This window comes from Grampus griseus, assembly GCF_964374135.1.
Source record: "Grampus griseus genome assembly, chromosome: 3".
Classification (NCBI taxonomy): Eukaryota; Metazoa; Chordata; class Mammalia; order Artiodactyla; family Delphinidae; genus Grampus; species Grampus griseus.
This window is the reverse complement of record NC_139019.1, coordinates 62,086,096-62,230,274: the sequence shown is the minus strand read 5'-3', so window position 1 is coordinate 62,230,274 and position 144,179 is coordinate 62,086,096. Positions and strand designations below refer to the sequence as shown.

Sequence of the window (144,179 nt, the reverse complement as noted above, 5' to 3'; positions counted from 1 at the left end):
TCCAGCCCCTGCGAGTACAGTTGTACCAGGAATACAACTGGTCCCTCTTTATTTCAGCTCCAAGCATTTCATGATTTTTCTTAATACAGCACTGACTCTGCTGTGCTCCCCAAATTATTCTGCTAACATGAGTGCCAGGACGATCTCTCCATCTGAAACTCACACCCTCCTGCTACTATAACTCAAGGAGGTTTCCGTTACCCGCAAGCAGAGTCTTATTCATATATTTGTAACTTTTCCCAACGACATACATTTGGTAAGGTTATTGGCTAAAGAAGTCAATGTGGGTCCCAAAGGAATGACTTTTCCTGGGATGCTTCAAATCCCACCAGGTTAGCGCCTTATGTGAGACTTGTCCTCCAGAGAAAGTGGATAGTTTCGTGATTTTCCTCCAGCAGAGCTTAGCAGCTTGCATGTAAGAATAGGCAAAGTGTGCAGTGGGGCTGCTCCCAGGCTGAGCTTTTTAGGGAGCACATGGCAAAGAAGAAGTGAATGAGGAAAGGAAAGTGCTGGTGGGAAAGTGGTTAAAACAATGAGCCATGAGGCCCAGGCTGTGGAGCACGGAGCGGTCCTACACCTTGGCTGCTCATTGGAATCCGTTGGGGAGACTTTCACACTAATAATGGTTGAGTCCCTCCCCCAGAGCATCTGACGTCATTGATTAAGGCAGACTAGTCATCCTGAGCCGCACAAACTGCCCAGCTGATTCTAATATTTAGCCGAGATTGCAAAACACAGCTGTATGTAAGGAAAAGAAGTGAAGTTAGATGGACGCTGATAGAACGTTCAAGATATTGGAGATCCTGGATGTAGTCGGCTCGACTGAGACCTGGATTCAAGAGGGAGGCTGCTCAGAGATCGGGAAGTCAGGATGGAAGGTAACGCCGAGTGCCAGGCGTGGCCGAGAGTGGTTCTGCTGAAGGGACCTGTGAGGGTGGCGAAGTGTCTGGTCAGATGGGGCTGCTGGCAGGGTCACCTTCGTGCATGGCTGTCATTTCCTGGGAGACTGATTGGAGGCTGAGGTTGCAGAGAAAGAGCCCATGAGGAGGTGCTGAAGCCCTTGCTGACTATGGCGGAGGGACCTGGGGTCGGAGATTGAAGGAACAAGGATGGGAAGAGGGTGGGGGGTTGGAGGACATGAACCTCAGAAGAGAAGAGAGTTTTCCGGGGGTGGGGGAGTGACACTTGGAAGTTGCAGTGGATCATTTAGAGGAGCTGTAAGTACCCCCTTCCCCTGCAGGGAGTCTGGGAGAAGGTAGGTGTATAGGAAAACTCAGTTTCGCACATGTGAGTCTGTCTTTCCTCCGTGTCTCCTTTACTCCTCACACAAAACCCTTCACTTCTGGTCGCCCAATGTGTGGAGGCTTTTCTCCACACCATCCAATTCTCTGGGCACCGGGTGGGGATGGGGTGAGTCCTACGATTTAACTCAGTCCTGACACTGCCTACCTAGAGAGAGTGTCAGATCCCACAGGGTATGGGTTCTGTCCTACAAGACTGTCCCCATCCCCGCCTTCAGACGCCAATCGCAAGTCCAGGTTGTCACCTGTGCTTTTGATGGCTCAGCTGTAAATCAGAGGTTGACCCCTCCTTGGGTTTGATTAATTTGCAAGTATGGCTCACAAAACTCAGGGAAACATGTTTACCGGCATATTAAAGGATATGATAAAGGATACAGATGAACAGCCAGATGAAGAGATACATAGGGTGAGGTCTGGGGGGGTCCTGAGTGCAGGAGCTTCTGTCCCTGAGGAGTTGGGACACGTCACCCTCAAACACAGCTTGGATGTGTTTACCAAGCTCTCCGAGCCCCCTTCTATTGGGATTTTATGGAGGCTTCCTCATGTAGGCATGGTTAGTTATTATTTTTCTTTAATAAATGTATTTATTTATTTTTGGCTGCGTTGGGTCTTCGTTGCTGTGCGCGGGCTTTCTCTAGTTGCGGCGAGCGGGGGCTACTCTTCGTTGCGGTGCCGCGGGCTTCTCACTTGGTGGCTTCTCTTGTTGCGGAGCACGGGCTCCAGGCGCGCGGACTTCAGTAGTTGTGGCACGTGGGCTCAGTAGTTGTGCTCGCAGGCTCTAGAGCGCAGGCTCAGTAGTTGTGGAGCACAGGCTTTGTTGCTCCGCGGCATGTGGGATCTTCCCGGACCAGGGCTTGAACCCGTGTCCCCTGAATTGGCAGGCAGATTCTTAACCACTGTGCCACCAGGGAAGCCCGGCATGGTTAGTTATTAACTCCATTTCTAGCCCCTCCCCCGTCCCTGGAGAATGGAGAATGGGGCTGAAAATTCCAAGCTTCTAATCATGGCTTGGTCTTTCTGGTGACCATCCCCCATCCAGAGTTGTCTCAATAGAATAAAAGATGCTCTCAGTACTCTTTTCACTTAGAAAATGACAGGGTTTCAGGAGCTCTGTTCCAGGAACCGGGGCCAGAGACCAATACATATTTTCTATTATCTCCCCATAGGGAAATGAGCAGTGTGCCCTAGACAGAGCCGTAGCACAAGCGAGGTCTTGGAAAAGAGCCTGATTCTTCAATATTACTGAGGTTTGGTCTCCAGATGGTTGGGCATTTCTTGTAAAATTTTTCAGTATTGAATGAATAGATTGTTTAGGATCCATGACTTAGCTTGTGCTGTTCAGGGGTCACAAATTGGTGAATTCCAGCTCATTTAGTTCAGACCACACCAGAGTTTGGGGGAAAAATGGAACCTGAATGTCTTTGTGTGGAGCCTGCTGTCTTCAGTTTACCCCAGGTCCCACCTTTGGCCCCCAGACGGAGCTGCTTCCTACATTTACACTACCTACTCGGCCCCAAGACTTTTGTTTCCTTAACTTCTTTTATTATGAAAAATTCCAGAATATAAAAGTAAAGAGAATGGTATAATGAATCCCCATATACTGTCACCCAGACTTGAAGATTTTTGATGTTGGGACCCCTGGGGAGATAAGAAGAGCAGGACAGTCCACTTCTTTGCAAAAGCTTTCCCTCTGGTGCTGCGTCACTTTCACCCCATCCTGACTTACTAGTTGTTATTTGTATTTCTACTGAAGCCTTTCCACATAATTATTCATACGTACTTGTTGAGCCACTTGTGTGTGCCAGGCCCCTTTGTAGGCACTGGAGCTAGAGCAGAGAGCAAAACAAACAAGGTCCCTGTCCTCAGAGGACTTACAGCACAGGGTGGAGGAGAAAGACAGTACAGTCAGTCAATCAATCAACGGGTCATGTGAAGTGCTATGAAGGACAAAAGCAAGGCCATTTGACAGAGCATCTAGTCAAGGTGTAGGGGATGGCAGGACTGGGGTGGGTGGAACACTTAAGGTATTCAGGAGGGCATCCCTGAAAGGGTGGCATTTGATCCAAGACATGAATGACAAGAAGGTACCGACATGTGAGAATCTGAAAGGTACCACACTCCAGGCAAAGGGGATAGCCAGTGCAAAGGTCCTGAGGTAGGAACGAGCTTAAGGGCTGTTCAAAGGACAGAAAGAGGTGAGCAGGATGCAAATGTTTCTCAGGGCTTCCTTGGGGTAACTTAGCCCTCCCTAATGCTGGGTTAAGTGGCTTTTCTCTGTGCCTCTACAGTGCCCTCTGTGACATCTATTATAGCACTTAATTCCTTTAGTGAGGATTTGTCTGTCTCCCTCACTGGTCCAGGGGCTGACCGAAGGCAGGATGGTATCATTTTCATCTTCATATTTCCCAGAGCTTAGCTGTGTCTGGCTCACAGACGGTGCTCAATAAATATTTGAAGCAGCATAGATGTGTACTTTTTGGAGGAAAGAAGAAGATGGGAATCTGGGCCCCTGAGTTCAAGACTCAAATTTGGAAGTAACAAGCAAATCACGAAAATTTTCAGCTCCTAAAATTTTCCCTGCATGTCCGAAAGAGTACAATGAAGTAGTTTTGCAACTATTCAAGTTTCCTTCTTTCTATCAGGTGTCTCCCAAATGTGTATTTGTTTTCTCATTCATCAGATATTTATTGAGCTCTTACTACATCCAAGGCATTATTCTAGGCACGTGGGTATGAAAGCGAATAAAGCCAAGTCTCTGCCCTTGTGGAGCTTGTATTCTAGTTTGTGGGGAGGAAGTGAAAAACAAATATTTTTTGACCAAAAAATGTATGGCAAGTGGTGACAATTGCTATCGAGAAAAATAAACAGAGTAAGGGGGATAGAGAGTGTAGAGGAGGGTGCACTGATACACGGGGTGGTGAGGGAAAATGAGGCCGTTTTGGGTCCTCTGGGAATCAGATGCCAATAAGGACATAGAATTGCAAGACTGGAGGGTGGGATGGGGTGGAAATGCTCATGAAAGTTAAAGGGGAGAGGGACCAGGAATGACAGGTAGAGCCTTCAGGCTGCAATGCAGATCTGGCACCTGTGAAAGGGGAGGAGGAGATAGGACTGGGTAGGAGTTGAAACTGAGTTGTGATGAAGATCCAGAAATGGCTTGGTCCACCCGGTGGTGAGTTCTGGAGAGAATTTTGTCCTCTGTGGCCCTTCATGCACAGTTGTCCTTTGTCAGGTCAACATGTCAGGCTTGTATACCCTTGCATTGCTCGGGCACCAGGTACAGGCTGGCCTAGGGAAGGTGTGACCTTGAACAAAGAGGTCCTCTGCAGCTTTGACCTTGAAGGAGCTGGGCGCTGGGGTCATATAACCCACAGCTGGGCAGCCTGTCCTTCCAAGAAAGGGCATCTGAGAGGCGAAACTCAGTGTCTGTGACAGGAAGCAATTGGAAGTGATGAGGAGTGACATGATCTACTTAGTTTTTCAAAGAGTCATTCTTGATAGTCTGTGGAGATTAGATGGCAGGGAGCCTAAGGAGGAAGCAGGAGACTGCTTAAGAAACTTATTGTGTGATAATCTAGGTGAGAGATGATGGTGGCTTGGTCCAGGGAGGTGATGGTAGGAAGGTTGTGAAAAGCCGATATATTTTGAAGGTAGGTCTGACAGGCTTTGTTGATGGACTGAAAGTGGGCGTGAGAGGAAGAGAGGAGTCAAGGATTTGGGCTTGAGCAAAATCTTAGAAGCTGGAGCCGCCATGTTCTAAGATGGAAAATGCTGTGGGAGGAGCATGTTTAGGGGGACAAGAGAAGCTCAGGACCTTGTCTTCAGACAATGGCTGCTCCTAGGACATGGAGGGCTCTGGGGAATGTTTTTATGGGATATCTGTCTATATAAGCAATTTTATTTTAAAAAGGTATCCAATCTAAAATGTATTTAAAAATTCATGGGCTCACGTGAGGTGTGGTGATCTGCCATGTGGTTTAGAAGAGTGCGTTGGAAAGTGGTACTTCTGTGAAGATGCTCATCTCTCCCGACTGAGGAATAGGAAGCATCTCTTCTTATTCTTTCTTGGCAAATGAACTACTTTCATATCTTCCACTGGGAGAAAAAGATAGCGATGCTGTCTATTCTTACTCTCAATGCCATGGTTTTTTGGAAACTGTTCGTATTGAAACGATAAGATCTTGTTTCTGTAGCTCCCTCGTCCCACTGATTTAGTGCTGGTTACATCAGGACTCCCGGTACCACATCACCCACAGTGTGGCCTGTGAACACTGGCTTCTGCGACTCTCAGAGGTGACTGCTGTGCTTCGTGGACGGTGACCACAGTGCCCGTCTTATGTGGGAACCTTGAATGACTGTTCCTTTTGTGGCAAATTTACTGTTGGGAATCTTACAGTGTGCATGTAGAGGAGTGCATCTGCCAACACAGTGCCTTCCTAGGACATGACGTCTCCGTGTTGACTCTGCAGCCACTTTCCACACAACTCCACAGGAGGCAGTGCTGGAAGAGAGGGGTCATTCACTCAGGGATGTCCATCCCTCGTCTTGCACTACTTCATACCAACCCGGGAGGCCAGGATGGGGCCATATCCATCAGAGGCCAGGGGCCATGGACAGGCATAGCCTGCTGGCCTTGTGGAGCAGTGTCTGGAAGTTCCTCAGGGTCTGAGGCATGGCTACCCCTGGAGGAGCCTGTGGAGGGGTGGGGTGACCACTGGGTGGCAGTGGTGGGGGGGGAGGGAGTAGCCATGTTTGAGGAAGGATGCTCAGGGTAAAGAGCACCTGTCGCTACCCCTGCTGTCCCCCTGGGCTGTGTCCCCTCACCACCACCACCACTACCACCCCCCACCCTGTGCTGAGGCTGGAACCCGCATAGGTGAGGACTAACATGGGCCTCCATAGGCTGCTCAAAGCAAGGGCCGACGGTGGACCTTTGGCGGCCCAGAGCCCGGAACTTGTCCTGTGTCTGAGAAGAGTCACACACAGTCTGCACTGTACTGGGCAGCCCAATCTCACCGGATTCCGGGACAGAGATACTGTACCCAGCAGCAGGAGCTCTCCTGTCACCATTTGCCCCTCCTGGAACCGGGGCCAACAAGAGGCCCAGGGCTCCTTGGGGCCCTTGGTCAATGCCAGACTGGGGTGGAAGTGGGAGACATGGGAAAGAGGTGTACATTGTCACTGAGCACCTAGAAGGGAAGAAACCGGGCCTGGGTCCCATGCTGACCTGTCCAGGCTGGGGGCACCCCTCCCGGATGGCATAGCTGGCCCTGAGCAGTCCTAGCCACTACAGAGGGACTTAGACAATTTTGAGGAAGGCGTCTCTGGTGACCAGAACCCACACAGACCGGGTCCCAATTTGGGGAACCCTGCCTGGACAACCATGGGAAGGCACACAGGGCCTGAACCCCAGGGTCCAGGGCAGCGACTGGCTTGGGTCTAAAGGTCAGGCTGATGTCAAGTGCATGTTCCTGGGGGTGGTCCATGCTGGAGATACAAATCTGGGGATCATTAAGCTTCTGGGAATGGCCTTATGGAAGGAAAAAGTTCTGAGGCCTCTATCCCAAACTCCATCATCTTACCATAAAATGTAAGAAGACAGTCCTCTCCTTCCTAGGGAGATGAAGACCTCTAAACAAGAATTACCCACATGGTGGTTTCTAGAACTTCCATAGCTTACGCTTATGCAAACCTACAAAGACCTCTGAGTCCTGAAAACAGAAACAGTTCATAATATGAAAAACCACAGGCCTGAACCTCCCTAGGAAGCAGTACCTGTGGGGAAGAATGACATTTTCATTCCCAGTGCCAGGCTGAGTGCAGGCTAATAAAACTTTCCCTGCTCTCTGAACGGTGTTATTTGTTTTAGTCTGCCGTCTGTTTAGTCAGGGGAATAATTAATTAACAACGAAGCCTGCTGTAAACACACCACAAGTGGCACTCAGTAAATATTTGTTGACAGTGATGAGGCTGTTGCTTACGTATACCATCAAATTAGAAACATAAAATTGTGGAGCTCTTTAAGCACGGTATTAGAGATGTGTCACCTTACAGATGAGAAAATTGAAGCTCAGAGAAGCAGAGTAATATATCCAATGTTGCATAGTGAGGTAGAGGCAAAGCTAGGACTTGCACCCCAAATACCTGATTCTAAATTTATTCATTGCTTTTTCTACTACATCACATGAGTGTTTTGCAATGTAGTGTTCTGCACAATTCATGCGTTGAGACATTAACCTTTCCAGAGAACAGTAAAATCTCGTTAAGTCAAAATAATTGGAAGGATGGCCAGGCTGAATTGGGGGAAAAGTTTGAACTATTTTCAAAGATATTCAGCCTTTTCCTTTCAAGGCCATGTAGTAAACTAGAACAAATAACCACAAAATGGGGCCAAATAGAGGTCTCACTGAACCTGCTTGAAGGAACAAACAGGAATCATTTTCAAATGGTACATGAGCAGCTTGCAAATAAGTGATGACTGCTAAAAATATGTTAGGCATTTGGGGAAATAATTTTTTGTTAAAAGTACTCTAAATATTTCCCTTGAAAATGTACGTCATGTAAAAATTTACATAGGGAATGTTCACAAATCTGTTGCTCAAACCATGTGATAAAATGATTGTGCGTTTGGGCTTCCCTGGTGGCGCAGTGGTTGAGAGTCCGCCTGCCGATACAGGGGATACGGGTTCGTGCCCCGGTCCGGGAGGATCCCACATGCCGCGGAGCGGCTGGGCCTGTGAGCCATGGCCGCTGAGCCTGTGCGTCTGGAGGCTGTGCTCCGCAATGGGAGAGGCCACAACAGTGAGAGGCCCGCATACCACAAAAAAAACCCAAACAAAAACAAAAAACAAACAAAATAAATGATTGTGTGTTTGATATAGTGGCATATAAATTAACCTCTTCTGTTTGGCTGTACTGGAATGGCTTGGCATTATTTCTGTAGCTCACAGCAGCACAAATTATGGCATCTGTCCCTCTCACTTTCCATCTCCTTAATTTTTCATCTATCCAAGGCCAACAGAGCCTCCAGCTGCTTGAAAACTGGAAGCATTTTCTGGCTCTTCCTTTCTGTCACCACACTCCCACCAATTTTGGCCGAATGACCCTGCCCTTTCTGTCACCATCTGTGAGAAGTCTTTGTATTTGGCTGCCTTTCTGTCGTTTTCTGTTCAAACACTAAATATTCATTTGTTCCTGAAGATGTTTAGAAACACTGGGCCTGGTTATCCCAAACTCTGTGGTTTAACACACTCTCAGACTATTCCTGAAGCACTTCCCAGGGCTCTTCTATTTTTCTCTCTTCAAATTGACTCCTTCCTCCTCGACTGTGTAAGAATCAGAATTGTCTACCTGGCACGTAACACACGGAAGTTTCCAGACTGGCTGAGTGGATGTTACTGACTAACAGGGAGGCTGTTTGGGAAAACAGTCTGTATAATGTTCTCAGCCAGCCATTGTGCTCAAAACTGGGGAAAATGATCTCTGGAGGAAGAAAAAAAGAGGATCCGGTTGGAGAGAGATAAGGCTTTCCTTGCTGGGTGGGTTGTCCAGGATGTGATTCAAAGATCCATGTATCTTAGGGAAAAACTGATCAAAACAAATAAAGAGAGCTACAGCTGTTTCTGCCGTTTAATGTTACAGTTTGTTCTGATGAAATAGCTTGAGTTCAAAGAAAAATAGAACTCCTCCTGCATTCCCAGCTGGTGCTTTGCTGCCCCCCTCTGGAGAAATTGGGAACTGAAGTTTTTGATCCCTTCCTGTCCGGTTCTGTCTCCGTTATAGGTCTGCATCGGCTTGGCTCCCTTACTCAAAGGCGCTTTGCTACAGTGTAAATAAGTATCAGGTCACAAACTGCAAGCAGTTTACTCAGTGAGTTTACATCGACTCTGAGGAATGCAGGGATCTCTATTTCCTGGCAGGAGAATGAACTCCATAGTTTTGTGAACAATCTGTCCTGGTTCCATTCTCCTTCTACCAAGAATCCAAGCTAAAGCCACCTTTCCTGGTAGCCTTGGACTAATAAGAAATTCTTCCTGACTTGACATCCTGCCTTTGGAATCTTACCCTTAAAAGAGAGAGTTTAGACTCTGGATCTCTAAGGTCTCTCTGGCTCTGATTCCACAAAAATATCTTTACCAGTGAGAAATGTCTGTTTAACACAAGGAAGCTTATAGGTATTGAATGAAATTTCCCTTTTAATGAACAAGATTTCTGGAAATAAAATGAATGCACTTGGTGGAGGGATGAATTCCAAAAAAAAAATTTTCAAAATATGAAATATGCCACTAGGAGTCACTGTTGACATACAGTTTCATTCCAGTGTACCTTCAGTATGTATATTTCCTCTTGAGGGAAACATTTTTAAAATCAAAAGATATAAGAAAAATTAGGGGTTACAGTGCTTTGTATGGCAATACAAGTTCTGAAAAGAATATTAAAGGGGCATCCATCTTACACAGTAGTAGGTTGAATAAAGGTATCTATTACCTATGAATGAAAGTATTAAATGTTGAACCTGATTTGAGAATGAAAAATGGTAGATAGCAATTGGTAAAAAAAAAAAGTGACTTTCACTCTTTTCTTATTTCACCTCAGCCATATGCAACCTCTGAGAGTCGTGCTGCTTTGAAAAGAAGTTCTGGAAATTTCTTTTCCCTTTAAATACTGCTGCCTTGTCCTTTAAAACTCTAGCATGCTTGTGTCTTTTTAAATAGAAACTGAGGTTATACAAGACTTAGCAAATTATAGAACAGAAATAAGATTCAAATACATCCAAGATAAGTCTCATTGCTCCTTTTATTTTAATAGCTGAAGAGATTAGAATTTCCAAACAGCTATACCAATCCATGAATGTTTAGAAAGAAACATGAACTCTTTCCTAATACATTGAGTAGCCGTTTATTCTAAGGCTCTTACATCTTCAGGCTTGAGCTTTCAGAGTAGATACTACCAGGTAAAAATATAGTTCTCAATCTAGGAACCCCAGATAGAGTTTGGAGAATCTCTTTTTCTTTATTATATATTTTTTAAAGCTACCAAAGTAACACAGGACCATTGCTCCCCAGCCTTACTGAAGGGAGGTGGATCCAGCCTAGAAAAAGATGTAGAGAGCCTGGGTACCCATCCCTTCTCAGCCTCCCCATTGGTCTGAATGCTTCTTAGTGGTAGAAATGGGTCAGAAAAGTGAGGGAACAACTCTGGAACTCTGAGCTTTGAATATTTACTGATCAGGTCCCATAGGACTGATTTTCTAAGAAAAAACTTAAAGGAATAGCAAAGTCCCCGTAGCTGGTGTCCCATAGCAGTGTTTTTCAATCTGTGGGTCAAAACTCATTAATGGGTCATAAAATCAATTTGAGGGGTCTTAACCAGCATAGTATTTTATTAATGAAATAGGACAGAAAGGACTGGAATAAAAAATACCAGAATGGATCACATTTTATTTCAATGGTTGTACATGTACTTTACTGGGTCATTATATCAATATAAATTGTGTTTCTTATGAAGGGTCATATTCAGAAGAGCTTGGAAGTCACTTTCCTATACCACTTTGTCTGTCCCTGTCTGGTTGCTGAGCCATTTATGACAGCTCACATCTCCTCCTCCTTACTAGCCTGCAAACTTCTTGAAGTGGGACTAATGTCCAAATTACTTTTCCTTGGCCACAGTGATTTCCTTAATACCGTGTACATGGTGGGTGCTTAGTAAACCTGTTTAATATTTGCTTCTTATTTATTTTGCTTTCAAGTTATAAATATATACTTTTCAAAATTGTCAAGTACTATTTGTAATTGTTTTGTTACATGTAGGCTGGGGTTCATATAAGCATTGCCTTTTAACCATCTTTTCCTTATTTTTGGAACTGAGGCCCAAACATAGACTTCCAAGCATAGAGGAGGTCACTGAAAATGGGTTCCGCGGAGGCTATTATGCAGATCTGAACTTCTGTTTTTCAAAGAGCTCTCTCAGCTGCTGCTCGGTCGTGGCTTCTTTCTGCTGCATAAGCTCGGCTGTTCCTTTGGTCACTCCCCAGGCATCCGGCTTTGACATAGAAGGGTTGTACGGCCTGCCTGAGGCTATCCGAAGATTCTCCCAGTATTCCTTCCTGGCCCTGGGGGAACAAAACACACAGCAGGAGACTTCTCCCTGAGCTTCCCTCTCTAGGTCGCAGAGCTAAGACACCCCTGTAGAGCTGTCTTTGGGCTCTTGAGAGTGTGTCCATTGAAACACATTTATCTTTTTCTTTCAGAATCTGTAGGTCTAAAGTTACTTTGAATTTCTTCTTTTTACATACACATAGGTTCAAAAGCTAAGAGTTTAGAATAGGGACATTTTCTATCCAAATTACCCTACCTCTCCATCCTCACTTTCTGGCACTCTACTTCCTGAGCCAGCTGAGCCCACATTTGCTGCTCTCCCCAAAGCCAGTGTTGCTTCTGCACCTCTCACCCTGAGGATCCCGCCCCAGCCTCCTTTCTATTTCCCTTGTCTCCTAGTTCAGGCCTCGCCATGTTTGGTATCTTCCAGCAGAGATTTCCTCACAGGTTTCCCTGTCTCGAGGCTACTGAAACTTGCAAATCTAACTTTGTCTCGGACCCCTTGAGACCCTCCAGGCTCCTCACTGCCTTGGGATGAGATCATCTCAACCTCGTGAGCATGAACAAAGGCCACCTCCTGTTCCTGACCTGTGTCTTTACCAAATTCTGAATCCAATATTCTCAAACTTCTAGTGTCTCAGCACCTTGTCCTCTTGCCACATCTCAGTGCTTCCCTCTAGGCTGTTCTCCTGTCTGGCCATCTAATTCGTCCTTCAGAATTCAGCTCTGGTGTTAGCTCTGTAAGAACTTCTTCACCAACCTTCCCACCTTTCCCCCTGTGGGCCATTAGTACAGACTCCACAGCACCTGTGCACATCTTCATCCTTAACTTACCATACCAGTTTGAACTTAGCTGTTTATTTCTCTGCCTACTAGACTGTTACCTCCTTGGGGACAGGCCTGTGCCTTGTCCAACGTGCTCCCTCAGCAACCACAACGGTGCCTGACATAGTTGTGCTCAACTAATGTTCACTGAACAGAGGGAAACTGCTCCCTCTGCTTGGGGTGCATCCTCCACCCTCTTCTTTATCCCGTGGAAGCCTACTCAGCTCTTCAAAATCCAGCCCCAACGTCCCTTCTTCTAAAGTATCTATTAGGTAGCGATAGTTATTCTCTTCTCTTCATTGTTACTTTTTTATCCATGCCTCTACTCAAGCAGTTAACTACCTCACCTTTCTTCTCCATTTTCCCCAGTAGACCGCGAGATTCTCTTAGCCAGGGACCACAGCCTTTCATTTCTATATTCCTAGTGCCCTGCACATAGCCTGGTGTGAAACTCTGTTTGTTTATTGTTCCTGTTCCCCACTGGAATGTAAACTCTGTGGGTAAAGACATGTTTTATCTCATTCACCACTGTCTTCCCAGCTCTAAGGTTCGTGCTTGGCACAGAACGGGCAATTAATACTTGCTGTACTTAAATCCTAACAACTGATTCACTGTTAGTGTCCACCACATGGATGGTGCTTTCCTAGAGTGTGAAATCACATTTTGTTGCAACTTACATGATTTATATTCTATATTCTTAAAGTTTTCCCCAAAAATCACTCCATAAAGCTACGTTATAAACACCTCTATGAGAGAATTTAAAGAGGATAACTGATTCTTTACCATTACACAGCAAATAGGCTGCAGTTTGGGTAATGACCTCATTTGGACATCTTCATAATCTAAATGAGTTTGGTTTGGCAAATACAGTTTAAGGTTCTTACCTTGCTCTGATCCAGGGTTTGGTGTGCATGTCCAAACCACTTCCCCAGCTGCCATGTTTTTCTGAGGCTGGTGGCAAAAATCCCCTTTCCGGGGCCAGCTCCTCTGCAATCGCCCTGATGTGGTAGGGCTCAAATCCACAGCACCCACCTATGTACCTGACCCCCAGGTTGTAGGCCTCTCTGGCGTATTTTTGAATATCCCATCTGGTTGCCACTCTGGGCTCCAGTCCTGTAATAAATGACACTCTGCTTAAATTAAAAATAGATATTCAAAACAAACAGCTATAATAAATGCGTAATTTTCAATAAATGAGTTAGATAAGTTGTCAATATTTAGTTCCTAACTCTTAAAAACTATTAGCTATTTTGCATTGACATATCCAATTGTAAATACTGTGACAGCCGGACTTCAAGATGATTCCCAATGATCTCTGCCCTCTGACGTTCTCACCCTTGTGTGGACCCTCCTGTATTGTGTCAGGTTGGTCTGTGAGACCAATAGAATATGGCAGAAGGGATGGTTTGTGACTTCTGAGGCTAGGTCATAAGAGACATTATGTTTTCTGCCTTGTTCTCTCCTGGAACGTTCAGCCCAGTTGCCGTGTTGTGAGAACACTCAGATACCACAGTGGAAAGCCCATGAGCTAAGGAGCTGAGGCCTCCAGTCCACAGACAGAAAAAAACTGACCCTGACTCCCAACAGCCAACTGAGAGAGCCTGCAAGTAGATCCCCCAGCCCCCATCAGGCCTTCAGATGACTATAACCCTTGCTAGAGTCTGGACTGCAACGTATTAAGAGACTCTGAGCTAAGCTGCTCCCAAATTCATGACCCACAGCAACTTGAGATATAATAAATATTTGTTGTTTAAAGCCACTAAATTTTGCAATAATTTGTTCTACAGCAATAAATACCACAAATGCCTTGCCGTTCTTCTTCTATGGTTCTTCTAGACGGATTATTTTCCAGGGTCCCTCTAGAATATGGGGTAAGGACCTTAGAATGAAATAGGAGGCTGGCCAGGGTCTGGCCCCGCTCACCCGTGGCTTGATTCTCCAGGTAGACTCACCCCTACTTCCCACACAAGCTTTATCCCTCTTCCCAGACTGCAAGTATTACCCCCTTCATCTGCTTGGTCTCTTCATTCAAATCTGTTACACAGTAACCCAATGATGGTAACTTCCCTTTGCCCCACAAACTCAGATATTGCTAGAATATCTAAGCAACATTCAGAATAGGAGAAAAGTATCTGGGTGATAACCTGGTCTAAACGACTTATTTTTTCTGATGAGAAAATTAAGATCTGGGAGAACTAAGAAATTTTGCTAAGGTTCTGCAACTTAGCAACAGAGCTGGAACCAGAAACAGAATCTTTGCTGATCCTACCCAGGAAGGCGTCCTTTCTGCCAACTTCAGGTATGACGAATTGGTTGTCTACCTAGGTGTTGACTCATCTTTGATTTTACATTTAAGTTCAGAGGTCTTTTTTGCTTGCCGGTCCTGTCTTTTCCTAATGTCTAATTTAAAAGTTTTGGGTTGCAAGGAGAGAAGCTGGGGGCAAGATATGAGGGGATTTGCAGCCATTACTTTACATGATAAAGCTCTATGGCTAGAGATTTCTTTGGAATTTGTCAAACATAAAGACCCTGAGATGATTTATAAAATGTCTGTCTTACCGAAGGGGAATTCTGGCAGGTCGATAAATCCCTGTTTGCCACAGTCGGGAGTGTGGTAGGCCAAGGGCTGACTCATCAGGTGGGCTTTCAGTCCCGCGGCCTCCAGGCCTTCTTTCATGAGCTTCACTGTTTGTAAGCTAGTTGTGAGGTCAAAATGGCAGTTCACGCCAACGATGGAAGCTCCTGCAAGTGGGAAGAACATTTGAGCTTTAGGGATTCACCAGGTACCAATGGGCCCGACTCTCTTCTCACTCAGGGAGCTTTTATTTGGAATGGTGAATTGGAAGTATGGCACTGGGTCCCTGCAAACTTATCTCACCCTTGGGCAAGAATGATTAGTAACAGGCAGCAAGCCCTTTCTGCGAACAGTGCTTTGAAGAGTCAGCTATATTTGAAGTGTCGTTTATGCATACTTGGCTGTCCATCATTTTTTGAAAAATATAATCATTATTAGAGGTTTTTTTAACTTCAAATTTTAGTAGTCATTTTAAAAAAATCATCATTGGACTGTTCTTTAACTTCAAATTTTAGTAGCCATTTTTTCAATCTTTGACATTATATTTGCAAAGCATGATAATTTTTCACGACTCCCAGCTGCCCCATGGCACCTGTGGTTACGACTCATCTGAGGAATAAATCAATGTTTCCTTTTATCAGGCCAATTTAACAATATTATTAAGTTTCTTGGGCATAACAGCAGAGTGTAATTTAGGAAACGGTTTTTCCGAAACTTTCGTACAAGTGAAATCATATAATATGTGTCCTTTCCTGAATGGCTTATTTCACTTAGTACAATGTTTTCAAGGCTCATCCCTGTTGAAGCATGTGTCAGAATTTCATTCCTTTTTATGGCTGAATGATATTCCATTGCATGTACATACCACATTTTGCTTATCCATTCATTAGTTGGACACTTGGGTTGTCCAACAAAAAGGACTTTTTTGATGAACTCATGGCCTAGGATTTTGTAGCTGGGATATAGAGATGCCAAGAACAAGGAAAGGAAAGATTCATTCTGGCCACAATGAGAGCGGCACCAACATCCAGATTCCAGGAGCAGCAGAGCTGATGCTACACGCTGTGACCTCCAGTGTTCAGTGGCAGGCGTCTTAGCGGTCCTCACTGGCCTGGGCCTGCAGTTCGCTCTTCATTTTTGTTCCAATCTGGCCTCACTTCCCGTCATTCCTCTGAATCAGTTTTTGTTAAGGACACCGATGACCTCAATCTTGCCAAGTCTGGTAGTCACTTCTCTCTTCTCATCTTACTCAACGTCTCGGCAGCATTCAACCTCGTGGCACTCTCTCCTTCATCGATACTCCCCTTCTCTTGGCTTCTGAGAACTTCCCCCACTCTCTGAGTGTTGCCCCTACCTCCCTGGCTGCTTTTTTTTGAGTGTTATGTGCTGACCCCTCCTCAAGGCTAAACCTTTCAGTCCTGTGGTGTCCCAGGATCCCACTGAGCCATCTTCTCTTCTGCATCTACACTTCCTTTTCAGCCCCAGGCTCTCAATACCATCTATATCCAGACCTCTCCCAAGCTTCTCTCTCTAACCCTGCCCTTTCTACTGGGTTCCAGACTGGTATATTCAACAGCTTACTGAACAGGGTCACTTGGGTCTCGACTACCTTTTTCTTCTTTTCTCTTTCTTTCTTTCTTTCCCTTTCTTTTCCTCCCTTCCTCCCTCTCTCCCTCCCTCCCTCCCTTCCTCCCTCCCTTCCTTCCTTCCTTCCTTCCTTCCTTCCTTCCTTCCTTCCTTCCGTCCATCCATCCATCCTTCCTGGTGTCCTGGAGCCACAGTTTCTCTTTCCTTGCTAGATGTCATTACATTAATGAAGTCATCACATCTTGGCTATTTATTGATGTCTATTAGGTATAAAGGTCCTTGTAAGGGGTTTTAGAGAAATATAAATAAAGGACACCAAAGATTTTATAATTTAGCACAGGGCTTCCCAAGGTTTGCTCTATGAAAACAAGGTTCTATGATCAATTAAATTGGGCAGTAGTTATTTACTGTAGTCCCTTCTTGGAGACTGCCAGTACACACGAACACGTCAAAGCCTCTGAGAAGTTCTGCCGCCAAGAGGCTGCTTAACGTGGCTTAACACAGCATTTTCTATCTGTGTGTAACTGCAGAACCCTATTAACAGTCTCACAGATTAGAAAATGTCATCTGAGGACACGTTAAATGTGCGACGCAGCTGCTGAGAGGAGGAAGTGATTATTTGGGGTAGGGATGACTATGTCAGGGCACATGGAAGTTGAACTAACATTGGAAGATGGACTAGATTTGTGAGACGGATATTGACTAAGGACCTGTCATGTGCTGGGTGCTGTGCTGGGCACACGGTACTCCGTGCTGAGCCAAGCAGACATAGTCTCTGCCCTCTGGGATTTTACAATCAAGTGAGAGAGCCAGACATTCAAGACATAAACAAATGAGATAACTGGGGAGTTCTGTGAAGGATAGAAACAGGGTACAGTGAGGTCAAGCACTGTGGCCACTCACTCTGAACAGACCGGCAGGGGAAGGAGTAGATGCAGGCCAAGAATCCCTGCCAATTAACAGTTGGGATGATGAGGGCCTCCTCTCATCTTTTTGAAACATATTAATTTGGTTTCTCCCCCCATTTCTAATATGTAGAATAAAAAATTAGGATTCTACAATGTCATTCCTAAACCTAAATAATTATTATTAGTGACAAGTATGAAGTGACTTTCATGAACTATTAAGAGTTGGATAAAGATGAGAAATTAAACAATTAGCCAGTCAAAATCTCTATTCCACAGAGTGAGTCAGACTCTTCCACGGACACTGTGTTATTCCTCAGGTTGAAAATGAGGCAGCTTTGAAAAAAGTCTGTGAATTTTCCCTAATTGAAATGAGACCCAATATTAGGAATGGAAATTATATGAAAAGGTAAATTAGGTGCTCCATGTCTCACATCAAAGGATATGAAAATTTATTATAGCAATTACAAAAAGTAAAACTTACCGGTCATTTATGAGAATGGAAAAACTTTGGCAAAGAGGGCAACTGACTTAAAAGTTATTAATGTCTAAAGCCCTCAACTTTAGATAGTTTAAAATAAAACATAATTTTTCCTAATGTTCCTTTTGATTTACTAAAATTCTTCTCATTTCCAGGTGTTAAACCTTCAGTGTAGGTCTAATTGCCCATTTCAAAAGGCTGGTATGTCTGTGTATGTATTTTTTTTTAACATTTTTTTCTCTTTGGGACTCAATAATGATATTATAGATATTCCTAAGAAAGTAAATTAATGGCTTTCCTGTAACAAAAGTAGTATATAGTGATTCATAGATGGACCTGCATTTGTATGTCATTTAAAAGACACACTAGGGGCTTCCCTGGTGGCGCAGTGGTTGAGGATCTGCCTGCCAATGCAGGGGACACGGGTTCGAGCCCTGGCCCGGGAAGATCCCACATGCCGCGGAGCAACTACTGAGCCTGTGTGTCTGGAGCCTGCGCTCCGTAACAAGATAGGCCGCGATAGTGAGAGGCCCGCGCACCGTGATGAAGAGTGGCCCCCGCTCGCCACAACTAGAGAAAGCCCTCGCACAGAAATGAAGATCCAACACAGACAAAAATAAATAAATAAATTTTAAAGATAGACACACTAATTGCAAACTGGCCAGAACGCATCATCACCTGCTTTCACCAGGCGCACTGCACATTCGCCAGGGGCCACACCGTGTAAATCTCCCTCTGGGCCGATGCACATGGTCGCTGCCACTGGTTTTCCAGATGCTTTCAAGGCTTCAACTGCCCATACAGCCTCTTCAACGTGTTCAAAATACTGAAATAAGTTAAAGTCAAGATACTTTTAATCTTGTTTCTTCCCAAATAATTTGAAAACTTATCCTACTGTGTATTAACTTAATTATCCTCAGATGGGTGTTTTTCAAACTCTGAGTTGTGACCCATTAACATTTTTAAAACAGAATAGAAAGGTGATTTCAGCGACTTACAGCCCACAGGTTTGAAGAACACTATGTCACGTTAACTGAATCACATTTAGTTGAAGCCCTAAATTGGAAAAACATTTCAAAACTAAATATTACAGCTACTAGTCATGACTGGTGCCTAACCCCACATGGTCCTCATGAGAGTAAAAGGCAGAGAAAATGTCCTAAGTGTACTCGTCTCATCTTAGATCGTATATGTTTACCTCTGCGATCAAAAAGTCCACGTTCTTCTTCATGAAGACCTCTAACTGTTGCTGGAAGACTTTTTTGACTTCAGTTTCCCTCTTGCAGCTAAGGTACGAAGGTGTCTGGCTTACGCCTCCTGCCACCAAGGCGTCTCCCTCATCAGCTACTTGCCGGGCAATATCACAAGCAGCTTCATTGACTTTCTGCCCCTAAAATGGATGAATTTATGATACGTCTACATTTTCATGTGAAATTGAAGCAAAACTGTTATTCAACGTCCAAATCTCAGTTGTATGTTATAACAGTGATTTTATTCCAGAAAACGACAGTGATGGAATAGTTCAATGCTTTATGGAGTTGAGCAATTTGCAGTAACAACATTGCCAATAACAGTGATTAAAAAAAAAAAATCTAATGATGGTATTTAGGATATTATATTATACCAAAGGTCTGTGAGAGGGTAAAAGTCCTTACATAAAAGGATCTGGTATCTTCCAATGCCTAAGCTGCTCTTAGAAGAATACCTAGCAAATAGTGGTGATGATGATGATGATTTGCTTTTATGATTAATAAGAATAAAATTCAATTTAAATTACTACAGAATTCATGACTTTTTGTCATTATATATTTTTTCAACAGATACATGTATCACAAGTCAGGTCTTTTCTGATTTTTTAGACAATATAAATTGATGTTTGTCCTCAAAAAACCCCAGTACTAGAGATCACACAGACTCATGTAATTTTAGAATTCCTTTTTCATTTTAGAGATGAAGAAATTGCTGATTTGATGGGATAAGTAAATGGTTTGCCCAACATCACGCAGTTGATTGTAGCTGAGCCTGGAAGATTCTAGGTTCACTGACTCCTGGCACATATGACCTTTCTCCTATACTGTGTCACATTAACAAATCGTAAAGATGTAAGAGTTTCGGACTTCCCTGGTGGCTCAATGGTTAAGAATCCGCTTGCCAATGCAGGGGACACGGGTCCGAGCCCTGATCCGGGAAGATCCCACATGCCGCGGAGCAACTAAGCCCACGACCCACAACTACTGAGCTTGCGTGTCACAACTACTGAAGTCCGCGCGCCTAGAGCCCGTGCTCCTCAACAAAGAGAAGCCACCGCAATGAGAAGCCCGCGCACTGCAACAAAGAGTAGCCCATGCTCGCCGCCACTAGAGAAAGCCCGTGGGCAGCAACGAAGACCCAATGCAGCCAAAAATAAAATCAATCAATCAATAAATAAAATTAATTTTTAAAGAAGATGTAAGAGTTTGTAAGGATACTCCTTCAGCAACTTAGTCAAGAGACTGAATCATTAATAGTTAAATACTTCTTTGATCTGCTTCATTAAATGCCTTTCTGTTAATTTGAGGGACGCTAGCTAAAACCTAAGAATATTATTTACACATATCTCGTTTCTGTATTGTTTAAAACAAAACAGAACTCTAAAGAGGCTCAACACTTTTCTCTATGAGAGCTTTGGTAATGACACGCGTGTCTACTGTGTCCTTCTAAGAGCGCCATGTGTGGTGTTACTCACGGATATTTTCTCTGCAACATAGTTTCCCCTGTTCTCCAGCTTGTCTTCACTGGCGTAGAAGGTGAAGGTCTGCATGACATTCGATCCAGCTCTGAGGAATTCTCGATGAAGCTGGCGAACTGGGAGATTGAATGAGGGAAAGTTATTCATTGTTAACAGTTTATTAGTCTGTGATGCTTTCAAAAGGCTCTCAGATAAACAACTATGAAAACAGCTGCTTAAATTCCTGGTTGCCTGGCATTTGCTCATCCTGGGGGCAAATGAGGGGTGGATCTGGAGTCTCTTGCCAGGAGAAAGAGATTATCTCTGCCATGGATGTGGGGTGAAGGGAAGAGGGAGGTCCCACAGAGGAAGAATCATCTCAGTGCTTTTGCCAGGCAGAGAAGATGGGGAAGGACATTCCCTAGAGAGGGAACAGCCCGAGCAAAGACAAGGAGGCAAGAAAAGTCTTGGCATTTGGGGGAGTGACAAGCAGTCTGAGTGGCCGGAGTTGAGGATATGCTGGAGAAGTGGTGGGAGATGCACTTGGAAAGGCGGGCTGTCAGAGTGTAAAACAGCCTAGCACATCATCCCAAGGAGTCTAGGTGCCAGACCACAGGTATCAGTGTTTTTGTTTTGTTTTTTTAATTTATTTTATTTATGTATTTTTGGCTGCACTGGGTCTTTGTTGCTGCGCGCGGGCTTTCTCTACTTGCGGCGAACAGGGGCTACTCTTGGCTGTGGTGCACGGGCTTCTCACTGCAGTGGCTTCTCTTGTTGCAGAGCATGGGCTCTAGGCACGCAGGCTTCAGTAGTTGTGGCATGTGGGCTCAGTAGTTATGGCTCACAGGCTCTAGAGCACAGGCTCAGTAGTTGTGGTGCACGGGCTTAGTTGCTCCACGGCATGTGGGATCCTCCCGGATCGGGGATCAAACCCGTGTCCCCTGCATTGGCAGGTGGATTCTCAACCACTGCACCACCAGGGAAGCCCAACTCAGTGTTTCTGAAAGATAATTCTGGTAGTAGAGTGGAATAAGTGTTGGAGAAATGTTCGCAATCTAGGTTCATGGGTGAATACCACGTGGCGAAGCTTTCATTGGCTGGAGGAAATATGGTGGGAGGTTTCTTTTTTTTTTTCCCCCATATAATCAAATGTATGCAATTTAAAGAGTTATCCTTTGCTCTAAAATAGTGGTCCTAAACCTTGGTTGCCCATTAGATATCCTGCAAGCTTTTCAAAACTTATGAAGGTTAGTGTCAAATCCACATATATTCTAATTTAATTGGTTTGGGGTAAGGCACAAGCAATTTTTTTTAAAGTTTTCCCAGCTGATTCTTATTTTCAGTTTTGTTGAGAATCACCATTCTAAGAGAGCAGGAGGATGTTTCTTCTATAAAATGATATTGAGACTTAGATGGTGTTTTGTTTTTGTCAGGAGAAATGACTGGACAGAGTAAGAAACCAACAGTCGTATATTGAACCCTAAAATTTATTTTGAAATTTCAGACTTATAAAGTCTGCCGGTCTGGGAACAACTACGTTAGACACTAGGAAATTATTAGGACACTGGTGTTCTTAGCCCTTCAGAGGCTAAGACTGGAGATTAGTTTGGCATCTTTGCAACCCAGATGCCTAGTAGAGTGCCAAGAACATAGGAAGCTCAGTTTTTGTTTATAAATGGACAAAAAGGTGGGCCAAAAACGCTTTTGAATTTCAGAGAATGGATTTCTAAGCTTGAAGCCAAATCTCTGCTTTTAAAATCATGGAACCTTTCGTTCTCAGTGGGAACTTAAAAGCATGCCTAAATTAGGGGGTTTCAAAGTTGTTTTAATTAGCAGCAGAATCAACTGAAAAACCTTACATACAGTCAATCAGATAAACACAGAGTGCTGAGGTTGGAGCAAGGGAGAAGGGACTACAGACTTGGTATCTGGGACAGAATGGTTTATGAATAAGAAGTCCACCCAGCTGGCCCTTTGATGGATTTCCAGAGGCTGTAAAAAAAAAAAAAAAAAAACAAGCAAAAACTCTGGAATGGTGTGCAAATTGTTTACCTGTATGTACATTGTATATTGCTCATAGGGTCTATAGTCTTTTATCAGGTTTTTTCAGAGGGCAGTGAGTCAGAAAGGTGAAGACAACCTTTTCACTCTTAATAGATTTGATATGATTTGATTATTCCATCATGCTTCTTAAAAATGCCATGCTTTTCAAAGTGTGACCCTACTAGACTCACTTGGGGACAATTAAAAATTCAGATTCCTCAAACCCCTCCAGACCCAGGGAAACTGATTCAAAGCTGATTCCACTGAGTGCAAGAACCACAACTTTTGGCATAAATTTTAGTAGGAGAGTTAGTCTGGTAATTTCTGAATATCCTTTCAATTTCTATTTTCTGTTTCCTCTCATCATAAAACGATGAGTTTTCATCCTCTAACCGACAATAGGGTATGACCAGTTCACATGACAATGATACAACTTATGCTAATTGATTATATTCATTTTATGGCTTTACACTCTTCATATACTAGTTTTATTTTAGCATCACAGAAGCTAAATATTACCAACTTATGTGTGTGTGTATATGTATAAAACATATGACCCAGACATATATGTACAGAATATAGATATTACCTTGTACACTTACTTGAGAAATGCAAGTCTTTGAAATTCCACAACAAACTCTAAAAGGTCAAATAAAAATTTGCAGTATTTCTTCAGTGGGACAATAAATTTGCAGTAAAATCATTTGGCAGCAAAATGTCACCTGAACTAATGTGAGGATATTTATAATTGTATCCTATTTAGTGTGGGTAGCCATATATTTTGATGCAAAAAGAGTATTCATGTGTTTGACGGGGCGTAGGGGAGCACTTCAGACCCTAATAAGAGCGTTATGCAATATGTAGCATATGTAATGTATTAACTTTCTAAAATTCCCACAAATTCTGGATTCTAAGACGCATTTGGCCCCAAAAGGGCTTGGATAAGGAATTGCAGACTTGTAGCATAACCTTCCCTTTCTCACTGCTTCCAGCACTAAAAAGTCAAGTCCAGGCACCACTCCTACAAAAGTGTTTTGGGTGCCGTCCAGTCTACAGGGAAACTTTTCAGGGTCTATATGAATTCTAGTTATTACCCAGTCAAAATTAGAAAAGTACCTGCAAAAACAAATTCATTTGCATAAAGTAGCATGACAATGACCACCGCTCTCATTTAGAGCATGAATGTTTTAAACACATTTCACCACCCCCCACCCCAGAAAAGGTTAAATACATCCAAGGTCGTATGAAATGGTTCTTTGAAGATAAGTTACAAGCAGATTTGTCTTTTCTGATGCGTCCTGTAGTCCACTGTGTTTGACAGAGTTTGAACTAGGCACTGGCAGAGTTGAATATAGGGGATTTCAGTCTGTAGCAGAAAGGATTAAATCTGATGACTCAGTATCATGGAGTTTTCATTAATTCTTGGAAAGCAAGGAGCTCGCAGAAGAAAAAGTAGAGCAAATGCTCAATACATGTAAATAAGCTCAAAATATTCAAGACACAAATGGCCAAGAGATCAAATGTGCTGTTTCTGCATTAATAAAATCAAAGAAAATCGGTATCAGAGCAGTTTCTCTTGAGCTCCTCTAATGTGTGACTTTAAAAAAGTAAACGTGACTAACAAAATTGAAACTTGCAGTTTAAACAACAGTCTTATTTTGTTTCCATGGCAAAGTTTGGGCAAAGGTAGTTTATCGTTAATGTCAGTTTGGCCAAAGAAATATTTCATTCTGAGTTTAACCCAGCAAGCAGACCTTAAGAAACAAACCATAGATATATTAGAAATTCTCACTCTCAGGTCTTAATTATGCCATTGTGTTCCTTACATCCCTTCGACACAATGCTTCTGAAAGTGGGGTTTACCTTGCCATCGTTTGGAGACAAGTATTATAAATATGCAGGTTCCTGGACCCGTCACAAACCTAATGAAACCAAATCTATAAGTGGGGTCTGGGAATTTATTATTTTTAACAAACTCCGCTGGTGAAACTAAAATTCGAGAACTCTTATTGGCTTAGCTTCCAAAGCTTACTAATTGCATTTTTTTTTAAGGGTAGAACACAGTATTATTTCTACGTTTATTTGGGAATATAAAAGTTGCGTGCATTTGCTGGGTTTCATAGTGTGACTGTGGCTCTTCTATTTTGGATATTTTTTTGGGACAGTGTGATTTGAACACACTTCTGTACTTCTCTAGCAGTAATAGGTTAATACAACCAAGAATATTACCAAGAGGGGAAGCAACTCACTCAAGTTAATAACAAGAGCGAATAGTTGTAGTGTTTAACATGAGCCAGGCACTCTTTTGAACACTGCACATATCATTTATTTAATCCTCATAACAACTTTATGAGGTAGATGTCAATATTATCTCGGTTTTCTTAGCTAAGTAATTTCCCCAAGGCCGCACAGCCTAGCGGCTGTGTCAGGATCTGATCCAGTTTGTCTGGATCCAGAGTCTGTACTGATTCTCAAAACTGTACTGTCTCTCAGTTTATGTTCTTGGTTAATTTCCATCCTTCGTCACTGAGTTTATTGGAATACGCTCTTCTTTAACGTAAAAAACATCTGTTTATTATTTTATACAATATTCACAAGAACGCTGGTTTCCTCTGAAAGATTTAAATTCTTTCAGAGTGTTGGTTGCTGACGGCTCCTGGCTGAGACCCTTCCTAGGAAGTGCCCTAGGCCAAAGGGCACTCCTTTGCCCAGGATTCAGCCCTCTCCTGGAGGAGGGGAGCGCTGACAGCTTGTGTGCAGGGCTTGGTCTGTTAGTAGGGGGAAAACACAAAGACTTAGCCGCCTTGCCTCAATCTGGGACAACTCTGAGGGGCCTGTGCAATTCCAGAGCTCCCTGAGAGATTGGCTGGGGTCTCTGTTACAACTCTTCGCAGCTTAGTTCCACGTCTTCCCTTTGCCCAGTCCTGCTTCCCTCACTCCCTTAGTTCACTCCCAAGAGTAGAACCCCTGAGCACAACTCTCTACTTCATAATGTGTTTTCTGAGTGGTCTGACCTGCAAGAGTTGAAGCCAGAACTAGTCATGGGAAATAACTCTGAAGGCATCATTTTAGAGTCAGATCTCCTTCTGACTAGCTAGTAATGAGCACCCACACATCACAGGTGATGGAGCTCCCAGCATGCTCTAGGGGTACAACTATTAAAACCTCAACCTGTAGTGAATTAGGATGAGATATCCTTGGAAGGGAATGCACTAGCCGGTGCACTATGTCAGATGTTTGAGAGGTCCAGGGGAAGTAGGAACTATATGGACTCCAGAGCTAGATGGCTATTGTTGGGTACCACCAAATACTGGACAAAGACAATGAAAGGCTACAGGTGAGTCATCTCCGATTTCAGGCAATGTGTGAGAGTCTGAGGATCTTCTGGGTGGTATGTAAAGAGACTCAGTTCCTGTTGCTAGAGAACAGAAAAACTGAGGCTCTGGCCCGGGACTAAATTACATAGGCAGCAGAGTTCTCAACTGGGAAAGCATTTTATTGCCAAAAGTTAGGGTCTGATTAGGAAGAAATGGGACCCTCAGATCTGGAATAAAGACATATGGGTGGATTAACCCATTAGCCTTGAAAACCTACATCCCTCAGAAGTCCATGGACCTGCAAAAGTGACCCATTCCTCCCTTTTAAAGATTAAATCTTCGCTATTCCTTAAGGCTGATACGGAGGCCCTAAGAGACAGCATTTATCCCCTTCAGATTGCATCCTACCTCCCCTCCTGTCCATAAAAGATTTGTGGTCAAAAAAGTAAAGTGAGAATAAGGTGTGTGGGTGCAGGTGCAGGTTAGGTAGGTAGTTGAACAGAGTGGCGCTAGTATACAATGAATTTGACTAGTTGGCAGATACATAATGGAAGAGGGCTTATCTGCAAGATGATGATTGATGCTGTATCATGCAACTTACAGTGGGTTAAGGAGGGAAGGTGGACTTGTGGGGGAGAATGGCTAAAACACACTAAAATGGTAGAGCCAGAGTCGTGATGAGATTGAAGAATAGGAGCACTAGAGAAAGTGAGCAGAAAAGATAGGAGGGGGTAGTCAGAGAATGTGGTATTTGTCCTTGAGATTTCAGAGGTGGACAGCTATTGGCGATGGTGAGGTCTAGGAGAGGGTTGCTAAGGTGGGAATGGAGGGAAAGTTTGCTGGAGATGAGGAGGAGATCAAGGCACTAACAGGAAGAGTGCTGGATGGATCACATGTATGGATGTTGAAGTCAACTAGAGTGTTGAAGAAGGGAGGGGCAGAGAAAGGCAGTGAGCCAGGTTCTAGACTCATCTAGAGTGAGGATCAGTGAACAAGAGGTAGATATAGGGCTTCCCTGGTGGCGCAGTGGTTGAGAGTCCGCCTGCTGATGCAGGGGACACGGGTTCGTGCCCCGGTCTGGGAAGATCCCGCATGCCGCGGAGCGGCTGGGCCCGTGAGCCATGGCCGCTGAGCCTGCGCGTCCGGAGCCTGTGCTCCGCAACGGGAGAGGCCACAGCAGTGAGAGGCCCGTGTACCGCAAAAAAAAAAAAAGGTAGATATAGATGACAGCAACGGGCCATTGATACTTACGCAACAGGCAAACCTGTACTTATGTACCTAGCACAGTGCCCAGCAGGCAATAATAAATATTTGGATACCACGGCATGAATGTATCTGTTTGATGGCATGCTTCTAGACTTGGGTCAACATAGTGGTCTTTTATGAGAGCTTAGAATATAGCTGTGCACCAACCTGCTTCTGGGTGTTCCACAGCAGCTTCTGGGGTCCAAGGTCCTGCCTTCACATAGCCCCTCTTCTCCAGTGCAAAGACAAAACCTCCATCTCCAATCATGACCTCTCCAGAGTTTAACCGTTCTAGGATGCCCTAAAATTACAGAAGAGGAGGAAGAAAAGGTGTTACTTGAATTTTTAAGACAATTTTCTACCTTTAGAACTTTTGCTATCGTATTCTTGAGAAGTATGATTTCTTTAGAATTCTCAGAAAATATCTATTTTATACAGAAATTTGTGACTATATTGAGAATCACCAGAATGCTAATATATTGAAAGTTTGTGTATCCATGTGTATGTGACAGGGATGGGGTCTTTCCGAACACATTAAAGAGTATTTGAAGAATATTGTGGGAGGATGTTATGTTTGAATAAACATCTTCAGAGGGATTAGATGAAAAGGTTTTGTTGTAAAGCCTCATTAGATGAAAAGGTTTTGTTGTAAATAAATACTTAAGCACACCTTCTTAAAATGGTGATTGTTAGTCTTTCTTCTTATTCTATCAATAAACTAAAGAGAGGATTGTATTTTATAAAGTTGAAGTGGCATACAATGCTATTAAGGCATTTTGAGACTGAAAAGTCAAAAGATATTTGGTGAAGACAGAAGGAAGGAGATACTACCACAAAGAGGGCCAAATCAATTAAAGACTTCTGTCTCTGGTGTTAAAATTCAGTTTCCATAATAGCAGCTGCATTATGCTGTCCAGGAAGTTATGAGTATGCACAGCCTGCTCTCTACAAGTGAGGGAACAGGAAAGAGACAGGTAAATAAAATATTTGTAAACTAATTTCTAATCCAACCTCCATACCTATTCCATGTACAGTACTATGCAATAATTACCCTGGTGTTAATAGAGAAATTTTGAACTTAATATTTTTAAAGGGCTTTGTGACTTAGAAAGTAATTTTCTAGGTAACCATTTTTTTTTTTAATTTCAAAAACTCATAGCCTTTAAAAATAAAAGGTACCCTAATTCAATTTAGGTCACTCTGATTTTACAAATGAAGAATTAAGGTCCAGAGTCTCTGAGTAATTTATACACGGTCTTCCAGGTGCAGTGTATATGGCCTCCTGATTCTTTTATCCTTAAATGGTATCTAGATTTGATTTTAAATGGGGGTGGGGAGGGTGGGATAGCCCTGAAAAGGCTGTGTAAAGTAATAACTTGGTATGTACTTACCTGTTGTGTTCCATTTATTACTAATAATGGTTGACAAAACAAATGCTGATATAACAAGGGTTACAAATTCTGTGAAAGACATTTGTAGGCTTTTCTGTCTTAGGTCCTCACCAACTTCTGCCTCTCTTCCACACCATTTTGAAACTGGTGCTCAGAGAAAAGAAACATCTGACATTTCTACCTTAAAGCAGTGAAATAAGACTATGCTATATATTCTTGAATAGCCCTTCCACATAGAAAAAATGTCAAGTGTACAAGTCCATGAGATAACAGATACAAAAATATAGAATTGATCACATGTAATTTTGAAATCCAAATACCTGTCATGATTACAATGTGTCTAAATGTCACATTTTAGATTGACACATATACACTAATATGTATAAAACAGATAACTAATAAGAACCTGCTGTATAAAAAAATAAAATAAAATTCCAAAAAAAGTCACATTTTAAAACTACAACTTTGATCGTTATGACCCAATTAACAAGAAAAATAGATATATTGCTAGTCGGTGCAGTTGTATAAAAACATGAACAACAGTCAAATAAATGAGATATGACTGGCTACTAATTTTCATTTGGGTGATGTAATTCATGATATTTTATTCGATCACCTAGCAACTCTCATTGGACTCTTGTGTGTGTTTTCAAACTTTAGTAGCACAACACTTAAATGCACAGCATAGCTAAGAATCTGATACTTGGTGGCAGAGTGGCTAGCGGTGATTCAATTACCATGCTGTACCTTAGTTTATTGAACAATTACATCAGGAAGAACACTCTCTTAGATTCTACTGCATTTTTAAATTACCTGAACTTCAGACTTTCTTGTTCCTAAGCTAAGTGGCTTTTTTTTTAAATGGAATGTGCTCTGAGAAAATGCTCAAGATATTGTTTGTGAAAAAGTGTTGCAAAGCAATATGTGTAATATCAGAATTTTTGTTTAAAAAGTACATATTTGCCTAGACAATAAACTAGCAGAATATACATCAAAATGTAGTAGACACTGTTCTTAGTGGTTTTCCTAGTTGTTTACAATGAACTTGTGTTAGTTTTGTAACGTACGTTTTAATTTTAATCAGAAGTATAGAAGTATTATCGTCCATATTTTAACAGTGACATAGGCATGGAAACAAGGTTACCAAAGAAACTTTTTTTTTCTTCCCATCTTATGTCCATCTGTTGCTAAAATAATCCTTTAAAATGTTTCATTTTGTGAGTTTGAGTCTGGGGTAGTGGATTAGGATTTATGGCAACGTAAATCGAGCCAAACCAAGAAAAAATTTAAATCTCTATGGGAATCGTCCTTTCCAGCCTACATCAGCTATTCCTTTAGTAGATATATGGATTGGCAAAATTCTCCACCTAACTGAACAGGTGACAGCCTATAATCGATTGTCATCTCAGCATCTTAAATCCTGGGACTGCATGGCATTTAAAAAAATTAATTGAATTAATGTTTTTCCTTGTGTGGAGGTCTTTTTAATTTGAGGCGGGGTCAGCCTTTTAGAAACTAGGTACAGCCCATTTCTAAAGGGATGGCTGGCAATGAATTTGGGAGGTGGACCTGCCCCCACAGTCCTTAGAGCTGCAGGAGTACAGTTGGCCTGGCCCTGTCTCCTTCGCTGCCATTCCCTGGGCCTCTGTCTGCCAGGCATGGAGTTGGGTGCTTTGACACCCAAGGCGCAAGCATATTCCCTACTCCCTCCGTCCTTCTCTTCCCACTCCTAACCATAGTCCTACTCTCAGTGTATCCATCCATCCATCCATCCATCCATCTCCGGCCCCCGCACCGTCCCCCCCCCCCACCCAGTAACTAGACGAAGGCCCACAATCTGGACTGAAACACTCGTCCCCAGGGAAGGGCGGGCTTGTTACTGGGTTTTTATTTTTAAAACTTATTAACAGTCCTTCCTCAATATCTTACGGCCATTGTGCTTAATTTTTCTGAAACTGTCTTTTCGAGGCCCGCACGGTGCCCTGTTCTGTGATCGCTGAAACCAAACTGCGGGATGAAAACTTACATCATCCAAACAACGCCAGAGCCCTAGGGCTGCGGCGGGGCGGGCTGGTGGGTGCAGCGAGAACCCTGCAAGGTAGGGGCCCTGAGACCCTAGGCGCCTGTGAGTGCGCGGGCGGGAAACGGTGGGAGACCGGGCGCGCGCCTCCCTGCCCTGCAAGCGCTGGGCGTCAAGGGGCGAGCGCGGTGGCACGGGCACAGACCCCAGAGGAGCCCGGGGCACGCAGCAGGGCGACCCCGAGTCCCACCGCCGTGGGGAAGGGAAGTCGCACCTGTGGGTCTAGGAGCCGCATCACGGGAGAGTGCTCAAGACGTTGGGAGTCTCAGCTCTTTGGGGGCGCTCTGGAGTTGGGGGGTCACATAGTTCTAGAGGGCGCTCTGGTCAGGGGGGCAGGAGTGCGGACTCAGAGGCCCCTTGGGGTTCTGCAGCAGAAGTCCTGGGGGGCCTTCTGGTCACAGTCAGGCTCTAAGGGCTCCTCTGCGCTCCCCGCGGCTGAGATGCAATGCGGGGCTGGTTTGTGGATCGAAACTCAGAGCTTTGGCCGGGATGGACAGCGCCCTTGGGTCCCCTGCAGACTCACCTTTTTGGCCTTTTTGCCCCCGACTGGTGCCATCTTCGTGGTGTCCCGGACGGACGGTACTTAACACGGATGAGGACCGGCGAGGCGAGCGTTTCCCCCTGAGAAGCCCGGAGCTGCACGGCGGCAGCAGCCGGGCTCTTTATACCCGCTGCTCCCGCGGGGTGGGTTTCCCCACCCCCGGTGCGGTCCAACGCGGGCCTCGGGCGGGGAACACGCCCACCAGTCCTTGATCCCGGCCTGTCGCTGCTTGGGAACCTGCGTGCGGAGGAGGTGATCGAGATTGTTCTGCCAAAATGGGTGAAACCATCCAGAAGTAAAATAATAATAATAATAATGCTGCCACTGGCTCAGGTTTCAGACCTCCCTGTGCCCGGCCCTTCTTTTCCCCTCGCGGGTCCCCGACCCTGATTTCTCCCTTGCCTGGGATCGTGTATCATTACTTCCTTAAGTCGCTAGGCCAGACCCCTAAGAATTCCATCCAATGCCCAAATATTTGTCAAAGGCCGAGGATACAAGATTACTGAACGAGGAGGCTTGCAGTTCTTGGAAGAACTTCAGCCTAAAGTGTGACCTCCTGTGTGATATACACCCAGTGGATATGTATCTGAAAAAAATATGACATTTACAGAAGGGTCCGATTCTGACCCTGCATTAGTGTGTGTGTGTGTGTGTGTGTGTGTGTGTGTTCAAAGTGAACTTTATCCTTATATCCAAACATGCCTTACAGTTTCTAATAATATCTTTGCAACATTTAACAAGGACAAACACTTAATGTTTATATATGACAGTGGAAATGTACTTTAGAGACTTCAAAATTCAGCGTGAAAACTGTGTATAAAAACGAATAGGCATTAGAGAAACTGGAGGAAAATAGAAATGTTAATAGTAGTTATCTGTTGATGGTAGAGTTACGTCTTGCTTTTATTTTATTCATTATGTTTTACTGTATTTTCCAAACTTTCTTTACAGTGAGAACACATTGACTTTAAAAAATTTTTTAATTTAATATATTTATTTTTTATCCAGCAGGTTCTTATTAGTTATCCATTTTATGCATATTAGTGTATATATGTCAATCCCAGTCTCCCAATTCATCCCAGCACCACCACCCCCCCAGAACACATTGACTTTAAAATAATGAAAACATTACTTTAGAAAAATGTACAATGTAAGAGTAAATAGCCTAGAGAACAACTAAGAAGTCTGAAGTAGAGTTCAGAAACTTACCCAAATACATAAAAGCACACAAGGAAATTTTGTATGTAGAACAATAACCTCTATTTCAACACGTGCAAAGAAGGAAATTACTGTAGCAAGTGATGAATTAATACAAATTTAGTTGCTCAAATTAGGTGCACTTGAGATAAAACTGTGAAATTAGGAAAGTCCTTTTGCTTCAGGTAATTGTCAAGTTTAAAATGGCAAAAAGGGAAGGATGATGGATGCATATTGTAATGCAAATGATCTATTATTTCACCTGTCCGGCAAGAATGAGGCATGAGGTAATGTAGGCATCCTTCACAGTGCCTAGATTTTCAACCATGAAAGCATTGGAGTATATGAGTAGGTAACAGTTCAGTTATTTAATGCGTCAACTACGTATATTATTGATATTAACCAGGTGAGTATGGGTGAGACGAGCAGGTTTAGTCTGAGTCTAGTTAGGGCTGCAGAGAGCAGTTGCGGTGGTGGGTACTAGTCGCTAGAGGGCAGTATCAGGGCTCGACTGTAAAAACTGAAAGCAGCTGTTCTCAATTTCACAGTTCGTCCACTTTCAGCAAAACTCAGGAGAGGTTTTAAACTAGCAACATTTAATTTAAAAATGAATTGCGAACTTTTAGTAGATAATATAGACACATGGCAAAAATGTTAAAGTCTTTCCCCAGCTGCTATTCCCGGGTCAAGTCCTCCCTGGAGATAACCACTGTTACCTGTTAACTATTCTTCCGGAACTCTGTGCCTATGTAAGTGTATACATGTATAGATAAGGATTTGTATTTAAATGTAGGGAATTTAATTTATTTAGTCACTTATCCACCTCCGCCTTTTCTGAAATGATTAATAGGCAGCTGTTGAAATAATTTTGTTTTTCTTCAGCTTCTCAATTTGTTCTACCTCCGCTCCCCACGCCAATGGGGTCCATTAAAAAAATTCATGCACCTACTATTTCCGTAATAGCTAATAATATCCACAGCCCACCAACTGCTTACTATGTGCCAGGCACTACGTTAAGCCTTTTACATATGCAATATTATTTACTCCTCACAATTCTGTGAGGTAGACACCCCCTCTTTGTCCTCAAGAACCATGAACTCAGGGAGATATAGAAGTTATCAGAGTGATCTCTGAAGGCCCTGTGCCCCATTTCCAAAGTACAAAGTACTAAGGTGGCTTGGATGCCACCTGGGGAGTGAGTTCTGTAGTAACTGTCCTTGGGAGGCTGTCCATGTTCTCTGTTCTCTGCTAGAGCAATGAGATGAGGAAGGTCACATAGCACAGAAGTCTTTGACCTCCTACGTAGACCTTTGGGGTCAAAAATATATCCTGAAGGGAAAGAGGAGGGTTAGAGCCGGAGGTCCACTTCCTCAGTTTTATCACCTCAAAAAGAGAGGTTATGGTTCCATCTCCAGCTAGTGCTTTGCTCCACTTATAACCCTATCTATTAATTCAACAGACATTTAAGGCCCATGCATACAATGAGTCAAGCGCCATGCTTGTTGCCGGAGATAAAGGATATTTCCTCCATTTTCCCAAAAGGGGGAAATAGATTCCATCTCATGTAAGAGTTAAAATGTCCCCTTTATCAATATGCAGATGAAAAAAATGTCAGGACTTTTCATTTTCCATTCAACTGGGATCATCTTTAAAATGAAAGTGGCTTTTCATAGATCTTTTTAGACTAAAAATGTTTTATTTAGCCTCTAAACTGTTGAACATGTTTTATGTTTTAACATCATGTAGAACAGTGTTTGCAAACTGGTAGCATGGAAATGGGGCCAACTTCTGTGTTTACTTTGGCAAGGCCCGTGTTTTGAAAAAATTGAATGTGGATTCCTTTATGTGGCGCCTTCCCATTTGCCGGTCTGCCTGACGCCCAGTTGTTCCACTCTTGATTGGTTCACGTATTTACCTTACCTTGAAGGCATGTGAGTTTCAACCTCTGCTGTAAGTAGAAGGAATATTGGGGGTTATCAAATATATGTGAGATGTCCTTTGGTCCGCGTTCTCCCAAATAGCCCCCAAACTGAAGATTTCACTTTCCTTATATTTTTCTATTGCCACTAATCTCAGTTATTTTTTGTTGCCACTGCTTGGGATCATTGTAAAGGGATGGTGGGGGTGGGCTTTTCACCTAAAACCCTCTTTCCTGGGTGCACAGCCTTTCCTCACTTTATCTTTTCTGGTAGTACAGCTGGTCCCAGAACAACTCAGGGGTTAGGGGAGCCAACCCTCTGCACAGTCGAAAATCTGCCTGTGATTTCTTGTCTGCCCACCTTGTCAGCCGTTCCTCCATATCCATGATTCAGCATCCTTAGATTCAACCATCTGCAAATCATGTATTACTGTAGTATTTACTATTGGAAAAAAATCCTTGTATGGGTTGACCTGCACTTTTCAAACCCTTGTTGTTCAAGGCTCAACTGAACTTCAGTCCCTCTGTCCATTGCAACGGCTACACTCAACATGATCCCAACACACCAGGCACATTAAACCACATCACGCAATTACTCCTCTTTTAAGGGTCTTGGTTACTTATGTAAAATTCAAGCTGAAGCTAGGTGACTTCTCAGATTCCTTTTTTGTGATTGGCTTAGCGTATGCTTAGAGCAAAAAACAACCTTTTCCCATGTTCTTTCTTTGCCTTCCTCTTGTGGTCAGCAAGCACTTCCTTAGACTGGCCGAGAGGATACCTCTGGCTCCTGTTCCTGCCTCCAGCTTCTGCCCATTCCTAGTTCCTGGAGAAATAGTGGGTTTTATTTTTGCTGAACTATTCAGGACTTCTTTCCACCACAGGCAAAAATGCTTCTCTCAGAGCTCACAGATCTACCATCTTGTACAGTCTCCTGGATTCTGCAGAAGAGTTCTCTAGCCAATGTTCCTGTGAATTCTGGATACCCCCCGTTTCCCAGACTATCCTCCCAGCAAGGTAATTGCTTCCCAGGTTCTCTTTCTAGCTCTGAAATTTTCTCTCCTTTCCTCCCTTTCCTTTAATGCTTTCTAACAGGATAATTAGCCTGTCTTCTTTGGTCATGTGTTCTTTTGCTTCTTTTTCTTGAAACAAAACAAAACCAGAAACTATAACTTTATGGGCACTTACTATGTGGAGTTAGTCATGCTAAGGTCTTCATAGGCATTATGTAATCTTCACAGTAAACCCAGGAGGTAGGTACTTTGCCATCCCCATTTTACTGATGGCAATACTGAGGCACACAGTTTAAATGGGAACCTTCCCAAGGTCGCGCCAACAGCAAGCACAGAGCTGAGAGGAGGATTTCAGCCCAGGACGAATGTTGTCAGAGATCATACTCTTTAGAGCGACTCTATTCTTCCTTTTCAGTAAACTGTTTTTCTAAAAAAAAAACTTTCCAAACTCTTTATAACCTCATCCAACTCACGGCACCTCCCACTCACCTGGCCCAACACAAAGGTCCCTTCTCCTGGTCAGGAGAAGTCCAGATTCACTAGAAATACAATTAGTTACCAACATGTTACTGACAGAAAACAGTCTGCCCTGTCCCGGTCATCTCCACGTGATGACTCTTGGATTATGTGTAACCCCTGGCTTGTCCAGTCATACTGAAACTTTGTTGTTTTAAATGGGTACTGGAAAAGAAAAGCCATAATTTCCTGGGATAGGCAATCAAACCTTGGTTTCCTACATCTTTTTTTTTTTCGCGGTACGCAGGCCTCTCACTGTTGTGGCCTCTCCCGTTGCGGAGCACAGGATCCAGACGCGCAGGCTCAGCGGCCATGGCTCACGGGTCCAGCCGCTCCGCGGCACGTGGGATCTTCGCGGATCGGGGCACGAACCCACGTCTTCTGCATCGGCAGGCAGACTCTCAACCACTGCGCCACCAGGGAAGCCTGTACATCTTTGAAAGATGAATAAGATATCGTTTGCTTCTTTGAATGGTAGAAGGTGGAGTAGGGACTAAAGATCCCCTTTTCCCGTGGGTCTGGCACATGATGTCTGTGTGGTCCATCAGCTCCCACACGCAGCTCCTGATTTGAGGAGTCATACCCCAGGGACAACCCCATGTCTTGGTCCAGAACCTGCAGGGGAAGTACACACCAGGTTGGTGAGCGTGTGGTGTGAGAAGGAAGAGATGGAGAAATAAAGAAATTATCACCGGTGGCTCAGAGAAAATCTGGTCGTGGTGGGATGAGATGTGGTGTCCAGCCCAGGAAGTGTCAGACACGAGGACCCTGCTGAGGAGCTTACGTTTGATGGGAAACTCTGCTGGGCTGGAACCAAAGACTCCCCCCACCCTTTTTTTCTCACAAAAAACATGCTGTTTCCTATTGGTCTGCACATCACCGTTTCACTAGTTAGCTGCATCCAAAGAGGATGTGGTGAGGGCTTTTAGCTTGGTGATGATAGTAGAAATCTTTGTCCATGTAAGGAAAGCATTTCTTTGGTGTGGGCTGGTACATGATTTTAGTCTCCTTTTAAAATTAATTAATTAATTAATTAATTTTATTTTATTTATTTATTTATTTTGGTTGTACCGGGTCTTAGTTGAGGCATGTGAACTCTTAGTTGTGGCACGCATGTGGGATCTAGTTCCCTGACCAGGGATCGAACGCGCATCCCCTTCATTAAAAGGCGGATTCTTAACCACTGCGCCACCAGTGAAGACCCATGATTTTAGTCTACTTTAAGATCATTACCAGTGCACAGCCCTCAGTTAACTTAGAAAAGTGACAACACGAGTAATAACTGAGTAGTAAAAGTGTCATCACCCACCAACTTCTGAACCTCAGGAATACAGGAACATATATGTTTTTCAAGTTAATATGTGCATATAATAGGAACCCCAAAGAGTAAAATGAGGGGTACATAAAAAATGAGGTTCTCTCTAACTTTCACTTCCCCAGTTTTGGCTTTTTTGGTATTTATAACCTACCCAGGTTATAAATAATTTAGAAAGAATTTCTAAAAGAAGTTGGTACTTTCAGAAACCAGCTTCCAGTGATACCACTAAAAATCAGCCAGAATAACTAAAATGAAAAATACAAAATGTTGGGGAAGATGGGGAGCAACTGGAACTCTTGCTGCTGGTCAGAGTATAAACTGGTACAACTCTTTAGGAAAAAAATGTTTGGTGGTATCTTTTAGAGCTGCACATATCTGTATCAAGCAGTGTCACTCCTGGGTGGAAACGTGTATAACTGTTCCTCAAAAGAAATGTACAAGAATGTTCATAGCAGCCTATTCATAAATGACCCAAACTGGAAACTGCCCATCGACAACAGAATGGGAAAATGAATTGTGACACACTTACACTATATGGAATTCTATATGTAATGTGAATGATTCACTTATAATTACATGTAACAATATGAATGAATCCTACACTGTTGAGTAAAAGAAGCCAAACACAAAAGGGAAATACCTTAAGTTTACATTTATATAATGTACGGAAACAGGCAAAACTAAGTTATGCTCTTAGGAGTCACAGTATTGATTACCCTAGGGGAAGGGGTAGTGACAAGAAAGGCATGGAGTGCTTTTAGGTTGCTGGTAATGTTCTAGTTCTTTGATCTTAGTGCTGTGTACTTGGAGTATGTTTGGTTTATGAATACTCACCAAGCTGTGCGTTTACAGCAAATATGTTTTTTTTTTTATAGATCTTATACTCTAATGAAAAAATTAAAAACGAGAATTAAAATGACATAAAACATTTTCTTGGCCTTTTGTGCATCCCACAAAATGCTCAATAAACTAAAAAAATGAAAATAAGCCTGTCTAGATTTTGAATACAGTCATTTCACTGCTGGTAGGAAATGATTTAGGCAGACAGTATTAACTCTAATAGTTTCCTTGCTATAAAATTAATCCATTTGGGGCTTCCCTGGTGGCTCAGTGCTTAAGAATCCACCTGCCAATGCAGGGGACATGGGTTCGAGCCCTGGTCCGGGAAGATCCCACATGCCGCGGAGCAACTAAGCCAGTGAGCCACAACTACTGAACCCACGTGCCACAACTACTGAAGCCCATGCGCCTAGAGCCGTGCTCCACAACAGGAGAAGCCACTGCAATGAGAAGCCTGTGCACTGCAGGGAAGAGTAGCCCCCGCTTGCCACAACTAGAGAAAGCCCGTGCGCAGCAATGACCCAAAGCAGCCAAAAATTAATCCATTTTTTTAAAAAAAGTAATCCATTTTGAAAAATAAATTCAGTCCTTAATATATACATAAGGTACCCTAAATTCAAAAGGTCACTAATTGTTAATGAGATTAACTATACACTCATGATCTAGAATAAACTATAAAAAGGAAAAATTAAAACACTATTTCAGGGTGTCAGTTTCGTTTTAGTTTTAAATGACTGTTAGATCAGCATTGTATAATGTATAGAAGAAAGTTAATTTAAATTAATCAGTTAAGACATTCACTTAGTTCAAAATTCAAATAAAAAGGGGTATCCTGTCCCTCAGGCACTCAGTTTCCCCAGTCAACCAATGTTTCAGTCCTTTTGTGTCCATTCAGAAATATTTTATGCATATACAACAAATATGTATAAACACTCTTTGCCCCCCATTTAACTAAGCAGTAGTGCCCCATAGACACTATCTCTGCCTTGCTTTTTTTACTTAACAATATATATTCACAATCATTTCATATTAAGATGAGGAAGTTCCTCTTTTTTTAGTGGCTGAATAATATTTTATTGTATAATATACCAGAATTTATTTAGCATGTCTGTACTTACGGACAGTAATATTATTTCCATGCTTTGCCACTTCACATAAAGCTGAAATGAATAGCATCCCACGTCCATTATTTTATACATTTGAATAAATACAGGCATACCTTGTTTTATTGTGCCTTACTTTATTGCAATTCACAGATACTGCATTTTTTACAAATTGAAGGTTTGTGGCAACCCTGCGTCAAACAAGTCTATCAGCACCATTTTTCCAATAGCATTTGTTCACTTCATGTCTCTGTGTCACATTTTGGTAATTCTTGCAATATTTCAAAATTTTCTTTATTTGTTTTGGTGATCTGTGATTAGTGATCTTTGATGTTATTGTAATTGTTTTGGGGCACCATGAACTTTGCCCACATAAGATGACAAACTTGATAACTGTTGTGTGTTCTGACTGGCCATTCCCCCATCTCTCCCCCTCTCCTTGGGCCTCCCTATCCCCCAAGAATTGAAATTGAAATTAGGCCAGTTAATCCTACAACGGCCTCTAAGTGTTTAAGTGAAAGGAAGAGTCACACGTCTCTCGGTTTAAATGAGGTATCAGTTTAAGCAGAGAGAGGCTGAAAACTAGACCTCTTGCGTTAAACAGTTAGCCAAGTTGTGAATGCAAAGGAAAAGTTCTTGAAGGAAATTAAAATTGCTACTCCAGTGAACACATTATAAGAAAGCAAAACAGCCTTATTTACGATATGGAGAAAGTTTTGGTGGTCTGGTTAGAAGATCAAACCAGTCACAACATTTCCTTATGCCAAGGTCTGATCCAGAGCAAGGCCTTAACTCTTTTGAATTCTATGAAGGCTGAAGTAGCTGCAGAAGAAAGGTCTGCAATAACAGGGGTTTGTTCATGAAATTGAAAGAAATAAACTGTCTTCATAACATCAAAATGCAAGATGAAGCAGCAAGCGCAGATGTAGAAGCTGCGGCAAGTTATCCAGAAGATCTAGCTAAGGTTATTAATGAAGGTGGCTACACTAAACAACAAATTTTCAATGTAGGCAAAACAGCCTTCTATTGGAAGAAGATGCCATCTAGGACTTTCATAGCTAGAGAGGAGAAGTCAATGCCTTACCTTCAAAGCTTCAAAGGACAGCCTGCCTCTTTTGTTAGGGACTAATGCAGCTGGTGACTTTAAGTTGAAGCCAATGCTTATTTACCATTCTGAAAATCGTAGGGTGCTTAAGAATTATGCTAAACCTGCTCTGCCTGTGCTCTATAAATGGAACAACAAAGTCTGGATGACAGCACATTTGATGACAATAGGTTTATTGAATATTTTAAGTCCACTGCTGAGATCTAGTGCTCAGAAAAAAAGATTCTTTTCAAAATATGACTGCTCATTGATAATGCACCTGGTCCCCGAAGAGCTCTGATGGAGATGTACAATGAGATTCATGGTTTTTTTTTTTCCTGCCTACTAATACAGCATCCATTCTGCAGCCCATGGATCAAGGAATCACTTTGACTTTCAAGTCTTGTTATTTAAGAAATACATTTTGTAAGGCTATAGCTGTCATAGATAGTGATTCCTCTGATGGATCTGGGCAAAGTCAATTGAAAACCTTCTGCAAAGGACTCACCGTTTAATTTTTTTTTTTTTTTGGCAGTACGCAGGCCTCTCACTGCTGTGGCCTCTCCCGTTGCGGAGCACAGGCTCCAGACGCGCAGGCTCAGTGGCCATGGCTCATGGCCCCAGCCGCTCCGCAACATGTGGGATCTTCCCGGACCGGGGCACGAACCCGTGTCTCCTGCATCGGCAGGCGGACTCTCAACCACTGTGCCACCAGGGAAGCCCAGCACTCACCATTCTAGATGCCATTAAGAATATTTGTGATTAATAGGAAGAGGTCAAAACGTCAACATAACAGGAGTTTGGAAGAAATTGATTCCAGCCCTCAGGGATGACTTTGAGGGGTTCAAGACTTCAGCGAAGAAAGTCGCTGCAGATGTGGTGGGAATAGCAAGAGACTGGGATTAGATGTGGATCCTGAAGATGTGACTGAATTGCTGCAATCTCAAGATAAAACTTTAATTGATAAGGAGCTGCTTCTTATGGATGGGCAAAGAAAGTGGTTTCTTGAGATGGAATCTACTCCTGGCGAAGATGATGTGGAGATTGTTGAAATGGATTTAGGGTTTAGGATTTAGGATTTACCAACTTGGTTGATAAAGCAACCCCAGGGTTTGAGAGGATCGACTTCAATTCTGAAAGCAGTTCTACTGTGGTTAAAATGCTATCAAACAGCGTTGCGTGCTTCAGAGAAATCATTTGTAGACGGAAGAGTCAATCAATGTGGCAAACTTCACTGTTGTCTTATCTTAAGAAATGGCCACTGCCACCCCACCTTCAGCAGCCACCAGCCCGACCAGTCGGCAGCCGTCAACACTGAGGCAAGACCCTCCACCAGCAAAAAGAGCGAAGACTCAGATGATGGTTAGCATTTTTTTAGTAATAAAATATTTTTTAATTAAAGCTCATTCATTGTTTCTTTAGACATAATACTATTACACACTTAATAGGCTACAGTATAATGTGAACATAACTTTCATATGCCCTGAGAAACCAGAAAGCTCATATGACTTGCTTTATTGTGATATTTGCTTATTGTAGTGGTCTGGAACCAAATCCACAGTATCTCCAAGGTATCCATGTTTGTGGCAAGTCTGGAAGATAGTTAACTTTGTATTATCAGACATTTACTTGCTTTCTCCACTTGGTCATTTTAGTTTTGAAACTAGAACTATTGAAGGTGAGTTTTAGAGTTACAGTTGTAAGGGTTTTCAGGTAGAATGGATTCACTGATCCATGCTTTCATTTATTCCTTCAATAAGTATTGAGCCCTATTTTATTCTCCCCAGTGAACAAAAGAGACAAAATTTCCTGATGTCTTGGTGTTCACATTCTGGTGTGTTGTGGGTAAGGTGGGGAGAGAAGACAGACAATATGCAAATAAATAAGTAAATGATATATATGTTAGGAAACGTTAAATGCTCTGCAGAAAAATAAAACAGGGATGGGGGATAGGTCATTCCAGGAAGGGTGTTGCAACTTTAAACAGGGGTGGCAGGACCTGTAAGGACTTGGCATCAGTAAGAGCTGGGGACCCTTGGAGGGTTTTCCTTCCATTATGTTTCTTTCCTTCTTTATAAGTCACATTTTTATTTTAAACTAGTTTTAGGTTTAAAAAAAGTTGCAAAGATAGCACAGGTAGTTCAGCTTCTTACCCCAATATAGGCTCCAGTATCAGCCCACAGCTTTTTATAACCCAGTTCTGAGGATTTCTACAAGTAGGCTGGCTCGCCCACTTTGTTCCCTTGATGTTATCATCTTACACGACTGTGGTATATTTCTCAAAACTAAGAAACCAACATTGGTTTCCTCCTATTACATTAACTCCAGACTTTAAAAAGTTTTTACCAGTTTTTCCATTAATGTCCTTTTTCTGTTCCAGAATCCAGTCGGGGTTACTACACGGCATTTAGTTGTCATGTCTCCTGGTCTCCTCTAGTCTGGACAATTTCTCATGATTTCCTTGTTTTTCATGACCTTGACAGTCTTGAGGATTACTGATCAGATATTTTGTAGAATATCTATCAGTCCAGATTTGTTTGATGTTTTCCTTATGATTAGAAAGGAGTGATGGATTTTTGGAAAGAATACTATAGGAGTGATGTTCCCTTTTCATTCCATCATATCTGGGCCACATGATATCTACCTGATAAGGTGATATTAACCTGATCACTTGTTTCAAGTGGGTCTGCCAGTGTTCTCCACTATAAAGTTAATATTTTCCCCTTTCCAGTTTCTATGCTTTGGAAGCCAGTCACTAAGGCCAGCCCACATTCAACTGACTTACATTTTAGAAACCCTGTTCTGGCTGCTAGGGTGAGACTAGTTGTAGAAGGTCAAGGGCAAGAGCTGTATCCCAGGTAGAGTTGATGGAGGCTGAAACTACTGTAGCCACATAGCTGGCGAAAAGAAATGCCTGACTTCCATTTCAAAACTTCAGAACTGGGGAGCCCAGAGCCACTTCTGTGAGGATAAATATGAATGTAGCCATAGACCACCCTGAAATCACTTCATTCTTGCCCTTCAGGGCTGGGCTTGGGGTTTTAGTTCCTTCTCTTCGCAATTTACCTGAGGACAGTTTTAGCTGTAGGTGGAAGAAGTTTGGTTTACTCACCAAATTAGATGTTCTGTATAAAGTATAGGGATATTTAAAAAAAAAAAAGTGTAGGGATATAGAAGTTCTAAATACATGTTACTTTTTGTACTTGTTATGATTTTTCATTGCTGTTCAACAAATTAAGAGTCTATTATCTAATAATAGATAAGAGTCTATTATCTATTATTAAGTAAATAATACTTGTTAGATGAAAACATAGCACAGTGCCTGGCTCTCATAAATACTTATTGAATTAGCCAGAAGAAATTAGGTAGCAAGTGATTGACAAAGGAATGGGTCCCACCCAGTGACCGCAGCCAGGTCACAAGAGCTCCTCTTCGATCTCTCTCATGACCATCGCTTGGAATTTCCCCTCTTCCTTCTCTTTCTCCTTCAGATAGTTGCTTTCCAGGACCATCCCTTCCCTTTACCTTCATCTCACACCGGGTCAGCTTGCTCTGGAGTTAGTCTGTCAGACCAGGGAAAGCAAAAGGTCCTAGAGAAGTTCCATCTCCAATAGCTTCACCCATCCAGTCTTATTTTCTTCTGAAATAAAATGAATACTACCTCTCTTGCTTTTCTGCTTTGAGTGTCCAACAATCTGCCTTTAGCACCCCTGGGGGTGACAGAAGAATTAGTCTTTTGATCCCAGCCAGCCTGCTTTTAGAAATCCCTGTAAAGTCATAAGGAACCATGTGCCTATACAGTTGGGTGAGAAGCTGAGACCATATTCTCTTCTCCAGTTCTTCCATGTACAGTGCTTGTCCTCGTGTTCTTGGTTATTCTGTAAGATTCAGGTCAAAGTTTTGCCTGGAAAATCCTTCCCCGACCACCCCTTCCTATTTAACTTTAGAGTAGGAACTTCGTGCTGGCTTGGGAACCCAATCACCTTCCAAAGTAAGAAGACGTGTTTCAAGTCTCAAAACATTTATAAATTTGTTAACATACTCTAGAACAAAGAACTGCTAAAAAAGTTAAGCTATAAAATGTTAAAGAAATTAATATAAAATTAAGGATCATAAAAAAATATTAAGGATCATAAGGTTTTTTTGTTTTGTTTTGTTTTGTTTTTGCGGTACGCGGGCCTCTCACTGTTGTGGCCTCCCCCGTTGCGGAGCACAGGCTCCCGACGCGCAGGCTCAGCGGCCATGGCTCACGGGCGCAGCCGCTCCGCGGCACGTGGGATCTTCCCGGACCGGGGGCACCAACCCGCGTCCCCTGCATCAGCAGGCGGACTCTCAACCACTGCGCCACCAGGGAAGCCCTCATAAGATTTTTAACTGGGTTTCCTGAGATCTGGATTTGGCTTCAGGTAGTATATCTGGGATGTGACTCTGGGAAGTTAGAGTGAAGAGGAGGAGAGTAAGACAGGGATGGGGTAAAGCCCAGGTGTGGTGCCCTAAGGAGGTTGCTGGCTATAGGCAATGAGGTTGCATTGCCTCTGCTGTGGAACCTCCTGAGAATTAACCAGAATGTCTATGTGCGTTGTCTACTTGGAGGGACAGGATGCTGGAGCATTAACCCACTGGATTTTTTTCCCCTTGATTGAGGGCTGCCCTGAGGCTGTTAACACCCTCACCCTTTTGGTTGTTTGCCTGTGGGAAGAGAGGTCTGCAGCCTGCATGGGAGAGGGCTTTGGGCCAGCAAGCAGGATGACTCGAGCAGTGCTAAAGGAGGACGCTCTTCTGGCCAGGTGAGCCTAAGCCACAGGTAACTGGTCTCGGCAGCCACAGGTGAATTTCAGTCAGAGGTGTGGAGGGAATGGGAGCCGGGGCATCAGAGCCATCTGCTAGAGTTACATGATGGATTGAGGCTACCAAACAATAGACACTGCAGCGGCTTGACATTCTGGTCTGGAGCTCTCCACAGTGTCAAATTAGGGGAACTAGTTCTGGGTGCTTATTGCTTATTTGTCCAAGGCCCCAGATTTGATTGCATAACACTCTGTGAGTTACTCCAGGCAGATATTAGTCTCTTGACTCTTTTTTAAAAAAAATTGTGGTAAGACATAGATACCACAAAATTTGTCATTTTAATTATTGCCATGTGTACAGTTCAGTGGCATTAAACACATTCCCAGTGTTGTGTAACCACCATCTCCATTCATTTCTAGAACTTGTAAAAAATCTTCCCAAACTGAAACTCAGTACCCATTAAACAATGACTCCCCATTTTGACCTTCCCTCATTTCCAGGCAACCACCATTCTATTTTCTGCCTCTGTGAATCTGGCTACTCTGGGAACCCCATATAAGTGGGATCATATAACATTTTTCCTTTTATGACTGGCTTATTTCACTTAGTATAATGTCTTCAAGGTTCATTCATGTTGTAGCATATGTCTGTTGTTTTTCCTTTTTAAGGCTAAATAATATTCCATTGTATGCATATACTACATTTGTTCATCCATCTGTTGATTTACACCTGGGTTACTTCTACTTTTTGGCTATTGTGTATAATGCTGCTATGAACATAAGTGTACAAAAATCTGTTTGGGTTCTGCTTTCAATTTTGGGGCATACACTCAGAAGTGGAATCATATGATAATTCTGTTAACAAAAAAATTAATAGTCAATCTAAAGGCGAATTAGAGAATTTTATTGAAGCCAGTCTGAGGATTGTAACCCAGGAGAGAGTCTTCAGAAAACTCTGAGGACTGTTCCTTTTGTTAGAAGTTGAAGGCACAGTCTTACACATTTTGGAGAAAAAAGATTATACATCAAAATGACACACTGACATTTTTACGTAAAGTTTACCAAAGATGCATAATCCAGTTTGTACTAAGCAAGCAACAGGTCACCATGACCCCTTACAGGATTAGGAAAGAAAAAATTAATCTTCTAAGGAGTTACACTGCTGTCATCAGAAGAAGAAAAAAAAAAGCCATTGATCTTTATGGTCAACAGGCATTCCTGCCTTTGAGGAGGTCTGGTTAATGTATAATGCGGATGCACATCGCACATAAGGGAGGACCCGGTACAGGCAGGGAGTACGTTATGCTAAATTTTCTTGTCCTGCCTTAAAACATAAATTTTATTCCATCAATTCTATTTTTAATTTTGTAAGGAGCCACCATACTCTTTTTTTTTTTTTTTTTTTTTTTTGTGGTACGCGGGCCTCTCACCGTTGTGGCCTCTCCCACTGCAGAGCACAGGTTCCAGACGCGCAGGCTCAGTGGCCATGGCTCACGGGCCCAGCCGCTCCGCGGCATGTGGGATCTTCCCGACCGGGGCACGAACCCGTGTCCCCTGCATCGGCAGGCGGACTCTCAACCACTGCGCCACCAGGGAAGCCCCACCATACTCTTTTCCATAGTGGCTATACCATTTTACATTCCTGCCAATGCACAAGGGTTCCAATTTCACCACATCCTCACTGACACTTGCTATTTCTAAGGAGTTGATAACTCATCGTAGCTTTGATTTGCATTTCCTTAAAGGTTAGTGATGTTGAGCATCTTTTCATATGCTTGTTGGCCATTTTTATATCTTTGGAGAAATGTCTGTTCAAGTGTTTGCCCATTTTTTAATTAGGTTTTTAAAAACTATTGAGTTGTAGGAGTTCTTTATATATTCTGGATATTAACCCTACTGAGGTATATGATTTGCAAAAATTTTTTTTCTCATTCCTTAGTTTGTCTTTTTTCCTGACTCTTTTTGTTTGTTTGTTTTTAAGATATTGGGGCTGAGAGGGATTTAGTGACCTGTGAAGATCACACATATCTTTATTGGAGCCTTTATTGGACTTGAACATGTGTCTCTACTCTTTACCTAATCTCCTTTTTTCACTATCTCACCCCATTCTCTAACATTTGGTCACATCAACATAAACAGTAGTTTGTCCTATGGCAATTAATACTGTGTAGCCAAAGAACCAAGCAAGAAAATTTTAACTGGTTCTTTGGATGACCCAGCCTCTCGCTGCCATCCCCGTTAGTCCTCCTCTCCCGCTATCCAGCGGGGATGCTTATAGAGATACAGAACATACCTGGGTGCCTTTAGTTACATTAATTAGCGAATTCATTAATTAAATTTATTTTCACCATCATATCCTGCTTAAAATGTTCTTTTCTGTTCCTTAAAATGTTTTTAAGAATCAGAACGTTTTCCAAAGGCTATTTATTTACTTTGACAACTGACAACTGGGGGGTTTTTCTACCACATTTTAAAGAAGAGACTAATTATATGGAGCAAGCTTCCATGCTCTCCAAATTAATCCCAAAGCACTGATGCTAATAGATTCAGGCCACTGCCTAGTATGGTGCTTGACACAAAGTGGCCTCCAATAAATATTTGTCAAATAAATGTTGCAATGCTACAACGAAAGGAGAGGATTTGTAGAGAAAGCCGATTCCATTGTTTGATTTAGCAGGGAAAAAGGAGCAGTATTTTCCACAGTATAGCCTCTGCGGAAATTGATTTTATTGGTCTCATTCTTCATGTCTGAGGCTTTGGGATATGGCATCCTTGGGAGGAAGCAGGAATAAATCTCTTCAGAAGAATACAGCAAGCGCAAGCAGCCTTTCTGTCTGGATGTTGAAGATAGCCAAGATTTGGGCCCTTTTGATCAAAGCAACTTGGGCCCTTTTGATCAAAGCAACTTCCTCACTGTATTATGGGAGGCTATGAAAAAGGATTCTTCAAGAAACCATAAAACTATTTGGCTTTTCAACATAATATCATTTCAACAATGACGCTTGAGTAAATCACTGAACTTTCCTGGGCCTCAGCTTCCTCTCATCAAACAACAATAGAGTCGAACCAGAAGAGCTATTCTCCTTGGGCTCTAAAATGCTATATTTCTATCTTAGTATTCCATTTGAAAGAAAATCTGGAAAAATAAATTGAGCAGGTCCAAGAGTTATATGTAAATACTCTATTTTAAATCAGGTCTTCACAGTCGTTAAAGTTCATGGAAAGCTTAAATAGAATTTCCCCCTCTTTCTGGTTTTTATTTCAGTCATTATCTCTAACTTGTAATTTCAGTTTATAACCTCAATTACACATTCAATATGATATATATCTCATCCATGTGATTAGACTCTAATGTGAGAGTATCATAAGAATATTTCTAGTCAACTGAATATTTGATTTCTCTTGGTTAATGTGGTCCTGTTGTCTGGCTGCCTACCAATCTTTGAATATCCTTCCTATGTTTAGGGGCATTTTCCCATTTTAGGAGTCTTGCCTTCCCAAGGTAGAACTCCCAAAATTCACTTTCCCAGCTTTCCTGACAGCTAGGATGCAGCAGGCCTGTGACTGAGGCCCTCCTAATCACGTACACCAACTTGAGAGTCTGAGTGAGATGCAGTGGATATGATGAAGCAGGCATCAAGTGGACCCCTATTCTGGAATGGGTGTGGCCACGGCAGCAGTGATGGAAGGGGTGGTCTTTATATCTGGTGTCAGCAGTGGCATCACCATGGATTGGTTTGAATGTTGTTTAATCAGATCAGGCTGACTCTGGCCCTCCTGGAGTTTCTTTGAACTTCTGCATAATCTTTAATAAACCCTTTCCTGTTTAAACTTGGTAGAGTGGGTTCTGTTGCTGGCAAACAAGAACATTGACTGATAGAATTTATTTTCAAAGGAATCTCTTATGTGTCCGGGACCTAAGTATTTACTTTCCGAGACAAAAAATAATCTTCAACTTATCTGTTCTTAAACTCAATTTTTGTTAGTCCATAAAATAATATGACTGATGCTTTAGTAACAGTTATTTATTTATTCAGCAAATCTTGTGCTCAGGGCTGAAAAGGATACGGCGATTAGTAAGTCACAAGCCCTGTCTCTGAAAGCTCACATCTGTTTCAAAGCTGAGCATCTATTGCTGGATGACTTAATAATTATAATAATGTTTAACATGAATGAGTACTTACCCTGCTCCAGGCACATGTGTTAACTCATTGAATTGTCCCAACAACTCTGAGTAGGTATAGTCCTTATTCCTACAGATGAGGAAAACAAGGAGCTTCCCCATGCTAAGCCACTTGTTCAAGGCCACATAGCTAGTGAGCAGCAGAGCTGAGATTCAGACTCAGGTGGTCTGGCCCCACACCACACATTCCTAACACCACTCCATGGCAGTAAGTTTGCACTGCTCTGAGTTTCCATTTAGATAACATCATGTTTGAAACCGCTTCCTTCTCATTATAAAATCGAGAATCAGCAGTCACATTGGATAAGGAAAGAGTAAAGACTCCTCCCTCTGGCCTTTTTTTTTTTTTTAAAGATAAAACGGAGCCCCCAAATGGACCATAACATTTCCCTCAGTTTCCCTGGGCACAGCTGAGAGAAACCAGAACTTTCAAAAAGACAATTTAAATCCTACACCTCTCTTTCCTTGCTGTGACCTCTTTGTGGCTTATTCTCAACACAACAGCCAAAGGAATCCTGTCCTCTCTTGGTTCAAAACCCTCCAGTGTCCTCTCATATGAATCAGAGTAAAAGCCAAAATCCTTGTTAAGGTTGCCAAGTCCTGAGAACAAAGGTTCCCTACTTTCCAGATCTCAGCTCCTGTCACTCTCTCCTCTCTCACTGTGTCCCCAGCAACCCTGACTCCTTGGCTGTTCCTTGAAAACGTGGGGCAAGCTGGCTGCCTCGGGCTTTGACCTTTCTGGACTTCTCTTCTCCAAGATATCCATGTGTTACGGTCCTTACCTCCTCCAAGTTTTTTCTTGAAAATAACCTTTTTAGTAAGGGCCCTCTCTACCTGATATTTCAACTTCACCTCACTGAAGTAGGTTCTAGGATGACCAACTTTGGCCTAGGAGAGAGGGGTTTCCCAGGACACAGGACTTTCAGTGCTAAAACTGGGTTTGTCCCGGACCAACCAGTCCACTTGATCACCTGTGTAGTCCCAGAACAGTGCCTGGCTCCTAACAGCCTTAATAAATATTTCTGGAAGAGAATGAATGAATGAACGAACAAGTAGGTAAGAGAAACAAGCACTCTTAGAGGGGAGTGTAGGTGGGTGTTTATTGCCCCTGAAATCAGAACATATAGGTATATCTGTTCATCACAGCAACTTGTAAGTCTTCTTCAGCATGGAATGAAGCCCAACTTTCATGAATAGGGAACCAATATTTCTTAATCTCCTAATCAGAAAAGTATGATTTATCATTTTGCTGTTGCTGTAAGTAGTTTGGAATAGTGTGTCCCACACTCATCTTCTCAAGAAACAGTTAGAATGGCCATGTTGGCTTTACATTTTCTTAGACTTCAAAGTGGTTTCCATATTTTAAACGGCAATGATGCATTTTTGAAGGTGTGTTTTTTTCCATTGCTAATGACCCTGAGTGCCAACTCCCTCCTCTACCTTAACACTTCCTCCATCTACTCCAGCCAGGACCTTCCTGGGGTTGCCCCTGAGCCATTCTGCTTACGTAGCATGCCCTTCCGATTCCTGATGCCCCCTATTTTTCTCACACCAGTCTCCCCAACTTCAGCTTTTTCAAATGAACACAATCTGATGCCGGTCTGTCATATGTCAGGTACTTGTTCTTCAAAATATTTTTGGCAAGAGAATTCAACAAGGCAGCATAAGTCAGTGGCTTATTCATCTTTGCATCCCTTGACCCTAGCTTGGTTTGTACATTCATTCACCCACTCATTCGTTCACTCAACCAACACATCTTTTTTGAGTTCTGTAATGTGCCAGGTAATGGGAATACATCAATTAACCAGATATTTTCTCTGACCCCTCTAGTAGGGCACAGGCAAATAAACAGGAATGATCAAGGGAGTATTAAAACTACATTGTACTTATTCATGATAAATGTAGGGTATTTTGGAAACACATGGGAGGGGTGCAGTAACTACCAGAGTTCAAGCACTAGGAAAATGTTATTTGAACAAATGGACGAGTGAGTGGCTGAGTGAACAAATGAATGAATGAATGAATATAATTGGTATGAGAGCACAGAATCTTCATGGTATGTAGTCACCATCACATGGCAAGATGTTTCTCCAGCTTCACTATTTTGAAGAGGCCAGCTCATATGAACCCCTATGATGAAAAATACAACTTTTACTTCCCTCTTTCTCCTCTTCTCCTTTCTCTTCTGACCAAATAGCAGGAATGAAATGAAATGTGAGTGCCAGCGGTGCCATAGTCAGCATGTCCCATCTACTCTGCTCAAAACTCTAATAAAATAACTCTGATGTCAGGCAAAATTGCACCCTTCTGAAACTCTTCAGCATTTTCATGATTGATTAGACAAAATATCTGCTCGACTTCAAGGCAGCTGGCTGTACAGCCAAAATGGGTTGCTTAACTTTGCTTACGATTTTGCTTAAGGGTATCAAATCGTGGCTGTGTTCATTGTGAAGCAGGAATTGTTTTTCCAACTGAACTTCGCCTCTTGGTTTCAGCACATCTCTTCGATCCCTTGTGATGGTTTCCATGTCAGCAATTTGCCGGTCTGCGTTGCTGTTTCTACACACAGCACTGCAGGGTTTATCAGCGGACCATCTACTGTTCCTGGAAACTCCCTAGTAAACATCTGCTATGGAACTGGAAAGTGCTAGTTCAAACCAGTTTTTCTTAGTTTCACTGATCATTTTTGACCTTTTTCTTAATTACTCTATACCAAATCAGAACCTATAGGAATTTTGCTTTTTAAGAAAACCCTCATTTTTATATGTTAAAATAGTTAAAGTGAATTATAAATAGTAATTTAACATTTTAGTATGCATTAAAAATTCTTATCTCTAAAAAGTAAGGACAAAATTAATTGATTCCTTAATACCAAGTCCATATTAAATTTTTCATAATTTGTACCCAAGAGGCCTTTTACAGTAGGTTTGTCAAAACTAGGATCCAATACGAGACCATGAGTTGCATTGGTTTGTTTTACACACGTGAGCACTCCCAATACACGGATCTGTGGAATGGACCAGGCCAGCTATCCCATAGCATATATGATTCACCTGATTGTTTCCTTGTGGAATTATTTACCTTATTCCTAGATCACCTGTATTTCCTCTAAATTGGAAGTGGAATCCAAAGACTTGATTAGATTCCACTCAGGCACCTTTGGCTGGTACATCATTGCTGATATAGTGTTTCTCATTCTGTATCACAACAGGAAACTCATGATATCTGATTTTCCCTCTTGCAATCAGAAATCTTGATATAAATGTTAAAATTATAAAAATTAAAAAATTTTTATTTCATTGAAAAAGTAATAACTACCCATATTAACACATTTAGACACTAAGAAAGGTATCAGAGAAAACGAAGTCTTCCTTCTACACCATACTTTCAATCACTAGGCTTCCTTTCATAAGAGGGAAGCATTCCTCCCAGAAATATTCTACACACGCATGATGGGAGCATACTTTCATTTAGAACTTGTCTGGGAGGTCCTTCCTCTTTAGTACATGTTGAGCTCAGGTACTCTGTTTCTTTTTTAATTAAAAAAATTTTTTTATTGAAATATAGTTGATATACAATGTTGTATTAGTTTCAGGTGTACAGCAAAGTGTTTCAGTTATACATATATATATATATATATATTTTCAGATTCTTTTCCATTACAGGTTATTACAAGATATTGAATATAGTTCCCTGTGCCAAACAGTAGGTCCTTGTTCTTTATTTTATATTGTAGTGTGTTAATATCTACTGTTAATCCCAAGCTCCTAATTTATCCCTCTCCCACTTCCCCTTTGGTACCATAAGTTTGTTTTCTATATCTGTGAGCCTATTTCTGCTTTGTAAATAAGTTCATTTGTATCATTCTTTTTTTAGATTCCACATATAAGCAATAGCATATGATAACATAGCATGTATTCCTTTTAATGGCTCCATGGTTTATCATCCTGTACACGTTCCATAAATCACTTAACTAGTATTTCACTGATGGATATTTTGGCAGTGTCCAGACTTGTGCTTTTGCACAAATATGAAAATAAGTGTAGGCTACATTCCTAGAAATGACATTGCTCCTCCAAGGGTGTGTGAATTCTAAATTTGGATAGGAATGGCCAAATTGCTTTCCAAATAGCTTGTACAAGTTTACGCTTCTACGAAAAGCATATGTACAATAGTGACTTTTCCTTTACACTCTCAACAACACAAGATATTATCTTTTTTTTTGTTGTTGTTAATGATAGGTAAAAAGAGTATCTTCTTGTTTTCACATACATTTACCTAATTTTGAATGTGTTGCATATCTTTTCCTATATTTAATAGGTTAAGGAAATCTATTTTCTGATTTATAGGTTAGGGAAAATCTCCCTTGGTATTTCAAATGTATGTAAATATTTGTGGCAGGATACTAGCACTCAGATTGCTTTAATCTGTAAATAATTATTATGCATAATAATAAGTTACAGATTAAAAAGAAAGAATAAATTATTATTCTTTCTGCCTCTTTTTCCTGCACTGGAAAGATAAAGAGCAAATATTTTCCCTACCTCCAATAAGGGTGCCTTTAGGAAAGTGGACCTCATTTCTCCATTCCTTTTGGTCTAATATCATGTTATATCAACAGAGCAAGAGGGAAAGAGGTTTTTCAGAAAACTTAAAAGGTTTGGGGCATTGGGGGAAGTGGGGAAGAGACAGTATGAGCTGCACGTGGGCCACAGGAGCTGAGAATTGATCCCCAGACGTTTCCGAAGAAGGGAGAGGACCTGCTGCCTGGGAAGGAAAGAGTCAAGTTGGGCCTGTGGTTCCTTAAGTACCACATTAAGGAATAGTGTATCAGTGCTCAGAAGCTGCCTGAACTCCCTGTCAGTGCCTGCAGACTCACTACCCAGCACCTCACATCACCTCTACCAGGCGCCCTGTGTTTCCTGTGGCACCTGACTCACAGCATCATATCCCACAGTGAAAGAGTGATGGTCAAGCAAGGGTGATGATGCTAGTACTGACCCCAAGGCTTTGCTTGGTCCCTAGCTGGGTACATCTTCCTCACAAAACACCTGTAAGCCCAAGAAAATGGCGTGAAGTTCTGAAGGCCAATCACATAGGAGAGCCCTCCTCACAACATCTACACAGGTGGGAGGATAGTTGAACTAAGACAACTTAAGACCCCTTTACTGGAATAGCGGTTACTAACCCTCGTTACACATTATTCCCATTTGACTTTGTTTAGAGTATTTTGGGTTTTGTGCGCACATTTAATTTTATATGGTGAAATTTATGTTTCTTTTTTTCTTTTATGGCTTTTCTCTTATGGACTTATGTTTAAAACTTTGATCAACCGTGAACTTGTTCTAAGAGATCCAACTTTTTCTTCCTAGGTTCCTAGGTTCCTTCCAACATTATTAAACAGTCAAGCTTTCCTCACTAACCTGAAATACCTCCTTTATCAATCCAGCTTTCCCTTACTGACCTGAAATAATACCCTCTTTATCATACATTAACATTTATATATATACATATATGTTCCACTGAACTTTTTTTTAATACAAGTATCCAGTGGCTTTAATTACTATGTTATATATAGTGGTTATCTGGCAAGGCCACACCTTCCTATCTCTCTTTATCTAATTTTCTCATAGCCCCTAGAATATAACCCCCGCCCCCATGTGCACTTGAGGGTTTGCATGTCTATTTCCCCTCAATACTCATGATTTTTTCCCCTTGGGATTATATTACATTTATTTATCAATTTAAAACAACTTTGTAACTTAAAATATCGTCTTTCTCTTTATGAGCTTGTGTGTAGATTTATTCGTCTTACTTTGCATCCTCAACTTTCCTTCAACAGCTCTTACACAGTTTTTGTAATATTATTCCTAGATATTTAATCATTTTGCTGAAAAAATAAAATAGATCTTTATTTCCACTATACTTTCAAAATCATTGTCAAGTGTATATAGAGAAGCAATGACTTTTGTATATAAAATTTTTAACCAGTAACTTTACTGAATTCTCCTGTTGTTTGTAAGAGCTTTCCAGATGATCTTCTTGAGATTTCTAGCTATATAACCATTTCATTTACATAAAATATAATTTTCACTTTTCCACTATTTTTAATTATCTAAATGTATTTACTAGTCTTGTCAGACCAAGGCAATAACAGTGGAGGACTGAGCATACTTTTCTGACTTTATTTTGGGGCATAATTATTAAATTGAAGTTAGAACCAAACGGTTTGAAATACTTTTCCCCAATATGTTTTTATTATTATCTATAATAAAATGTGATCCATTACTATATAAATTTTGAATCTTTCAATCTAGGAAATCTATTTTTTAAGGACTTTATTTGTTACCTGTTTGTCTCTTGGAAGTTTTATCAACTTCCATCTCATCAACATTCTATTCTGAGCATTTCACTTACTAACCCAAAATGAAACCTGTGTGTTTCATAAATGTAGGTTGGCTTTTGTCAACCTACATCATATATATGTATATATCATATATATATGATAGAGAGGAGAGAGGGGGAGAGAGAGAGAGAAGCAAGAGCCTGGAACATAATAAGTAATAAATGCTTGTTGTTATTACTATTCCAAAGAAGGTCCGTAAAATTTAAAGTATTCAAACACTTTTATAAAAGGTAAATTATTTTTAATTTTATTGTTACAAATTGATACATTGTTTTGAAAAATAGAGAGAAATTGGCATGTAGCAAATAGCTCAAATGTAAGTCAAGAAAATATTAGACCAAGATAGATTTGAACTCTGAATTTTCAAAAGGTCTTCCAAAACTGTTTATCTATTTTTATTTATTTTAAACAATTAACATAAGTATCTCATTGAGCATCTATTAGTATGCCTGGCACAATGATAAATACTTTAAGGAAAAATATAAGAAGCATATCACATTGTCCTTGTCCATGGTAGTTTACAATCTAGCTATTTGTGATTATATAGACACATTTTTAAAATTCTGGGACCTAACACCTTTAAGTAAAATCATCTCTGAAAGTAATCACTTTAGAAGGTTATATGATTATTTTAAAAAGTCCTAAAACATTTTTTGCATCTTTTCCTTTGGGATTGCCTTTGGAGTCATTATACAAATCATTTAAGAAAGGCAGACTCATTACTTTCATTTTAGTTTAGAATGCTGCTCTATCCCTTCTGTACCTAGTTTAGTCTCCGTAATTAATCACTGGGTTTGTTGCTCACAGACTTCGTTACTTTAAAATCTCAAATTCACCCTAAAAGACAAGTTTCACTATTCTTGATTCCCTTCAAAAGCATGTCCTGCAGCATTACTGGACAGTAAGTACCTGGAGGACGAGAAGCCTTTCGCATCAGCTTTGCATCTCCCCCAGCATCTTGCTCGGAGCTTAAGCACAGCAGGAATGCAATACGCATCCTATGTTGAATTGACAGCACATTAGCTGTTCAGCAGCTGGAGACATCAGGGTGGCCTGAGGATAGTGGCGAGGAAGGGTTCCAGATGGGGCTTGAGGGGAATTTCTTTCCATTCTGCTATTTCAGTGTTTTCTTTCATTACTCCTTAGGCATCTGGCTTTGACAATGAAGGACAGAAAGGTCTGCCTGAAGCTGGCAGCAGATTCTCCCAATACTCCCTTCTAGCCCTGTGATTTAAAAAATATATAGTTAGTCAATTAAAAGATTCATGTCTATTTTGTAAGTCCAATACTTTATATAGATATTGGCTAAATACTCATAAGTTTGGTGGATGATCAGGCTAAAGTAGAATTTCAGTTTCAACATACAGACAGAAAAACTATGCCCATATCCATTAATTCCAGGAGTCTTTCTACATTTCTGTCCTCAATAACAATCACTGGGTTTCATACCACCTTTCAGAAAAAGACAACATGTTTGAATTTTACATGTTTTTGTGAATTATATTCATTCGGAAATTTCTAGCAGGGTCCTTCTAGCTCTACTCAATATTTTAACATAATGACAAGTATACGAAACCAGTTTTAAACGTAATGAGACAAAGTATAATTCTTCAAAAAGTAACCAAAAACAGAATACAAATTAATTTGTCAGTATTTGTGCTTTGTTTTTAGACAAAGAAAGAACACAAAGTTTCCTGGTCACAGACCTTTGTGTTAAATGTATTTTTATAGTTTTTCCATTTTACCTATGAAACATTGAATAAACCAATATTTTTGGATGATGAAAATGTCAGAAATCTGGGGTGTCTACAGGTTTCTGGATAATCACAAATTTTTGTGAACATCAGTATGTTTGGGAGTTTAGGGTACAAGGAATGTCTGGCTTTATTCTATAGAATAATGTTTTATTTGAAATTGGTAATGAATTTTAAGGATCCCTAGACAGTGTTTATTAAAAAAAGCCATTTCTCACTTATCTGAACTATTTAAATCATCATCGAAGTATACTTTCCTCACCTTTTAATTATATTTCTTTCTTTAAAGTAATTTAATTAGTTAACTTATTTTTTGGCTGCGTTGGGTCTTCGTTGCTGTGTGCGGGCTTTCTCTAGTTGCGGTGAGCAGGGGCTACACTTTGTTGCGGTACGCAGGCTTCTCATTGTGGTGGCTTCCCTTGTTGTGCAGCACAGGCTCTAGGTGCGCAGGCTCAGTAGTTGCAGCACACGGGCCCTAGAGCGCGTAGGCTCAGTAGTTGTGGTGCACAGGCTGAGTTGCTCTGCGGCATGTGGGATCTTCCCAGACCAGGGATTGAACCTGTGTCCCCTGCATTGGCAGGAGGATTCTTAACCACCAGGCCACCAGGGAAGTCCCTATATTTCTATTTAGTACTTTTTTTTCTAAGCATGAGACCTATAAAAAGAAATCTTCCTGGATAAATATCCATACCTCCCAGAAGAAATGTTTGCCTAAATGATTTCTTGCCTACTTCTACAATCTAAATTAATTTACACTAGGAACATTGTCCTAAATGTTCAAAAATGAAGACTGTTCTAAATTCTACTGAAATGGATAAAGAAGTACAAAATGGATTAAAGACATAACAGCTCTGATTAGAGAAGAGCAGAAATTGTGGTTAGTTTCTAAAAGATGGAAAAGATTGACAGGTGAGAGAGAGAGAGAGAGAGAGAGAGAATAATTCAAAACAGAACAGTAATTCAAGGAGCCCCCAGAAAAATATCTTCAATAATAAAGTGATTGTAACAAACAGTATAATTTAGATATTGGAAGACCTTAGAGAAGGTGAAGGTCTATTATTCTTCTTTCAACAATAAAAAAGAAAGTTAATTAGAAATTCCTATAAAACCAAACATTGTACAAAGAAAGTCCAACTATGAAGCAAATTAAAGTATGGCCTGAGTTTGGACTATGGATGAAATCTAAGAGGAGAGAATCAATTTGACCTTGATGCTTGGAACGTTCTCTCACAAGGGGCTCAGGTTTTGTAAAATAGGTTTATTTCTCCTTCTCTTGGTTCTGCAGTGAATAATGTTTAGAAAATAGTGATCAGGGTACCAGGATATTAGATTGGAAATTTTATTGGTGGCACAAGATACGATAGATATCAGGTATTAAAGCAAGACAGACACTCTGCAGAAGTTTCAAAGTAGTTGCCTAAGAGCCAGTCAGATGACTCACTTGACTCTACACTGGAAAATCTAGATCACAGAGACCAATGGGTCAGCTACTTTGTGAGTGAAGATAGTGTGGTTAAATTGGGATCAGACCACACTCTCAGTTTGTCTCCTTAAAGGAAAGATGAAAAGTCTTCTAGCTAGTTTTGAGCCTAATAGGAGAGAGGGACCCAGCCTGGACATATTTAAAATCAGGCTCAAGAGAAACACCAGGAAGGAAAATGAGACTCCCCAAAATAGTTTATATCTATAGTGACCTGCTGAGAAAGTTGGGATCTGAGGGCAAAGCAGAGAAAAATTTTCAGAGAAAAATGCAATGCCTGTGGCATGAGAAATACAGACAAAAGTTTCCAGTGGCAGCCTCTGAAGAACTGTAAATACACTCATGAGGATCTGCCAGGCCCAGAGAATGTGGTCTTCCTAATAGGGTGTCAATTAAGCAATACAAGTTTACTCCCTTTTCCATCTGCTCTCCTCTCTCTTTGAATCTGAAGAGGTCAGAAACCATGATTAGCAATATGGGAAGGGAGGTTTGCAAGCATAAGACAGAGAAAGAGAAGGATCAGACTGGCCTTCCCTGGTTTCCTGAATATTGAAATCTCCTGCTGGAAAAAACGAGGTTTTCAGTTTGAAACATGTTCCAAGTCTTGATTTCACATGGAATTGAACACTTAGTTACTGAACTGCCACTGTGTTTGCTTATACTGTGTTTGGTTATAAACCTTGATGATGTAAAATTAGTTGTATACCTTAAAGAAACCAAGAGGTAGACGAGGGAGGAAAAGTAGAGGGAAATGGAGGAAGGCAATTCTTATTTTACAGAGAGTGGAATCAAGAGATACTGCCTCATATTGATGGATTAAAAAACAAGTAGTTAAATATGAAATTCAAACTTGTAAAGATCGCCAACAGAACAAGCAAAAATGTAATAAGTCAAATTTGTGAAAAGGAGATCAGGGCAAGGGGGAAGATTATGTGATTTAAATCCCTCAGCTTTCATAAAGGGTAATTACCACTTAAAATTGATAAAACAAGAAATAGAGAAATAAGACTTCAAAACATAAATGGCAAACAGGTTACCCCTGGAATGGGATGGGTGTCAGAAATGGGCGGCTTTTACCTTTCATTTTGTATACTTCTATACTTTTGAATTTGTATTACCATGTGCATGCATAATGCTAACAATCAATAAAATGAGATTAGAGGAAAACAGTAAGTTAATTAAAAAATTCCTACCTGGCTCTAATCCAGGGTTTGGTGTGCGTGTTGAGACCACTTCCCCAGCTGCCATGTTTGTCAGAAGACGGAGGCAAAAATCCCCTTTCCGGGGCCAGCTCCTCTGCAATCGCCCTGATGTGGTAGGGCTCAAATCCACAGCACCCACCTATGTACCTGACCCCCAGGTTGTAGGCCTCTCTGGCGTATTTTTGAATATCCCATCTGGTTGCAACTCTGGGCTCCAGTGCTGTAATACAACAGTTACGGCACTTCTGTTACCATCTCTATATTCAGACCATCGATGCTCAAGGGGTATTTTCTTTTTTCAATGAAGAAACTATAAATTTTAGAGTATGAATTCCTCAGATAGCTAATTTTTGGTTAACACTGAAAGTCTTTGTCTTATAAAGTCTTTGCCTCGTATCGTAAGTCTGTACTGTAGTTGTTCATTATAACCATTTCCGTTTTGTCACAACAAGAAACCACAAGGTCTCTAATATGTGCCTGAGCTTACCGAAGGGATATTCGGGGAGATCCACAAACCCTCCTTTGCCACAGTCGGGCATGTGGAACCCCAGGGGCTGCACCATCAAGTGTGCTTTCAGCCCTGCAGCCCATAGGCCTTCCTTCATGAGTCTCATTGTCTTCAGGCTGGTGCAGGGCCCAAATCGGCAGTTCACACCAACGATTGAAGCCCCTATGCAAAGAAATACATTTATTTACTTGTTTCAAAATGTATTTACTTGTTTATTTTTAAAAATTGAAGTATAGTTGATTTACAATGTTGCGTTAGTTTCAGATGTACAGTCAAGTGATTCAGTTATACGTATATACTTTTTCAGATTCTTTTTCATTATAGGTTATTACAAGATATTGAATATAGTTCCCTGTGCTATACAGTAGGTCCTTGTTGTTTATCTATTTTATATATAGGAGTGTGAATCTTTTAATCCCAAACTCCTAATTTTCCCCTCCCCCCACCCCCTGTTTCCCTTTGGGAACCATAAGTTTGTTTTCTGTGTCTATTTCTGTTTGGTAAATAAGTTCATTTTTATCATTTTATTAGATTCCACATATAAGTGATATGATATTTGTCTTTCTCTGTCTGACTTTGTTTCTATACACTAACAACAAAACATCAGAAAAAGAAATTAAGGAAACAATCGCATTTACCATTGCATCAAAAAGAATAAAATACCTAGGAATAAACCCACCTAAGGAGGCAAAAGACCTGTACTCCACAAACTATAAGACACTGATGAAAGAAATTGAAGACAACACAGATGGAAAGATATACAGTGTTCTTGGATTGGAAGAATCAATATTTTTAAATGACCATACTACCCAAGGCAATCTATAGATTCAGTGCAATCCCTACCAAATTACCAATGGCATTTTTCAGAGAACTAGAACAAATAATTTTAAAATTTGTATGAAAACACAAAAGACCCTGAATAGCCAAAACAATCTTGAGAAAGAGAAACAGAGCTGAAGGAATCATGCTCCCTGACTTCAGACTATACCACAAAGCTACAGTCATAAAAACAGTATGGTACTGGCACAAAAACAGACATAAAGATCTTTATTTTCTTTTTTAATAGTTGGAAGGTGTCTTAGAAATTAGCTGTCCCCCTCCACCTCCTCAGTTTTACAGATAAAGAGATAGATTCCAATTAATGTTTTTATTTCCAAACTGCTCTCCCAATGTTAAGAAACATGTCATAAACAATAACTGAACTGCTTATCACATCATGGGTCCACATTACCTGCCTTCACCAGCTTCACAGCACATTCTCCAGGTGTTACACCATGCATGTCTCCCTCTGGGCCTATGCACATGGTGGCTGCCACGGGTTTTCTGGCTTCTTTTAAGACTTCCACAGCCCACACAGCTTCTTCAGCATGTTCAAAATACTAAGAGAAATTTCATGTTCTTCTATTGGTCCAAATATAAAGCAGATTTTGAGTGGTAGACCGCAAATATTACAAGAACAGTTATAAAAATTACCAAATATATGTGATAAAATGTGCTAAGAAATGTGTCTCTATCAGACTGACTACAGAATACTTTTCTGAGCAAATATTTTAATTCCTTTAACAATAACATATAGGTTTTCATTCAGATATCATACTAAAAAAGGTTTTAAAGTAACTATTTAAAATCATACTTTTGAAGGAACAAAAGTTTTGCTAATAAATTTTGGACTCATTTTTTATGGAACTTGGGTGATCTTGGCAGAATAATTGTTTATCATGCTTTACAATTCAAAATACTTTTATATTCACTTCTAGTTCAATATTCTAAAGTGCTCCATAAAGTAAGAAGGGAAATATGATTAGTTCCCCAGATGAGAACATCAAGGCATAGAGAAGGGAGATGTAGCTACTGAGTGTCTTTGCCAATGGTAGACAGGACACCTTGTCTGGTAAACCCAGGCCATTTGCAGGGGTGCTTCCCAGGAAACCCCATAAGTGCCACAATTGAAAAGCTGAACTTAATTTAAGTAAGTGGAGAAAAGCTAGCAGAAATCTCCCTGTTTCTTCCTTTTTGACTTAGATTCTGCAGAAGCAGTGTGTGAGGAATGGCAGAGAAAGTCAAAAGAGAGGTTCTTAAAAAACAAACTTGTGTTCTCATCCATCTGGAGAACATGTAGGGCAGAGTTTGTGTTCATTTCTGTAGATGATTTTTTCCTGGTGGGTTAGCCAGGCTTGGGTAGCCCTAAGCCTTGGGAAGGTTGATGTAGCAAGGTTTTCAGTAAGTTCAGTAGGGAGATTGGGGAACTAGCAGTTGGGAGGCTATTGTCCTTGTTGGGGGTGAAGAGCTGGGTTGAGGCCTTGACTCTAGATGGTAGCAATCATGATGGGAAATAGGGAGATGGGAGAAAGAGGATATTCCGGGCCTTCATATCCAGTCAGTGACAACGCTTATTGATTCTAACTTCAAAATATCGCTCAGATGTTATAGCTTTAGTGAAAGCAGACAGATGGGAGTGAGCAAGGCAGGGATGGAGGAGAGCAGGGCAACTACTACTTGGCACTAAGTATTAATGGTGAGGCCTGAGCAGCCGCCTACCCTCTAGGCTTTACTCCCGGACAGCCTCTATCCTCCCCTCCCACAGCCCCTTCCAGCCCTGCCCCTTTAATGTTAGGCTTACCTCTGCAATCAGGAAGTCCACATTTTTCCTGGTAAAAACCTCTAGCTGTTGTCGAAAAAGTTTTTTAATTCTAGCTTCATCCTTGTGGTGTTTGTACAGTGATGTCTGGCAGATCCCCCCTGCTACCAAAGCATCACCTTTGTTGGCTACTTCTCTGGCAAGGTCACAGGCAGCGGTGTTTACAGCTTCCCACTGAGGTTAGACAGCAAGAGTACACATGGTGAGCCTGGCATTTTAAAGGTGAGATATAATAGATATCCAAGGGGGCAATGAGCAAGTAGCATGAGCACAAGTCACTGGTTTAAACTGCAATTCGAGAAGACCAGCCGAGTTGGGTATCATCTCTACTCCCAGTGAGCTTGTATGTTCATATTGTACTTACCACACTGGATTTTAGTAAATGCTCATTTGTTTGTCTCCCATACTTGACTGTGAGCCACTTCAGAATAGTGTCTATGCCTTTGTATCATCTTTGTATCTAGCATAGAGAATGGACTATAACAGGTACTCAATAAATGTTGGTTGGTTGAATGAATAAATGGGCATTAACGTTGACAAGTATTAATACTTTATATTTGCAGAATATCTCACAATACTTCCACATCCTTACCCACTTTTCTCAACAACCCTATGCATGTAAGTAAGTATCAGTTATCTCCATTTGGCAGAGTAAACCAGTTCTCCATGTCTTTTAAGTGTCTAACACAAAGTCGCACAACCAATAGGTGGCAAAGTTGGGTATAAAACCCAATTCTCCTCATTCCTAGGCTAGTGCTGTGTTCCCTAGGACCGCCCTGTCTCAACATGGACAAGTCAGAAGAGAAGAATGTGAAATGAGAAGGTAACAAGAGCATCTATAAAGTGTTCTTTCCCTACAAAAACATATCACAGAAGGATGGTCATGCCCTTCTAATGGCATATTTTCTCCCAGTCCTACCCCCTTCCCTAGATAAAGAGACAGAAAATGCTTATTTACTTAGTACCTATATGTTTACATCATGATTAATTACTGGATAGATACTTTATGTGGAGGAAAAAAATATTTTATTATTTTTTTAAAAAAATACTTTATTATTTTTTGTAATAAAGTGTAGTAACACATCAGGTCAATTCCATGGATTCCCACCAAGAGGTTATTTTTATTATAGATGATCCCTCTCCCCGCCCCTCCTCACTCCCACCTGCCCCATTATCGTTTACCTGACTTTCCATTTTGTCCTCACTGGCAGAAAAGGTGAAAGTCTGCATGACATTTGATCCTGCTCTCAAGAATTCCATGTGAAGCTGACGAACTACAAAGGAGTTGTTTTTTCCATTGAAATTAAAAAAGTAAAAATCACAGAAGCTATCATTTTCAGCGGCAGCTCATCCACTCACATCTCTTTCAATCATACACAATTTCAAACCTGGTATTTATAAAGAAATTCAGATTCAGGTCAGCAGAATTTAGGGGCAAGGCAGAGTCCATACCAAATGGGGGCTGTTTAGAGTAGCCTCATGTTGACCTGCTAGTGGGCCCCACGGCCTGGTGCAGTCACATGCAGACACTAAGGCCCAGTTGGCCAACTGTCCCTTGGTCTCTTGGTCTAGAGAGGGTTTATTCATTTGCCAGTGTCATGAAGGATGTAGCTCGTCTACTTACAGTCAGCACTGGGGGGCCCTCAAAGTAGGATGAGGGAATTCTCACAGTGGGCAGAATGCATATGGGTGGCGCCCCTATCAAGTGTACTCAATAACAAGCAGCTGGGGAAACGCAGTCAGGGAGCTTTCCTTGGCCCATCAGAAACTCCTTCCTCTCTCTCCCTTCATCTCCTCCCCAACTCAGTCTTTATCCTTGCTATTTCAACACTCTCCTCCTGGTTGAGCAAAGAAGATTTTCTAAAATTAAGAATGAGTTTTTCTTGGGTCAGATGAAATCTTCCTGCTAACACCAGAAAGACAAAACTCTGTCCTACCATATAACTCTGGGTGTCTGATGAAACAGTAATCATGGCCATTGGGTACTTATATGGGCATTTCATGTGGGTTAGTTCACAAGTCCTCACAACCAGCCCATGTCATGCCCCCGTGTGACAGATGAAGAAACTGATCCTCAGAGGTCAAATGACTTGTTCAAGGTCACTCAGCTGGTCAGTAGAAGGACCTAGACATGACCCCATGTTTGTCTGATACATTGTGTATATATGAATAAAATCAGAGTGAATCAAAAGTTCCATTCCCAGGTTGTATCCCGTTTCACCCATATCTTCTTTGGCTTTATTTCCCACTTACATTTAGAACAGCAAATCTATACTTGCTATATATATCTATATTTGCTATATATATATTTGCAAATCTATATTTGCTATTTGTCTATTCTGTTAAGCTGGTGGTTACCATTAATCGTCCCTACCAAATGTACTGTTTTAATATCATATGGAAATTAGCCAGAAGGATGAATCTGAAGCAATAACAGTTTTACTATGTTAAGGAAACTCTTGAATATACAAGGTAAATATTCATGGAACAAATATTGGTATGTATATTTTAGCACTCCCTGAATATGAAGATGCAAGTGTGTGTGTATGTGTGTGTGTGTGTGTGTGTGTGTGTAGAGGAGGGAAGGAAGGAGAGAGAAGCCCTTTCTTCAGCTCGTGTACTGCCACTGTCTCCACATCTTGGCAGTTTGGGCAAGTGAAACAGTGCCTAGAAAATGCTCACGGAACTTCCCTGGTGGCGCAGTGGTTAAGAATCCATCTGCCAATGCAGGGGTCACGGGTTCAATCCCTGGTCTGGGAAGATCCCACATTCCGAGGAGCAACAAAGCCCATGAGCCACAACTACTGAGCCCACGAGCCACAACTACTGAGCCCGCGTGCCACAACTACTGAAGCCTGCGCGCCTAGAGCCCGTGCTCTGCGACAAGAGAAGCCACCACAATAAGAAGCCCGCGCACCACAACAAAGAGTAGCCCCTGCTCACCGCAACTAGAGAAAGCCCGCACACAGCAATGAAGACCCAGTGCAGACAAAAATAAATAAATAACTAAAATAAATAAATCTATTTTAAAAAGAAAGAAAATGCTCGCTTTTATTTATCTTCTCTCAGTCAGATTTAAGCAAAATGTCACCCAGATAAACACTCAGGGGTGATGCTGGCACCGACCTGCACTTGGATGTTCTACTACGGCTTCTGAAGTCCAGAGCCCGGCCTTCACGTAGCCCCTCTTCTCCAGAGTTATGAGAAAGCTGCCGTCTCCAACCACAACCTCCCCACTATCCAGACGTTCCAAAATGCCCTGAAGAAGAAAAAGAAAAATCACCTAAGACCCCTCTTTTTTTTTCCTAAAAGCAGTTTCTAATTTTAGGAAAGGTGGTACAATGCTCTCACAGTTCCAGTTCTGTCAAAATCATCTGTGCCTAATAGTATTTCAGAAAGATTGAGAATACTCTATTATTGGACAATCCAGGTACTTGTTTTGTGCAAAGTTCTGTGACTATTTTTTCTCAAATACAATTTAATCTGAGTCAAACTGTAGTTAAAGTGCTGATTCCATAATGGTTATTTTGGTTTTTCAAGATGTTTGTGGCAGACACTGCTAGTCACCTAATGTGCATTTTTTTTCTCCTCTTCTTTGCTAATATATTTTGTTTGGGGAGACAATGTCCCCAACTGAAAAAAAAAAAAAATCCTCAGGCTCCTTTGCTGAGTGGGGTGGCCATGTGACACAGTGTTGGCCAATGGGAAATAAGTGAAAGTCTGCTGAAGATTTCTAGAAAAGTTTTGCTTTCCTGATACAGATGCCCACTCCCTTCCCTCTTGTCCCCTTTTCTCTGTCCTGTGTGGAATGTCAGCTTAAGCCCTGGAGGTATAGCCATCATCTTGCAGCCATGCCACTGAAAGCCAAATGCAGGCTGACAACTGCAGCCTGGTGTCTTAATGACATCTTGGAGTAGCTGCAGAGGCCGTGGACGGTGACCGTCCGCTAGACCTCTCGTTAGGTGAGAAAAATAAACCTCTTTTGTGTGTGAACCACTGGACATAATCCTATTGGACACAACATTTTATAATTATACTCTACATTTTCCAGCATGTTCACGGACACGTTATCATTTGGTACTCTTAACAACTTTGGGAGCTAGGCAAGGCGGATAGTTTTTATTCCCACTTTATAGACGAGGAAACTGAGGTTCAGAGAGGCTAAGTGACTTTCTCAAGATCATAGAGCTCAGTAAGTGAAAAAGCAGACATCAGACCTTCTAAATTCCTAACCTAGTCTCTATTTACCACCTTTCGAGTCAGCCCACCCATAATCTGAATATAAGGTTGCATCCAGAGCAGTTATCCAAAGCTATGGTTTCTATTGTCTACAAAGAGCTTCCCCAGATACCTGAATGGCTCGCCCTCTGATTTTCTTCAGGTCTTTGGTCAAGTGTCATTTTTTCAGAGAGAACTTCCCTGCGATTTATAAAAACTGCAAACACCCCCATGGGGATCCCTATCCCTCTTGTATAGACTGCATTCGTTGAAGATACAGCCTTTTGTTGAAAATACCAGCCAGTTCCTCTCAGCCCTGCCTACAGCTGGACACAGAGCAGTGCATGAATGGGGGAGGAAAGGTTCCTACTGCCCCTTCTAACCAGTCATATCTGCAGCCCAGGAAGGTACATTGGAAGCGGTTGCCCTGAGGTTAAGTACCAGGCCACTATCTCCACCACATCTCCATTTTCCTGTGGAGGGAAGTGGAATGGAGCCCAGCTCTGTTAACCAGAGCTGTAAGATGCTTGAGGCTCTGTCACCTCATACAGCACCTAACAAAGAGTAGGCCCTTAATAAAATATGCCAAGAGTTAGCAGACGGACAGGACGGTTTTGAAAATGGCACATACCTCACATATGCTATAAGCTTGGTCCTGACAAGGAGGAAAAAGAAAAATTAGCTAGGATTTTAAGAAAATGACAGTGCAAATTTTGACTGTTGCCTTCATGATACCAAGTAAATGTAAGGCATTTTGATCTGTTATCTGGATGTTTGTCCAACATTTAAAATTTTGCCAGTTTTCTAAACAGCCATTAGCAAAATAACTGAACTATCAATATTTGAATTCAGAGCATCTTTTAGCCCCTCCTTCACCGCTAGACTTACCACCTCAGTTAACTGCTACACCTGTATGATCTAAAGCCAGCTCTAGAATGACAGGACTGTGTAAAATAAAGAGCACTGGAAATTATTTGCAGCATATTTATATTTTCATTCCATCTTCCCTTTCAGTGTGGCAGTGACTCTGCCTTGGATCTGATGGTGATCTCTGAGAGGCATTTATGCCCTCTTTTTGCAGATAACAGTATCTAGACCTCTTGGATTTAAGATCTGGCTTCGGGGCACCTCTATTCATACACAGAGGAGTAGACCAACTTCACCCTACGGCAGGAAGCTGCCAGAGTTCCATCTGCCTGAAATTGCCACCAGGACTGCTCTTTTGGATTAAAGAAGCAATTGGAGGTGTCCTCTGTAGCAGTTAAATGAATTCTTAAAATGCACCTGTTAGCTGAGCAGAGAGGTGAGGTTAGCTCTGCCCCACTAACATCTTAGCTCCCAGGTACACATTAACATGGATTCTCATATGATAATCTTGGTGTTGCAAAGAGCAGAGGCCAGGAAAAATAGGACAGGGACAGCATATTTTTAAAAAACTTTAAAAAAAAATGAACTGTAAAAGTGAACATAGTATTAGAAAAAGCTCAGAGAAAGAAGTCAGCACAATGTTCTTTGCTTCTTTTTCTTTTTATCATGCTCATTTGCTTCAATGCCTATGTTTTACCTTTATAATCAGAAAAACATAACCAGAATATGTTTTTTTGTTAAGTTTTTTAAACCTATATTCCACATCTTATGGAACTACTACCATTATTGTGTCCTTCCTTACAGTGTGTGTATAAATATTTTTATGTAGTTGGGATCAGTCTGTGATATATCTCCTTTTGTAACTTAACATTGCAAAGCACTTTGCCTGTTCCCATACTTAGCTTTTTAATTGGCTGCCTAATAACTTATTAAACGGATGCACTTTATTTACGGAGCCCACTATTGCAGGGCATCTTGGTTGTTCCTATCTTTTTAGTATTACTAAGTAAAACGGTGGTGCACATCCCCCCTTCCTTCCCCACCCTCTCTTCTGAATTAGGGAGCACAGATGGGTTGCCTCGAGGAGTTTGGAGATGTCCCGCGTCCAAGTTCATGCCCTTTTCCTAATTTTGTTTTGTCACCCCTTCTCCCCACCACACACACATCCAGCGTAAAAATGGGAGAACAGGGCGACAGCTGGCGAGCAGATCGGTAAAGGGGAGCCCAGAGACCCAGACTACGGCGTGAGATGAGGCGGAGGCCCCACCCCCGGCTCCGCGCACCCCACCCTCCATCCCCGCCGCGGGTCTAGGGGTGTCCATGCCCGGAACCGGTTTCAGGCCAGTCCGAGGCTTGGGAGACCAGGCAACGGCCCTTCCCAAACACACGAGGGGCGCGAGCACTGGGGCCATTGAGTCGAAGAGCTGTAGGTGAGGGCGGGCGGAGGGCAGGAAATGTGAGGGCGGCCTGAGTCCGATGGCTGTACTTCAAACCCCTGCTCCACCTGGACTAGATCGGTGACCCTGAGCTAGGGTCTCGGACCCTGAGCCTCAGTTTCCTCACCTGTAAAATGGGAATAAACGTGAAGAGGAGATAATTTGCATGAAGCACTCGCGCAGTGCAGGGCAGCGAGTCAAGGCTCCATAAATGCTACCCAATATTGTTATCTCATCCTGACACCTAGGCACTACCGTCGTCCAGGCGATTCGCGAGCGGGTAAACCGAGGCTCAGAGCCGTCCAGGTGCCTCGCCCAGACCGCAGAGCTTGATTAGGGGCTGAGGTGAAGCCCCGCGGCCAGGAGGGCTGAGTACCTCCCAGTTTCCCCGAAACTCACCTTCTTGGCTCCGGGGCTTCCGGCCAGCGCCATCGCGGAGCGGCTGTGGCGGGCGCTGAGTGGCGGGCAGCGCACGGAGCCAGAAGCCCGCCCCTCGCCGGGGGGAGGGTCCCACCGCCCCCCACCGCCCCCCACCGCCCCTGCTGTCTGCTGGCTTGGGAGTAGGTGCCTGCGCCCTCGCCCTATGGCCTCGACCTCGGCATGTTCTGCCTGGGCGCGCTGCGGCTGCGGGGCTTCCCGCTGCGGGGCTCCCCCGGCCGCCTACTTTCCGTCTGCGGCCGCGAAGGGTGAGTGGGGCCGGGTCTGCGCGGAGGCCCGCGGCTGGGCAGCTGCGGGGTGCGAGCGCAGGGCTGAGGCGGTCTCCGGGTTAGGGGTGCTTCCGACCCCGAGAAGTGGGCATTCGGCTTTCTTCTCGAATTATGGGTGTTCTTTTCTACGCACAACCGTTCAAAGTGAGAATATCAAAGGGTTCCTGGTGCAAAGACTCTCCTATCCCCATTCCCTTCCCCAGTCAACTGTTAGCAGTGTCTTCTGTATGGGGAGGCAAACGCAGGTGTATATATGATCTTCTTTGACTTACTTATACCTTGCTTTTTACAATGCGTCTTGGGGAAGCTCATGATCTAGCTAGGAAGACAGACATGCAAATCAATATATCAAGCCACCGAGCAATATTTATAATTAGAGAAGCAGGTACACGGTGAGAGGACGTTGAGCGAGGAAGAGCGTTGTACTCCATCTGACTCTCTTCAGCCTGGAAAACATTGGAGGGAGGCGGTGATCCAAGATTTATAGATAATGGACTTCATGATTATTATGGGTTTTTTTTTATGGAATAAAATGTTTATCAGTGTGTTTTTAAAGTAGACAGAAAAATTATTCTCTAGATTTCTTTGAGAAAAAGAAGTCATCTGTTCAATTCTTTAGCTCTATTAAGTATCTACAATGGGTCAGAATTAGGGGAATGGGGTTCAAATGCCTCCTCCTCCCTCCCCCAACCAGGTTGCCTAAGTCAGATTGAGTCTCCCAAATGATTGTCAGCACATGTAACTCTCCCAGGCACTAGATGTTAAGTACTAGAAGAATAAGTAAGGAGAATCACACTAGTCAGAAAAAAAACCAAAAAAAAACTATAACTATCATAGCCTAGTAAAGCTACTATTAAAAACAATGTCTTCCAGAGAAGAAAACCCACCCTCACCTGCAGAAACAAGATGGAAAGACAGGGCAGAAACAGTGATAATTGGAGGTGGCTGCGTTGGTGTGAGTCTGGCTTATCACTTGGCCAAAGCAGGCATGAAAGATGTGGTCCTCCTGGAGAAATCGGAGCTCACTGCTGGATCTACCTGGCACGCAGTAAGAAAACTATCTCAGCACCGTCATATGCACTGAATTGTCACTTGTGCGATTGATTTTTTTTCCTATTCACAGCTCCCCACTGAGAGCTCTTTAGAGCAAGTTCCCTTTCCATAGCGTTGGAAGGTGCAATTGCAGTTTAGTTGGTATACTTTAAGTGGGTGATCAACATGTATGATGTTGATAATCATGAGAAGATAACTTGAACATATGACTCTGGATTCAAATCCTGACTCTGTCATTTTCCACTTCTGGCAACTTACTTAAGTTTCTAGTTCCTGATGTGTAAAATGGGAATATTAATAGTACCTACCTAATAGGGTTGTGATGAAGATTGAATTAATATATGTCAAGTTATTATGGTAAGTGATTAGTAAATGTTAGCTTTTGTACCAAAGGATAGTGGCTGGACGATCCTGAATAGAGGCCTGAGACCTTTACCTATGTCCCCTCACCTGGCTTTAGTGATCCTTTTATGTTTATTGATTTATGATTTTAAGTTAGTGCTGTGAGACAGCAGCTTGGCTTCATGAGGACTTAACTGTGAGGGCTGAGAACGTGCAACACAGCTTTCATGTTGTGTTAAATGAAACACACGACCAAGTCAATCTCGCCTATTTAATGGTATGCGTAATTGTTCCAGTGCTGTATAATAATTGGGCTTACATCGAAAGCTGCTCAGGTAAATGAGGTGATTGACACCGCTTTCATACTGCCAAACCAATTATTTCTGAAGTCAGCTAAGATGGGAGAGGAAGATTTTATGACTGCAGGTGCCATTTTTGTTTGGAGGAAGAGTTGGGATGAACAACGAGGTCCTACAGTATAGCACAGGGAACTATATTCAGTATCCTGTAATAAACCATAATGGAAAAGAATATGAAAAACAATATATATATATGTATAACAGAATCATTTTGCGGTACACCAGAAACTAACATAACATTGTAAATCAACTATACTTCAATTTAAAAAAAAGTTGGGCAGTGTCAGCTTCTGCTCGTCATCCCTTTCCATCGTTAGCTTTCCACTACTGAGACAAGAGGGAACCCTGCTTTTAGGGGCCTTTTGACACCCAGAACCTGCTCACGGTAAGGGATAGAGTTGGATCTCCTGCCTCCAGCTGAGCTTCAGAGAGATTGATGCCCAGACTTAAGCCCAGTTCACCCCAGAGTCCCTGTGGTCACATAGTCAGACCACACCCACCAATTGGATGGAGACTTCTAGAAAAACGGCATCAAGCCCTGCTTCTCTTCTTTCTTCTCCTGCCAGCCCTCTCACTTCTCAGTCTGGGAGGGAGGCCCAGCTACCTGGTCCTCCCTGAGTGTCTTTTCTGAGTCTCCATAGGCACATTTGTCTCTCGTGTCAGCAGTTCTCCCTCAGCTTGCTTCCTGCTACCTGGAGAGAGGAACCCAGGAAGCCACTGACCCTTCTGGCTCTTCTCCCCTCCCTGAACTAGACTTTCTATGCAGATTTCCTTTTATCATGGAATAGAAAGCCTGCATTTCTGCCACAGCTCTCCTATGACTTCTTTTTAGTGGACATTCGGTCAGTCTTTCAACAAATATTTATGAAGAGCCTATATTGTGTCAGGCCAGCACTGTTCTAGGAGGTGAGGACACAGCAGTGTGCAAAACAAAGCCCCTGCCCTCATGGAGCCACATTCTGGTGGGGCAGATGGAAGAAAACACAAATGATGCTCTAGAGTAATCGGTGCCAGCAGAGTGGAACGGGGTAAAGGGATGAAGAATGATGGGGGTGGAGGAGCCTGGAGGCTACTTCGAAAAGGTGACACTTGAGCAGAGACTGGGCAGGAGTGAGGGAGCAAGGGGGCCATGAGGCATTCCAGGTAAGAGCATGTAAGCAGAGGGAAATTTTTTTTTAACAATGCCGTATTTTATTTTATTTTATTTTTTGCGGTGCGGGCCCCTCACTGTTGTGGCCTCTCCCGTTGCGGAGCACAGGCTCCGGACGCGCAGGCTCAGCGGCCATGGCTCACGGGCCCAGCCGCTCCGCGGCATGTGGGATCTTCCCAGACCTGGGCACGAACCCGCGTCCCCTGCATTGGCAGGTGGACTCTTAACCACTGCGCCGCCAGGGAAGCCCAGCAGAGGGAAATTTTGCCAAATGGGAATCTCCTGAGAGGGAGGGCTTATACCCTTTTAACACTTCCGAATTGTTAAGGAGGGTGTACACTTTAATATTTTAATTACTTTTTTGTTCATTTATAGTGGATTGACTTGATGTAACCTCCAATTTAGTTACTAGAATAACTAGAATCCCTGAATATTACTTCTTAAACATCCCATGAATAATAATAATAACAATAAAGCAACATATCCTTAGCCTAAGGTCTTTTAAGAAAAGTGGGCAAAGTTTTTAAGATGATGGCTTCTTCTTAAAAGTTAACTGTGCAAACTAATTTCCCCTTAAGCAGAGAGATACCAGAATGAGTGGAAAAGGCATTTTTCTGCTTTGTGAACAAAGTAGTAGGCTCTGGTTCACAAAATAAGATTCATGCAGGGTGAGCTCAAGATGGACTCAGGTATCAGAAGCCAGGTTATTTGGGCCCCTACAAATAAAGGAAAAGAAAACTGGATTGACCTAGGAAGCTGATTAGAGGATTTCTTGCAAACAAGGGGGTCTCCCACCAAAGAGCATCCTGAAGAAATGCCACAGATTAGAATTTTTTTGAGATATAATTGACATAATAGTTTCAGGTGTAGAACATAATGATTTGATACTTGTATATATTGCAAAAGGATCACAATAAATCTGGTTAACATCCATTACCACACATAGATACAAAATTTTTTTCTTGTGATGAGAGGTTTTAAGATGTACTCTCTTAGCGACTTTCAAATATACAATACAGTATTGTTAACTGTAGTCACCATGCTGTACGTTCCATCCCCAGGACTTCTTTATCTTATAACTGGAAGTTTGTGCCTTTCGACCCCCTCCACCCATTTCACCCCCTCACCAACCCTGCCTCTAGCAACCATCCATCTGTTCTCTGTATCTCTGAGTTCCATTGTTTTGTTTGTTTGTTTTTAGATTCCTCACGTAAATGAGATCATATGGTATTTGGTATTTATAGTTCTTTGTCTTGTTTTATTTAGCATAATGCTGTCAAATTACGTCCATGTTGTTGTAAATGACAGAATTTCCTTCTTTTTTATGGCTGAGTAATATTCCATTATATATATATACATGTCACATTTTCTTTATCCATTCATTTTTTAACACAGAGAAATTTTGGAGCAGATATGAGAATGTGGACGTTTTGGGGGGCCAGCTGAAGGGGCAGACTACAAAAATAAAGGCAGTCTCACTGAAGAATAACATGTGCTCAAGGCTAAACATTTCTGGGACATGCAGGAATCAGATGCGCTGGGGAGGAGGGCACAGCTTGCAATGTGAATATTCAAAATGGAATCACAAATCCAACAGTCTTGAGGTTTTGCTGGATTTTAACGAGACTGTTTTGTCAGCACCCCATAATACTGCTAATATAGAACATTTCTTGTAGGATGGAAGGAAAGGGGAGAGAATGGACAAAGAAGCAGTTTTGGCATATGGGGTCCCCAGGAGAGGCTGACCCTGGGAATGGTGTCAAAGTGGATGTTTTGGAGGACTGAGGACTAAAGATGCAAGATTATCCATTTGGGGTGTAGGAAGACAATGTTAGACCTTTCTGTTTATTTTATTTTATTTATTTATTTTTTTTTTTTTTGTGGTACGCGGGCCTCTCACTGTTGTGGCCTCTCCCGTTGCGGAGCACAGGCTCCGGACGCGCAGGCTCAGTGACCATGGCTTATGGGCCCAGCCGCTCCACGGCATGTGGGATCTTCCCGGACCAGGGCACGAACCCGTGTCCCCTGCATTGGCAGGCAGACTCTCAACCACTGCGCCACCAGGGAAGCCCTCTGTTTATTTTTATCTAAAAATATAAGAAAGACATTAAGCTTTACTAATCTTTATAAATAGCCCTCACTTTTGATGTGGATGACATATTGTGTATGATACCAATGTTGCCTAAGGGAGAGGTTGGTGCTCCACAATGGGAGCGTCCCCATTCTTTCTTTTGTCTTCAGTCTGTCATGACATATTGCAGATCACATGCTATAGGATATCAATGTTATGATCGATTTTATAGAAACAAGGCTTTAAATAATATTGTTTGTGATGAAAGGGAGAGGGAATGACCTTGAGAGTGTTGTACTACACAGAGGTTTGTTGGTTATCCCGGAAAAATAATCAAAAGAGTTGTAAAAATGTTTTTCTTTTACAAAAAGACAAGTGTCCCCAGTTTGGTGATGTTTGTAGTGATGGAAGTGGCTGCCAGTCATTCTATGTAGTAGATACATACAAAACAATAGATGTAGTTTATTCCTTCAAAGTCAAGGTGATGCTCACAATAAGTGAAAAATAATTTTTGGAAAATAGTCCTGTTGGAAAGAAAGCATTTTGAGAAGGGGTGTTTGGAAATGTTGGTATCATTATTAGATTTTTCTGGCCAAAATGATATGTATCACCTAGAAATACTCTCAAACATGCAAGAGATAAATTTAAAGTTAAGTTTAAACCCATTTAACATTTTCCCAAATGAGGAGTTTCAGTGGGTTTGTACCCATTTTTTAAAATGTATAATGCAGTACCTCCCAATTAACTTATAACAGTTGATGGACAAGAGAACGTGAAACATTAATAGTCAAATTTCAGTAAAATCCTTTTGGTAGGTGGTGTTGGGAATGGAAGAAGTGGCATCAAGATACAGAGAGTACAGCCAAGAGGGGGCACTTTTCCCACTTACACCTTTGTATCATTGACAGATAGCTTCTTCAGCTATCACAGCCATTCAAACCATCACAAGAGAAAACACACCAAGAAATTAGACCTTCAAATCGCTGTTTTACCAACATTAATCCAACATATATATTTTAGTAATATAAAATATTACATAGCCCTTGCTAAAATATTAATAAGCTTAATATTCAAAAGCTTTTCTACACAATAAATTTTTAAAATTCATAAACCTTTCTACACAATAAAGTAAGAATTATTTACAACATTTAATTCATTTCCAGCTGTTTTTGTGTGTTTTATGACCTCTGCTAATATAGTAATACATATTTATATGTCATGTGGGAATAAAGAAATACACATATTTTAGTGGGTATGCTCAAATATTTTTATTGGATGTGAGTACATGGAAGCACTGGGATATGGGAAGGCTTGAGGTCAGTCACTGGGCTTTTTGACGCTGTAGAGGCTCATGACAGAGTGGGAAGGATTATTAAAGACAGAGAGAACATCACTAGCTTTAGCACCCATGGAGATTTTTCTAACTGCATCATTCCTTTCATACTTATTGTTAGTCTGCTAGAAGGAAGAGCTTTCCACTCTCCCTACTTATTTATTTATATCAACAAGGATTTATATATTCTTATTTTCTTCAAAGGGTTATAATTCTTAATGATTATTCTTTTTTTAAATTGAAGTATAGTTGATTTACAACATTGTGGTAATTTCTGCTGTACAGCAAAGTGATTCAGTTATACATATATATATATATTCTTTTTCATATTCTTTTCCATTATGGTTTATCTCAGGATATCGAATATAGTTCCCTGTGCTATACAATAGGACCTTGTTGTCTTAATGATTATTCTTGTCTGTGTTTCATCTTCCCTCTTTTATCTTCTCCACCAACTATAATCATTTTCTTTCTTCAAATCATAAGTAAGCCCCTGCCTGTCCTCCATGAAGCCTTCTGTGATCCTTCCAGCATCTTCTCTTAGTTCCCTTAGTTCTTGTGTCTTTCTCTCTATGCTCTGGCACTTAATCCTATGCTCTTGATTTCATTGTTTCATGTATGAAAGTTTCATGACCCCAATCAGACTATAAAATCTTGAAGGATAAGAACAGTGTTTTTCTTCTTCTTCAAACTTCCCACTTAAAATATCCTTGCTGGAGCCCAGAAAGGAAAAACATTGTACCCTTCCTCCACCCCATGCCACAGGACTGACACACAAGTTAGCAATAAATACCATGCAGGACATTACATTCAAATAACTCACAATAAAAGCACAGATACGATTGACCCCAAATTTTGAACACAGATTAAAAGACAAAAACTGGTTGATAAAAAATGTAAGGAATACAAAAATTATATATATATATGTGTAATTTTATACCTGACAAAAAATTGAGTTCAGGATTTACTTCTGACTGTCCCAGCAGCAAGGAAACTAGGGTTGTATGAATTAGTTGTATTCAAGGAAACTAGGGTTGTATGAATTAGTAGAAATAGTTATAGCATTTCAGTAAGAAAGACCAATTTTTCCTTGACCAGAAATTCCTAGAATTTATTCCCTAAAAAAAGGATATTGAGCTAAATGTTTTGAGTAAGAGCTTTACAAAACAGACTGATGTGACCCTTTCAGAAGAGAGATCATTAACTCATTCTATGAAAACAGCTTTCCAGGGTGGGGAAGAAGGTTGATGTAGTGTAGATACATCATTTTCGGGTGGTCTGGCTCTACCTAGGTTAAACTTAGAGGATCTTGAGGAGTGAATGGTGAACAGAACCCTAGGCCCAGACTTGTGAATATCCATTTTCTCAACTGACACGAGATCTATCGAAAACAAAATTGAGTTCTCCAGAAGATGCCTGAAGGCCAGAGATTCTCTATTATTGAACTAGAAAACTTCATATCACACTAGATACCAAGCATGTAAAGAAGAATGTGATATTTGGCTGAAAGTTAGGAAGCCTGACTCACAGTTGCCTCATTATGGGGCTGTGCTATGAGAGGACCTATGACGTTGGGCCAGCATTTGTCTCAGAAAAGTAGCCAAATGCTTGAACAAGTACTTGATAGACACGAAGGATTCTGGTCCATAAAGGATCACTGATGAACTTTAATGGCGGATTTTTTTTTTTAATTGAAGTACAGTTGATTTACAAAGCTGTGTTAGTTTCAGGCGTACAATGAAGTGATTCAGTCATACATATATATTCCTTTTCAGATTCTTTTCTATTATAGGTTATTACAAGACATTAAATATAGTTCCCTGTGCTACATAGTAGGTCTTCATTGTTTATCTATCAATATTTTATATATAGTAGTATGTATCTGTTAATCCCAAATTCCCAATTTATCCCTCCCCTGGCTCTTTCCCCTTTGGTAACCATTAGTTTGTTTTCTATGTCTGTGAGTCTATGTCTGTTCTGTAAATAAGTTCATTTGTATCACTTTTTTTAGATTCTGCATATAAGTGATATCAGTAGAACCAAATGCCCAACACGAAGAACTTTATAAATACTCCCAAACAGACTTTATTTTAAACAGATTGTATTCGGATGAGCTTTCCAGGATAAATTAGCTCCTGAATGGGGCCCCAGACACTTAACTGAGAGAACCTGCTTCATATCATTGCTTAGAATTCTTTGCCTGGATACCATATTGCATCCGCCAGAGTTGATAAAAAGGGGTTTGGCAGGTAATATTTAGATATTTTCCTGAGAGTGATTATTCAATATTTATTCAGGAAATGTTTGCGGGGTATAATCTATGTGCTCATTCATCAACTGGTTAAGCTATGACAAAGGTCTGTTCACCACTCAACAGACTCTAATTCCTAGGAATGTTCCACTTCTTCAATTTTGGAAATTTCAAGAAAGAAAATAGGAGGGCCACTCAATTCAAGGGAATGGTGGGGATCGAGACAAGGAAAACTTTTTGCTTGCTTGTTCATAGTCCTCCTTAAGGGAACACACGCTTTGTTGGTTTGAGTCCACATTGTATGCCGTCCCCCCATATTTTTCCTAATAGCGTACATTCCTAACCTAAGTGATTCCATCTAAGTCATCCCGTTTCTGAATCTGCAAACAATCCTTTCCCTAATAACTTTTAGGGACTTACTATATATGTTTGTTGGCTGGCTCTCACATTATTTATGTGGTTCAAGTGGGTGCTTATAACTGTCACGAGCCTTATGCAATGTGCATTCAAACTCGTGCTGATGTGTTCTCATCCCAGAGGACTGGCTGGTGCTTGCCAATTTCTTGCCAGTAATAAATTACTTCTTAACAGATAAACTGTCAACATTTTGAGAATGTTAATTTTTTTCGGTATTTCCTTTCCTCCCCACTTTTAAGGCAGGTTTAACAACTTACTTTCATCCTGGAATAAACTTAAAGAAAATACATTATGATAGCATCAAACTTTATGAGAAACTGGAAGAAGAAACCGGACAGGTAAATGCATTTAGCTTGACATTGTCTGTTTAGGTCAGTTTCTCAGAGATACATAAGATTACTGAAGGATTTTGATATCATCATGTATCGCTGTGTATAGTGACAGCCATGGCATGTGAAATGTGGTAGAAGATTCTGATGAGAGTTTAAGATGAGAAACTAGAGCTTGCTTTTCAATCAATTTAATTTCTTGAAGTGTATTACCCATGTAATTACCTGCTCCTGATTTTTTATTTTATTTTATATTTATTTATTTATTTATTTTAAAGAAGATGTTGGGGGTAGGAGTTTACTAATTTTATTTATTTATTTTTGCTGTGTTGGGTCTTCGTTTCTGTGCGAGGGCTTTCTCTAGTTGTGGCAAGCGGGGGCCACTCTTCATCGCGGTGCGCGGGCCTCTCACTATCGCGGACTCTCTTGTTGTGGAGCACAGGCTCCAGACGTGCAGGCTCAGCAGTTGTGGCTCACGGGCCTAGTTGCTCCGTGGCATGTGGGATCCTCCCAGACCAGGGCTCGAACCCGTGTCCCCTGCATTAGCAGGCAGATTCTCGACCACTGTGCCACCACGGAAGCCCTCCTGAGTTTTTAAATGAGAAAAGAATAAAAAGCAGCTTTCAAAAATATCTTTAGTCAGCTTCTATATCTAGAAACTAAGATATCACAGCCTTTCTGCACTGGATTGCAAAGGATCTGACAACTGTACATGTCAGATTGTCACATGCCTTCGAAAAGTACTTCACTAAAAGCCCCTCACTTTTTTTTTTAAATATGTTTGTTTGGTTGTTTATTTATTTATTTATGGCTGTGTTGTGTCTTACTTTCTGTGCGAGGGTTTTCTCTAGTTGCGGCAAGTGGGGGCCACTCTTCATCACGGTGCGCGGGCCTCTCACTATCGCAGCCTCTCTTGTTGCGGAGCACAGGCTCCAGACGTGCAGGCTCAGTAGTTGTGGCTCACGGGCCCAGTTGCTCGGCGGCATGTGGGATCTTCCCAGACCAGGGCTCGAACTCATATCCACTGCACTGGCAGGCAGATTCTCAACCACTGTGCCACCAGGGAAGCCCCCCTCACTTTTACTTTTCTCTCTTCTCATTTGTATTAGTACTTTCAAAATAAAGTGGCAGCAAAGAGTATCCATAGACTAAGACTGAAGTCTGCTTAAAATTTTCATGCTGTTGCCCTTGCCTAAAACCATCACATGGCTCCCCACAGTCTACAGGACAAAAGCCAAAGAAGAAGGGCCTTCATTAGCTAAGCCCTGCCTGCCTTTCCAATGTTTTCTCTTGCCACTCTTTGCTATGCTCAGATGCTTCAGCTATTCTTAATTGCAAACAGTTCTAGAATGAGCTGGGCTGTCTGCCTGAGACAGCATTCCCTCTGGTCCCCATTTCAGCATTCGCCTTCCACCCTTTCCCGGGGGGCGTCTCCTTTGAGAAGGCATCCTTGACTTTGTTCACCCAGCAGTCAGGCGGAGCTGAGGGCATATCTCTTGGCTCTAAGAACATGTGTACACATACCTCTTATATTACGAATCCCCCTCAATTGTGATTGTTGCTTTACTGATTGGTCTTTCCTACAGAGTCCGAGCAACTTGAAGATAATGACTACATCTTTGATCACTGTCACCCAGGGCCTTGCTGAGTGCTTGGCCAACTAAAGGACTTCAATAAATGCCAGGGCTTCCCTGGTGGCGCAGTGGTTGGGAGTCCGCCTGCCGATACAGGGGACGCGGGTTCGTGCCCCGATCCGGGAGAATCCTGCATGCCACGGAGGGGCTGGGCCCGTGGGCCATGGCCGCTGGGCCTGTGTTCCGGGGCCTGTGTTCCGGGGCCTGTGCTCCGCGGCAGGAGAGGCCGCAGCGGTGAGAGGCCCGTGTACCGCAAAAATAAATAAATAAATAAATAAATAAATGCCAGATGAATGTTTATTTCAATTCACACTTAATCTCCTCACCGCAACATTCTGATTCTTCATGTTCCCTCTTCAAATCCTTTGTCTTTCTTTTTTTCACATAATTTTCTTCTACTCTGTACATGAGCACTGTCTCATGTTGTAATTGTGCATTTAGCTGTCCATCTTCACCTATAGACTGTAAGCTCCATCCAGGCAGGATCTTCATCTGTCTTGTTCACAACAGCGTCTCTGGGGCTTAGCACAGTGCCTGGCACAGAGGAGACACTTAGTAAATATTTGTAAAATGAACATCTTTTCATATGATGTAAATATGGTATATAGCTATCACTTTCACTACATAGTGAATCTCTTTTCTTACACACCTTCATTTTCATTGTGCTGGAGAAGAACCATGTTTGAGTGCCAAATAATGATTTATGAGTTTTTACTGGCATTGTCATCACAGGTGGTGGGATTCCATCAGCCAGGTAGTATCAGAATTGCTACAACTCCTGTAAGGGTAGATGAATTTAAATATCAAATGACTCGGACTGGCTGGCATGCAACGGAACAGTATATTATTGAACCTGAAAAAATACAAGAGATGTTTCCTTTACTCAACATGAATAAGGTATTTATCCTAAGGGCATTTTTTTTTTTAACATTTGTTGATTTTAATTAAGATCAGAAAATGTTATTTTAGAAATTTAATTAGAAAAAACTTTGTGCACACATTTTGAATGTCAAAATCAGACGATTAATGCTGGAATTTGGGTAAATTATAAGATGGGCTATTATGTTTGCTAAATACAGTAAAGGTAATGAAAAATCTTATTAGCTTTCTACCTATTACAACTGAGGAAACATTTTCAATACCTCTCTATTACTGTGTCCCCCAGATCTGGAGGTTTCTATAATAAACCTTCTGCTTGAGAAATGCAGAGAAGACAATAACCAGGTGTGACAAATGTGTGTATAGAAAGACTGTGTTACTAACATTTTTTTTACAAAATCAAAGGTAGAAGTACATGTTATATTGCTACACAGATATCACCTAACTCATAGCTGTACTACCCTGACAGGTATCGATCTAACCAAATTTAGCTGAGAAAATCCACTTGGGAATTTAGTGTCTTTTTGCTGGGTGATAATCCCATTTGAATAATAATAACAATGACTAATACTGCACCACCTAACACTACAGCACATACTTAATGTACTAGGTATTATGCAAAGCCATTTACATGTATAATCTCATTTACTCTTCACAATAATAATAGAAGGTATAGATTATTACTAAACAGGAAATTGCAGCTTAGATAGTGTACATAGTGGGCCCGAGCCCATCCAGCTAGAAAGAGCTGGAGGAGATTTGAACCCAGGCTCTCTGACTCCTCTGTACCTATGCTACCTAAAGGTACAAGGTGGAGCTGTTCAGGGAAGCAGAGGCTTGTGTTTCTCCCCAGTGTAGTATCTATGACGCCTAAGGGTTCATAGCGTTGCTCTGGGAGCTGGGTTATTAGCCCCTGTGAGTCTTGACAGATTGCTGGCACTCCCTTTTCAGTAGTTTTGTGTGATGCCAATGTGGTGGCAGATTGGTGTTGCATTGCATTGTCTGCGTTAAAATTCTGCCACCACTGCCAGGAAGGATATTCTTATATCTGTTTATATGTCAATCTTGGGATGCTCTGCTGGAAGTTCTCACATCACAGATTTTTCACAAGGACATTGGGCAATGGAAATATGTGGGAAGAGTATTCTCTGGCTCTGGGCAGGGTGCCATATCAAATAGATCTAGGGTCACTGCATAAGGACATATCCATTATAAAACACCAAAGTGACGTTTAGAAGTCTACAGTAATACAAATTCCATTAAAACCAAAAGTCTCTTGCACTAAACCTATAACAAGAGATTGGATTAGTAATCCAAAACTTCCCACAAAGAAAAGCTGGGGCCCAGATCGTTTCACTGGTGAATTCTACCAAACATTTAAAGAAGAATTACTACAATTCTTCACAAACTCTTCCAAAAATAGAAGAGAATTGAACACTTCCCAACTTATTCTGTGAGGCCAGAATGTATTGCTGTGCCAAAACTAGACAAAGACATCACAAGAAAAGAAAGACCTGTATCTCTTATGAATATTGATGCAAAAGTCCTCAACAAAATACTAGCAAACTGAATTCAGCAACATATAATAAGGATTTTTTTAGCATAACCAAGTGGAATTTATCCTGGCTATGCAGGGTTAGTTTAACATCTAAAAATCAATCAATGCAATATTGCATGAATAGAATAGAGGACAAAAATACATCATCATCTCAATAGATGCAGAAAAAAAATTGACAAAAGCCTCTTGACCATACTTGGTGCTTAATAGATTTTTGTTGAACGGATGAGAACTAACTGTACTATTTCAGTGCTCCCTCCTTGTTTCATCTGAGTTTTATTCTTCTTTGTTTCCCCCACAGTACCTCAAGCCGTAGCACAAAGTAGGTATTTAAGAACTAGTTGTTGATGACTGAACCAAGTATACATTTTCCTGACACCAGATATATATTTAACATGTGAATCTATTAACAGTATTAAGCAATTAAATATAAATAATTAATCAATTATTATTAGATTTAACTGCAAATGTTAGAAACCAAAATAATAATGCTTAAACAAGATAGACATTTATTTCCCTTTCATTTTGGCAGTCCAGGGCTGAATGGTGGCTCTTATCCATGAAGACTTCAGGGATCCAGTTGCCTTCTGGATCATTGCTTTGTCATTCATAGGATGTGACTCCTTTGTTCTTACTCCAAGATGGCAGCTAGAGCACCAGCCATCATGTCTGCATTCCAGACAGCAGAATGGAGGAAGGGACAAAGAAGGGACAAAGGGCATATGCCAATTGTCTCCTTAAAATGGTCCATGTGACCATGACTCTTTCATTTGACACTTTCATTTGCATTTCATTGACCAGAATTTAGTGATAGTTTTAGCTACCATCTGGAACTAGTAGCTGCCAACTATTGGAAACTCTTTGTTCTTAGTGGTTATGTGTCTAAATAAACATTTGGTTTCCATTGCTTTGTGGGGGAGGGGAGAATGAATGTTGGAGATGATTGCAAACCTCTGTCAAATAGCCTGTCTACTTAGCTCTCAATGTGAGTCCTGCCTAGCTCTGAGCTTGGACATAGGGGAAAAAAAAGTGGAGACTGATCAATCTGATGCCATGATGCATTTTTCAAGTCCAGTTTTGCTAAACATTTGCTGGCAGGATACAGTTACACTGAGTGAGTATATGTATTCATTTGAATATTGACTGTTTTGTGATCGATTTAGATTTTAGCTGGACTGTATAATCCTGGAGATGGTCACATTGATCCTTATTCTCTAACTATGGCCCTGGCTGCTGGGGCTAGGAAATATGGTGCCCTTTTAAAATATCCTGCACCAGTGACTTCTTTGAAACCCAAGTCAGATGGAACATGGGATGTTGAAACACCACAGGGATCTATGAGAGCAAATAGAATTGTGAATGCTGCAGGTAAGCGTCATTTAAAAAAAAAAATACTGTTTTTTTTTCGAGTGGCAAAGAAATAAGATATTTAGTCATAATGTAATGTTTTATACTATGAACATTGTTATGAAACACTGTGGTACTCCCATGGCAAACATTTTGTCTGTTTCTAAGCTACAAAGCTCTCCCTCCATCACTTTGCTCTTGTTGTGTGAGATAACTCTGTCCTTGGTTATCCATAGCGAGTTGGTTTTCTTCTCCATGCTCCATTTTATTCTGCTCCAGATAATGTTTTGCCAAATTATGCTTTTTTTACCTACCTGTGTTCACACTTTCTTTATAATAATAACCAAATTCTAATGTTCAAATTCACGAGCATCCTCTTTGCTCTCAGTTTGTTTTTTGGAGCAGAGTTGATTATTTGTGTTCTTTCTCATCTATTTTGATTACTTTACTCTGTTCAAAAACCTTTTAACCCTTTTCCTTTCAGCACGTTATTAAATATATTTCATAATCTTTTCTTTAGGTTGCTCTGTTACAATTTAGACTTAGAGTAATGAAGCCAAAAGGGATATTTGAGATAATCTAACAACTCACTCATTGTCCATTTGTGGAGACCAAGGTCCAAGAAGGTTATACTAATTGCCAAAGTGACAGTTATGTCAGAGCCAGGACTTGAACCTGGGTCTTTTGATTCTTGAATTAACATACTTTCTATCAGGTTCTTTGCCTATGAAGTAATTTTCAAATATCACACATAAAAATAAATCCTTGTGCAAATGAAACTGCTTGTGTAATCTAAACCGGGCTAATAATTTATATTTATCTATAGTTCATAATGGTTAATTTAAAACGTAAAATAAACATGAGGCACCTACTGATTTTCTTATGTTCTGCTCTTTGAGTCATTGCTTAAATTTACAAAATGAAAAAAATCTTTATTATTTATCAGATCAGATGATACCCATGAGGACATGCCAGAAACAAATACCCTTAGGATTCTTTCCTCTAAATCATAACTTCTGATTGATGTTATTTTTTAACAAACCATTTTTAGTGGCCCTGGAAAAAGTCATGTCTTCAGTATTTAAGAGTTTAAGTTAGTATTTCTGAATCTTTCTAACCCATGCCCCGCATTTGAAAAGCATAAAATCTCATTCATTCTTTAACATCATTTGAAATTCCAAATAATGTAAAACAACTTACCTAATAAATAAGAGCAAAGGCATAAAACTTTGCTTTGTTTTTGAATTTCACTTGCCCGCCTCCAAGGAAATCCCCATCAGGCACCCCCCGTCTCCCACTGTCCTTGGGTACATCTGGTCTAAATTCTCCTAGAAGATCCAAGGCAATGAAATCATTCATCCTTTTTTTTACAAGTAGCAAAAATTCTTTGTAATCTTGCAACTTTCTTTATGGTCTCATGAATTCAGCCTCTAAAAACATTTGACTGTTTTCCTAGTGATAGCAAATACTAAATAAACATGCTCTGACTTCATATCCAGCACCCGTGTCAGATATTGCTCATTGATCACTGCACTCATTTCAGAGAGACTTGGACAAACCCCACGATTTTTCTTAACACAGTGCTTCAGGCAGTCACACACTCCCAACTGATATTTTGACAAATAACATAGAAGACCTTAATTTAACACATTTATCTATTGTTTTCCTAAAATGGATAAATATTTATTTGCACGATTCATTGCCATTGTAATATTTTGTTTTCTAAAGCACAATCTGTGAGGAATAAGGAATCTCTGAAGAGAAAGAATAATTTCCAAAGAGATCTGACCTAAGCCCAGGACATTGGTTACCAGATGAAATATTCTATGCAGCTGTGCAATCTTGTGGGGTGATCAGGGCAGAGGAGGGCAATGGCAGGAGGTCCTGGAGAACAGTTTTTCTGGTACTGGCCTCAGAAAACAAATCCCAGACCAGCACCAGAAAAACTGTTCTTCAGGCTGTCCTTCTTCATTCTTTGCTCCTGATGCCTTTAACTCAGCCACGTCTGAGTTCCATCCTCAGGTCTTGGTAACTCCAGGCAGCTCCTTGTTCACAGTTGTATGAAGAACTATACGGTCTCCATTCTCAGTTCTTTACGTCATTCAGATCACATCTCTGGCCCATATCATTTTTTTCCCTTTTTGTTCTCCATCTCTTCTCTTCCACTGGGCAAAAGTTATTGGAGAAAATCTAACTGATCACATATAAATAGTCCGTGGAAGGTGTGGAGGGGTGTGTGTTTAGTTATTTCTGTCTGTTTTCAAAAAAACCTTTAAAGTATAGAAGTTCCCCAAAAAGTAAACCTCAGTAATTGGGGGTGAAGTTTTGGATATGCCCCTTTCTAGACTTAAAGCTAACAAAGATTAATTTTATGAATAAAAGCAACCATCTGCAGAAGGCATTGTGCTAACATGATTTAGAAGATGTGTCTGATGGAATGTTTCCCAGAGTTACTCAGTGAGTCCAGGATGTCTCATAAATTCAGGTGAGGCCCTCAGGCAGCTCTGAAACCTAATTAAAGTAACCAGGATATAGACTTGGAAATACAACCAAAACAATGATGTAAAGGCCACTCTTATCTACTCAATTGTACCATAACCTGCCAGAAGTTTCTTTACATGGAGTCATATAACAGAAGGCTGCTGAATCTTCAGGATATCCATGGAAAGGGAAGTCTAAAAGCAGAAATTTATCAGTTTCCTGATGTGTCTCCAGCACTGTCCAGGACAGTGGGGCTATCTTGACCAGAGACACATTATTGCCAACTGTGTGACTTGGGCAAATTACTCATTTGTAAAATGGAGATAATAATTCCCATCTGAACAAGTTATTCTGATCCATAAATGATGTAAAGTACCCAGAAAAGTCCTACCACATAGAAAGCACTAAACAAATTATGTATAATAATGATAATTTTTATGATTATTATAATTATTTCCTTGAAAGTCTATGCCCTGGTCTGGGAAACACTAGCATCAAGTGTCACAGTTTCTTGGTACCAGCCTTAAGATTCCCCAGATCCTTTCACTTGCTCTGTAGTCATCCAGCACCCATTCTGCTGGTAAACTGACTTCCCAAAGAGCTTGGTTCTCAACCTAGGTGCATAAGAGTCTCCGTGGGAAGTTTCCCAGGTGGTCTGGCTGGGAAGCTGTATTTTAAACAAGTACTCCAGGTACTGTACTGTCTACCAGATAGTCTGTAAAATATCTTTTGAGAAACACTGCTATATCAGTGTTCCTACAGGAGAGGGAATGTAGGAACCTTATTCTTGAGCAAGCAGAGCTGAGGAACAGTTTCTGACCCTGCTGACCTCTTGGTGTGCAATAGGCTAACTTGCCTTTAGTACTGCTTTTTTTTTTTTTTAATTGGAGTATAATTGCTTTACAATGGTGTGTTAGATTCTGCTTTATAACAAAGTGAATCAGTTATACATATACATATGTTCCCATATCTCTTCCCTCTTGCGTCTCCCTCCCTCCCACCCTCCCTATCCCACCCCTCCAGGCAGCTTCACTCTACCTTAGGTCTAACCTGAGCCCCAGAGGCAGCTCGAGGGCAAGGGCAGGAGCTATTCACTGTGATGCAAGTTTTTTCTTTGCACGGTGAGGAATGTTTCTCTTGACCTTGTTTACAGCTGACTCGTTAAGCCCAGAGATAACTTTGTAAACTTTACTTAAGAATTTCCCTAATATGGTAAATCAGAAATGTGATTGGGTCATGCCAAGATGAAGCCCAGTGTTCAGCCAAAAAAGAATTGCTTAATTTTATCAATACTTTGCATCAGAGAGTGTCACTGTATAAACATCATTGTCACTGTATAAACCATCTAGTAGGAGTAAACCTGTCCACCAACCTGTACTGTTCATTTTAACTCCATTTCTGTAAGTCACTGCATTTTTAAAAATTGGAAGCCATTTCTAATGATCACTTTTTTATTGATTCTTCTGTTCAGTGTTTTTTCAGGTGATAATGGTAGGTTATAGAGGATTCCTCCACATTTGTTTCTCTTCCCTTTGAACTTGCTGGGTGGGTGATCTAGCAAGGGTTGAAGTGTAATCCTGGCAAGTTTTATGTTAATTTGGTTGACATATAGAGGAAGAGAATGCCAACAGACACCACCACATAGGGAAAAACAGTGTCCAGCTTGCTATGGGGTTTGGAGTAATATAGTTATATGATATTTATGCATATACTTCCACTTTGTTTTAATGATGAAGTATATTAATAAACAAGCAATTGGATTCAGAAATTTATAAATATATTCGAATAGGACAGGATTTATTTTCTTCAATTTATGTTTTTAATTGAAGCAAGTATATTAAGCACTGCAGTAGTTTGAATTGCTAGGCTAAATATTTTGGCTTTTTATATTTTAAAACTGCTCCAGTGCATATAACTAGAATATGTGGCTTTACTATATTATCCTACAAAGTCCTGACATTGGTAATTCACATCTTCCTAGGCAGGAATAAATTAAGTCATTAAATTATTCAAAGACTAGCAAACAGCTCTAATGCCCACAGGTAAGATTTTTGGTTTGCAAATGGACACCCATTTCTGGGGCTGTTATCCAAGTGTGACCAACTTAGCCGTTAGGCCAAAACAAAACAACAGAACGCAGGAGTGATGTTTAGATGCCATATAAGAGTACAGTAGTCAGGGTTCCTAGACTCATAATTGATGATATGTGATTAGCTCTGAACTTCATAATGACAGAGACTTCAGAACTCCTTATTAGATTGCCAAAAAAAGGAGAAACAGAAATGGTTAAAAATTTAGAGAATGCAGCCTCTAAAAAAATAACTTAAGGACGATTCCCTAATCATTTGAATGATTATTCAAAATTATTGTGAAACAAACAAGCAAATAGAACCCCCCTTCTCCCCAGTAATTCATTGATGGGTCAGGTGACCCTGCATCCCTGCCAACTAATCATTTTTATCATTTTGGATTCTCAAATACCTTTATACAAGTGAAGGAGTCTTGGATTTTTAAAATAGTCTTTCTGTAGCAAGAAAAACCAATAAGATGTGACCATTTCAGGGTCTCCCAGTGTGACCTTGGGCGTGTCTCTTTATCGTTCTGGACTTTAGCTCCACATCTGTAGCCTGAAGAGTCACCTAGGGGGAGAATCAAGGGTCTTTCAGTCACAAATTATCTGGTTCCATCTTTTGCAAAGGAAAAAAAATAATATTCATTTCCCCCAAGAAGACAGACCCCTTGCACATTGAAGGGAGAAACATAGGTTGTGGGAACTCCCACTTATCTATGAGCCCTCTCCTCTTTGCTGTGGCACCTCCTCCCTCCTGCTCTGGACACCAGGTGCCTTCTTGCCTTTGCAAGAAAGGATCTTCCAAACATATTCAAACTGAACTTTTAAAAGAACAGAAAACTTAAAAGGCTATCTCTCCCAAAGTGTATACATTTCAAATTTTCAGTTAACAGAACAATTCTGTGTTTGTGGAATTTTAGGCTTCAACAATTTGGGGAGAGGAGGGTCTGGGGGATAGAGGACTAACTAGTAGGGCTTTATTATGCATGATTATTATGTTGATCACATCGACCCAGGGCCTCTTCCATTGCCTGACCGTCCCTGCTCTACAAGTAAGGTCAGTCCATTACTATCTTTCTTATCAACATTTGTACGTTCTATATATTTGGGTTGTTTATTTTTTTCCTTCAAATAATTTTTTTGCACACCTTTGCTATGGGCAAAATGGTTTTTCAGGAATGGAGTTCCTTTAGCTTCTTCAAAACTGTGGGGTAGTGTCAAATATTGTCTTCTCTTCTCCTGTTCAATTTTGCAATGGCAAAAAATGTAAAGTTTTTATGGACATTCTTTTTTTTAAAATTTAGTTTAGTGAAGTCTAGTTGATTTACAACGTTGTGCTAATTTCTGCTGTACAGCAAAGTGATTCAAATATATATTATACATTCTTTTCCATATTCTTTTCCATTATGGTTTATCACAGGATATTGAATATAGTTCCCTGTGCTATACAGTAGGACCTTGTTGTTTATCCATTCTCTATATAATAGTTTGCATCTGCTAATCCCAAACTCCCAGTCCATCCCTTCCCCACCCCACCCTTGGCAACCACAAGTCTGTTTTCTATGCCTGTGAGTCTGTTTCTGTTCTGTAGATAAGTTCATTTGCATTGTTAGGACATTCTTTAGACTTTGCCATGAGCACTGAAGTATTCTAAATATTTTATTTTAATTGAAATTGCTGTGTCAATGTCGTCTGTGGTATGCTTTTATACGTGGTGACATTTTTAAATGATTTTTTTATTTCAGGGTTTTGGGCTCGTGAAGTAGGTAAGATGATTGGACTAGAACATCCCCTCATTCCAGTTCAACATCAGTATGTTGTCACATCGACCATCCCTGAAGTGAAGGCTTTAAAGCGAGAACTCCCGGTGCTCCGTGACCTGGAAGGATCTTATTACCTCCGACAGGAAAGGGATGGGCTTTTGTTTGGTCCATATGAAAGTCAAGAGAAAATGAAAGTTCAGGACTCATGGGTCACCAATGGAGTTCCTCCAGGTGGGTTCAGCAAATAGAAGTGTGTGCAGACACATCTATTTTATCTTCCTTGTAACTCTGGGCTGGCTATAGAATAAGATGCCACCATAATACTAGACTATCAGATACCTGGGACATTGGAAGTGAGGGATTCGAGGTAAATTCTGTTCTCATATCCCTTTGAACAATCACAGCAGGGGATAAGGAAAGAGAATTGGTGGTGGGAAAGATGAAAAAGATGCTCCCCGCTGCTTTGGAAGGCCCCAGGTAATTTTTACCTGCCCACACCAACCTCCTGCATCCCCCTTTTCTCCTTACTCCCCTGCTTACTTGGTCTAGTTTCTAGATTTGGATATAGCTGCTCTTGTTCTTTGACAGTTGGAAACACAACAGGTAGCAGAGATAGGACATCCAGCCTGTTAAGAATGAAAGCCTCAAAGTCTATAGCAGAGCAGGATAAGTTGGTACTGTGAACTGAAGCCCTCCTGTGCTGCATGAATGGATGTGGAAAAGTCTTAGGCCTCAGTGCTAACTCAGGAGGTACCATAGTTTCTCTTTCAAGTTCTGCAAGGGAGAGAAGGACCTGTTTTTGTTTTTCATGAAACATTTCTGCAGAGCCAGATGAAGGGTTGGTTCACCTAAGGAGGTATCTCAGGTTTTAATCTATAAAAGGAGCCAAAATGTCATTGGCACACAGATATTATAGGGAATATAAAGAAATGGAGGTAATTGTGCTTTCTAGAATTATACTTTGATAAGCTACTTGGGCTAGGGAATGAATCCCTCCCTCCTACTCTTCAAAGAACATCTGTGCCCACATTACTACAAATGATAAACCACCTTCCACAGAAGTTGGGCCAGCCAGCTGAGGGCTTCGGTTTTGCTGGGTGGGCTCTGCACATTCGGGCCTGAGGGGAATAGCTCCTGATCCAGAGGGAGGGCTAATCTGCCACCTGGGAGTCTCCTTCTCTGTTCTTCCCCCATGCTGGCAATCTCTCCTCCAAATAAATATTTGAACAAATATTTAATAATATTTATTGCACAAATATTTAAATAATTCCAGTTGGAGGAAGAGCCAGATTGTTGGCTGGCCCTGGGCGTCCACATGCCCTGGTCTAACCCTAGTGATCTGCAGGCCTCTCTGACCTGACATGCAGTCCACAGGAGGGACAAGAGGGAGCTGGCTGGCTGCTGTGCGGGAGCATCCCTGGGATTGGTGGCGATATTCTTTTAGCAGCTCATCCGTAGCCCTGCCTTCAATCCCAGTGCCTTTCATGACTGAGAAGATGACTGTGCTCCAAGACCCTGACTCTTTTCACAGAATTCCGGCCCTCGGATGTGTATAGAAGAGGGCTAGAGGAATGAAGCCTCCATGCCATCCTTCCCCGCTAAGAGTTAAAAGGTGTCTAGAATTCATCATCCTAGATGCTAAAGTGGTTTTTCATTTATCCCCACTGTCCTGACATGACTTTGCAAACTCCCATTTGCCCTCACCTGAGAGGATGAAGCGGACTTCTATGGTTAATTGAAGGATAAAAGACCTCTCTTGACAAACCAAATTATTATTGTTTGTTTTTTAAAATTGTGATCGGCCTAAATGCTGGAAACTGCTAATATGCATAAATTAAAATTTTCTATTAAAAAGGTTAACTTTCATGATTTATTGTTTCAGGAAATAACATTATTCTTCTCAGTAATATAGTATACTAATATAACAGTACTCATCTGTTGATAGTAAATATCAAGTTTAGACTTAAAAAAGAAAGTATAATACCTTCCTAACGGGCCATCTTTAAATGTAAGCTGATTCAGAGATTGAAATCACTTTGGAGCACACGTCAGGGCAGCTGTGGCATTCTGACCACAATGGCATTTCTCTTCAGGTTTTGGAAAGGAGCTCTTTGAGTCTGATCTAGACCGAATCATGGAACACGTCGAGGCTGCCATGGAAATGGTTCCAGTCTTGAAGAAGGCTGACATCATCAATATCGTCAATGGTCCTATCACCTATTCTCCTGACATTCTGCCTATGGTAGGGCCCCATCAGGGGGTCAGAAACTACTGGGTGGCTATAGGCTTTGGGTGAGTATCTCTATGTAATTCAACATTTATTATAGAGTTATGTAGTTTAGAGAAGTCTTATCCCATTCTCTCAGGCCAAGAATGGAAAATGGGAGAGAGGCAGAGTCTTCTCCCTTTTATGACCAATGAAATGTGAGGAATAAAAAATTTTAGTCTTAAAACTTTGACTTGTATAGGTTTAAAAGATTTGTACACAGAAGGGCAATGATTTCCTGGAAGTTTCTCTTTGCATATTTCCTGCCGTTTCCATTATTTATGTTTCCTTTCATGTTGTGAATGTTCAGATAGGTCAGTTTGCCCCACTTTTGCAAGGATGTTTTCAGAACACAATGAGACAAAGATAAATCAAAATATCAAATGTGTAATATGTCTCATGCAGTTTTCACCATAATTCATGTTTGTTCAACGTGATTTTTGTTTCTTTATGATTCCTCTGGTTGCTTACTATTTATGGTTCCATTACCCATTTGATGTTTCGTCCCTAATATTTGTCCCATTAATTTGGTGACTATTAACGTCAAGCCTACCTTACTATCATATCACAGTTTCTAATATTTTACTTTTCTTCCCCATTTTATTTGGCCATTTATTCAACTGATATTTGATGATTGGCCAGCTTTGTACCAGGTCTAGTCCTGGGCACTGGGCTACAGCTGAGAACAAGGCAGTAAGTCTCATCAGAGGCACAAGGCTGGTTGGGGTGCTGTTCTTCCAATACAGTAGAGAGGCTGGGGTATGAACTAAGGAAGCAGCAGTGGGCACTGAGAGATAGGAAACAGAATTATTTAGATTTGGTGATTGATTGCATTAGGTCTTAAGGGAGAGAGAAAAATAGCAAATGATGGCAACCTTTCTTACTTGACTCCTGGTTGGACGCTGGGGCCAAAGGAAGAAATAATTGGAAAAATAATGAGTTCTATTTTTGATAGTGTTAAGTTTAGGTCTTTGGGACATCCAGAGGGAGAAAACCTGTTGAAGATAGGAAGCTGGAAGGTATAATGTAACTGAGGGCTTAGGAAATCCCCTATAGAGTCCATATGTAGGCATGTTCATGTGGGAGTGTTTCTCTTGTACATCACTTATATGTCTTCTTTGGAGAAAAGTCTGTTTGTATACTTTGCCCATTTAAGAAATTGGATTATTTGTCTTTTTATTGTTAAGTTGTAGGAGTTCTTTATATATTCTAGATACAAGACCCTTATCCCATACATGATTTGTGATTTTTTCCCATTCTGTGGGTTTTTCATTTTCTTGATCATAGCCATTGAAACACAAAAGTCTTTAATTTTGATGAAGTCCAGAATGTGAATTTTTTTCTTCTTTTGAATGTAGTTTTGATATCATATATAAGGAACCATTGTTTAATCCAAGTTAATGAAGATTTATACCTGTGTTTTCTTCTGAGAGTTTTATAGTTTTAACTCTTTTCTTTTAAATATATATATTTTTGATGTGGATCATGTTTTTAAAAGTCTTTATTGAACTTGTTACTATATTGCTTCAGTTTTATGTTTTGGTTTTTTGGCCTTGAGGCATGTGGGATCTTAGCTCCCCGACCAGGGATTGAACCCACACCCCCTGCATTGGAAGGTGAAGTCTTAACCACTGAGCCACCAGGGAAGTCCCTAGTTTTAACTCTTACGTTTAGGTCTTTAATCAATTATGAGTTAATTTTTGTATGTGCTATGAGGTAAGTGCCCAGCTTGATTCATTTGAGGATAGCCAATTGTCCCAGCACCAATTGTTGAAAGACTATTCTTTACTCATTGAAATGTGTTGGCATCTATGATGTCTTTTTTCTGACACCACTTCTGACATTTAGTTCTCCAATTCTCTGACACCAACTGACTATCCAATAATTCAATTCAATTCTGCTGCTAACTCCCAGAGTTAGTGCAGACCCCACTAGTTAAGGACTCAGTCCCATAAAACTGTCCTCACTTCAGATGCCAATTTCAGATGTCCTCACTTCCAGGGATCACCTGTAATTCTGACTGAATGGTTACACATTTGGAGGTTCCTGCAACCCCATCCTCAGGTTTGATAATTCAGTAGAATAATCACAGAACTCAGGAAAACCCTACGTACTTTTACCTATTTATTCTATAGAATACAACTCAGGAACATCCAAATGGAAGGGATGCATAGAGCAAGGTATGGGAGGGAGGGGTCTGGTGCAGAGCTTCCATGCGCTCTCTGGTGCACCATTTTCCTAGTGCATCAATGGGTTCACCAACCCAAAGGCTCTTTGAACACTTGTTTAGGAGTTTTTGTGAAAGTTTCATTACACAGGCACAATTGATTAAATCATTGACCATTGGTGATTGAACTTATGGTGACCAGCCCCTATTCTGAAGCTATCTAGTTCCCCTGCCCCCCTTCCATGGAGCTATCTGTTAGCATACAAAATAATATAAATTCCAAAGGTTTTAGGAGTTCTGTGCCAGGAACTGGGGACAAACACGAAATATTTTTTTTTTTTATTGTACCACAGCATCCTTGTCAAAATCAATTCATCATATATGTATAGATTTATTCCTAGACTCTCAACTTTATTCCATTGATCTATATGTCTATCCTTATGCCAGTACCATGCTGTCTTGATTACTGTAGCTTTGCAGTAAGTTCTGAAACTGGGAAGTGTGAATCCTCCAACTTTGTTCTTTTTCAGTATTGTTTTGGCTATTCTGGGCTTCTTAAATTTTTGTGTAAAATTTAGGACCAGCTTGTCAATTTTTTCAAAGAAGCCGCCTAGGATTTTGGTAGGGATTGCCTTGAATCTGTAGATCAACTTGGGGAGTATTGTCATCCTAATATTGAGTCTTCCAATTCATGAACAAAGGATGTCTTTCCATTTGTTTAGGACTTTTAATTAAAATTTCTCTCAATAATGATTTGTAGTTATCAGAGTGTAAGTTTTGTACTTCTTTTGCTAAATTTATTCTTAAACATTTTATTCTTTTTGATTCTGCAATTAGCTTAATCACTGAATTATTTAGTCAACACGTATTTGCAGATCATTGCTCTTTATCTGTGAACAAGAGCAGACAGTATTCCTGCCCTCATGATATTTATATTTTAATAGAACACCTGTCACTAAGGAAATTAGGAAGTTGCTTTCTTTAGAACACTAGTTACTTATCACCTAGAAATTGTATCTACTTGTATGGGGCTGATGTTGGACTCCTGCTTTGATTGCTCTGGGTAATTTTCCCAGGTTGTAGATGTCGCGAGGTAAATGGGGAAGATAACAGGTCGGGGCAGACAAAGTGCCACACTCTCTCTGACCAATTTGGTCTGACCCCCAAAGGTCGCCTTGTTATTTAAAAGTTGGGATTGCTAAGATATTTCTTTTTTTTTTTTTTTTTTTAAACATCTTTATTGGAGCATAATTGCTTTACAATGGTATGTTAGTTTCAGCTTCACAACAAAATGAATCAGTTATATATATACATATGTTCCCATATCTCTTCCCGCTTGCGTCACCCTCCCTCCCACCCTCCCTATCCCACCCCTCCAGGCGGTCACACAGCACCGAGCTGATCTCCCTGTGCTATGCGGCTGCTTCCCACTAGCTATCTACCTTACGTTTGGTAGTGTATACATGTCCATGCCTCTTTATTGCTTTGTCACCGTTTACCCTTCCCCCTCCCCATAGCCTCAAGTCCATTCTCTAGTAAGTCTGTGTCTTTATTCCTGTTTCACCCCTAGGTTTTTCATGACATTTTTTTTTTTTTTTCTTAAATTCCATATATATGTGTTAGCATACGGGTCTCTTGTAGACAGCAAATATATGGGTCTTGTTTTTGTATCCATTCAGCCAATCTGTGTCTTTTGGTGGGAGCATTTAGTCCATTTACATTTAAGGTAATTATCGATATGTGTGTTCCCATTCCCATTTTCTTAATTGTTTTGGGTTTGTTATTGTAGGTCTTTTCCTTCTTTTGTGTTTCTTGCCTAGAGAAGTTCCTTTAGCAGTTGTTGTAGAGCTGGTTTGGTGGTGCTGAACTCTCTCAGCTTTTGCTTGTCTCTAAAGGTTTTAATTTCTCCATCAAATCTGAATGAGATCCTTGCTGGGTAGAGTAATCTTGGTTGCAGGTTTTTCTCCTTCAACACTTTCAATATGTCCTGCCACTCCCTTCTGGCTTGCAGAGTTTCTGCTGAAAGATCAGCTGTTAACCTTATGGGGATTCCCTTGTGTGTTATTTGTTGTTTTTCCCTTGCTGCTTTTAATATGTTTTCTTTGTATTTAATTTTTGACAGTTTGATTAATATGTGTCTTGGCGTATTTCTCCTTGGATTTATCCTGTATGGGACTCTCTGTGCTTCCTGGACTTGATTAACTATTTCCTTTCCCATATTAGGGAAGTTTTCAACTATAATCTCTTCAAATATTTTCTCAGTCCCTTTCTTTTTCTCTTCTTCTTCTGGAACCCCTATAATTCGAATGTTGGTACGTTTAATGTTGTCCCAGAGGTCTCTGAGACTGTCCTCAGTTCTTTTCATTCTTTTTTCTTTATTCTGCTCTGCAGTAGTTATTTCCACTATTTTATCTTCCAGGTCACTTGTCCGTTCTTCTGCCTCAGTTATTCTGCTATTGATCCCATCTAGAGTACTTTTAATTTCATTTATTGTGTTGTTCATCGTTGCTTGTTTCATCTTTAGTTCTTCTAGGTCCTTGTTAACTGATTCTTGCATTTTGTTCATTCTATTGTCCATTCTATCTCCAAGATTTCGGATCAAACTTACTATCATTATTTTGAATTCTTTTTCAGGTAGACTGCCTATTTCCTCTTCATTTGTTAGGTCTGATGGGTTTTTATCTTGCTCCTTCATCTGCGGTGTGTTTTTCTGTCTTTTCATTTTGCTTATCTTACTGTGTTTGGGGTCTCCTTTTTTGCAGGCTGAAGGTTCGTAGTTCCTGTTGTTTTTTGTGTCTGTCCCCAGTGGCTAAGGTTGGTTCAGTGGGTTGTGTAGGCTTCCTGGTGGAGGGTACTAGTGCCTGTGTTCTGGTGGATGAGGCTAGATCTTGTCTTTCTGGTGGGCAGGTCCACGTCTGGTGGTGTGTTTTGGGGTGTCTGTAGACTTATTATGATTTTGGGCCGCCTCTCTGCTAATGGGTGGGGTTGTGTTCCTGTCTTGCTAGTTGTTTGGCATAGGATGTCCAGCACTGTAGCTTGCTGGTCGTTGAGTGAAGCTGGGTGCTGGCGTTGAGATGGAGATCTCTTGGAAATTTTTGCTGTTTGATATTATGTGCAGCTGGGAGGTCTCTTGTGGATCAGTGTCCTGAAGTTGGCTCTCCCACCTCAGAGGCACAGCACTGACTCCTGGCTGCAGCACCAAGAGCCTTTCATCCACAGGGCTCCTTAATTTGGGATGATTGGTTGTCTTTTCAGGTATTCCACAGATGCAGGGTACATCAAGTTGATTGTGGAGCTTTAATCCGCTGCTTCTGATGCTGCTGGGAGAGATTTCCCTTTCTCTTCTTTGTTCTCACAGCTCCCAGGGGCTCAGCTTTGGATTTAGCCCCGCCTGTGCGTGTAGGTCGCCGGAGGTCGTCTGTTCTTTGCTCAGACAGGACGGGGTTAAAGGAGCCGCTGATTCGGAGGCTCTGGGTCACTCAGGCCCGGGGGTAGGGAGGGGCACGGAGTGTGGGGCGGGCCTGCGGCGGCAGAGGCCGGCGAGAAGTTGCAGCCTGAGGCGCGCCTGTGCGTTCTCCCGGGGGAGTTGTCCCTGGATCCCGGGACCCTGGCAGTGGCGGGCTGCACAGGCTCCCCGGAAGGGCGTGTGGCTAGTGACCTGTGTTCGCACACAGGCCTCCCGGTGGCGGCAGCAGCGGCCCTAGCGTCTCATGTCTGTCTCTGGGCTCCGCACTTTTAGCCGCGGCTCGCGCCCGTCCCTGGAGCTCTCTCAAGCAGCGCTCTGAATCCCCTCTCCTCATGCACCAGGAAACAAAGAGGGAAGAAAAAGTCTCTTGCCTCTTCGGCAGGTCCAGAATTTTCCCCGGACTCCCTCCCGGCTAGCCGCGGTGCACTAACGCCCTGCAGGCTGTGTTCACGCCGCCAACCTCAGTCCTCTCCCGGCGCTCCGACAGAAGCCGGAGCCTCAGCTCCCAGCCCCGCCCGCCCCGGCGGGCGAGCAGACAAGCCTCTCGGCTGGTGAGTGCCGGTCGGCCCGATCCTCTGCACTGGAATCTCTCCGCTTTGCCCTCCGCACCCCTGTTGCTGTGCTCTCCTCCGCGGCTCCCAAGCTCCCCCACTCCGCCACCCGAAGTCTCCGCCCGCGAAGGGGCTTCCTAGTGTGTGGACACTTTTCCTCCTTCACAGCTCTCTCACGCTAGTGCAGGACCCGTCCCTATCCTTTTGTCTCTGTTTAGTTTTTTCTTTTGCCCTACCCAGGTACGTGGGGGGTTTCTTGCCTTTTGGGAGGTCTGAGGTCTTCTGCCAGCGTTCAGTAGGTGCTCCGTAGGAGTTGTTCCACGCGTAGATGTATTTCTGGTGTATCTGTGGGGAGGAACGTGATCTCCGCGTCTTACTCTTCCGCCATCTTTCTGCTAAGATATTTCTTATGTAACATGGTGGATTCCTCACATCGGCTACCCCTCCCAATTTATATCAGTGATCCATCCCATGGTTCTGAAGGCCAGTGACTTCCATATCTGGCTGAGCACCAGGGCTTGTTAAAAAGCAGAATCCCAACTTTGTGGTTAGTCACTTACACGTGTTTCATCCTCCTTTGCATCTTATCTGTGAAATTCTTATTAGTTATCACTAGAATCCATGAAAGGTGTGTGGAATTGGAAAACCAACAAGCAAACAGATTCCCAGACACCCCTCCTATTGATTCTGATTCAGTGGTCTGGAGAGGGGCCCAGGGATCAGCATTTCAGCATTGTCTGTTATTCTAGTCCAACCAGTCGAGAGAATAGGTATTTGCAAACTGTCTACGTATATGCCAGTGCTCATTTACCTTACTCACAGAATACCCTCAGTCAAAGCTGTTTCACTTTTATACCAAATCTAATAAGTTCTTCTGCTTCTAGGTGACTAACACAATGCTCCCCAAATGTTTAATGAGTTGGATTGAATTGAATCTAGTTATCCTGGCTTACAATAGATTATAAACAGCAAATTTAAAGAGAGGAGAGACAGTTTCACAGTTATCATAAAAAAGCATACACACGGGCTTCCCTGGTGGTGCAGTGGTTGAGAGTCCGCCTGCCGATGCAGGGGACACGGGTTCGTGCCCCGGTCCGGGAAGATCCCACATGCCGTGGAGCGGCTGGGCCCATGAGCCATGGCCGCTGGGCCTGCGCGTCCGGAGCCTGTGCTCCGCAAAGGGAGAGGCCACAACAGTGAGAGGCCCGCATACCGCAAAAAAAAAAAAAAAAAAAAAAAAAGCATACACAAACACTCAAACAGCATAGCAGCTGGGCCATATAGAAGAAGTAGGTTCTACAGATTAATGCTAGACCTAGAAGAAGAGCCTCACTCTTCTTTCCTTTTCAAGTTCCCTTTCACTTCCACTTCACACGTTACTTCCTTATGAAAATCTTATCCATTGGGCAGAGGCATACTCTGTTGTTGGTTATACAAGGACCCATAGCCACCATGTACTGCTTGCCTACTATGTGCTTTTAAAGGCCATGTCAATTAATTCTCCACCAGCACCATAACGTGTGCACATGTGGAGACTAAAGCTCAGGGTGGTTACACAGCTTGCCCAAGGTCACACAGCTGGTAGTGGCAGAGCAAAAATCCTACCTAGATCCCTCTTACTCTATGCTTTCACACTTTCAACCACTACACCAGGGGCTCTCAATAGATGTTTCATAGCATTCAGTTGTATGGGATTTTACATATAACTTAATAATGATTATAGAGCTGACGTTTGTAGAAATTTACTTTTTAAAAATAGATTTGATTCAGTATTATCCTCAAATAACAGCACTCTGCCCCATTTATTGGAAAGAACATGATGGTGTAGCAGTGAGACCACAGGAAACCGAAGCACAACCCTCCCTATGCCCAAGGAGTCTGCCAAGGATGTAAATTCTGTTGTGTGTGTCTTGGCTGAAAAAAGATTGAGAACCATTGAAGAAGTAAAGTCCAATAACAGGGAGTGTATACTGGGGGCAGAAGACTGAGTTTGTATCCTGAATCTGCACTTTATTGCTGTGTGACCTTATTTAACCCCTGAGTGCAGGCTGGTTTTCTCATTGATAAAATAGAGTTGCTAAAGAATAAATCAGCTGGTACATGTTAGAAGGAAACAGTGCTTGGTAAATGGTAAGTACTCAGTGAATATCAGAAGAACTTTAGTTTCAAGTCTTATAAACAGTATCTCTAGCTCTCAAAAATGGCAAGTGTTGTATATCACACATTGGGACTGTTTAAGTGAATAAACATTTTAAGCATATATTTCACAATTATTTTAAGCATGTATTTAATTTTTTTTTTTTGCTTTCTTGAAACTTAATGAGATTGTTTGTGGGTGATTTGGATGAGCCATGTCTCTTTTTAAAACTATCCAGAGAAGTATAAATTGCTGTCTTTTTATTCTGCTTGAGAAATATCCATATAACAAATATAAGCATTCATTTTTATAAAGTAGAAAAAACTGGTATCTTGTTGTAGAAAAAGTTAGTTAACATTTCCAGTCTTTGCTAAGGTCCTCCCATGCTCTTAGAAGCTGCAATGCTGGCCAAGTAGCTGTCCTCTGGGGTGCTGGAATTTCTTGCATTTTGAAGTCTGCTCGTGTAGCTCCTTTTCCTGGTCCTCTACTGGTGACTCCCTGCTCATCCAATTCCTCAGAAGCTTCTCTTGACTTAAACCAAAAACAAACCCACAGTAAAGTCCTTCATCAAGACTTTCCTTTATCCACAAGAATGAATGGGTAGGACTGCCCATGGGCAACGTTAAACTGTGATCCCTCCATCTGGTTTGAAATTATTTGCCACAGTCATGTTCTTGGTTTTAAAGCATCCTCATGTGGAAATAGAAAACAAGCCAACCCTCCCCACCAAGTGACCCAAATTGCAAAATACAGGAGCCATTGTTTCTTCCTCCTCTTTCCCACAAGTCCTTGGGTGAATGCCTCTTTGTCTGAATGCTGCTTCTACAATAATGGCCCAAGATCCTTGTGCAGAGGTCATTGCTATGGGAACCTGAACTAAACTGAGTCTGAGAAGAGATGGGTGTGCCACTCTACATTGTACATATTTCTACTGCAAAGTTCCTATTAGTGAGGATAATCATAGCTCAAGAGGGCTGGTAAGGTACCAACCACATCTGCCTGTGTGCTTCCTCTCCTCCGTTTTCCTAAAGCATCCTTACTAGCTAAGAGTCATAGCTAGTAAGGATGCTTGAAACTGTGGAAAGAAACTAGCTATCAAGTCAGGCACATTTAATTTGGATGCCTAAAGATTTTTTTTTTTTGAGGAAAAAATATGATAGCATAAAGATTATGTTGATTGTGTGTTCTGAATAGCAATAGCACAGAACACTGTAGCTTTGAGGCCTTGTTAAATATATGGACATGTTTCATTGTTGGAAAACAATATGTGTTAGTAACAGGGTATTTATTTCTGTATTTGAAAGGTATGGCATAATCCATGCTGGTGGGGTAGGGAAATATCTCAGTGACTGGATCCTGCACGGAGAACCTCCTTTTGACCTGATAGAATTGGATCCCAATCGCTATGGCAAGTGGACAACAACTCAGTACACCAAGGCCAAAGCAAGAGAGTCGTATGGATTCAACAATATTGGTAAAGTGCACATTTACCGTTGTCTATGAAGTGTGTTCAGAATTGACTTACATCACTTCTGACTTTAGAAGCTTTTTATTCTGTGTATCGTGGGGGAATGGTTAGGGAGTCTAAAAAGCATGTACTTCTAAGACACAAAAAGGAATCTATATGAATATATATCTTTAATGTGAGGAATGCATAAGTGATTTTAACTTTTAAATCTATTTTTACTTTACCCTTTGATGATCAATATAAATACAGCTTTGGGTTTTTGTAAAACATAAATTTAATGCATATATATGTATATATATAATACATACATATATATTATACATATAATATATACATATATATATATATTATATATATAATATATGCTTCTAGACTTTAAGTGCTGTGTTTTCCATTTTCTGAATCCCTTCAAAATATTTTATAGTTTTGGTTCTGTGCTATTCAGAGCACCGATTTTCCTTTTTCAGTTGGTTACCCTAAAGAAGAACGGTTTGCCGGGAGGCCAACTCAGCGAGTCAGTGGGCTTTATAAAACCCTGGAGTCCAAGTGTTCCATGGGGTTCCATGCAGGCTGGGAGCAGCCACACTGGTTCTATCAACCAGGCCAGGACACTGGGTACAGGTAAGTGAGTGACTTCACCTGCCTGTCACTCTCACCGCAGAATGAAATTTGGGGGTGGAATGGAGGGACCCCAGAGAGGTGCCACATCCCCCTCCCACCCCATCACTCCACCCCATTCCAAAGAGCATTGAGCCTTTTCCCACAAAAATCACTTTTTGTGCAGTGCAGGCCTTAGTTTATCCCACGTGACATTGGTCCACATCTAGGACCCATGTGGCCTCGCGAGACCTACAACCAGCCCAGATGAAGCCTCTGCTTGGCATTTTCCGGTTGCTCAGAGAACCTTCTCCACCCTCTCCAAATCCCCACATGGCTTCAGTTGGCTCCTGAAGGTTTGTCCTGGTTTAGGATGCCTGACCAAGTCACATAGTATGGAAACAGTATGGAAATATGGATTTTTCTATTTGTCAAGGAATAGCTCAAAGCAACTGCTTTCTAGTGTGTGTGCATCGAATCATGCAAGTTATATGCACTGCTAGTACATCAGGGGAAAAGGTCATTTACTTACTATTTTAGTTTGAGCTAAAACGTAAAGCACATCACTAAAACAATTCTCTGAATTCCTCTAAAGTTGTTGCCATTATACTTGGATTGCATACTATTGTACTTGGGATTAATAGTGATTATATATTTTTTCTCATGAGAATCCATAAACCAAGAGAAAAGAAAGTTTCCTTTTTACGTTAAGTTCTCCTTTTTCTTTCTCAGCTGTGTTGGGTCTTCATTGCTGCGCATGGGCTTTTCTCTGGTTGCGGCGAGCGGGGGCTACTCTTTGTTGCGGTGTGTGGGCTTCTCATTGCGGTGGCTTCTCTTGTTGCGGAGCACAGGCTCTACACACGCGAGCTTCAGTAGTTGTGGCACGCGAGCTCTAGAGTGCAGGCTCAGTAGTTGTGGCGCACGGGCTTACTTGCTCCGCGGCATGTGGGATCTTCCCAGACCAGGGATTGGAACCCGTGTCCCCTGCATTGGCAGATGGGTTCTTAACCACTGCACCACCAGGAAGTCCAATTCTCTCTCTCTCTCTCTCTCTTTTTTTTGACCTGTCATTTTGCTTATTTAAACAGGTTTTAATGTCTACTTTAAGATCAGATCTAAAAGGTCCAAAGTATAGTAGAGGGCCAGTTGCTGATTAATGAATTTGGACTCTGTAGTCAGCCAGTGGAGATTACCTGGGGGCAAAATACCGGTTTGGTTTTTCCTAAACGACTCAGATAAATGCCAGATCTGTTCTTCACCTTGTGCTGTTTGGACCTGGCCTATTTCTTCTACTATTTTAATAATTAAACCACTGAAGACTCATTTTGCAGACTTAGCATCCTGCTCTGAAGTTAAAATACCACATTAATAGTCCACTCTGTAAACTAGAAACGACCCTGCATAATGAGTTAGGAGACCTTTGTTCCAGGCCCAGCTCTGTCATTAACTAATGCAAAGACCTTGGAAGTCACTTTGTGCCTTTTCTCTGAAAAATGAAGATGTTGGACCAGATCCTTGCTTACTCCAGGTGGACCAGCATGAAGCCTGTTAGAGTGCAGAATCTAGGGCCCTTCCGCAGACCTGCTGCATCAGAATCGGTATCTTAACAAGTACAAGTGATGTATTTGCATAAATGTTTGAGAAACAACAAACAAGATAGCTCTACCCCTCATATATTCTGGTTTAATTATGCCCCCCAAATTAGTATTTTTAAAATGCTCCCCCCCAGTGATTCTAATATGTAACCAAGGTTGAAAACTACAGGATTGGTTAACTTCTAAGCTCTTTTCCAGATCTGAGAACCCACATGGCCTATCTTATTTTCTACTTAATTAATACTTCATTCACTATGAAATGGGTCAAGGGATAGATGAGTAACTTAAAAAATCAAGTAGATTCCAATATGTATGTATGATTTGTAGAACAGGTGGCACTTTTCCCCCAAATGAAATTTTCTAGGCAAAGAGGGTGTATTAAAATATCCTTATTCTGTAATTTTTTGAAAATGAATAACTCTTGTTTTATGACAAACATTGTGTTTCAGGCCAAGTTTTCGCCGCACAAACTGGTTTGATCCTGTGGGCTCTGAGTATAAACAGGTTATGCAAAGGGTAGGGGTGATTGACCTGTCACCATTTGGCAAGTTTAACATCAAAGGTCAAGACTCCATTAGATTGTTGGACCATCTCTTTGCAAATGTCATTCCCAAGGTAAATAACCTTATAGGGGTACAAGGTCCAGGATTCTGGCCTACTTAATTCTCTACCTCTTGTTTTCAAAAAAACCAATATGTTATGTCAATTCACCTAATGATTTCTGTATGAACACCAGAACCCTTCAACTAACCAAGGGTATTCTAGCTAATTTTCAAATTTAAATTTTTGTGAAATGAATTATCATCTAAGGACCTTATGACTTTGTTTAGTTGTGTAAATGGGAACCCCCAAATTGGATGAAGTGTAATTTTTATGACAAGTAATTATAATGGTCATTTAAACTGAAAACTTCAAAATTAATGGGTTTAGGTTTACAGATAGTTCACACAATTGATAGAAATGATAGCATTCAGATGTTTTTCATTTTTGACAACCACATTTTTATTTCCATGTGGTGTTAAAAGGACACATAAGATTTTTATTTCATCCTGAAGTAATTTAAAATTCTTTTGTGTAGGTGGGTTTTACAAATATAAGTCACATGTTAACACCAAAAGGTCAAGTATATGCTGAGTTGACAGTTTCTCACCAGTCTCCTGGGGAGTTTCTATTAATAACTGGTTCTGGATCAGAACTTCATGATCTTAGGTAAGTGTACACCTAGTAAGAAAATTTTACGTGGATTGTATATTGACCCAATCTTGCACCGAGGTTTTGTTTGTTTGTTTGTTTGTTTACCAGTAATTGAAAGTACAACTTTAATTCTTAAAATCTTATTGTTTTAAATAAACTCCATGTCTCTTAGAGGAAATTATTTGAAGGGCCCCTATGACCATCCCCCTCCCAAAGGTAGTCCATCCATGGGGTTTACTGGTTTTAATAATATTAACTCCCTTTTGTTAGGCATCACCAATATGTCAAAACCATTATTACACGTTATCTCAATAAATTCTTTTAATAGATATATCTGCAAGGTATGTATTATTCCCAATTTCAGGTGAGGAAAGTGAAGTTTGGGTTAAAGTAACCTGCTCAAGCCAGTCTTGTTGATTCTGATGCCCATGTTTGGTCCACTTTAGTGAACTGCCTCCCTGGTTTTTCTTCTTCCTTTTTCACGCTTTGTGCCACAAAGCTGCATCTAAATCATTGACCTGCCAAGTCAATCCTTCACACGAAGCTTTAGTCTACTATTTAGTCTGCTCTAAAATCTCTAATCTTCAGTATTTCAAAAATACTTGGAATATTGTTGTTTAATAAACATCTTACTCTGACAGATTCTCACTCTAGTTGTAAAATGATGCAAATTATATCCTCCAATCCAAGGTGCATTGGGAGCCATCTTAGTAGCTTAGCTTTGTGTCAGTCCAGATGATCATTTTCTGATAGACTTGTGTAGCTCCAGGGAGTGCTCAATAAATTATAAATGAGCCCTATCCCTGGGTTCCAATAACTCATCAAGACTCAGAAATTGAAACTAGTCTTTAGAGTTTTAATCTTTTCCTTGTCATTGTCAAAGCAAGTATGTGTCTGGTGGCAGGTGCATTATTAACCTTTAGCAGCACAAGCGTGCCTCCTGTGTACAGGTATTAGAGAAAATTTTCCCAAGATTGAATCATCAGTTTAAATGCAATAGGGCTGTCACTATTTAAAAGAATCGTGTGGCAGAGCTTGTTTAAACGGAAGGGTCCTTCCGTACTGTAAAAAATTGCCCACACATTGAAGTGGGTAGTTTAAAGAGGATCATTTAACATCTCTGGGACTCAGTTTCCTCAACTTTAAAAATGAGGCGATCTATGTGAAATGACGTTCTAGGGACTTTCTGGCAATTCTAGACACAGAGCATTTCTTCCGAGAAATAATCTGTTACCAACATGCATTATTCAAGCAGGATTTAACACGATGTTTATGAATCTCCAATGCAGATGGATTGAAGAAGAGGCTGTCAAAGGTGGATATGATGTTGAAATTAAAAACATAACCGATGAGCTTGGAGTCCTTGGCGTCGCAGGGCCACATGCAAGAAAGGTCCTTCAGAAACTGACCTCTGAAGATCTTAGTGATGATGTTTTCAAGTTTCTTCAGACCAAGTCTTTAAAGGTTTCCAGCATTCCTGTCACTGCTATCAGGATATCTTATACTGGTAAGAATTGGAAAACAACCTAGAATAAGGCTCTAAAATTTAAAAGCAGTTACCAGAAGTGTGTGCACGCATGCACATACACACAGCACGCACACACACACACACACACACACACATTCACTTTGGTCATTTTAACTTTGGAGAAAGATTTCTCCTGCCTGACTCTTCTGACAATTTTGTTTATTCACTCCTAGTCTGAGAGAGTCCTTCCACAGATTTCCAATTGTTGTTCCAGGCTCATAGCTAGCTGCCTACCATTTGGAAAGGTAGGTAAGAAAGTGGGAAGAAGATGGCTGTTGGAATAGTTGGAAGGGTTGACGGAATATTCAGGCCAGCTGATTCTGTTTGGGAACATTCAAAATGGTCTCCCATTGATAGAGTCTCCCATAGAGAACATCGTGAATGTATCAGGCACCGCTCTTAAAGCATTACTACTGATCATCTTTCTTTCTGACTCTAAGTGCATTAGGGAAGACTTGCTATGCAGCTAACATTGCACACAGTAGATATTTGGAAACAGGGATGAATGAATGCTCCCCATTGGTGCTCTGGGCTCACTTCTAACTCCCTGTAGATTCCCTGTCCCTTCACAGAAGACGTACTGGGTGCCCAGGCATTCACTCAATTACGTGTTGCTAACGTTCTGGTGTTTGTCCTGGAGAAGCACCTCACCATCAGCCCTTGACATGAGGAATGAGGCGAACACACAGTATAAAGGCCATAGCTCTTCCCTGGGCTTCCGCTGTCCCTTTTCACCATCCTTCCTCTGCCCAACCTTGGCAAAATGGTGACCAGAATAAAACATAAGCAGAATAAAAAATAAGCAGACTCTTTGTGTTGGGTGTCATTTTCTTTGTTTTTTGCCCACAGCTCTAATGGTGAATGAAATGACCAAATGGGGAAGAAGGGGGGAGTGGGGGGCATTAGAGACTATGGCTATCCCACAGTGAAGACCATTTGAATAACTGTCATCAGTTGCCTTTATCTTTTTTGTTTGTTTGTTTGTTTGTTTGCGGTATGCGGGCCTCTGACTGTTGCTGCGTCTCCCGTTGCGGAGCATAGGCTCCGGACGCGCAGGCTCAGCGGCCGTGGCTCACGGGCCTAGCCGCTCCGTGGCATGTGGGATCTTCCTGGACCGGGGCACGAACCCGTGTCCCCTGCATCGGCAGGCAGACTCTCAACCACTGCGCCACCAGGGAAGCCCAGTTTCCTTTATCTTTAAGCCTTGTGATTTGAGGCCAAGGAGTTGGGGGTTGAGGTGTCTAAACCTTGAACCCCTTTTCTTGATAAACTCTGCCATGCTAATTCCTGACTTAACATTATGAAGCTGAGGTCAAGGGGCAAGAGTAACTCCTGCATCACAGTCTTTCTGTGTCATGAGATGTCCTAGATGCTACCCTCTGTGTGGGGGACAGGATTGGGCACAAAAGCATCTGTGATATGGCAGGCTCCTTTGCAGTGGGGTTTGGTTGCAACCTTTTTCTGAACTGGTCTTTTAAAACTCAAAAATGTCTATATTGCATAAATGGAATCTCTCCATTTATTGATGTGTTTTAGCTAATGCACATTAGACTCAATGATCATCATTCTTACTCTGGTGGGCACTTGTGGGTGTATTTCAGGTGAGCTGGGTTGGGAGCTGTACCACAGACGAGAAGATTCTGCGGCACTTTATGACGTTATCATGAATGCAGGCCAGGAAGAGGGAATTGACAATTTTGGAACCTATGCCATGAATGCCTTAAGACTGGAGAAAGCTTTCAGAGCCTGGGGGTCAGAGGTTTGAAATGCTAGCATCTTTATTAAAATTTTACGTGTACTGTATCTGATTTTTATATAAGGGTTAGTTTTAACTGCATTAACATTGGCTCTGGCTGTAAGAGAAAGTATGTATTATAAGAAAAAAATTTTTTTTTTTGTTTTGCCCATGCTGTGCAGCATGCGAGATCTTAGTTCCCCAGACCAGGGATCAAACCCATGCCCCCTGCAGTGGAAGCGCAGAGCCCTAACCACTGGACCACCTGAGAATTCCCCAAAGTTTTATTTAATTAGGGAAAGAGGTTTTTCTCCTCAATTTCCCAGTTGCAAATTCACTGGAATTATGACATAATGTTTATTCTGCCCTAATTCCTCCTGCTTAGCAGAGAGCCCTGGACATCTGTCTCTGACTGTGTGCGGAGCTGTGGCTATCCCAAGGGAGCCTGCCTACCTCACGGGACTTGAGGACTACCTTTCAAATTCTTCCTTCTCCTCTGTCACATTGCCCATCCTCAGTTCTTTCTTATCCCGCACCTTTTGGGGAAGTAACAGCCAAAGGGGTCTTTCTGAGGGGGGTTGGTGGTTGGTGGTCTGGGATGGGTTGGTCCAGCCCACTCCCACCATTAATAATGGGAACTCAGGGTTTCTATTTGTACACACCATTTTCATAGTCATGATCTCATCTACCTTCTCAACTCTCTCTGAAGGAGGTATTATTGGTGATTCTTGTGCAAGGGGTTGGCAGTTCTACACACAATCCCTGTTCAAAACACAATCACACTAAGAAATAATAAACAACTTGGTCCAGATTACTCTGTTCTCTGTTTTATCTCCAATATGGCAGGCTATTTTTAGACCCCTTAATTTTTTCAGATATGCTAGTTGTTTCCTTGGAAGACGTTAAGGTTTTAGGCCTGGGAGGTGAGATAAGGGACAGTGGTAAAAGATGTACTTACTTCAGGGTAGGGTCTCTTGGGTTCAGATGTATCCTCCACCACATACTAACTGTGTGACCTTAACCCTCTAGAGTCTGTTTACTTCTCTATAAGATAGGGCCAGTCTTTCTCCTCCAGAGTTATTGTCGAGATTAGATAGTCTACAAAGTGCCTAGGATATAACAATAAATTTGAGGGCAGAGTGGGTTTGAAAGTGCAGGCAGTGTCCCTTGGACAGCTAGACCAGGGACAGAAGCAAGTGGACTTTGAGGTGGAGAGGGCAGCCTCCTGGAGCCCCTGAAGGAACAAGGGCCCTGGGGCAAGTCACTGTTTTGCAGGAGAGGTGCTGTGTTATAAGGATTCTCAACCTACAAGCCGCGTGTGGGTGGGGTTCTTAGCGGAGGCTGCTGCAGGGAGAAAAGTAGAGGACGGCTCTGCCTCCACACCACAAGGGATGAAGCAGCTGAAGCAGCCTTTGCGGTCAGGCGTTTCTGCGCCTCCCTGCCTTTTCCCTCGGACCCCTCCTCTGAAATGGTTTTCTCCATCCCCCGTCCCTCCGATTTCCCAGCAGTGCCAGCACGCCCTCTAGTGTTAATACATCAAGCAAGCATCTGGGCTTTGTTTTCATTTTTTTCCTGGAATTCTGAAACTTGGAGCAGGTAAAAATTTTAGAGGTGCTCAAATGGATTAGGAAATATGAGGCCGAAATTTTATGTTATGTAAAACAAGTTTATATTACTCATGCAGTTCATACGAGGGCTGTGTTGTCTTTTTTTTTAAGTTTGGCAACTTTTTATGAGGTTTAGACCAGTTCTCCTGGAGCAAAAGAGACCAACGACAACAAAATAAACAAGCAAACAAAAATCAGGTCTAGTCCCAAATAGTGGCTTTAGTTCCCCTTGAACTATATTGTAATAACTCAACCAATTTGAAAAGATTGAGATTCAATCTCTCTTTTTTTCCTTTTCCCTCTCCTGAACTCTGTAGAAGCCATTTTCCTATCACCTGCTTTTTCCTCTACTTATCCCAATTTCTGGATGATTGTAAGATAAGTAAATTACTTAATACCTTTTCAAAACCTATTTATGTAAAATTATTAGATAAAAGCTTCTGAAAGTCCTGTTTCTGGGAAGACATCATTGTTGTGGTATCCCTCAGATGTTTATTATACAAAGAAAGCCTTGGAAACAAACTGTGAATTTTAGTTTCTAATTTGCTATTGAAATAACAGTATTTGCTGAAAGGCTACATTTGAATTTTAGATTTAAAAAAATTACTTTGAGGCCAGTCCACAATTTTCCTTTCTCAGAATCTATATTCATAGTGAAAAAGTGTTCTCTTCCCTAAAAAGTATATATGAAAGTGATGTTATTAAAACAATTTGCACTCATCTAAGATTTAAAATGTGTGTTTTCCCTTTTAGATGAACTGTGATACAAATCCCCTGGAAGCGGGACTGGGATATTTTGTAAAGCTAAATAAGGTATGTTTACATTCCAAAGTTTTACTTGAAGTAAATCTTAAAATTGTGCTGTTTCATGACAGAGCCATGCTTTAAAATTTAGCCAAGTATGATTATAGGACAAATGAGTTGAACATATATAGTAAGCATTGCTCAAATGCTTCATATTAAAATTTGTCAAAATTTGATATTAGTTCGAACAATTGCAACGTGCTTGTAGATGCAAGATAGCAGAATCCTGCAACTTTAAAGACTAGCTCTAGATTCTAAGATTAAAAATCAGTAAGGATAAGATGTCAGCAGACACTCTTGTAAATCTCGGTGACTTGTGAAGTCACAATTAGCTAATGAGACATAGACATACTGCATTAATTGACGCTCCCTGGGTGCTCACAGCACGAAGCAGCCTCGCCCCAGCAGATCTATCCATCTGCTTATTGAGAGCATCTTTGTATGTAACTGCAACATCTGCGTATAAGCAAACTGACACATTTCAAATATGTTCAGCATAAAACAGGTATTACTGAGAAGCCAATACAGGCCCAAAGAATCATAACTGATATTAACATTCCAAAGGGAACCCTTGCATCAGTGGTTCTCAAACAGATAGCGTCAGCATCACCTGGGAGCTTGTTACAAATGCAAATCCTTAGGTCCCCGCACAGACCTACTAAATCAGAATCCCTGGGGGTCGGGCCAAGAGATCTGTGTTTAACAAGCTTCAGGAGATTCCAATGCACCTAAAGTTTGAGAAACACCACCCTACATAATTATTGTGGAAAAGCATATTATGAGGCCAATTTATTACAGCCTAGCTCATCTCTACAAATCCCACAAATATAAATGAGGTTATTCCATTGTTATGGTCTGAATGTTTGTGTCCCTCCAAAATTCATACGCTGAAGCCCTAAGCCCCATGTGATGCTATTTGGAGGCGGGACCTTTGGGAGGAAATTAGTTCAGATGAGATCATGAGGTGGGACCTCCATGTTGGGATCAATGTTCTTATGAGAAGAAGAAGAGAGATCAGAGGTTGCTCTCTCTCTACCATCTGAGGACATAGTGAGAAGGCACTGTCTGCCAGCCAGGAAGAGGAGGCTCATGGGGGAACCATATTGGCCAGCACCTTGATCTTGGACTCACCAGCCTCCAGAACTGTAAGAAGTAAACTCCTGTTGTTTCAGCTACTCCATCTGTGCTATTTTGTTATAGCAGCCTGAGCTGATTCAGACACCTATTAAGCGGTGTCTCAGTTACTATAAGAGAACTCAATGGAGGTACAGTTAGCAGTAATATTGAAGGATAAGGATGGCAGCTGCTTCGCTCAGGGTATTTGTTAGAATTCCAAAATTCCTGTTCTGGCCTGCCTTGGGTGCTAATCAGCTAAAGTAAAGGCTGTTTCCCCATTCTATGGAAATATGTGAACACATGAATATGAATCAGGCTAAGGAAACTTTTTTAATGCCCCTGAATCAGTTCCCAAATTCTAAGCTAAGATATTAACATAAACATGTATATTTATAGCATTAGATTTTAGGAAAAAAGAACCTCCTAAAGGGTTTTAAAGGGAATATCTTTCTGTGCATTTTCCCCATGACTTTTATTTTTATGATGTACCATCTGCCTCCAGACCAGAGAAAGCAGGTGCTTAACGTTTGGGCAGAGCCTAGCAGCAGATTGCTCCTTCTGATAACAGAAGTCTTGGTTTAGCTTTGTAAAATAAGGGTGAAAATGACCTGACTCCTGAAAGCACTAAAGTTCTGTTGTTGGTCACCAGTAGGTAAATAGATAGCTGACTTTTTTGCTTCAGTATTTGGGTATTATTGTTTGGGGATAAGGCACAAACAATCTCTTCATGTTGAAAATGGATTTTTAAAACTCTCTTTATGATTATAAGCAGGTGTAGTGTGGATTGCATATTTATTAGTTCCTTTAAATTATTTCAATAACCAGAGCTCAGCTCAAAACTAATTTAATAGATAATGATTTTGATTTATGGTATATTTTTATGATTTCTGTATTGTTGGTTCTCATTTTGGTGTCATAAAGTTAATTTCTAATGCTTTCATTGGGTGAAGGTCCATGTAGCACAAGGACCTGGACCTAATCAAGCCAGTCTTTTTTAATTACCATGACTCAGGTCGTTAGTGGGCATCAAGCTAACTGTAGCCATGCTTGCTAATTTCCAAGACAGGTGAATAGGTTGGATCAACTTCATTTCAAGCCTATTTGGTGGTCTCACAACAATTTTATCTTAGTTTTGTAGCAGTCTCTAATGTAAAACAGGTTCCTGGAAAACTTATTTATATTATAAACTGAACTGTGTCACTTGGTAATTCAAGTCCTGTGCCTCAAAACAAAAATGTTACCCAACCTGGCTTCATACAACATTTTAAAGAATAATATAATGCAAGTCCATATTGCTTTGGAAATTTGATGTTATATGAAAACTGAAGGAGCAAATACAGGGGAATATTTGTATTTAATACCAATCAGGACAAAACAAAACCCTAAATCCTGACATTTTACAATAGTTTAAAATCAATTCTTTTCTTATCCTTCAAAGTAAATATGTAGACTTCACTGCTCGGCCCTTAAGTGTTTCCACAGTGATTGTGTAAGCCATAATATGAGAGAAATATAGAGATGCAGGCTGTGTCAGAGTTAGGAGGACCACTGGAGATCACTCAGCACCACCTCTTCATTTGAGGATGAGGAAACTGAAGCACAGAGAAGTGACCTAGGTGCTGTCCTGTGTGTTGGCCCAGGTTAAACTCTGACCTCCCTGCAGTGCTCTCTCACCCACCACTTTTCCCAGCCAGGTCCTTTCCCATAATGGGCATATCGGCCTTGAAAAACTGCCCCCAAATTTTCTGGCAACATGTATCATAGAATCTGCATGGCTACATTTTATCGATGAATACCTCCCACAGTTATGATTTTGTTATAAGTAATTTTGTGTTTTGTGGTAGGATCAGAATAGCTGCTTTGGCCATTTTAAGAAGGAAAGTGGGTGGGTGAGGAGATGGACCATCTGACCGCATTAGGCTGAACTGTTCTTATCAAAACTGGTACAAAAGTAGGGAAAAGAAAACTGGAGTATTGGGGACATCTCAGATCGTAAAGATGGCATTTGCCTTCCTTGACTCTTAGAGTTGTCTGAGCCTTGGTCTCCCTATGGTGTGGGCTTATGTGAAGCAAATACAGACGTCTGTATACATTCATTCATCTAGTCAACATTAATTAAGTACCATTTATTAAACACCTCGCTAGACCACAGGTCTAAAAGTTAAAGATACAGCTCCTGACGGCTCTCAGATCTCATGAAGCTTGGAACAAATGGAACTTTGGGAACTAAAAGCTGTAGGATGCATTCTTAACCTTAATTCTGAAAATACTGTTCCTCATGAGGAGGGTTGTGTAGTAGTGCATATCAGTACTGTCTTGTAAAGAGTGAGCATAGGGTCCTGACAGGAAGCGTTAAGCACAACTGTGAAACAGGTAAAAATAACTGAATATTTCCTGTTAAGTCTTCTCAGCTAAAACCCCTTTACCTGAAACAAGTCATATCATTGTGCTTAATAGTATTATAATTTGTTCCAGAGGAAGTTACTTTTGGGGGAAAAAATTAGTGGCTTTTTTTTTTAGCTGGAAATGAAAGAAATGCATTAATTAAAAGCAAAAGGAAAATCAGCTGCCTTAGGTTGCAGTCATAAGTATTCTTGGAATTTTCCCCTTGGAATTACTGAATCTATCCATTTCCAGATAACCCCAGCCAAGAGCCACAGAGAATCAAATACAAGGGTAATGTGTTAAGAGCAGAAGAATTTTTTTTTTTTCTATAAGATCCCCCCACCCTTTCTCTCTCTCCCTCTCTTTTCCTGTCTTGAGTTTCTAACCAGCGGAAACAGAATAAAACGTGATATATATTAACCACAACTTAGAAGACAGTATTGATTCTAGAAATTACAGGGTCTCTCTTTAAGGAAAGATGATTTAAAGCATAACCATTCAGTAGGCAAAGCAAAACAAAAGGATGGTAAAGAGGCAAAACCCTCACCACCAGGCCGACTGCATCCAAGTATTCAATAAATATTAGTAAAACATCGAAGTGGAAATAAATCATTGTTCACAGACAACCAGTTAGAAAGGAATTTCTAGTACGTGATGGTGGTGAAAGTACCCAGCTCTGGGGAAATTTTAGGTAAATGGTAATAAGATTTGAGGAGGCAAAACATTTTCAGCGACTCTCAGTCCTGGCTGCATGCCACAGTCATCTGAAGTAGGATTCCTTTATTCATGCAATCCTTTAAAAAATCCCAAGGCTCAGGCTGCATCCCAGATCAATTAAAAAAGAAGAGCTGGGGTAGAGACTCAGGCAGCAGTATTTTTTTTTAATTCCCCAGGTGATTCCAAAAAAGATTGAGAATGATTGTTTTTAGGCCAGTGATTTTCAACTGGCTGAACGTTACCATCTTGAAGAACTTAAAAGAAAAATTACCTGATGCCTTACCCCCAGTAGTTCTCAAAGTGTGGTTCACAGACCAGCAGCATCAATGTGACTTCAGGATTTATTAGAAATGCAAGTTATCGGGCACCATGCCAATCCCCAAAATCAAACTCTGGGGATGGGGCTGGCAATCTGTTCTAACAGGCCCTCCACGTGATTCTGATGAACGCTGAAGTTGGAGAACACTGACCTGCCCAAACCAATTGGATCAACCCTGGGGGTAGGGTCTGGTTTCTTGTTTTTATTATGCAATGAAGATTGAGAACCACTGTCTTAGTTATTTTAACCTCATACCTGCTTATGGTCCTATGCATACAGGAAAGCAGAAACACAGCCTGGTCAGACAATTGGCTACCAGTTAATATATTCTGTCCCAAATCTTTTTCTTTTTTTGAATGAATTTTTTAAAAATATCACCAAATTCTAGCTCTGTGACCTCGGCAAAGCTATTTTACTTCATTTTCCATCTGGGATTGCTAGTCTGTAAAATGAGAGCTCCCTTCCATGTCTAAAATTCTATGAAATACCACCTTGCACAGTGGTCGAAGACACTTGCTATGTTATCTATATGAGCCACACGATTGTATTATTTTAATTAAGCCATCCTTAGTCTCTTACCCATTTCTGTTGCTGAATGATAAAGGGAGAAGAAAAGAAAAGGAAGTAAAATCTAGTCTGAGATCTAGTTTATCATTCTTGAAACATCTGTCAGAGCACATTAAACTAACAACCATTGACTCACTATCCTCATATATATCCAATTTCTGTTATGAAACAATACTCTATTCCCAGCCTGAAAGCTTAAGTGTGCTATTTAGCTGACTGCTTTCTCATTTGGAAGTCTGTGGAAACCCTGGACTAGGACTGAATTGAAGTAATTCTTTAGATTGCTTTTATTTTATTGTTGTTATTTTAACAGCTTAACATGCAATAAATTGACATTTAAAGTATACCAGCTGGACACTCAGATCTGTAGAACAAATAAATTAACGTGTACCCTATCGCTAGCATTGCATATATCTGCATGAATAGAATACCAAACACAAAAGGTAGAACAAGTCCAAAGTCAACAAATAAAAATTAAAAAAAATTTCATATCATTCTAGAGATAAGGAAGATCAAAGAATGTCATCTGCATGATAAAATGATAATCCTACTAAGCATCAAAGAACAGACAAGCTGATAATCAGGAAATTTAAGAGAAATATTATTAATAACTAAAATTACAGTTGCATTTGCAGCTCTATAAACAGATGGCACGTATAGGAAAGATGAAAAATATAACATGTAAACTCAGTGCACAAATGGGGCAAAGGGAATAAAATTTAAAAATGGAACTTGGAGGGGATATATGTATACATATAGCTGTCTAATAGTGACTTTCAAAGAGCAAAAGTTTTTAATTTTTGAATTTTTAAAGTTCTTCTCAATTTGTTCTTTTGTGGACCATGCTCTTCATGTTGTATCTAAAAAATCTTTGCCTAACCCAAAGTCACAAAGATTTTCTGCTGTTTTCTCCTAGATGTTTTATCATTTTTTTAGAGCTGTGGTTTATTTTTAGTTAATTTTTCTATCTGGTAAAAGATATGGATTGAAGTTTATTTTTTAGCATATAGATGTCCATTTGTTTACAGCACCATTTGTTGAAAAAGGCTATATGTTCAAATGGCATTGCCTTTGTACCTTTGTCAAAAAACAGTTGTCCATATATGTTTAGGTCTGTTTCCGGACTCTACTGTGTTCTATTGACCTATTTATCTTTCTTGATAATGATACCATACTGTCTTGATTACTGTAGCTTAAATGAGGTTGTGATAGTCGTGCAACTTTGCTGTTCTTTTACAATGTTGTTTTAGTTATTGTACGTCCTTTGAATTTCCATGAATCAAAAAGCTTGCTGGGATTTTGACTGGAATTGCATTGTATCTATAGGTCAGTTCAAGTCTTCTAACTCATGACATAAACAGAGGTATATCTCTCTGTTTATTTAGGTAATCTTTAATTCCAAAGATGTTTTGTAGTTTATAGTTCTTGCATATCTTTTTACAGATCTATCCTTAAGTATTTTGTATTTTGATACTACTGTAAATGGCATTTTAAATTTCAAGTTTCAGGTGTTTACTGCTAGTGTATGGAAAACAATGCGTTTTGTATATTGATCTCACATTCTGTAACTTTGTTAAACCCACTTAGTAGTTCTAGTACTTTTTTGTGTAGTTCTCTTTTTTCTTTTCTCTCTTTTTTTTTTTTTTTTTGTAGATTCCATTGGATTTTCTACATGGACAATTGCATTGTATGAAAATAAAGCTTTTCTTTGTCTCTTTTCTAATCTGGATGCCTTTCAGTTCTTTTTCTTGCCTTATTGTACTGGCTAGATCCTCTACTGGTTGAAACTGCAACAAAGTTAAATAGAAGTGGTAAGAGCAGACACGCTTATCTTGTTTCCTGATTTTAGATGGAAAACATTCATCATCATCATCAGTCTTTCATCATTAAGTATGATGTTTGCTGTAGGTTTTTCATAGATGCTCTTTATCAGGCTGAGGACATTCCTTTCTGTTCTTAGCGCTAAAAGGTTGGGTTTTTTGTTTTTTGAATTAGGAATATTAGATTTTGGCAAGTGCTTTTTCTGCATCCATTGAGATAATCATATGGTTTTTCTTTTTTACTTTGTTATATGATGAATTACATTTATTCTCAAATGTTAACCCAACTTTAATTTTGGCATAAAACCCACTTAGTAATGATGTATTACGTTTTTCTATGTTATTGGATTTTATTTGATAATTTTTAAAAGAAATTTTGTAGCTACAGCCTCCTTATAGGATATGTTACAGCTTGCAATTATTTTGTTCATTTTTCTTGATCTTTTGACATAAACTTCTTGAGTAGAGGTTCTGGCAATACAAAATACATCTTGTTTACCATTTTATCCCCAACACTTATCAGGACTGGCACATAGCAGATGCAGATAATGCCAGAGAAGTACTGGGACCTCATCAGGAAGGGTCTCATCTGCCAGGCTAGGAAATTTGGAGTGTATCCTAGAGTGTATCCTGGAGACACTGAGAAGCCTTTGAAGGATTTTGAGTAAGGAGTGACATTCTGGTGATGGAAAACAGATCAAAAGGGAATTACCCTGGTGACTGGATGATCACTTTACCCAATTATTGAAGAACTCTAGTGGAGAGATGTTGAGGGCTTCAGCTAAGGCATTGGCCATAGGACAGAGAAGAAAGAGGTATGAGTGATAATAAAAAGGTAGGCAGGAGACCACATGAAGGACTATTTGTGAAGGGAGTGGAAAGTAGGATCTAGGCTATGGTTAATGAACTAGGAAACACAGGCAGGATGTGATTCAGAGGTTGGAAGGACTTGCGAGGTTGGAGGCTATGGAACAGTCAAATGGAGGGTCTCAGTGGCAGCTGAGCACGCTGGTGTGGAGACCTCTGCTCTGAAAGTATGGATTTGGGTCATTGTTGTATAAGTGGCAATTAAAGCCAGGGGAGTGCTGGGACCCCTCTTCTATAGCACCCTGTACTTATCTCTACCATGATATTTTTACACCCCATAATACTGGCTGCCTCCTTAGCTAGACTCTGAGCTCCTTGGGGACAGAGCCCAAGAATCCTCAGGGCTGGTTCTGTGTCCAGTAGTTCATACGGGTTTAGTAAGTATTTGAAGGGTCTGAACCATGGCTCTGCCACTCACCTATTCTAAAACTAAAGTTGCTTAACCTAAAGGCACTTCAGTTTTATCAACTGTAAAATGAAGAAAATATCCACCTTATAAGTTTGTTATAAATATTAGATGAGCTAAAGAACATTTGATACCTCAATAAATGTTAGGTCCCTTCCATCTTATTGAATGGAATCTAAAACAAATCTTTTATGGAAAACCAACTATAGATAAAACCCTTTCAGTTTTTTGAAGACTCCAGCTTCATTTCTTTGTGTTTCTCTTATTTCCTTTAAGAAATAAATAATAATTATTTACTTTGCATTTAGGCTTGAGTGCTCTCCTTAAAACACCAAATGGGCAATTGTTCTTCACTGTAGTCTAGAGAGATGAAAGCTATTATGAAAACTCTATGTTCTAATTGTTGCTAATGCAGTTAAGCATAAAAGTACATCTGAATCCCTTTGCTGTACACCTGAAACTAACACAACATTGTTAATCAACTATGCTTCAATTAAAAAAAAAAAAGTACATCTGACAAAGCCACAAGTCCGTTCCACTGTTTTCCTAAAGTACATCTGACAAAGCCACAAGTCAGTTCCACTGTTTTCCTGTGAATCATAAGACTCAAAGACTGAAAAGTAAATATTTTCTTAATATTGAATCTAGTAAAAGTCATAAAACACATAACGGGGGCTATTTTCATTTTGAAACATCTAGTTTGGTTTGGATGCAATTAACGAATTATAGGCCTGGCTTGGGAATCATATTTTAAATATTTTCTCCAGGTTTCAATGTATCCACACCTTTCTTTGGGTTAACAGAGTCCCTTTTCTAGTTATATTAAAGACTTTTTTGAGAAGGAATACTTAATTGATTAGTGGTTTTGGTTAGAAAAATGCCAAATAAATTGTTTTAAATTGCTAAGAGCAGAGAATAAAAACTGTGAATGTGAGAGTATTCATTTCCAGTCAGTAATAGACTGGACTTGCTACACTCATAATTTAATATTTTGCTAATAAAGAGATAGAGAAATTGTGGTTATTATAAACTTACATGGAATGTTACCAAGTTCTGCATAGAGGAGAAGGAAGCAAGAATTGGGAAGCCTGGATTTGAGGTTTGGTAATAACTCACTTTGTCACTTTGGGCAAGAACGTTAACTCTGGGCCTTAATTTTCTCATATGAAAAATGACCTTGGACTAAGTTTTCTGCCTGCTTAAAAACTTCTATGATTCTAACTGTGTGACTATGAAATGAATGATGGTATAATTTGTCTTGATGGGGTGGTGGGCCGGTCAGATCCATTCCCCCAAATGAACGAATCCAGTATATGGCTTCATCAGTTTAACTGTGAGACAAACACAGATGCATCTGGTATTTGACAAACGACCAGAGAAAGTTATGGTTCACATGGACCGCAGGTTAGTCAGGGCCACGTGCTTTACAAAGGGAGTCCCGTGAGGACTGTTTTTAATGAATGATTCCTGGCCTCATTTTAAATAAGGAACTTTTCAGGAATGTGTTGAGGGACAGCGGCAGAAATCTATCACCCAGATTTTCATCTCTGCTCTGCCACTGACAGTGGTTGGTGACCACCGGGTCTCTCTGCAGCTCTCTTCAGGTCTGCAAACACGGGAGCATGATTCCACAACCAGTGCTGTGTCTGGTTTCTAAGGGGGGCTTTCTTAGGACCCAGGATGTTACACTGATTCTCTTATGCCTTTGGAAACTTTTGACATTTAGATTAAAAGGATTTTGGCCAAAAATTCAATCAAACTGATGACTGCTTTGAATTTTCTGATGGATTTTGACTCTAAATATGGAACAGAAGAGGTCCCAAACTAGGTTTTTATCATTTCTCTCCTGGTCTGTAAGAGCCCACCACCCAGAGTTCATATCAGAACCTTCCTTCCACTGCTGCTGTCGAATTCGCCTTAGCTACACATCTGAAAGCTCTCCATTGCTCTGAGAATCCCAACCCAAAGTATACTGGTTTAATTTATTTCATTTCCATGTGCTTTTCGATAATATGTGTGCTTTTAATAAAGCTAGTAAGAGATGAGGAGTTACATTTCACTTAAAATCTACTTAATGTTTTCATCTATGTGGATGTTATATTTAGGATGCATCACAGGTGGCTGCTTTAATGGCTCTTACTGCTTCTTAAAAATTAATAGATTAGAAATATAAGCCAAAATTATTTTAAGGTATAATCTCAGTGCCCCAGAAGTGTTTCTCAAAGACATTAACAGCTATTTATGTAGTTAATTTGGTAGTGACTCATTAAGAAATACATTTCTGTTCTCAGGTCATCCTGAAGGCACCAATTTTAATCTCAGCACTTAACCTTCAGACACATTTTCCTCTCTCATTTATAAATAATAACTGTATAATAAAGTCTGCAATCTTGGGAGGAAAGCCAAGCAAAATGAGAATGAAATGCTATCACCCCACTTTTAAATCTTCTCAAGTCAGGCCCAAGGTTAGCCTGGGAAGGGAGAACTGTCTCAAGGGGCAGGTGTCACCTCTTATCTGTGTTTTAAGTATGTGTTCCTTACTTTTAATTAGGTTTTTGTTGTTGTTGTTTGAGTATTGTTTTCATTCATGTCTAAGGACGATATTGCTGACAAGATCACTTCCTAATTCAGGGATATCCAGATATAGAGGTTAAATTTCATTAATATTAACCTTCAGGGTGTTTTCAAATCCTTTCACATAGTACAAAAATATTATTGTGTAGTTAATGTCATTCAGGATAGGTTAGGCTACCTAGAAATAATTTTTAATTAATTAATTTTTTTATTGAAGCATAGTTAATTTACAGTGTTGTATTAGTTCCAGGTGTACAGCAAAGTGATTCAGTTATACATATATATGTATTCTTTTTCAGATTCTTTTCTCACATAGGTTATTACAGAATACTAAGCAGAGTTCCCTGTGCTGTACAGTAGGTCCTTGTTGTTTATCTATTTTATATATAGTAGCGTGTCTGTGTTACTCCGAAATTCCTAATTTATCCCTCCCTCCCCCCTTCCCCTTTGGTAACCATAAATTCGTTTTCTACGTCTGTGGGTCTGTTTCTGTCTTGTAAATAAGTTCATTTGTATCGTCTTTTTTAGATTCCACATATAAGTGATGTCATATATTTGTGTTTCAAACTAATTTAAAAGAAACATTCTTTAGAGTATTTACATCAGCTGTTCCTGCCAGTGATAGACCCCAGACACAGCCATTTAAAAATGCGTATGGATAAAATCTAAAGGTGCTGACTTACATAACCGAGCCTCCGGAAAGACCCTTAACTTTGCTGGGCCTTCTCTTCATAAGCTGGGGATAAACTGATCTGTCTTATAGGAATCTTAATGAGGATTGTAAAGCCCTCAGCAGAGCGTCTGGCACATAGCAAGTGCCTAATAAATTGTAAATATTATTAATATTACTTATTTACTACTTTAATTTTTGAATTAAATTGGTAACTTAATTAAATTAATAATGAATTAAATTATTTTTTAATCTTTACTATAACTTTTCTCTTTTAAAGGAAGTTTTCTGGGGTGCCCATCTTTCCTATTTCTTATGATTAACTGGTACCTTATGTTCCTGCTTAGACTTTGGTAAAATTATGAATTTGGCAGAGTTAGACTCCCCTTGCAGCACTTCTTATTGCCCCCACCCCCATGGCACCCACCCCAGCAGTTCTCGTCCAGCGCCCCCCAGAGTCCCCATTTCTGAAAGCTTTGGATGCGGCAGCTTTCACCACAGTCCCTCTGAAGGTGTGGCAGATGTTGGCTTAAGAGGCTCAGTGAAGGCAGCTCAAAATAGATGAAAAGAATGGGGCTGGGACCTCTGAGATCTTGGTTGAGTGTCTTTGGCTAAATTAACTCACTTCTTTTCAACCCCAAATCCACCATCTGTGGATTGTTGGGAAGATTGACTTAAAAGCGCAAGGACTTTTGGAGAAGGGTATGCAGACAGTAGTTATCATGAAGCCTCCTCTTTCAAACTCAGTTCAGCTGCTTCCTCCATAAAACTGTTGCTGACAGAATGCTGCTCCAGCCCCCCTCTCACCCTAGATAGAACGGATCATACGCCTTCTTGAGCTCCCACTGTACATGCCCCTATCATAGCAACTGTTTGTTTGCATTTCTGCCTTAGACATGCATTAGACAGTTTTTGTTTTAAGTTTCCAAAATGTTGTGATTTTCACACTCTCATAAAACACACAGAAGCAACAGTGAATCATGTTTCAAATTGGTATAGCTGATTTGTATACTATCGCTGTCATATTCTACCATGTTTCCAGTAATCTCAAATCATTCTGTTTTCCTCTGATATGTTAAAACATTGAGGAGATAAAATAATTTCAGCGCTGGGCATATTGTGATGTGGAAGGAAGGGGTCACATCTCCTCAGGGACCTCTCAGAGGCTACAAGACCCTGTTGTATTTAGCTCTGAATATCCTGTATCTAGTATCTGATACATAGCAGGGGCATAACAACAGCTGAGTAAATAATTGAAAGAAAATTCTTTAATAGGGACTCAGGAGGACCCCAAACCTTCAAGATCTAAATGAATATCAGCAAAGATTCAGATTTCATAATAGGAGCTGAGGAAGCTATTCAGGATCTCCCAGCACTCCACAAGACACACTATATAGTGCTTGGCCACTCCAGGATTGTGTGCTTTTCCACACAATAAAGTGTTTTTTTTTTTTTCATTGCAATCATTGGCTTCCTATATAGATAAGAACACTAAAAAGCATACCTGTCATCATGTATCCATGATAGCAAGTCTTCTTTTAAAAATCTACCAAGAGGGGCTTCCCTGGTGGCGCAGTGGTTGAGTGTCCACCTGCCGATGCAGGGGACACGGGTTCGTGCCCTGGTCCGGGAAGATCCCACATGCCGCGGAGACATAGCCGCTGAGCCTGCGTGTCCGGAGCCTGTGCTCCGCAACGGGAGAGGCCACAACAGTGAGAGGCCCACGTACCGAAAAAAAAAAAAAAAGAAAAAAAAATATACCAAGATAGCAAAATAATTTTGTTGTAGCATTCTTTCTGTATTTAGATAAACATATTTTAACTGTAATGAACTTTGGTTTGTTATGACTTGTGTTATCATGAATTTATCCTACATAAGAACTCAAATGAATCAAGCTCTTCCTGTGTTTGTTGTTTTGTTTTCCCCAAAAGGAAAAAAAAGGTTGAAAAGCACAGCATTACAGAATAAGCTCTTTGATCAAAATGTCTGTGTTTGACTAATTTTGTAACCCAGGGCCCAGCATGATGCCTCCCACACAGTAGGGGCTCAATAAATTTCTTGAATGAATTAACGGTGCAACCCAGTAGGTTAATGCATCCCGGGGACCATTATTCTGAAGAAGGAAAAAATGTAGGCATTTTGGAGTTGCTTTGGCATCACATTTCAAAAAAGTGAATTTCCTTCTTAGGGAAGCCTTACTTTAGGTAGAAACTGAGCCGCGCCATGCTCACTGCCCACCGTTCCCACTGTCCAGAACCAGTAGATACAAGGGTCCCTTTCATAACCCACCATCTCAATATCATGCCTTACATTTTTCTGCCTAGGTAGTTCTGGTAAAATTGTTATCACAAGTTATTACCCTTAAGTCTAACCTCTTCTGAAAGAATAGGTGTCATTCAGGGACTAAGAAATATTTGTCTAGACGTTTGATCCAATCTGTATTTTTATTTAATGTGTAATTGGCAAGAAAATAGCAAAGACAAATTTAAATGCTTGCATCTCTAACCTTGTCACAGTGTCTGAGTATTCATTCATCATCATTATCTTGGATTCCTGCAGCCAGCAGACTTCATAGGAAAGCAAGCACTGAAACAGATTAAAGCCAAGGGGCTGAAACGGAGACTGGTCTGCCTCACCTTGGCAACGGACGATGTTGATCCGGAGGGAAATGAAAGCATCTGGTATGGTGGCAAGGTGAGTGCTGAGGACCCATAGTGAGGGGCCACTGCAGTGTTTCTGCAGCAGAAACTCCTTGTCTCTGTTTCCGTTTACAGTTTTTTGCTAGTTATTTATCTATTGGTGAGATGACACTCTTTTGAATTCTGAAGTGACATTCAAGAAACAGAAATTACTTAACTGAAAGGAAAATGAAATGCTGCTCATTTTGGAAAACATGATATTCTATATGGTTTAATGAAAGAAAATAAACTGCAGGACTTGACATACATGGGACAATGAGGAAGGTATGATTTAGAAGGTAAAATGACCTCTTGGCTCACCACATCTGTATCTGTGAATGCAAGAGAGAGATTTTATAAAGAATGTAGTATTCTGACTTAGCTTCTCAGGGATCTTTCAGGAGGAAACAATTCGTACCTTAGCACAGTAGCAGAAAACAATTTCCAAATGAAAACATCTATGACAAGAGAGGGTTAAACCTTAGTAAATAAAGGGAAAAGTGGAAATCCTTTGGTTCTTCAGGAGGAGTAAGACTACCTTCTCCCTTTGGGATGCTACATTTCACTCTCTCTCTTGGTCTTCAGTAAAGCCAGAGTTAGATAACCTATCAATAGAATTTCACTTCCTCCTCTTTTTATGACTATTTGTAAAACCCAATTTGGCTCAACGTTTTGCTGTGTTTTGGCTGGTGTTATCAGGCAGGGGTTATCAGGCAGGGACACTCAGCTTAGATTAGACCATGTGGCGACCACAGGGCCTTCAAGACTCATCTAAACATTTGCTCTGTATTGAGCAGGGTCTGCTTGGTCAACACCCAAATACTCAGATATTCTATTCCTAGGTTGTTTTTTTTTTTTCCTTACGCACTACAGCCTACTTAATACTTGTTTTCATTTTCCCCATCTCTTCAGTGACAAAACGAGCACTGGAGGAGGGGAGAGCCAGTGGTGTCAATTTCAGCCTTTGGATTACTAAAGATATGGCCATTTGGGCTGAGGCAGGGGTCAGTTTGACATGGAAATAACATCTACAGAGTTCCTACTAGTGCTGGATATTTTTATGTACTCTCATTTACTTTTTAAAAAATATTTATTTATTTAATTTATTTATTTGTTTGCATTGGGTCTTAGCTGCGACATGCGGGCTCTTCGTTGTGGCACGCGGGATCTTTCATTGCGGCGCTCAGGCTTCTTTCTAGTGTGGTGCGCAGGCTCCAGGGCGCATGTGCTCTGTAGTTGTGGCACGTGGGTGCCAGGGCCTGTGGGCTCTGTAGTTTGCGGCACGTGGGCTCTCTCCTTGAGGCGCGTGAGCTCGGTAGTTGTGGTGCACGGGCTTAGTTGCCCCGTGGCATGTGGCATCTTAGTTCCCTGAACAGGGATTGAACCCACGTCCCATGCATTGGAAGGCAGATTCTTTACCACTGGACCACCAGGGAAGTCCCTCTCTCATTTACTTTTACAACACCCCTCCAAGATATGTATGATCATTCCTATTTAAAGATGAGGCTTTGGGGCTCAGAGAGATTAAGTAACTTGCTTGAGGTTACACAACTATGACATGTGATTGACGAAGCTGATTTCTGACCGAGGTACAGTTGGACTTTGAATTCTTATCCTTTCTTCTAAGACATGCTGAATACCCCCATTTGCTCTCTTCTTTGTCTCTGATGGCCCACTGTATTCTCCTAAGCACTTCATTATATACCCACAGTTCTTGCACATCTAAGTAACAGGTGGATGTTATAGTTTTAGATTCTATGAAGCCAATAGATCTTTTCTCAGATCTGAAGCTCTTTCTCAAATGCCTCACCTTTAATTGTGTTGTTTGCTCTTCTGTTTGAACAATTCCTACTCTTACCTCCTGGTCTCCACTTTCTGTTTCTGTTCTAGATCTCTGGTTCAGCCCTCTTTTTTTTTTTTTTTTTTTTGCGGTACGTGGGCCTCTCACTGTTGTGGCCTCTCTCATTGCGGAGCACAGGCTCCGGACGTGCAGCCTCAGCGGCTATGGCTCACGGGCCCAGCCGCTCCACGGCACATGGGATCTTCCCGGACCGGGGCACAAACCCATGTCCCCTGCATTGGCAGGTGGACTCTCAACCACTGCGCCACCAGGGAAGCCCCAGCCCTCTTTTCTTAATATGTTCTTTCTCTGATTTAAGATTTGCCCACAATTTCCACTGATAACTACGTCTGCCATTAAGTAACTGCTTGAGCCTCTCTGGGTCTCAGTGTTCTCACCTACAAAATGAAGCCACTGAATGAGATAATGTCTAAGATGCTTTCCGCCTCTAATTAATTTTTCCCTGGTCGTTACACTTCCCTCACCTCATCTTTTTGTTCTACATTTTTCACTCTATTCTCATCCAACTATCTCAGTCTTCCTAATACGGTCTGCACTCATACTTCTACTGATAGTCTGTTTTACTTGGCCATGGAATGAACGAGAAGCTCTGTCATAACATTCTGTATGCAACCCCACATCGACCATGATCAACTGACAGATTTTTAGTCATCTTAAATGTGACCATACCCAAGTTAAAAAACTGGAAACCTGTACCTTAAACTTATACAATATTATATGTCAATTGTATCTCAACAAAGCTGGAAAAAAAGAAGAACCCTGGAAACCCAAGCTCCATTTATTTTTATTGAAGTATAATTGCTTTACAATGTTGTGTTAGTTTCTGCTATACAATGAAGTGAATCAGCTATATGTATACATATATCCCCTCCAAGTTCCATTTTTAAATTTTATTCCCTTTGCCTCATTTGTGCACTGCGTTTACACGTTATATTTTTCATCTTTCCTATACGTGCCACCTGTTTATAGAGCTGCTAATGCAATTGTAATTTTAGTTATTAGTAATATTTCTCTTAAATTTCCTGATATCAGCTTGTCTGTTCTTTGATGCTTAGTAGGATCCTCATTTTATCATGCAGATGACACTCTCTGATCTTCCTTATCTCTAGAATGATATGAAATATTTTTTAATTTTTATTTCCTGAATTTGGACTTGTTCTACCTTTTATATTTGGTATTCTATTCATGCAGATATTTTCAATACTAGCGATAGGGTACATGTTAATTTATTTGTTCAACAGATCTGAGTTCTAGTATGTGACAGCAATATTCTAGGCACTAAGAAGGCAGCAGTGAACAAAACAGACAAGAATCTCTGCCCCTATGGAGCTTATATTCCAGGAGAGGGAGAGATAAACAGTGAACATAAAATAAAATAAATAGCATGTCAGAGGGCAGTGAATACTTTGGGGAAAAATAAAGTCTAATTGGGAGATGGGCAGTGCTAGAGGGAGGGATTATGATTTTAAGTAAGGCTTTATATAAAAAAATCAAGGCATAAGTGTGGGCATGGGAGGGGTTTTAATTAGTTATAAAAGCAGCTTTGCTGGGAAGTAAGTTTTGAAGAAAAGGCTTTTGAGGAAGGAAGTTTGAAGAGTTTAGAAAGTCTTCTTTTTCATTATTAATAAACTAAAACACACAGGGACAGCCAAAGAAGCATAATATATCATCCAATTTAAATTATGTTCCCTCTTTCAAAGGTTATTTACCATGTTCTCTTCTCTGAGTCTGTTACAGGCGTCTTTAAGTCTCATAATGAAGAGAAGAATGAGACAAGGCTAAAAATAAGTGAGGATTGTTTACATTGGTAAAAAGAAGGCTGATGTTTGATTTCACAAAGAATATGAGAATCTACTAGGCAAAGGGCGAGGGTGGTTCTTGTGATTCACTGAGCAAAACAAAGCCATGGATTTCATTGAATCTGGAAGATTTTAAGGTCAAATGATATAGAATTTATGCCAGGGAAAACCTTTCCCTGGAGACTTAGTAATAAGATAAAAGGAAAGGCCAGTTTTCTAAAATACTTTGGACCACCAACCCCTGGATTAGAGAGAAATTAAAGGAGAAATGAAAGTAATCGAGCAGAAAGCAAAGCATTCAATAACTATTTTAAGACTAGCACGCACAAAATAAACACGCTATTTCTTTAAAGTTACTAATGCAGAAATAACTGCAAGAAGAATCACTGCTGAGATTTTAAGAGATGGGAAGGCCCAAGGAGATGGGGCACGCAGCCTCTGAAGAGTGATTGTGGGTTTTTTATCCAGTGAGTTAGGGGATTTGACCAAGAGATTCGTTCAGGATTCTTCCTGTTTTCTTAAGATGCCCAAGAAAACCAGGTTAACTTTCCCAGAGCTCCAAACACAAATCTCTGTTTTAGAGACTCAGAAGTGAAACCAAAGTTACCGAGAAGGTCTTTCAAAAAAGAGATGATTAAAACTCCAGCCACCCTGACCCAAATCCCAGTTTTATATCACGGAAATATGATCTAGAGGAGAAAAGCCATTTTGAAACATGTGTGTTATCTCAGCAATACCTTGGCAGTTAATAATCTGCCAGAGAGAAACTTTTACTAATGAATGCATTCACTTTTTTAAATCACCAGAACAAGTTCAGAAATTATATGGAGAGCTTGTGATTTGGGGTTTCAACAAGATAATTAAAAACGGGCTACAGTGATAGGAGTCTATACTTAATATCATAAATGCATAAGAGACTAGAAATGCTATAATATGACTGTTGACTGTCGTGAGCCCTTTGCTGAGGCAGCTGAAATATCACCAGGCTGATTCATGTCTGTGGATGTTTTTGAGCAGCAGCTATAAGCAGCCGCTGTGCTGGACAGTAAGGCTGTAAGGATGAGTGCGATGTTGCGTAGCCAGGAGAAGCTGTTTTAAGTGGGGCTATGTATCATTTTGCTTTTGTTGTCTTCCTTTTACTTTTTAAAAATGTGGTGTTTACACATATACAATGGAATATTATTCAGGCATAAAAAGAAACAAAATTGAGTTATTTGTAGTGAGGTGGATGGACCTAGAGTCTGCCATACTGAGTAAACTAAGTCAGAAAGAGAAAAGTAAATACCATAGGCTAACACATACATATGGAATCTAAAAAAAGAATAAAAATGCAGACATAGAGAATGGACTTGAGGACACGGGGAAGGGGAAGTGTAAGCTGGGACAAAGTGAGAGAGTGGCATGGACGTATATAAACTACCAAATGTAAAATAGCTAGCTAGTGGGAAGTAGCTGCATAGCACAGGGAGATCAGCTTGTTGCTTTGTGACCACCTAGAGGGGTGGGATAGGGAGGGTGGGAGGGAGACGCAAGAGGGAGGAGACATGGGGATATATGTATATGTATAGCTGATTCACTTTGTTATAAAGCAGAAACTAAAACACCATTGTAAAGCAATTACACTCCAATAAAGATGTTAGAAAAAAAAGTGGTGTTTAAACCAGTATTGTAATTTGTTTGCATTTTACTCTGTTGTTCCTTTTCTTGCATCTTTTCCTTCAGCTAAGAGTTGTGGAAACCAGATCTAATCTTCTAATCAGGATTGTTATATAGATTTTATTTTTGGTAGCATAAAATTATTGTTTTATCTCCTAAATTTTAATTCCTTGTTCAGTATTTTTCTCTGGTTTGCCATCCCAAGTTATCCTATTTCATCCTTGTTAATTTTGATCATTCACACAGAACTCCATGTCTCCACTCATGTTGGAAAGTTTTATCCCCCTTCTCTACCCACCTAACTCCACCTACCTTCAAAATGTAGAACAGGGCTTCCCTGGTGGCACAGTAGTTGAGAGTCCGCCTGCCGATGCAGGGGACACGGGTTTGTGCCCCGGTCCGGGAAGATCCCACATGCCACGGAGCAGCTCGGCCCGTGAGCCATGGCCGCTGAGCCTGTGCGTCCGTAACCTGTGCTCTGCAACGGGAGAGGCCACAACAGTGAGAGGCCAGCATACCGCAAAAAAAAAAAAAAATTGTAGAACAAATCCTGGCTTACTTATGTTGCCTACCTTGGCTTCCTGGTTATTGTTTCTCATGTCTGTATGTTAATTCCTCAACGAGGCAGGAAGCTCATGAGGGTAGGAACCAGACCTCTACTCATTCTCCAGAATGTCTAGCAAAATGTTTTGTACATGGTAAAGCTAGAGAGGGTAAAGTTAACATTTATTTAAGTGCCTAGCAATTACCAGGAATTGTTAAATCTGTATATATTCATATAGGAGATTCATTTCACATTGCCTATTGATATATTAATAGAGTTTAATTCAGCACTATGCTGGCAGGCCATTTTCTAAATGCCAGCAGGAACAGTTGACTAGATTTGCATTTGGATTTTTAGATTTTTCTCCTTTGTATCTATTATTGCCATGCTAGTTTGATGGAAGAGAATTTTTTAAAGTTCAAAATGAAAATATTTGATTCTTCCTATCAGATCTCTTGGCATGAAACTGAGCAAAATAGTACTAGGTATTAAGAAACTAGATGTAATTATTTAAAACTGAGAAATTTCAGAGCAACATGGATGTGTATTTTGAGAATTGTTTTTCATAAGTTTTAAACTTTCATTAAGCTTCTCAAAAAAGTGAAGTTTTCCTCCTAGTGTTATCCTCACAGACAGCATATCATAAAACTCTGTAAGTTGAACGTATCTTTTGAGAATTTTCATCTAGAGAGGAGGCACATAAAGCTGTGACCAAGATGCTGAGGATGGTAGGGTCTTGTTTTTCAGGTGGTTGGCAACACGACCTCCGGAAGCTACAGTTACAGCATCCAGAAGAGTCTGGCTTTCGCGTATGTCCCTGTAGAGCTAAGTAAAGTGGGACAACAAGTGGAAGTTGAATTATTAGGCAAAAATTACTCAGCAACCGTCATACAAGAACCCTTGGTGTTGACGGAACCAATCAGAAACAAGCTTCAGAAAAAAGGTGGAAAGGACAAAATTTGAAAAGACTTTGAGAAGGCAACTGAATTATGGTTGCTATGTGATTGTACTGAAAATGATAACTGATTTGCTGGGGAATAGGGGAAACCAAAAATTTATTTCAAAATCATCAGAATCTTAAAACCATCCTCTTGTTTCCTAAGCAATATAGAATAATGGATGAGTGATTTACATTGTTGTTTCAGATGAAGAAATTTGAAGCTAATGTTTTTACTATTCTATATTGTTGTTTACGAAACTTGGCAAAACATTTAAGTGTTTGCTAACATACCATCATTATTACAACTGAAGTAGAAAACATTATATAATTTTAGAAACATTTGTATGTGGTTCTTGTTAGCTGAAAACAAATTATGTTTTGTTTTTTTTTTTTACAAATTATGTTTTACATAAAGACAAAAGCAGTATTGTTGATGGATTTACTTCATTGAAAAATACTAGTTGAATAAGGGATCATTTTAATTTTTCATAATATATCTAGGAAGAAAATAGTAAAATTTAATATTGGTATATGTAACATTTTTATTCAATTCCTTGAAATATTTACTTTCTTAATGTCTTCCCTGAAAGCAGTTTTATGGGACGTCATTATTGTCCTTTCAAAGGTTGTTTTAGAAGAGAAATTGCAAAAGAGGACAGTCTTCCAAAGGAAACGGTACTTGTAAACCTTCTGAGATGAAGCCGAAACATAAATTGTGCCAGTACAAACACAGTCTGAATACTGAACACCTCTCTTTGGGAAAGAATTAATGCAAGTTGACATCACATTGTGCCGTTCTGAATATCATTTCACAAACATTTGACAAAGCGGGTCAAACAAGAGCTTTAAGAGCTGACAGGATTGCCCTTAACATTGTGTACAGCAAGGAAAAAAAGCCATTTAGAAATTATTCTTTGATGTACCTCTTGAAATTATTTGGGTTTAGTTGACAGAATAAATCAAATTTTTCATAAAAGGTAGTTTGTCATTTATCATTTGTTCTACACACACACTTGCTGCCTAGGAAAAGTTCAGTAAATAGGTATTAAAGAAGCTGAATGTGAAGCATAATAAGATTCTATAGTTAGAGTAGATTTTAAAATAATTTCTTGACTTGTAAGTTTTGAAAACATGCCAAATTTACATTTAAATGTTTTATAAAAGTAATCATGTATCAGAACTCTTCAGCATGCCATTCATTTATCTTTGGTATCTCCTCTTACATGAGAAATGAAGGAAATCTTTTTGGTAACAAACATTTGCTAATTATTAAGAATGTTATCCAGACCCTCTCTCCCAGTTCTGGTATAGGGTATAGGTGCTTTTCATTCTCTGCCTCTCTGTAGCCCAATTGTTAATTGTGTTAAGACTAATGAAAGAATTGAGAAAATATAATGCTACATCAGTGGCACAATTTAATAGTTACCTAAGTTGTAACTTTTCAGTAACTAGTTACTGGAAAATTATTTACATAAAATATTATTATAGCAGACTCTAATCAAAGGAACAGTACTCAGAACTTGTGGAGAAGGCAATTGACAATGCAAAAACAAAATCTAAAGAAATGGTCATTTATTTTAAAAAGTCAAATTTTAAAGAATGCCAGGAGAAACAACAAAAGATGCTGATCTTACATTGCTAGAAGAAATCAGTAAAGCAGTATTTGAATGCCTTCATCTTTTTCACCAATAATTGGGCACTTGTTCTAAAGCAATAGATCAAATAACGTCAAAGTTTGTTACCATTCAGCCACTTTCTCTGATTTTTAGCAGATGAAGAAAAACTTCAGAAGTTTTTACTGTATGTAATAGAAATGTATGATGAATTTTCTGATGAAGATATTTTAGTGGAAACTTTTTAACTATAGACATGTTTGAAAGCCACTATAATTGTTCCCAAAGAACCAAAGGCAGTATTGCAATTCCTGGAGTTTGTTGTGAAAGATTTTTATGAATTTCTGCCAAACTTGTCATTACGTTAAAGTCCTTTCCTAGTTGTTTTTACATCTGTTGCTCAGGTAAAAGAAACTTTTGAAATTAAAAGCTTAAAAAATGTTCTTCTATCAACTTTGTGCAAAGATAACTGGATAAATCTGCCTATACTGTCTGGTAAATATTAATATGCAAAGAAAAAATTCAGTGAAGTCACTGCAAAGCTTAAAAACAGAAAAGGTTTATTATTCACAGGCAACAGACCACTTTATTACAATAGACCAATTTGTGGGTATAAATATTTTCCTTTTTCAAAACTACTTAATATAATTTAAAAATATTAACCCCTTGCTTTTTCATACTATAACATTTATTTTATTTCTATTTTTCTTATTTATTACTGGCATGACTATATATTCAAAGTTAATAGAAACTTGTCACTCTTTGCATTTCTTTTCTGGTTGTTATTATTTCATTTTGCGATTATTACTAAAAATAATTGTGTCATGTAAAAGGGGCAGAGAATCATTAAAAAGTGGTCATCCAGGGTGGCTTCTTCGCTCACAAGTCTGGCACCTCACTAAGGTTGATGGCAACACCTGGGACTGGCAGGGCACCTCTCTCCATGTGGCCTCACTGTGTGACTAACTTGCCAGGTAGTTCAGAGGAGGGAACTTAACATGGAGAACCAGCGAGGGTTGCCAGCTGCCAAGCTGACACTAGGACCATACAGGGAGGGGCTGCTAGTGGGAGCAGGAACCATAGAAGAGATATATCCACACCAGTGAAGATGCTGCCCGAAGCAGACAGAAGGGAAGAAACACCCTGGCTTGTTTCTTCCTTCTACCTTCCAGTCTCTCACAAGTGCCTCCCACTGGATGAACCTAGCTGGGAGCCTGGGATATGTAGTTTGTAGGGTTTGGCCCACCTGTGATACAGAGCAGAGAAAAGAAAGATCATGAAATGGATCGCATCGCAAAGGACAATGACTGGCATACAACACCAGCGTTCTGTTGAGCCCTGGCCAAAGGGTCAAGAGGTGCAAACATGACTACTAGCATGGAAGGAGGTCATGGGATGGGCTAACACATTTAAAAGGGCTACTTACATTATAATTTTTAAAAAGCATGGTGTATGGACTTCCCTGATGGCGCAGTGATTAAGAATCCACCTGCCAATGCAGGGGACATGAGTTCGAGCCCTGGTCCGGGAAGATCCCACATGCCGTGGAGCAGCTAAGCCCGTGCGCCACAACTACTGAGCCTGCGCTCTAGAGCCCGCGAGCCACAGCTACTGAGCCCACGTGCCACAACTACTGAAGCCTGCACGCCTAGAGCCTGTGCTCTGCAACAAGAGAAGCCACTGCAATGAGAAGCCTGTGCACCGGAATGAAGAGTAGCCCCCGCTTGCCACAACTAGAGAAAGCTCGCACGCAGCAATGAAGACCCAACACAGCCAAAAAAATAAATAAATAATAAATAAATTTTTTAAAAAAGCATGGTGTATTACAATACACAACGTGCTATTATTTAGGTTCAAATTGGAAAAAATGTAAACATTTAAATTGCATTTATATATTATAGACTATCTCTGGAAGAGTAACACTAGTATTTCTGGGGAGGGGTTGAAATTTACTTTTCACTATATGCCTTTTTAGATTTATTTAAATTATGTACATGTTTCACTTTTTAAAAGACCATATATAGTGCTTTCTTATCTAGTAAAAGTAGGTTCTTATTTTTTGGTCATATAATGTGACCCTCTATTTTTTAATATTCACATTGGTTTGAGATATTTAAGGATGGCTGGAAAGAGTTGGCTTAGAACTGCTTAAGAAATTGGTATACAATATAAAAAAATTCAATACAGATAAAGTGAATGCAATTCAGTTGTTGTATATAATATATATTGTGTGAACACTAAGGCTCAGGCTGGGTGAAAGCTGAGGGTAAGGAAAGAAGATACAAGACAAAATGCAATACTAACATCCTGTTTCTTGATCAGGATGGTGGTTACATGAGTCTGTTCACTTTGTGAGAATTCATTGACCTATGTACACTTCTGTGCACTGTCTTAAGTACACAGAAAATGCTATGTCAAAATCTTTTTTATACAAATGGTACTATTTTCCACTATCTACTCTCATCTAGTTGGTTTTGAGGAGGTAGGAGGTGATAAGCAACGGGCAAGATGAGGGGGTCAAAGGAGTTTCGAGTTGGCCATAGCTGTTTTTAGCCAGGCTCTCAATTTCAGAAATAGGGAGAATTTTCAGAGCTAAAAGAAATCTTTCTTCTTTTTTTAAAGTGATCCTTTTCCTCTCAATACACACGTGTACACTAACACACAAAACAAAACAAACAATAAACTGAAGGTGCTTCCTAGAGAAAATTACCTTCCTATGTGCTTGGAGACTTGATGATTCTTAATGCCTTGGCAGTAGTTAGCACTGATAGCAGTTAATGCATATAACTGATGCATGTAACTACTGCCAACTTATACACTCATCTCTAAGTCCAGTATATGACCTTACAAGCCTTTAAGAAGACTCTCACCCCCTCACTTAGATATGGTAGAAACAAACCCATCCCAGATCAATTTTCAAAACTAAATATATTTTGAAACTAATTTAATAGCTGACATCTAAAATAACAAAGTATGGCTATTCTTTCTGATATTCAAGTCTATCTCCTTCTGGACTATTCAAAGTAGTATGGGGCAATGAGTAACACCAACCACAATTAACCACATTTCGTTAGTAAACTTTAGTTTTTCTCTCTGAAGAAAGACCTCTTGCCATTCTTATCTCTACCCCAACGGTTAAACCTTTAGAGATAACATATTTAAAATGTTTAGCCTTTGTATACAAAGTTTATCATATTCAAAGGCACTGAAACCAAACAGGTTGAGACAAGCATTGAAACACAGGTATCATGACTTCTGAGCATAGCTTATAGCCAGTTAGCACCATGACAAGCACCTGAGTCTCTGCAAACCAGAGAAATAAAGAAGTACAACAAAAGCATCTATGATTTTCTCAGTGTATGGCCTTCGGGCTTTACAACCATGTTCACTGGGGGATATTTATTCTTAGCACTCTGTTCTAACTTAAAGTGCATTTTACTTTTTGTTTAAATGTAAATTATGTTATTACAAAATTGTTAATAATAATACTATTAGAAACAGATAATATATGCTCAGAGTTTAAAATTTAGGTGTAAGGGATATATTGTGAAAGTCAGTTTCTCTCCTATCCCTGTCTGCAGTCAATCAGCCTATCCAAAGACAACCAATGTTATCATTTCTTCTGTATCCTTCTTGAGATTCTCTGTAAGTATGTAAGCATCTCTCTCTCTCAGTATACGAATATATGTGTGTATATGTACATACATATGTATATATACACACATTTATGCATGTCATTTTAAACAAATGAAAACATACCAAGCATAATGTTCTTTGCCTAACTTAAAAAAATTAACAATATATCTTGAAGATTATTCCATATCATCCTTTTAAAACAATTATTTTGACCAGGCCCCACTATTTACCTTTTTCTAATAAAAAAATAAGGCCAAAATGAATATCTTGATGCATATGATGTTTCTGACACTGAGTGCATCTGAAGGATAAGTTCCTACAACTGGAACTGCAGGACTAAAGTGTATGTGTGTTCTGGTAGATATGCAGAATTCTTCCCCGTAGAGGTTGTGCCACATTTCACTTGTGGTTAGTGTATGAGGGCTTACTTGACCCAAACAGTAAGTTCTCACGAGTGTCAGTGGTATGTTATTGAAGTTGCAACCTGTATTTCTCACTTGAGTGACGTTAACATGTGTTCTCATATATATATATATATATATATATATATATATTTTTTTTTTTTTTGCGGTATGCCGGCCTCTCACTGTCGTGGCCTCTCTCATTGCGGAGCACAGGCTCCGGACACGCAGGCCCAGCGACCATGGCTCATGGGCCCAGCTGCTCCGCGGCATGTGGGATCCTCCCAGACCGGGGCACGAACCCGCGTCCCCTGCATCGGCAGGCGGACTCTCAACCACTGCGCCACCAGGGAAGCCCTGTGTTCATATATTTAATAACCACTTATATTTCCTTTTCTGTAAACGATTATGTTCCTATATTTTGCCTATTTAAAAGGGATTGTTGGTCTTTTTCTTACTGATTTTTAGGAGTTAAGAGATTTTTAACGGTAGGTTAAATGGGTTTTGTGTGGGTTAGAATGCAAATCAGGTGTTTCTAATATCTTTTCTATGTAAAACATATATCCCAAGTTCCAAGCACCCCACCTACCAAATAATTAACTTTAATACCAACTTGTGAGTTGTGAGCTGCCTTTCTTTCAGTCCTAATTTTTGCATTTTCAAACTGATTGGAATGCTTTTTATTTTATATTATTTTATGTGATTATATACTGGGAAAACCCTAAAAAAAAATCAATGATTAAACTAAAACAATAAAATAATTATTTGGCAGAATATAAATTACCAAACAGAAATCAGTAGCCATCATGTCCACAAAAAATAACCAGTTAAAAGATAGAGAAAAAGGTAAAGAAAGCCCCATTTCAGTAGCAACAGAGAAGATAAAATACTTAGGAATAAATTTAACAAGAAAAGTACCGGGGGAGACCTTCAAGATGGCAGAGAAATAAGACGTGGAGATCGCCTTCTTCCCCACAAATACATCAGAAATACATCTACGTGTGGAACAACTCCTACAGAACACCTACTAAGCACTGGCAGAAAACGTCAGACTTCCCAAAAGATATATGTTTTTTTCCATTTTCACTTTTTGTGAGTGTGTATGTGTATGCTTCTTTGTGTGATTTTGTCTGTATAGCTTTGCTTTTACCATTTGTCCTACAGTTCTGTCTGTCTGTTTTTGTTTTTGTTTTTAAATACAGTTCTTAGCACTTGTTTTCATTGGTGGATTTGTTTTTTGGTTTGGTTATTCTCTTCTTTCTTTTTTTTCTTTTTCTTTTTTTTATTTTTAATAATTAAAATTATTTTATTTTAATAACTTTATTTCTTTTTATGTTCTTTCTTTCTTTCTCCCTTTTCTTCTGAGCCGTGTGGCTGACAGGGTCTTGGTGCTCTGGCTGGGTGTCAGGCCTATGCCTCTGAGGTGGGAGAGCTGAGTTCAGGACATTGATCCACTAGAAACCTCCCAGCTCCACGTAATATCAAATGGCGAAAGCTCTCCCAGAGATTTCCATCTCAACACTAAGACCAAGCTCCACTCAACAACGAGCAAGCTACAGTGCTGAACACCCTGTGCCAAACAACTAGCAAGACAGGAGCAAAACACCCCCCATTAGCAGAGAGGCTGCCTAAAATCATAATAAGGTCACAAACACCACAAAACACAACACTGGACATGGTCCTGCCCACTAGAAAGACAAGATCCAGCCTCATCCACCAGAACACAGAAACTAGTCCCTTCCACCAGGAAGCCTACACAACCCACTGAACCAACCTTAGCCACTGGGGACAGACACCAAAAACAACAAGAACTACAAACCTGCAGCCTGCGAAAAGGAGACCCCAAACACAGTAAGTTAAGCAAAATGAGAATACAGAGAAACACACAGCAGATGAGGGAGCAAGGGAAAAACCCACCAGACCAAACAAATGAAGAGGAAATAGGCAGTCTACCTGAAAAAGAATTCAGAGTAATGATAGTAAAGATGAGCCAAAATCTTGGAAATAGAATGGAGAAAATACAAGAAACGTTTAACATGGACTAGAAGAACTAAAGAGCAAACAAACAGTGATGAACAACACAATAAATGAAATTAAAAATTCTCTAGAAGGAATCAATAGCAGAATAACTGAGGCAGAAGAACGGATAAGTGACCTGGAAAATAAAATAGTGGAAATAACTACTGCAGAGCACAATAAAGAAAAAAGAATGAAAAGAATTAAGTACAGTCTTAGAGACCTCTGGGACAACATTAAATGCACCAACGTTCGAATTGTAGGGGTCCCAGAAGAAGAGAAAAAGAAAGGGACAAAAAATATTTGAAGAGATTATAGTTGAAAACTTCCCTTATATGGGAAAGGAAATAGTCAATCAAGTCCAGGAAGCACAGAGAGTCCCATACAGGATAAATCCAAGAAGAAACACACCAAGACACATATAAATCAAACTATCAAAAATTAAATACAAAAAAAAAATTAAAAGCAGCAAGGGAAAAACAACAAATAACATACGAGGGAATCCCCATAAGGTTAACAGCTGATCTTTCAGCAGAAACTCTGCAAGCCAGAAGGGAGGGGCAAGACATATTTAAAGTGATGAAAGGGAAAAACCTACAATGAAGATTACTCTACCCAGCAAGGATCTCATTCAGATTCAGTGGAGAAATTAAAACCTTTACAGACAAGCAAAAGCTAAGAGAAATCAGCACCACCAAACCAGCTTTACAACAAAGGCTAAAGGAACTTCTCTAGGCAGGAAACACAAGAGAAGGAAAAGACCTACAATAACAAACCCCAAACAATTAAGAAAATGGTAATAGAAACATACATATTGACAATTACCTTAAATGTAAATGGATTAAAAGCTCCAACCAAAAGACATAGACTGGCCCAATGGATACAAAAACAAGACCCATATATATGCTGTCTACAAGAGACCCACTTCAGACTTGGGACACATACAGACTGAAAGTGAGGGGATGGAAAAAGATATTCCATGCAAATGGAAATCAAAAACAGCTGGAGTAGCAATTCTCATATCAGACAAAATAGACTTTAAAATAAAGACTATTAGAAGAGACAAAGAAGGACACTACATAATGATCAAGGGATCAATCCAAGAGCAAGATATAGCAATTGTAAATATTTATGCACCCAAAACAGGAGCACCTCAATACATAAGGCAAATGCTAACAACTTTAATAGGGGAAATTGACAGTAACACAGTAATAGCAGGGGACTTTAACACCCCACTTTCACGAATAGACAGATTATCCAAAACGAAAATAAATAAGGAAACACAAGCTTTAAATAATACATTAAACAAGATGGACTTAATTGATATTCATAGGACATTCCATCCAAAAACAACAGAATACACTTTCTTCTTAAATGCTCATGGAACATTCCCAGGATAGATCATATCTTGGGTCACAAATCAAGCCTTAGTAAATTTAAGAAAATTGAAATTGTATCAAGTATCTTTTCTGACCACAATGCTATGAGACTAGATATCAGTCACAGGAAAAAAATCTGTAAAAAATACAAACACATGGAGGCTAAACAATACACTACTTAATAACGGAGTGATCACTGAAGAAATCAACGAGGAAGTCAAAAAATACCTAGAAACAAATGACAATGAAAACACAGCAACCCAAACCTATGGGATGTGGCAAAAGCAGTTCTAAGAGAGAAGTTTATAGCAATACAATCCTACCTCACGAAACAAGAAATATCTCAAATAAACAACCTAACCTTACAACCTAAAGCTATTAGAGAAAGAAGAACAAAAATCCCCCAAAGTTAGCCGAAGGAAAGAAATCATAAAGTTCAGATCAGAAATAAATGAAGAACAAATGAAGGAAATGATAGCAAAGATCAATCAAATTAAAATCTGGTTCTTTGAGAAGATAAACAAAATTGATAAACCATTAGCCAGACTCATCAAGAAAAAAAGTGAGAAGACTCAAATCAATAGAATTAGAAATGAAAAAGGAGAAGTAACAACTGACACTGCAGAAATACAAAGGATCATGAGAGATTCCTACAAGCAGCTATATACCAATAAATTGGACAACCTGGAAGAAAAATGGACAAATTCTTAGAAAAGCACAACCTTCCAAGACTGAACCAGGAAGAGATAGAAAATATAAACAGACCAATCACAAGCTTTGAAATTGAGGCTGTGATTAAAAATCTTCCAACAAACAGAAGCCCAGGACCAGATGGCTTCACAGGCAAATTCTATCAAACATTTAGAGAAGAGCTAACAACTATCCTTCTCAAACTCTTTCAAAATATAGCAGAGGGAGGAACACTCCCAAACTCATTCTATGAAGCCACCATCACCCCGATACCAAAACCAGACAAAGATGTCACAAAGAAAGAAAACTATAGGCCAATATCACTGATGAACATAGATGCAAAAATCCTCAACAAAACACTAGCAAACAGAATCCTACAGGACATTAAAAGGATCATACACCATGATCAAGTGGGGTTTATCCCAGGAATGCAAGGATTCTTCAATATATGCAAATCAATCAATGTGATAAACCATATTAACAAATTGAAGGAGAAAAACTGTATGATCAGCTCAATAGATGCAGAAAAAACTTTCAAAAAAATTCAACACCCATTTATGATAAAAACTTTCCAGAAAGTAGGCATAGAGGGAACTTACCTCAACATAATGAAGGCCATATATGACAAACCGACAGCCAACATCGTTCTCAATGGTGAAAAACTGGGGACTTCCCTGGTGGCGCAGTGGTTGAGAGTCCGCCTGCCGAGGCAGGGGACACGGGTTCGTGCCCCGGTCTGGGAAGATCCCACATGCCGTGGAGCGGCTGGGCCCGTGAGCCATGGCCGCTGGGCCTGCGCGTCCGGAGCCTGTGCTCCGCAACGGGAGAGGCCACAACAGTGAGAGGCCTGCATACCGCAAAAAAAAAAAAAAAAAAAAAATGGTGAAAAACTGAAACCATTTCCGCTAAGATCAGGAACAGGGCAAGGTTGTCCACTCTTACCACTATTATTCAACATAGTTTTGGAAGTCCTAGCCACAGCAATCAGAGAAGAAAAAGAAATAAAAGGAATACAAATTGGAAAAGAAGAAGTAAAACTGTCACTGTTCACAGATGACATGATACTATACATAGAGAATCCTAAAGATGCTACCAGAAAACTACT

General features: G+C 40.6%; 3 protein-coding genes across 5 annotated transcripts; 1 reads left to right on the top strand and 2 right to left on the bottom strand.

The window, feature by feature from the left end:
- Positions 1-10,079: 10,079 nt before the first annotated feature.
- On the bottom strand, positions 10,080-31,210 carry BHMT (betaine--homocysteine S-methyltransferase). Its single transcript, XM_082650204.1, has 8 exons — positions 31,078-31,210; positions 27,252-27,384; positions 20,497-20,615; positions 18,970-19,161; positions 18,450-18,597; positions 14,783-14,965; positions 13,108-13,336; positions 10,080-11,412 (listed from the first exon to the last, which is right to left on the bottom strand). The coding sequence occupies exons 1-8, from the start codon at positions 31,108-31,110 to the stop codon at positions 11,229-11,231; spliced, it is 1,221 nt and encodes a 406-aa protein (XP_082506330.1). The 5' UTR covers positions 31,111-31,210; the 3' UTR covers positions 10,080-11,228.
- Positions 31,211-55,715: 24,505 nt separating this feature from the next.
- On the bottom strand, positions 55,716-70,039 carry BHMT2 (betaine--homocysteine S-methyltransferase 2). 2 transcript variants are annotated; one of them, XM_082651031.1, is made up of 8 exons: positions 69,960-70,039; positions 66,166-66,298; positions 64,222-64,313; positions 63,022-63,213; positions 61,633-61,780; positions 60,381-60,563; positions 59,885-60,113; positions 55,716-56,681 (listed from the first exon to the last, which is right to left on the bottom strand). In XM_082651031.1, the coding sequence occupies exons 1-8, from the start codon at positions 69,990-69,992 to the stop codon at positions 56,600-56,602; spliced, it is 1,092 nt and encodes a 363-aa protein (XP_082507157.1). In that variant the 5' UTR covers positions 69,993-70,039; the 3' UTR covers positions 55,716-56,599. The 2 variants fall into 2 exon arrangements, with proteins under 2 accessions (XP_082507157.1, XP_082507158.1); XM_082651032.1 differs by lacking the exon at positions 69,960-70,039 and adding an exon at positions 69,816-69,948.
- Positions 70,040-70,113: 74 nt separating this feature from the next.
- DMGDH (dimethylglycine dehydrogenase) lies at positions 70,114-134,315 on the top strand. Of its 2 annotated transcripts, none has more exons than XM_082649844.1 (16): positions 70,114-70,246; positions 71,141-71,315; positions 79,483-79,581; positions 81,939-82,103; positions 84,807-85,011; positions 91,288-91,536; positions 93,399-93,597; positions 103,197-103,366; positions 103,828-103,981; positions 106,002-106,167; positions 106,631-106,761; positions 108,036-108,253; positions 109,876-110,033; positions 112,370-112,429; positions 126,421-126,555; positions 133,147-134,315. In XM_082649844.1, the coding sequence occupies exons 1-16, from the start codon at positions 70,161-70,163 to the stop codon at positions 133,360-133,362; spliced, it is 2,586 nt and encodes an 861-aa protein (XP_082505970.1). In that variant the 5' UTR covers positions 70,114-70,160; the 3' UTR covers positions 133,363-134,315. The 2 variants fall into 2 exon arrangements, with proteins under 2 accessions (XP_082505970.1, XP_082505969.1); XM_082649843.1 differs by having other exon boundaries at positions 133,132-134,315.
- The last annotated feature ends 9,864 nt before the right edge of the window (positions 134,316-144,179 follow it).

Excerpts from the sequence above, each read along its gene's own strand:
- DMGDH (XM_082649843.1), top strand. The coding sequence starts at position 70,161 with ATGTTCTGCCTGGGCGCGCTGCGGCTGCGGGGCTTCCCGCTGCGGGGC. Across the intron at positions 70,247-71,140 it reads TCCGTCTGCGGCCGCGAAGG|AGAAGAAAACCCACCCTCAC; the intron begins GTGAGTGGGGCC and ends AATGTCTTCCAG. Across the intron at positions 82,104-84,806 it reads CTTTACTCAACATGAATAAG|ATTTTAGCTGGACTGTATAA; the intron begins GTATTTATCCTA and ends TGATCGATTTAG.
- BHMT2 (XM_082651031.1), bottom strand. The coding sequence starts at position 69,992 with ATGGCGCTGGCCGGAAGCCCCGGAGCCAAGAAG. Across the intron at positions 66,299-69,959 it reads GAAGCCCCGGAGCCAAGAAG|GGCATTTTGGAACGTCTGGA; the intron begins GTGAGTTTCGGG and ends TTTCTTCTTCAG. Across the intron at positions 63,214-64,221 it reads AGGACAAAATGGAAAGTCAG|TGGGAAGCTGTAAACACCGC; the intron begins GTAAACGATAAT and ends GTCTAACCTCAG.
- BHMT (XM_082650204.1), bottom strand. The coding sequence starts at position 31,110 with ATGGCACCAGTCGGGGGCAAAAAGGCCAAAAAG. Across the intron at positions 19,162-20,496 it reads ATGTTGCAGAGAAAATATCC|GGGCAGAAAGTCAATGAAGC; the intron begins GTGAGTAACACC and ends CATCCATTTTAG. Across the intron at positions 18,598-18,969 it reads TGGACTTTTTGATCGCAGAG|TATTTTGAACACGTTGAAGA; the intron begins GTAAACATATAC and ends AACTTATTTCAG.